The sequence below is a fragment of the Adiantum capillus-veneris genome, chromosome 21 (assembly GCF_014529385.1).
Source record: "Adiantum capillus-veneris isolate H3 chromosome 21, ASM1452938v2, whole genome shotgun sequence".
Taxonomy (NCBI): Eukaryota; Viridiplantae; Streptophyta; class Polypodiopsida; order Polypodiales; family Pteridaceae; genus Adiantum; species Adiantum capillus-veneris.
In genome coordinates this window covers 104,176,962-104,321,140 of record NC_140951.1, presented here as the reverse complement: position 1 = coordinate 104,321,140, position 144,179 = coordinate 104,176,962, and the positions used below count along the sequence as shown (strand labels likewise).

At 43.5% G+C, this 144,179-nt stretch overlaps 3 protein-coding genes across 12 annotated transcripts in view; 2 read left to right on the top strand and 1 right to left on the bottom strand.

The window, feature by feature from the left end:
• Positions 1 to 11,906, top strand: part of LOC147431464 (AmmeMemoRadiSam system protein B) — a 19,423-nt gene extending 7,517 nt beyond the window's left edge. The window contains exon 8 of the mRNA XM_086494061.1: positions 11,574 to 11,906. Coding sequence (XP_086350187.1) covers positions 11,574 to 11,699 — 126 coding nt within the window. The 3' untranslated portion in view covers positions 11,700 to 11,906. The remainder of the gene's footprint in view (positions 1 to 11,573) is intronic.
• Positions 11,907 to 40,457: 28,551 nt separating this feature from the next.
• Positions 40,458 to 45,495, bottom strand: LOC147431463 (uncharacterized). Of its 2 annotated transcripts, none has more exons than XM_086494059.1 (2): positions 41,804 to 45,495; positions 40,458 to 41,505 (listed from the first exon to the last, which is right to left on the bottom strand). In XM_086494059.1, exon 1 carries the CDS (start codon positions 44,116 to 44,118, stop codon positions 42,865 to 42,867), a length of 1,254 nt encoding a protein of 417 aa, XP_086350185.1. In that variant the 5' UTR covers positions 44,119 to 45,495; the 3' UTR covers positions 40,458 to 41,505; positions 41,804 to 42,864. The 2 variants fall into 2 exon arrangements, with proteins under 2 accessions (XP_086350185.1, XP_086350186.1); XM_086494060.1 differs by having other exon boundaries at positions 40,458 to 41,973; positions 42,186 to 45,495.
• Positions 45,496 to 62,279: 16,784 nt separating this feature from the next.
• LOC147431462 (uncharacterized) lies at positions 62,280 to 131,741 on the top strand. 9 transcript variants are annotated; one of them, XM_086494051.1, is made up of 12 exons: positions 62,280 to 62,429; positions 103,074 to 103,267; positions 103,534 to 103,567; positions 103,639 to 103,720; positions 103,841 to 103,942; positions 128,078 to 128,123; positions 128,234 to 128,312; positions 128,544 to 128,919; positions 129,383 to 129,632; positions 129,710 to 129,946; positions 130,341 to 130,460; positions 131,102 to 131,741. In XM_086494051.1, the coding sequence occupies exons 4-12, from the start codon at positions 103,649 to 103,651 to the stop codon at positions 131,479 to 131,481; spliced, it is 1,662 nt and encodes a 553-aa protein (XP_086350177.1). In that variant the 5' UTR covers positions 62,280 to 62,429; positions 103,074 to 103,267; positions 103,534 to 103,567; positions 103,639 to 103,648; the 3' UTR covers positions 131,482 to 131,741. The 9 variants fall into 9 exon arrangements, with proteins under 9 accessions (XP_086350177.1, XP_086350184.1, XP_086350183.1 ...); XM_086494058.1 differs by having other exon boundaries at positions 103,074 to 103,430; positions 129,392 to 129,632; XM_086494057.1 differs by having other exon boundaries at positions 103,074 to 103,430; positions 130,347 to 130,460.
• Positions 131,742 to 144,179: the final 12,438 nt, after the last annotated feature.

Sequence of the window (144,179 nt, the reverse complement as noted above, 5' to 3'; positions counted from 1 at the left end):
TTCATGTAAATTTATTTTCAGGCCAAGGAGGGCCCATTCTCTAGCAGTCTCCCAGGTGGAAGTGCAGAGCAATGGGGTTCCGGTAGTGTACGTAGTTGAAGCAAGTTAAAGAAATACCGAAAGAGGCACCAGGGTTTCGGGCCAATGCTCTCTTGGGGTTGAACTCCGCCACTCCACACCTTGTGTGTCGTGCATCTCTTTCAGTTCAGTCGTTATTTAAAAGCTTAAAGTTGTTCAGTCTGTTCTTTTCCGTCTTGGGGTGGAACTCTGCCACCCCCTGTCTCGTGTGTCGTGCATCTCTTTCAGTTCAATTGTTATTTGAACTTCTTAAAGTTGTTCAGTCTGTTCTTTTCCGTTGGCATGTGGTGCTCCTTCTCGTTACAGTTGTATCAGAGCTTCAGGCGTGTGTTTTCTTGAAAGCATACCGGTCCTACCAAAGAGTAGACGGTGCAAGATGGCACTTCCAAGTTTTAGAGGGTATTTTATTATAATATCTTTGTGTCGCGTCTCAACTTCGGACTTATTAGCCACTCCCACCCTTACTCCATCGCGCATCGGGCGCGCTCCCGTCTTCATCGCTCTGTCTTATAGGGTATAAGCCATAAAGATCACTTGCAAGAGAAGGATCAATTTTTTTTTCAGCTAGTGTTTTTCTCGGAGGCAATCCCATGCAGTTGTGGAAGTCTATAGCTGTAACAGACTTGGACACTCCAAGTCAAGAACTGCGACAGCACCAAATAACCACTTCAAAACAGTTCACAGTTCACAATTGATTTACACTGGCCCGACGGAGTTCTGTGCCTAGAGATATTGGCCCCAAAGACTGGCGCCCCTTTCGGTATTTCTTTTTGTATTAATCTGAGTTCAAAGTACAAGAGTGCGGGCAGTCGCTCACACTCAAACTCTGCGTCCAGATGCTCTCAGTTGTGAGAGGCCTACCCGTGTATTTAAAGGTTACAAGGGTTGCCAAAAGCAGAGCCCCAAAAGCTGAAAATAAAAAACTAAAGCAAAAGCTTTCTCTGACTCTCATAATCTCTCTCTCTTGAGAGGGAAGAAAAAGCAAACAAAAAAGTCTCTCTCTCTCTCTCTCTCTCTCTCTCTCTCTCTCTCTCTCTCTCTCTCTCTTTTCACATGCGTAGAAAAAGCAAAGAGGCTTTTTCTCTTCAATTTGCGTCGCCCAAAAGCTGCCAGCTTTTTTTCCGCAAATAACGCCACAAAACGCGGACTGCCACGTTAGCATGTATGGATTAGGGTTTTGCAGATTTTTAGGGTTAGGTTCGGGCAGCCACGTCATCACTTTGTGACATACCCCCCTCTTGAAAGCATTGTAATCGCCCTCGATTACGCCTGCAAAACAAACAGAAGCCATAAACTGCCTTAGCAGACACTGACTGTTAGCACCTACGTACTAGGAACACACATCTAGCACATGTACCAATCGACAGTCACATCACATGACATCACAGGACATCACATGACATTCAACATTCAGTCAGATCTTAGACCATGATTTATCGGCAATGTAGCTATCAATCGCATCTAGATCCAGTCGGGACCTCATCGATTCCCGATTGACTAACCCCTATTGCAATCATGTCTATTTGAGATCAATTAGACCAAAATGTTGCAGTCATTTCGTCTATCAATTCCTGCACTTACAAACAAGTCAAGAACAAATCAGTTTCATATTTAAGAATTCCATTTCATAAAGTCATACAATAGAATACTGTCAGCTCTCAGTATCCCTGAAGCTCAAAGAGACATTAGTGACTAGTTTCAAAATCGAGGCATCTGTTGACAAAGGAGCGGAGTAACTCCCCTCTTGTGCATCCCACTGCACCAGATCTCCGGCCAAGCTAAATTCTGGGTTCCATTTGGAGTAGACTATGCTAAACCAAAAGCTTCGAGGTAAAGTTTCACAATCTGAGGAGTATCTGCTAGGTCCTCCTCCTCCATCCACTTCGCATCCAATGCAGGATAGTTCTTGAACTTAACCAAGAACTGCCTTCGGACTTTACCTTTATTCTTCGTATCCTTATGTGCCAAAATCTGTTCAGGAACAAGGATCTCCTCGTTTTCTTCCACTTCGGGTTGCTCATCAAGCTCCCCATCATCAGGCACATCACCTTTAAAAGGTTTCAAGAGACTCACGTGGAATGCATTGTGAATCCTCCAAGTGTCAGGCAGTTTCAGTCGAAGGGAGACATCATTGATCTTTTCAGAGATTTGGAAAGGTCCGTAGTATCGCATACTAAGCTTTGGAAAAAGCATAGTTACCAGGAACGTGAAACCGGAACGAGAACGGGGAACAGGAACGCGGAACAAAATGCCATTCCCTGTTACGGGTACTCACGTTCGAAACACGGAACGGGCATTCGGAACGGGAACTTGGAATGGGAATGGGGAACGGAGACCTGAAAACGGCCATTCCTTGTTACTATGGGAAAAAGCCTTTCCTTTCCCTTCTTCTTTCTCAGGCGTGCCTTCTCAAAACATAAGAGCACCCAATCATCCTCCTTCAATTTCAAATCGCGAGTTTGCGATCGGATGCCTTTTTTTGTCGTTCTTGAGATTTTTGCAAAGCCTCGCGGACCTTGGCAAAAGCCACGTCTAAGTCGCGCGTATACTCATCCGCTTCAAAAATCTTATCTTTCGTGCTTAGGAAGGGTGGAACCTTCGCAGCACCCCCAACAATCTCAAATGGCGCCTTCCCCGCCGAAGAGTGTATCGTGTTATTGTAGGCAAATTGCACCAAAGGTAGATACTTTTCCCATTGAGTCTTCTGATCCGAAATATAAGACTTCAATAAATCTAAAAGCACTGAAGTGGCAATCTCAGATTGCCTGTCAGTCTGCGGGTGGAACGATGATGAGAACTGCAACCGCGTGCCAATGTTCTCCCAAATTGCCTTCTAAAACAAACTCGTAAATCTTGGGTCCCTGCCGGAGACAATCGTCTCAGGCATGCCATGTAATCTGAATATCTGGGCCATAAACAGTCTTGCTAAGTGATCCGGCTTAACTTTTTTCTTCGCTGGAATGAAAGGAGCCTGCTTGCTAAATCTGTCAATAACAATCCAGATACCATCGTGACCACTCTGTGTTCTCGGGAGATCAAAAATGAAATCCATCGCAATACTTTCCCAAGGGCGGGTGGGTATGGGCAAAGGCTGTAACAATCCTTGTGCTTTATGCCTGTCAAACTTAACCTTGTGGCATACCAAGCAGCTGAGCACAAACTCTTCCACATCTTTCTTGAGTCTCGGCCAAAAGAAGTATCTCTCTACCCCTTTCATGGTGGTAGCAATGCTGCGATGACTCGTAAAAGGTGGACAGTGGCATTCGGTCATAACCTTTTCCTTCAATGGTTGTGTAATGCACAATATGGTTTTTCTCATCAAATAGCCATCCCGAATGGAATATCCCGCTACTGTCTCCCCATCCCGTATCCATGTGAAAACGTCTGCAAAATGTGTATCTGTGGCATACTGGTCGACCATATCCTCGAAGCTCGTATGATGTATCGCGAAAATAGCCAGAACCAACAGCTTCCGAGACAAAGCATCTGCCACCACATTCTTCTGTCCCTGAACATGGAAAATCAGAGACAAAGCATCTGCGACCACATTCTTCTGTCCCTGAACATGGAAAATCTGGAAGTAAAACTGTGACAAGATGTTCGCCCACCGCATCTGCTTTTCCGATAGCTGCTTCTGTGACAAGTAGCGCAAACTCTGATGGTCTGTAAAGACAGTAAAATCCGCTCCGAGCAGGTAATGCCGCCACTGAGTAAGAGCATGGATAACCGCCAAAAGCTCTTTCTAATAAATCTGTGCTGTCATTTCCGGCCTTGAGAACAATCGGCTTTCATAAGCAATGACATGGCCTTCTTGCATTACGACCGCACCTAGACTACGACCACAAGCATCACAATATACTTCAAAAGACTTTTGCAAGTCCAACAAAGTCAAAATTGGTCCCGTAGTCAATTTCTCTTTCAATGTCTGAAAGGCAGTCACCTCTGTGGGTCCCCACGAGAAAGGGACTCCTTTCTGTGTCAAGATATGCTAAGGGGAAGCAACCTCGACAAACTTTCGAATGAACTGCCTGTAGTACGAACACAGTCCCAAGAAGCTTTTAACTTCATGGACATTCTTCAAATCGGGCCAATCACGAATAGTCTCTATCTTGGCCGGATCCATTTGCACTCTTGCTACTGACAGAATGTGTCCCAAAAAGTGTCTCTGGTAGGAAAAACTCACTTTTCTTTGCATTAATCACTAACTTGTGATCTCGTAATGCGTGAAAGACTTGAAGCAGATGATCTCTATGTTCTGCCTCATTCTTGGAGAAAACGATGATGTCATCAACGAAAGTGCCAACAAATAGCTTGTACTCTCGAAAAATCCTGTCCATCATCCGGTTCAATGTTGCAGGAGCATTGGTTAAGCCAAAAGGCATCACCAAAAACTCAAATAACCCAAAAGTCGTCCGAAAAGCTGTCTTGTAGACGTCTCCCAGTGTGATTCTGGTCTGATGATATCCACTCTTCAAATCAATCCTGCTAAAGCACGAGGATCCCTGTAATGTTGCAGGAGCATTGGTTAAGCCAAAAGGCATCACCAAAAACTCAAATAACCCAAAAGTCGTCCGAAAAGCTGTCTTGTAGACGTCTCCTGGCGCGATTCTGGTATGATGATATCCACTCTTCAAATCAATCCTGCTAAAGCACGAGGATCCCTGTAATCTGTCGAGTATATCATCGATCCTAGGAATCGGAAATCTGTCCTTATGGTGATTTTGTTGAGAGCTCTATAATCGATGGACATTCTCCAAGATCCGTCTTTCTTCAAAGCCAACAACACTGGAGAGCAATATGGTGAAGTACTAGGTTGGACAAGACCCTTTTCTAAGAGGTCTTTCACTTGGTTCATAATCTCTTCATTCTGTGCTCGGCTCACACGGTAAGGTGGCCGGTTCGGTGGTGTGCTTCCAGGTATCAGATCAATGGTATGATCTTCAGGACGAGCAGGTGGTAACTCGCTTGGTAGGCCCTCTGAGAAGCAATCGGCATGAGAGTGGAGAAAATCTTGGCGTTCTTTATCAAGTTTAGACATATCCTCGTCACTCAACTCTTTCATAAAGATCGAGTAAACAAACAGATTGGATTTCATTAATTTAGAAATGGCCGAAGCCGATACAATAGGGACAGACTCGCCCTTCAGTTTAATGTCAAGTACAATGGTTCTGCCCTTCTCTGTAGTCAATGTTGCTTTCCTCGTCCGATAGTCGACCACGGCGTTGTTCTTGTGGTACCAGGGAATTCCCAAGAGAACATCACAGCCTTCCAAAGGCATTATGTAAAAGTCCTCATGCCCCAAATACCCCTGACAATGCAACCGAAGTTTGCCAATGACAGGTGTAATGGCTACGTCCCTGCTGGGTGCCGCTAGAACAGCCTCTGCAAGTCGTCGCATCCGATCGGGAGTGATCTCGAGCTGCGCCGCCAATTCCGGTGAAATGAAGTTGGCCTTGGCTCCTCCATCAAAGAAGATCAGGGCCTCTTGGTCTTTCACTTTGCCCCAAGCTCGGCAAAGTTGTGTACTCTCGTCCATTGTGTTGGGATCGGTACCACACAATCTGGAACCAGTCCTGTTTTCATCTTGCCTTTTCTTCCACGTTCCTCAGCTGCTCTCGAACTCTCAGGCCTTTTGTCGTCCTGTTCTTTCTGTGCCTTTTTAGGGCACTTCGCGGAGGTATGTCCAGGTTCCTCGCATCCAAAGCACTTCCCCTCCCTGATGAAGCGAGCTCTCTCCTGAGGAGTAAGCTTGGGTCGTGCATCCTTCTTTTTTGGGTTGCTCTTTCTTTTTCTACTTTCATTTGCTGAAGTCTGTTCGGCTCGTTGTCTCATGACCTCATCGGTGGGGTAGGTTAGACTACTAGAGTGAATGGCAAAACCCTTTTTCGCATGACTCAACTCTTGAATAAAAGCTGACTTTTGTTCCAAGCAGTGATCTCGGATCTCTGTAGGTAGACCCAAGGTAAACCGCTCAGTCTGTTCTCTGAACGAGATCTTCTTGAATGAAGAGGCGGGTAGAAAAGAGCTCCAGAATCTCTCACAATAAGCGTCCACTGTATCTTTCTTGGTCATCCGAAGATGGTTCCAAGCAGCTCGTATATTGTGTTCATACTCTTGAGTCAGCCAAGAAGAAATAAAAAGCTTCTTAAATTTCAGCCATTTAACTGGCGTAGTCTTGTTTAAAAGAAGCATGGACCACCAAGTTCGAGCATTCCCCTTAAAATAAGAGGCAGCTCTGAGTAGCGTCCTCCCACGAAAGCGATATTAAACTGCTGTACAAAAGACAAAGCCTTCGAAGCATCTCTATATCCTGAAAACGTGTCAAATTTAATTGCTGTCCACCTTCCTTAAACTCTCGGACCTTCTTGCTTTTATCTTCCAGAAAGTCATATTGGTTGGCTTTATAAAAATTCTTCTTCTTTCCATAAAAGTTGTCGTCGTCAGAGTCTGAACTGTCTGTAGACGAGTCCTCTGTAGAACTGTCACTCATTGGGCGAGATTTAGGCTTCTTTGCCTTTTTCTTGCCCTTTCCGAAGCGTTGTTTCTTGCTTCGCTTCTTGCCTTTGCGGTCTTCCTCGTTCGAGTCAGATGAGCTAGAAGAAACTGTCAGAAGAAGAAGAAGAAGAAGAAGAAGAAGAAGAAGAAGAAGAAGAAGAATTGGGTACTTCTTCAAATCGAATACGCTTCTTTTGTTTCTTTGCCTTTTCAAAAGTCGACTGACGACCCAAATAACCCAGGAAATCAGTGCCTTTCTTTAGCTTTTTGTCGTGCTTTTTAGCTTTGTTTTCCGCGTCAAAAAGCTGAGCAATCCGTGCATCAACCACCTCTTCTAATTCCTTCTATGAATATTTCTTGTGAGCAGAAGGTTTCTTGAGAGCGGGTTTTGGGGGTGGTGTTGTGGTTTTTTGCCACTGTGCATGCACTTTCTGATAAGAAGTCTCGCTCATTTATTTTGCAAATTTTGGGTCCTTTGCAAAATTGAGCATCATCTTTGTTGCATCGCCGATCAATTGACGACGCTCCATCTCTCGACGCTCCGCCTGAGTAGGCCGAGGCGGGCCATACTCCTTGCCGGAATCTTCGTTGTGATGCCTTGCCACATCTTCGGATGCAGAGGGAGTGGACTGATCCTTGCGTGAAGCCATAGGTGCCGCGGAAAAAAAATTTGGGATCGGATTTCCCGTAGAAGAGAAATTGGCCGTGCTTTGATACCACTCCAAGTCAAGAATCTACGGCAACAGCACCAGATAACCACTTCAAAAGAGTTCACAGTTCACAATTGATTTACAATGGCCCGGTGGATAGAGATATTGGCCCCAAAGATTGGCTCCCCTTTCGGTATCTCTTTTTGTATTAATCTGAGTTCAAAGTACAAGAGTGCGGGTAGGCGCTCACACTCAGACTCTGCGTCCAAATGCTCTTAGTTGTGAGAGGCGTACCCGTGTATTTAAAGGTTACAAGGGTTGCCAAAAGCAGAGCCCCAAAAGCTGAAAATCAAAAACTAAAGCAAAGCTTTCTCTGACTTTCATAATCTCTCTTTCTCTTGAGAGGGAAGAAAAACAGTTTCTCTCTCTCTCTCTCTCTCTCTCTCTCTCTCTCTCTCTCCAAGCGGTTGAGAGGTTCAAGTACTTGGGCATCTATGTACCTTCAAACCATGCATGGGGAAGTTGCGCGCAAAACAGAATTGATGCAGGACAAGCGAAATACTATGAATTTGAGAACATGTGCAAGCAAAGTGTCACAAGGCGATGGGAAATCAAGTCTCTGGCATTTGATGTATGCGTGGTCCAAACAATACTTTACGGTGTAGAGGTATGGGGGGGGAGTATCCCCGCTAGCACTTGGAATGACATTGAAAAGATACAGAAAAAATTCCTATGTAGACACATGGGGATCAAAACTACCACCCCATACTCAGTGATGCTTTTGGAGACAGGCAAGAGACCCTTGGAAATGCAAGCCTTACAGAGAGTACACAGATACCTCATGAAAGTTAAGATGATGCCGGAGAGCCGTCTACCCCACATGGCATGGCAAGCCGGATGTAAACCGCAAAAGAATTACAAGAGTAAATTTCTCACATCCAGTCTTGTAGAAGACATACGGAAATGGTTCTCTAGATGGAATGTGGGAGACCATGTGGACATGCACATAGAGGAAGGCACTGAACATGAGCATGGGCTGAATTTTGACAGAAGCATACTTGAAGCCCTACACACTAGATGGAGTAAAGCAGTACACAGGTCCAAATTTGATTACTACGGCAAACACATCAATACACGATATTGGGAGACCTACAAGACTGGGGACACCCAGATGCATATCAGGACACCTATTTCGACTATTCAAGAGCTTAAGGGCCATGCTGCGGTCGGCTACAACATTATGAAAGAAATCTAACCTAATTTTGGTGCAGGTTCTTGGACGGAAGCCATGTTGACTTTGATGTCGAGAATGCTTTTTTAGTTTGATTTAGCAGTTTTTTGAATCTTGTTTGGGAACTTGTTTAGTGATTCTGTTTGGAAATTTGTTTGAAATGGATGGTATCTTTTTTAAACCTGTCTTGGTTCCGATTTGAATTGTTTGACTCTGGTTTTAATACTGGTTTCAAATTGTGCTGGCATGATAACGTGGCAGACTGTACGGAAGATCTAGATTTCGCGTTGACAGGCTGTACGGATTTCCGTGAAACGCGCTGACAGCTTTTGGTCTCAACGCTTTCGGACGAGGTGCTTTTGAGTTTATAGCTTTTCATGTAAATTGGTTTTGAGAGGCCAAGGGCTCATTCTCTGGCATGCTCCGTGTGGAGGTGTAGAGGATGGAGTACCGGCGATGTACTGAGCTCAAGCAATATAAAGAAACACCGAAAGGGGCGCCAGGGTTTAGGGCCAGTGCTCTCTTGGGGTGGCCGCCACTCCTGGTCTCGTGTGTCATTCATCTCTTTTAGTTCAGTTGTTATTTGAATTGCTTAAAGTTGTTAAGTCTGTTCTTTTCCGTTGGCATGTGGTGCCCATCCCCGTTACACTTTCCACTGACTTGCTAACGTGCGGCAACCTACGTTTTCCGCTGACAGTGTTGACGTGGCAGCTATACAAATTCCTTGCTTTTGCGTTGGACAGTTTTTGGACCAGATGCTTTTAGGAACCATATGCTTTTAGAGTTTGATGCTTTTCATGTAAACTCTTTTCAGGCCAAGGGCCTTCAAATATGTGCTTAGGGCCCATTCTTTGGCAGTTTCCAGGGTGAAAGCAGGGTGGTCTTGTACACGTACGAAGATGTGCGGTACTAAAATAACAAAAAAGAATTGAGATGTATGACGATGTCATGTACGTTCAAAATAAAAAAACAAATAATTCTTAGGCCTAAGGCGTAGGTTCTTGGATTTAAACTTTGCTCTTAAAGAAACTTACAGTACTACAATGTAAAGAGTCAAGAGAATGAGCATTACATAAACCAAAATGATAAGTAGAGAATTTTCGAATTGAGAGCTTGTAAGTGAAGATGGAGAGGCATTGCTGTGCCCGTCTTGTTACACTAGGCAGCCATGCTATCGTTCACGCATTTGAACTGGGTGCTTGGGAGCGCTATGTATGACTTTCAGGATTTTGGATGTATGGCATGCAACATGCAGGCTTTGTACAGCCCTCAGATAACCTCTCTTTCTCTCGGTGTGACTGCAAAATAGGGGGTGTGCATCTATCTAGGATAGATCGTTTCCGCACTAGTGACCTCATTTGTGACATAGGTGGTTCAATATGCATTTTGGCAGGGACAATTTTTCCGATCATGCGCCAGTGATTCTTACCCTCTCAGATAGACAGGTGTGGTGTCACAAACTGCTGACGTGTCAAGCCATTGAAGCCCTAGAGGGTTGGGCACCCGAGCCCTAACCCTAGCCAACCTTGAGATCCCGACCGAGGGGCCTAAACCCTAGCAGAAGTAAAAGAAGAGGCAGTTCTCACCAACTTACAAAGTCTTCTTGAGTGCCCAATTATTAAAATAGGGTTAGAATCAAAATCCTAACTTCTAACAACTTATGGGACCCTCGTCCGATGAGGCCTAAAATAAAGCAGGACACTACACACGAATAAACTTACGTAAAAAGATGATATCACGATGATGTGGTAGCTGTACGGATGCTAGCGTTTTGCGTTGACTAGTGATGTGGCAGTTGTATGGATTTCCGTGAATTGCAGTTGTGGCTTTGGGCGATGCTTTTGGATACGATGCTTTTCATGTAAACTGCTTTTGATAGGCCAAGGGCCTTTATATGTGCTAAAGGCTCACTCTCTGGCTGACTTCCGCATGGAGATGAGAGCTGTGCTGCCGGCGTTGTATTGAGTTGAAGCAATATGAAGAAATACCGAAAGGCCAAGAAAGCACTAGCCCCAAACTGTGGCACCGGTGGAACTCCGCCACTCCGTGTCTCGTGTGTAGTGTATCTCTTTTAGTTCAGTTGTTTTGAAGCGTCTAAAGTCTTGTTCAATCGTTCTTTTCCGTTGGCACGTGCTGCCCTCTCCCTCTCCCCCCCCCCCCCCCCCCCCCCCCCCCCCCCCCTCCTCCTCCTCATAGGAAGAATTATGTTGGAATTAGAGTTGCAAGGATGCACACACAACTTGGCAAAGATGAAGAAGCTCAAGGCAGACAACACAGAGACATAAACGTCCTGTGAGCTTACATCACTCTCTCTCGTACATTATAGCGAAGTGACAAGTCTAAATAGAACTTTCCACGAATACATCATCTCGTGAAACCAAGATAGATTTTGTTTGCAGATGGTATAACCTGTAACCCTTTGCTTTCAAGACTGTAACCAACAAAAATGCATTTGATAGTGCCAAAGAGTGAGCCCGTAGCACATAATTGAAAGGCCCTTGGCCTGCCAAAAGCAGTTTACATGAAAAGCTTCAAGTCCAAAAGCATCTGGTCCCCAAAAGCTAGCGCTAAAAGTTGTCAGCGCAATTCGCAGAAATCTGTTTAGCTACTACTCCAGCAACGCAAAACGCGGGCGGCGGTCATCCGTACAGCTGCCACATCATCAACATTTATGCAAGTTTTTTTTGTGTGTGTGTGTGTGTGTGTGTGTGTGTGTGTGTGTGTGTTTTATTTTTAGGCCCCATTGGACGGGTCCCGGGGGTCACTGCATGTAAAACCTATACATCATGTGCATTCAAGGAGTATATATAAAACCCCTTAGCTATGATTTTTTCACCAAATGGACCCTTTTTTTTTTGCAGAGAGACTAGGAGCTTCCCTTTGCAAGTTGGGGAACTTATATTGGCTAAAAAGAAAATATCTAATGATACTTGCCCATAAGTTGTTGGGGGTTAGGTGTATGCTATCTGTGTTATATGTGGTTAGCACCAACATGTGTAGGGGATAGCTGGACTTTGTAATGGTTAATTACTCTGATGACACACACACACACACGCGCGCGCGTGCGTGCGTATTTATAGATTTATGAGAGGATTTTTTTTCTGGTCCTTGTTTTACAGATGGCGAAGAATTGTACAACAAACATGAAAATAAAGTTTCTGCGGTATGAGCAATCCAGCCATTGTAAGAGCACACGTGATAGCAGTGTCAGCTATGCATCTGCTGTGGTCACAGTGGAAGAATGATGTGCAGCATTTAACACATTAAAGCATTAGAAAACAAGTTTATATTTTGTACAATTGAAAATTGGCTCAAGCCCTGCAGACCAAATATTGGGACTCGTTGGTTCGATTCATGATTCTGCTTGCCAAATTATTTAAATTCTCCGGTAATGCAGAATTATACAATGTGTAATGATTTTGGTCGAAAATAAAGTTCATGTTAACATGCTTCATGGCGTTTTAATTGTTTGTGTCGTAGATATTAATCATCTTTATGAGTCTGGTTGTTGGAAGGTACCAGTTTATATTTTGTATTCCAAATTTCCAAGCTGTCCAAAGTTTTCCATTAATGCTAATTATGTGTGTCAGTTGTCCTCTTTGGATTGAGACTTTTTGTTTTTTGCCATAGGCACGCTTTGAATTGATTAGAGAGAGACAAAATAGTGCATTAGCTGTTTTACAAGGGCTCAGAAAATGGGTGGGATTGGATAAGGCCGTGATACATTGAGGGTGAAGTATTAGCTGTTTTACAAGGGCTCAGAAAATGGGTGGGATTGGATAAGGCCATGATACATCGTGATACATCGAGTGACATCCATGAATGAGGCGAGGAATGTAGGGATTGGTTATGCCATTTCCCTCTTGAATAACAGGTCTCGAGTACAACTCTCCTCGTCAGATAGATTTTTTAAGGTCTCTTGGGATAGTTTCCTACGACGTTAAAATACTCCTTCCCCTCCTCCCTGTTTTTTCTATCGTTTTCCAATTGCTTCCAGAGCTTATGGGGTTTTGTTTTAAGTTTTGAGATTCCTTATTTTTTCCAGGTCTGTTGGTTAGTAAACCGATTTGTGCTTAGATTAATGCTGCCAAGAGGTTAGATACACCTGGTGGTCAAGTGTTTTATGTGTTTCCCTTTTTATTGAATAACAACCCTCTTGGAAATAGTTGCGATCAATCTTACATGTATGAGTTTTGAAGAGCCGTAAAAACTCTCCTATCAAAGCTCATGTATAGTGCAATAGATGTGCCCAAATCTTCGGACTTTACAATGGTCTGTGCACTAATAAAAGAGACCACCACCCCCCTGCCACCCCCTCCCCCAAAAAAAAAACCACCAGAAAAAACCGAGCGGGGCCACGATATCTCTTGCAATATTGAAGGGTCATGTTTCTTTGGTATTTTAGAAATCTATTACCTTCAAGGTTATAAAGACATGAGGTATGGTCCCTCCTAAGCATAAGTGTACCTATTTTAGCTAATAGTCCATGCATAAGCAACCACACCTATAGTAGGCCACCCTCCAACTTTGCTAAACCACCTCGATAAGTGCCCTCGTCCTTATGATTGATCTAGCAGCTATGTTTGGGTTGCTTCCCAATAGAATTTTCCATTTTGATGAGTTTCACATTTTGTGCCTCCTCCTGCGTGCAAGTAGATACTATGTTTGGGACAAAATATGTTATGACTCAAGCAACAAGATTAGGAAAACCTGTCTTTATGGAGGGGAGAGAAGAATTATTTCAAGAGCCTCTGTGTTCTTGCAAGGGTAGTAGTTGCTCGATTTCTCAGTTTCTTCCTTCTTGCATCTGCTCCATGACCAACACAACACAAAATTTGGTAGGCTTAGAGCAGTATTGCAATGCTTTGCAAGGGAGCAATGCATTCCAAACAAGTGAAACGTTTCCATGACATGATTGCATTACCTCTGTGTGTATTACCTATCCTTTGAATACAATACTTACAGAGCCCCAAGCTTTGAAGATGTAACTGAAGATGGTGACATATGGAAAGACACCTTTCCAATATCACATGTGCTCAAAACTACAAAGATGCATAACCCATACTCTACAAGTGTTTCCGACTATGCATTCCAAGCAACATAAAGTTTGAAAACACACAATGTCTCCAAAATATATTGAGCCTCTACTACTAAGGTAGAGGCAGCGTCCATGCTCATCGACCTCCTTTCAACTTAGGCATCAATTGTAAGGCCCTTCTGCGTTAATATTTCCTAGCCATTTTCTTTATGTCCAATACTTCCATCTAGTTTCAAACTATAATCACAAGTGCATGATTTGAAAGAGGGCCAACCACGTGTATGGAAGAAAATAGGTCCATCACTCCCTAGCCTATAATTTTCTCATCAAAGCCATTCCACTCTAAAGCAAATGGAGATAGAAGGTTGTCAAACGATAGTGTCTTGGCAAGCAAGCAATGGCATACATATAGGCTCATTAGGGCCAAAAACATTTAAAATCATGCCTTTTACTAATGTGTCGATTAAAAAATAGTTGAATGAGAGTTTTTCATGTGCACACAAATGTAACATTTTGTTTCCTCTCTTTTGGAGGTAGCAGATTGTTTTTCCTCTATTTTTTCTAAACTCGGAGCTGACCCCGTTAGGTGATTTTGAATCCCTGAAAGCAACGTGCAATCATTGCTTCTCTTTGTCAAGCATTTCTGCCACTTTTTGGGTTTAATTGGAAATAACTTTTGGGAGAATCTTTCATTTGAAATGGCTCTCATTTTCTCTCTTTTCTCTCAATAAATTCCATCACTATGTGATAAACCATATCATCTTCACGTTGAAATATATCTTAGGTACGCTTCTTGGAGAAGTGTAAATAGGATATTGTCAATTGACTTAGCAAAGGCAATAGTCTTTGTGCTTATTGAAAGAGACTTATTGAGCTCTAAGGTGATTGTAGCCATATCTTATTGATCCAATACAAGAAAGTCACCTCCTTTTAATACAATGCTTGATTTGACTCATTTGTTTGGAGATGGAATAAATGGCCTACACTTGGAATTACCATTGCGTAACCATCAAACACTAAAACAACTATTTTCTTAACATATTTAGCATCATGGAAGCTCATAATATTGGTGAGATGTCGTCCATACAGGACATTGGTGACTCTTTAGTTGAGTGCATATTTTTAGGCTTTGAAGTTCATGTTTGGATTTAGTGGTGGTTTAAACTCTAATCACCCTTGTTTATCCCCAAGCCCATACTGAACCGGTTTGCAAGTAGAGCTGCCAAGGGCCTAGAGTCCAACTGTGGATGAAATACGGTAGCAATAATGCTTCTCACTTGAAGGAGTTCAACATCATTTTTAGACAGCCACAGATTCAAAGTTTGAATTTGGATGAGGAATTGAAAGCTATATGTACTTCTCATTACATATAGCTTTCTCATGGGATACATGTGTTGTCGTTGTCTGATTTTGCACCTTTTAATGGTACCTAAAGTTTGATGAATAGTTGGTATCTTACTTTTTGAAGAGGTTAGGAAGACGTCTATGGATCAAAGCAATGAGAGTTCTAACCTAATGTTAATCAAGGTAGATTTGTTTGCACGATTCTACATCTCAATCTACCATTGACGCACCGTATGTTGCTTTGTTAGATGCTAGCGAGGAAGCTATATGGCTTACTCATTCAGTGGGAGATTTGGAAATTATTGCAAAGGTTCTAGTTTTCATTGTGTACTGAGAGTGCAATCTAGTTGGCACGAAATCGAGTGTTTCATGCAAAGACAAAGCACATTGATGAGAGGTACCACTTCATTGTTTAGGTTCTTCAAGCCAAGCATATCGAGCTTGTGAAGATTCACATAAATGATAATCCTACTAACATATTAACACTTTAAGAAGTTTGCAGTGCCATATACATTGGGTAGAGACCCACTCACTACATATGTATATATATTTATAGCTTATTCACAATGGCCTTAAAGTGGGAGGGTGTTGTGTAAAGGGCCTCTGTGCTCAAGCTAGACATGGCCGGTCGCCCATCTCACTAACCTCACTAGCAATATCCCTACAAGTATTATTTTCTCTACACAAGAGAATATAGAGGACATAGTGAAGCCTGAGCTATAGTGATTGTAGAGTGAAGGCTTGCTCCACCATCTCTATGTCTCTCTCTCTCTCTCTCTCTCTCTCTCTCTCTCTCTCTCTCTCTCTCTCTCTCTCTCTCTCTCTCTCCATCCAGCACAATCACAAATGCAATATATTTAGTATCTTGGTAGTTTATGTTACCACTTTGTCTTATAAGTTAATCTATGATCCAAATATAGTACCAATATGAGTTTGAAATGATATTGATTTGATACCATAATGATATCAAAATGATATCCAAATGCTATCAAAACGATAGAAACAATATTATATTATCATATTGATATCATTCCAAAATCATATCGATAGTGATCTGGTATCAAACTTAAACTATAAGAGTATTTTTGTACTTCCACATATCAATGTGAAGTTTTTATAGTATAATTTTACTAGAGAAAGACTACTATTCTTTGGGGAAGAATCATACAAGTATGAATCAAGTTACCATATTATAGTAGTGGTGTATGAACACACTTAGGACGATTGAGGTACTTTTTCCCCTTGCTAGGACGTACCCCCCACCAACACACAAGTTTGTGTGGATACCCATCACCCGGGCACAAGCCTTGTTTTTGTATTAGTCCACTCAATAATTCTACTTTTGTTGTTGTGTACGCTTGAGATTATCTTTCATCTTTTCCAATCTTTGCGTGGATTCATGTAGCCATATTTCCATCAATTGGTATCAAAACAAGCTTCAACATCTTGTGAAACATCCTCTTGGCTCAGGATCCTAGATTGAGGTGTTTTTTGGTGACCATTTGTAGGGCAACATATGGAGAAGAGAAGCATTAGATGAGCGTCATTTTAGCTCACACTATGTACAAGAGAAAGGATGAGCTTGCATTTGGTTCACATAAGTATTTGGGAGTGTATGTGCACAAAGATTTAAACAAATTTCAGCTCATGTTTGCATATATATATAAGAAACTCATTTCACGTCACTTCTCACAATTTTTTACCGAATTTTTGTGCTCTATAGCTTTGTAGTTGGACATTTTCTTCACTAGTTTTGAGATAAGAGCTTTTAGACTGCTTGGAGTTGACTAGTTGATAGCAATAAAAGTTTCATTTTGATTTCTTCGAATTTGATTTTGAAGATGGTTTCCATGGTACTTCACCTTTTTGTCAAGATCTACAACTTTGTAGAAGAAAGATTTTACAAATTCCTCATAGCTTGGGAAATATGATGATTGGATTGTAGGTCAGTTTAGTTCCCCTACATTTGTTCGACTTGTTCTCCATTTTTGTCATGGAAAAGTAGGTAGAGATAGGAGAAGGAGTTTATAGGTGGGCCTACACATCGAGCCTCCATGGATAGGCACATATACCCATAGGCGTATAATTAGCCGCTCACACATGAGCATGCCTTTCTCTAAGTAGCAAAGACTTGTTTATAACCACATGTTTTTGCCTCATGTGTATCATATGCTTTTGGCTCATGTGTACCATATATGGAATGAGAGACCAAGTGTTTGATTTGTACATAGCCATACATTGTCTTCATAGATTGCTTCTAAAAGTTCTACACGTATCACTTGATATAGGTTTCACAGGCGTACATGTTTTCAAGGAGACAAGCTACATGTTTTCTATACTATAATTGGCAGTTTTAGAGTTTTGCAATATATTTCATATCTTCTATGGGAGGCTTACATGTATGGTTATACATTTGCAGTCTTGACTACATTTGAGCTCTTTTGAGAGTAGTTCATCCCTGCAAGGACTTGGTTCATGCTTTTGTCTTTGATGGTGCTTGTTTATACACAAATCTTACTTTCTACAATAGTGATTAATCCATTCTATGTATGTTGAGTTTTAGATACTGTTTTGTACATCAATTGTGGAGCCATATTGGCATTTACGCTACTCCTAGTAAATTTTGGGACTTGATCAGTAGATAGTCATTGTTGAGCTTGACCATAGTTTTGACTCATTTGTTGAACCTTTGGAGGGTCGTGGTGAGGTTTGATTAAGCTAGGGCATTCTCAAATATTGAGATCCTTTCAGTGATATAGATTGCTAGAGCACGCCTTTTACGAGGCCTCATCATAGGATATGTATATAGAGGACTAAGTGTTGTTGACGTTCTGTTGGCAGTTAGTTATGGACATAGATTGATCAAGTACATACATGATACATTTCAAGTTATCTATTTCCCTTTATGCATATATTCAATGTTTTGATTGCATTTATGCTCATTTAAAATTTGAGATTTTGTTCATTTTGATGGGGAGACTCTGCCAAAAATTTCCCAAGGTTTTGCGATAAAATTGACACGACAATTATGGCTTCTAGTTCTAAGAAAGACATTTATAATATTTGGAAGCTTGATGGCACAAACTTCAATATCTAGAAGGAGCTGATTCCAAAAAATCTGATCGGTGAAGGTCAATCGGAGCCATTGTTTGAATTCCAAGAGGTAAATGGTTACAAAAGCACTCATTGAACAGTTAAAACCACTATTTGCTTACATCTTGCAGAAGCAGTGTATTTCACTATTGCTACTTCTTGCGCCTCGTGGGAGAAGTTGTGAAGTAGATATGAGAGCAATAGTGCAAGCAATAATAAGGTTTAGTTGATGAAGAAGCTGTTTGAGCATAGTATGAAGGAAGGTAGAACCGTTTTTGGACACTTGAATAAGTTCAATGTTATCTTCAGTTAGTTGACGTCACAAGAACTCAATTTTGATGACAATATTTAATCTATCTTTTTTTTATACTCTCTACCTTCCTCATGGGATACAATCTACACAACCATAAGTACCTTTGTGCCTAAAGGCAAGTTTGTCTACAATGATTTCATTAGTAGATTTCTCTCCGAAGAGTTTTATAGGAAATTTCTCGAGTCTACCAAGAGTGGTGATGCTTATGTTGCACAATCTCACAAAGAGAGAGGTCCCACTCAAGATCGTGCCAAGTCTAAGGATTGCAAGAACTCTCATAGTAAGTCTCATTGTCCCCATGCATAATGTGGAGTGCTACTATTTTCATAAGAAAGGCATGTGAAAAAATATTTGTCACACTTCACAAAAAGAGACAAGAAGTCTCAAGAGACTAAGAAGCTTGACAACGACGCAAGGCTAAGCTTGAGGGAATCAATGGTGTAGAGTCTCCAAAGACTCATGGTGCTTCTAAGATCACTCATACGTTACCATGTGTATAGTAGTGATGGGTGTGAATACACTTAGGACCGCTAAGGAACTTTTTTCCTCACTAGGAGGGTTTTTTTCCCGTGCTTTGTATATACACCCATTACTCTAGGGCCATCTTATTTTTTATTTGCACACTTAGTAATACATTCTTTGTTGTGTATGAACTTCTTCTCCATCTCCAAGCTGTATGTGCATTCTTGCAACCCTAAAGTCTCCAATAATTGGTATCAGAGCAGGTTGCATCCTCCTCGGCATATTCGCCAGCACCCCCAATTCACTTTCTTTGATTTTGATGAGATTTGATAAGTGTTAGAATGTCAATAAACACTTTGGGTGAGCTCATAGATCTTGATGTACTTAAAATTTTGCTTGGGGCTCGTTTTGGCCTCGATTTTCACTATTGCACGTACTGTTTGGGCAATTTTGTCCTTTTTTGTAGAATCTTGTGCATTGCAAGTTTTTGCATAGGAGGTCTTTGACAATCTATTGTGGTTTGTGGTATGTAGCATTGATGGTGATGGGAGGACAGGCTCAAGGTGGTATGGGGGCTCTCGTGTGTGGTATTTGTGCTGAAGCTGTGCAATCACTAAGTGGAAACTTAACTATAAAGTGGTTTTACACTGGACTATTTTAATGTTTTAGACTAATGTATCATGTTGTAGATTATGTTTAAAATATGCAAGGTAATATGATGAAGGCAAAGAAAAAAGGTAAATTCCAAATGGTGAAGGGCCAAGAGGCGAGAGGCTAGAGCGGGGTGAGAGGCAAGAGATGAGAGAGATGGGCGAGAGGCAAGAGTAAGGGGGGTGAGAGGCGAGTACATGCATGTGCATTACAATGAAAAAATCCTAGCAGCTAAGGTTTCTTCCAAGACCTTACCATGAAAGAGGGTTGGGAAGCTTGTGAAGCTTGTGAAGCATTTGAGTGTGAAAGATGAGGAGATTGTGTGGCAAAGAAATTTGTCATGACAATTTGTCTCCATGGGAAGTAGCAAGAAAATCATTTTCCCCCTACCCAATGCATATCACAACGTAACTTGATACACTTGTAGTTTATTAGTTATTAGTTCACTATAATGTGAGTCCTACATGTCCAGGGAGGAGGTGATAAAATGATCTTAGTGATAGAGGGACCAGATTGGAGTGTCCACATGTGAGGAAGTTAGGATGAGTGGTGCATATCACAAGAGAATTTCCATAACAGGGGATGGAGCCTTCATTTTATCTTCATAATCATCTACATGATAAAAAATTCTTCAAATGAATAATCATCCTCAACAATAATCATCAACCTTGAAACATAATTTTTCAACCTATAGCCATTCACACATGCTTTATGAGGATTACCATCCAAGTCAGTAAGTTTATGTGCTCCATTTGAAAACCTATTTAAAACCAAGAAAGTAACAAAAGATATTCATGAAGAACTAGGATCAACAGAGAAAACATTGGTAAGATATGTCAAACACTCATAAAAGAGAGAATTGCGTAGAGTTTGGAGAACATCATTAGATAATTTATCCTGAGAAGATTCAACACATGATATGATGAGCTACAAAAATGAGTGAAGAGTGATACCGAATAGAAAAACTCAGAAATAATCCATGACTTCACCTGCAGAAATAAGTTGCTCATTTAAATCCTTGACACCAGCAAGGAAAGTGTCCATTTCATCTTCCTCATGCATAATCTTCGACTCCAACTCTTTACGCAGCAATGCAATTTTAGCCTCATTGCGACTTGCAAGACCAGCTAGAATATCCCAAGCCTGTTTTGTAGACTTTGCTGAACGAATGTGAGGAGTAATAGTGCGCTTCACAAACAACACAATCAATGCATGAGCCTGCACATCTCTTACATCCCAACAAGCTTGCTTAGTCGTAGACAAAAGAATTTTAATAGCAGCAATCCTGCCAGCAAAACCTGCAGCATCCTCAACATCACCTGTATCCACAGAACCAGGACATACATCAATGCCTTGCACATTGTTACAAATGCCCTTTGACACAAGGACATGTTGCATCATGTAAGCCCACATAGGGTAATTGTCCCCATCCAATCTGCCCTCGGCAGCAAACATCTTGAACACATATGTGTTGTTGTCAACCATGGTGAATGCTTGCACTTGATGTGAAAATTACCCAAAAGGAGGAGAAATGAAGCGAGAACAACACGTGCTATATAGCACAAACCGTAGAAGACTGCAAGGGACCTATTATACAAAAAACAACACTGAATTTTTTTTGCACAAAATGACAAAATGTCCTGTGTAGTAATACTTGTAGTGGAAACAGAGGCTGAAATGAGCCCAAATGGAAATTATGAGCAGACCAAGCTCTATGAGCTTATCCAAAGTAATTTTTGACCTGCTAACACTCACCAAAGCTCATAGAAATCTAAGGAAGTGAGCAGGCATGTGCTGGCAACGTTGACGACTAAGCCCAAGAGGACGCAACCTGCTCTGATACCAATTGTTGGAATTAGGGTCGCAGGGAAACACACACAGGTTGGAGAAGATGAAGGAATCTCAAGGCACACAACAGACAATGTTTTCCTTAGTGTGCAGTGGAAAGATAAGATAGCCCTAGAGTGATGGGCGTATATACAATGCACGGGGAAGAAACCTCCTAGTGAGGGGAAAAAGGCCCTGGCGGTCCTAAGTGTGTTCACACACATCACTACAACATGTACATGGTAACACAAACCTAGTCTTCAACTTGTGTCTTATTTAGATGATAACACATAGCATGATGATCAATTATAATTGTGAAGTGTAAACTTAACAAGTAAGGGCCAAATTTTTGCATAGATAAAACCTTCCCTCTTTGTTGTGTTGTAGTTGCGCTTAGCCTTGGTGAGTAGGTGACTTGCATAGTGAATGAGGCAATCCAAGTTGATTTTTTTTCTAGGCTGAGTCAAAATAGTGCCAACAACATTCTGACTAGCAATAATACTGTGTACATAAAAAGTGAGACCAATATGGGGGCCTTTTGCAAATCTTTGGGCTTGCTTCCCTTTGTGCACTGATCATATCTAAAGGGCGTGACACTTCTGGTACCATGCATATGGTAGTGATGTGTGTGAACGTACTTAGGATTTTTGAAGTATTTCTTCCCCTCACAAAGAGGTTGCCCCCCCCGCTCCCCCCCCTCCTATCGTGCTTCTGTATATACATCCATCGCTCTAGGACCATTTTATCTTGTATATGCACTTAGTAATATGTTCTATGTTGTGTGCATTGATCTTCTTTGCCATCTCCGTGTCCTATGTGCATTCATGCAACCCTAACTTCAACATCATACTTAGACATTTTAGTTTTCACCTCATATTTCACTATAGATGCCCTTGTCACGGAAGATGCCAATTATGCACAAAATTGGATGATAGATTCTAGTGCAAGTTTCCATGTTATGTTGCATAGAGAGGGTTTGTCCTTTTATGTGAAGGGCTATTAGGGTGTAGTCAAATTGGGTGATTCTTATGTGCTTAAGATTGTTGAAATTGGAAACATAAATTTGGTACTTCCAAGTGGCATGGAATTTATGCTAAAGAATGGCATACGTGTGTTGCTACGAGTTTAGTATCTGTTGGACAATAAGATGACTTGGGATACACAAGTATATTCGGGAGAAAATCATGGATTCTCAAAATGGAAAATCTTATAGTTCTCAAAGATTGAAAACATGGTTTTTTTTACTCCTTGCACGTGTCTTTTGTAAAAGACAATTTATTTCTATAGTTAAGATGTGGTTTACTAAGTTGTGTTATAGGCTAGCTAGGCCATATGAGCCAAAAGGGAACAAAAACTCCAGCATGTTTTGGTTATTTGCTAGTGTTGGATTTTAGTAATTTGTCTTTGTGAAAAATGTGTATATGGCACGAAAACTAAAATTGCTTATTTTTCATTGAATAGAAGGTGTGTTTAGCCACTAGACCTAGTACATAGTGACGTATGTGGTCCTATGTTGACCAAGTCTGGTGCTACCTACTTTGTAACGTTTATAGATGACTACTTGAAAGGAGTGGGTTTACCCTTTGAAACATAAGGATGAGGTATTCTCTACATTTTTGAAGTTCCTTGCACTTGTTGAGAATCGGTCTAGAAAATGGCACAATGTCCTGAGAACTGACAATAGTCAAAACATGTCTCAAAATGTATGATAGAATTCTGTACAAAAAGAGGGATTTGATGGTAGTTTACTGCACCATACACACCTACCCATAATGGAGTTGTTGAGCGTATGAATCACTTGATTCAAGAGTGTGTTATAGCTATGCTTTTCATGGAAAATTTGACACAAGGCTTTTGGATTAAGTTGTTTTGATAGCGGTTCTCATAATTTACAGATGGAAAGCCTAGTAGTACACCATTGAATTACAAGATTCCAGATGGGTTGTGGTTAGGCAAGAAACCACTCTATGATTATTGTTGTGTTTTTGGTTGCAAGGCTGAGAGGACATATGGAATGGCCTCTAGAGTATCCTTCGACCTCCCTTATATAGCCCCGCATAGTCTATATAAGGCCCATTTCCTAGGACATAATCTCATAGCTCCCATGTCTGGACTTGCCTGTCCCTTGCCCTCACACTACTCCCCTTTAAAGAATAGTTTTTGTCCTTGTAAACAAAAGAGGAAAATTGTTTTTAAATCACAGTAATATTTTTCCAAGTGGCACCCTTGTCAAACCTATCTTTTCAATTCACCAAAATTTGATGGTGTACATGATGCCTTGCATGTAAAACATGAGAATCCAAAATATGCTATGGTTTATGAGGCAAGCTTGGTAGTTTGATAAAACTAACCAAACCATCTGTATCTATAGCATTGTCATACGTGCCTAGCCGTTTCCTCAAATGACTAACATAGAACAATGTATTCTTGAAGAGGATGGTAAATCCAACCTACATGTGACTTCGCCAATGTGTTTAGTAACTTTAAATGGAACACAATATTGAGGAGATAGATTCAGATTTGGCCCAATTTTGATGAGTTTCAGAATGTGTTGAAACACAAAAAAACTTGGTCGCCTTTTTTAAAAGTAACCAATCATTGTTTTTCATTAGCATAAATTTTGTAACTTCTTTGACATTCAAATGAAAAGTACATAGCATGGACATATGATCCTATAGGAACTCCTTGACTTACTAGATCTTTTCATTGGCCATCCCAACCGAGATAAGTAAATGAGGTTGATATCTATACATTAACATAAAGGCATAGAACCTTGTAGAAACATGTTTATCACTATTATAAGAAAACTCCAAGATTGGGAAATAGTCTTTCCAATGTGATTGTTTCTTACTTGCATAGGCACATATCATATCTTTGTTGATTTGATCTACCTATTTGGTTTGACCATCACTTTTGGGATGATCAATTGTACTTAAACTTAGTTTAGTACCCAACTTTTGGAATATTGCTTGCCGAAATGTCTACTAAACTTAGGATAAAGATTACTACTATATTGATGGGTAACCGAATAACTTGTAAATTTTCTGCACAGTTATGCTAATTTTGGAGCTTTTTATTGTAGTCTTTGTAGGAATAAACCTACACATTTTGGTAAAATGGTTAACCACAATCCAAATGGAATCATGTCCACTTATAGTGATTGGTAGTCCTACTCTAAAATCCATAGAGATACTTTCCCACTTGCCATCTGAGTTCTCTAATGAATATAATAATGCTCCTGATTTTAATATTTTTGCCTTATTAACCTGGCACTTTTGGCAATGAGTCACATAATCTTGTACATCTTTATGTAGATGAGGCTAAAAGAATTGTTGATGTACAAGTGCATAGGCTAAGTGTGTTAGTTGAGTTTGCTTTTTTTCCATTAACTTTGGTATTCATGCATTATTTTACTGCCTTGTCAGGTGACTTGCCCATTTCAGTGGTATCAAAGTACCCGTCAACTTCTCTCCTAGGAAGATTCCAGTCCATAGCTACATGGTGTAGCTTGGAGGACTTCGTGAAGCCCTCGTCTCCAAAGGCCGCATACAAAAATTCTTATTTTGAGATGACCAACATCTGGACTATCATGGCATTCATAAAGGATTTGGTTCTTGATGACATTGTCTGTTGGTACATATACTCCCCCCTTGTGTAGTAAGCAACCGTTATCAATGGGAAAATGTTTCCATCTATTAAGTTCATCCACTAGTTAACACTAGTTCTATAATTGAACACTCAACTATCTTGAGACACTAAAGTGTCATGTTTTTCAAGTAACTTGTCATAATTATTTAGTGAAGGAGGAAACAAGATTTATAGGTCATGTTAATACCCTAGGTCAATTATGAGGTGAAGAACAAAGGAAAATTTTGAAACTTGCATAATTAATGCCATATCATGATTATGGTGATAAGTTTTAAGATGAAAAAAAAAGCTTTACTGTAGTTTTATTTCATAAATTCAATATAAATTCTTATAAAAAAAGATTATGCATAAATTTCAAGGTTTCTATGTAGGAAAAAAACTTATTATAACAAGAATCAAGCTTCATAACTTAGTTCGTAGACTAGATTTTTGTTAATTACCAGCAAAAAACCCAAATCTTAAAAATGCTGACAAAGAGGAAAATTTTGGTCTTTCAAAGCCTCTTTCATTAACATGATGACGTTAGGGGAAAAATTTAAGGTCTATAATGTATCTATAGACCAAAATCCATCAACTAAGGATTTTTCAAGGCTTTAATCTCGCAGGCATCTCAAAATTTAAGCTCATTTAATAGTGCGTAATTTCTTGCGAAACAAACAATGCTATGAAAAAACATATAGACTCCCCAATTGTGACCATATGACGTATTTGTATTGAGATGAAAGAACAAATACAAAAAGTGAATTTTATTTCAAGGCTAATCTTTATCAATAAAAATTAGGAATTTCAACATGCACAGTTTCTAGAAAATGACATAAATCATCAAATGTGGCTTACATAACCATCTGTAAGGATTGAATTACGACAGATAATGATTAATTGCGTTCATTATTAGAACATTAAGTTATCACGCTAATTAAAATGATGCAAGCAAGCCAAGTATACAATAATACAAAATATGTAAGTTGATTAGGTGCATTATTTGTAGAATGCTTCTCCATTTATAAATGGAGTAGTACATGCAAATGATGGAAGTGGTAGATGCTAGTGCATCCACCGAGATGGTTGTCCATGAGGAGACAAGTGGGTGCTCCCTGAGTGGCATGCAATTGAGGTGTTAGGTATAAGCATGTTTCCCACAAGAGTGTGTGAGAGTAGCACCATAAATGGTTGTTCACATAGGCATAGGATGGAAGTAGGTTTAAACCCTAATTCCATCAAATCGTATCACCTTAAGTAAGGGAGTGATGCATCTAGTATATATGTAGCATAAGTCAATGCAAATATAGATAAAGTAAATGTTTTATGTGGTTGTTAATTGAATTCACAAATATTGCATATTTGACACGTGTCTTTCTATATTTAATTCTAGTCACAAAGAAAAAAAATATGCCCGATAGATGCAAAAATGTCAAGAACATATTTAAATAGTTACCAAGGATTACTGCATTCACCCTATTGCTCATTTTTTTCTTAGATTAGGGTATGAGTTTTAGTGAAACATCAATTGTTTTTTTGCGTAGGTGCTTTTCATGAGTGTAGTAACTATCAATCTTATGTACAAAAGTGAGGGCTTATAATTTTCATGAGTACTTTGGCTAACATTTATAAGTTTACAAAAGCATTTTTTGAGATGTTTTCTACATTTCATGTATCATTTTATTTAAATTGGTAAAAAAAGACACTAGAGTGTCTTTTTGGTTACCAAACTAATGTTAAAGTAAAATGTTGTGTAGAGTCGTCTTGAAAACTAGCTTGAGTCTTGGAAAGATCATGAATCCACGCCTTGGAGTAAGACTAATCATGATTTCACTTGCCCCTAAGAGCTTACAAAAAGTCATTGTGATTTTTGTAAACGCGAGAGCATTTATTTCAAGTATGCGACTCAAGACATCGGCTACAATGTTGTACTAACCTTTATGATACCCTAACTTGCACTCATACTCGTGAAGGATTTCAATCCAAATGGACTTATGTCCCTTCAAATCTTTCTGTTGTGCAAACCATTTGATGCTTTTATGATTAAAAACAATCTCAAATTGAGCACCATATAGGTAATGTTGCCATTGTTTGAGGGCATGAATAATGACATGAAGTTATTGCTCATAAGAAAAGTAATTATGATGAGTGGATCTAATTTCTTACTTTCAAAAGCTTCAAGTTTCCCTTCTTGTAACATCATCTATCTCAAGCACAAACAATTTGAGAGATCAACAATAGCTAGAATGGGTATCGTAGATAAAGCTACTTTAAGTGTATCAAAGCTATGTTGTTGGTCATTGCCCCAAATAAAGGCCATGCCCTGATTTTTTAATTGGATTTTCATACAAACTGCAAGCTTAACATATTCTTTTATGAATGTACAATAATAGCCTCCCTTACCTAGAAAATTATGAAGTTTCTCTAGGTTTTTTGAACGAGGCCATTGTAAATCATGTCAAATTTTGTTGGATCCATTTGAAGACCAGCATAAGAAATGACATGCTCCAAGTGGTAGTCTGAAAAAATTCACACTCGTTCAGCTTGGAGTAGAACTTATGCTCTCATAGAAAATCAAACAGCCTTGTCATTACACACCAAGTATTACTTAGTGTGCAATCACTACAAGAGGTTGTGTGCTCTTGTGATGCTGTTAGCGACGGAAATACACTGGGTTTTTATAACCCCCGGCGTCGCTAAAATCGTCGCTAATAGCGTCGCTATATGCGTCGCTATGACCGTCGCTATGAGCGTCGCATATAGAGACGCTCATAGCGACGGTTATAGCGACGTTTACACAGAAGTCTATAGCGACGCTCATAGCGACGCTACAGAGCCATAAATAGCGACGGTTATAGCGACGCCCAAGAGAATTTGTTTTTGGTGACAGGGCATTGAATGCCCTGCCACCCATCAACCATATTGTACTTGATTCACTTTTTAAAAAAAGTGCAAGGGTAGATTATAGACCCAAAATAGTCACCCACAAGATGCATTGTTTGCAAAATTGACAAGCGTAAAATTGACAATTGTACACATCATAGGCAAAATGAATTGATTGACAAATGTAATAATGAAAATTGTACAACATCATAGGCATAAAGAATTGATTGGCAAAATGATTTGCGGTGACAAATGTAATAATATACATGGTTCAAAAAGACGTATAAAATCCGTCTCATGATACATAAGCTATGAGAAACCCTAAACTAATGCTCTAAACTGACGTCGTCTAGTCAGATGTCTCATCGCGTCCAAGCGGCGTATCTATCGGATTCTGCAAAAAAAGACAATAAGACAGCTTTCAGTAAGTATAAACATATAACGACATTTATAAAACAATACAAAAAATAGAAAAGAGTAAACCCTAATACTAACCATGCCGCCGCGAGAACTGAGAATGTCCATCAGGGCGTTTAAGCCCTTCCTGCCTGCGTACTCGCGCTCGTACGGTGTGGGATCACGTCCTGTCATCGACCACTGTCAAAACATACAAAGAATTCATTATGTTAGAATTAAAAAACTCATAAACCCTAAACTATCGAACATAAAGAGCAATGCGAAAACACTTACAAAATCGGCCTCAAATGATGCCCATCCACCGCTCCCCAAGTGGTGCGAGCTCCCTGCCTCTACTCGCGCTCTGGCTGCATCCTTTTGTTGCTTCCACTTATCGGGATTCTCGCGTGCTGCTTTCTTCGCATTCTTCCAATCTTCTTTGGCCAGCCAATCTGGCCTGTTCCACCCATGCTTGATTGCTTTTTGCACTTTGGAACGCTTTTGTTTGCAATATTCGCGCATTCGAATCTTCATCAGGTCTTCATTGAAGCGCTGATCCCGTGTTGGAATGGGAAACTCATCATGAAGTATGCTGATGACTCTGTTTTTTAAATCACTTGGTACTTCACTCCATTTGTTTAGTATGTAGTGTCTAAACAGCTGAGAGCAAAGACCACGCATGCGCGAGATCACCTTCTTGCCGTCATCATCCATGATGATGCCGTCGCTGAAGTCGACGGAGTAAGGCAAGCCCTCTGGCCGGTGACGCGTGAACCTGGGTGTTCCGGCAGGGGTCTCTAGCGGCGTGTCGATGGGGGTACGGACGTCAGGTGTCTCCACCGGCGTCTGGGCCCCGAAGCGAGGAGTGTCGAGTGGGGTGGCTCCTGGCGGAGTACGTAGAGGTGTGTAGCTGCTAGGAACAGTCATCCGTGCAAAACCTGGTGTAGATGGCGATGCTATGGCTGGTGTGGGGGCGGGCAAAGAAGGGGAGGGTAAAGAGCCTCGTCGAACACGAGGCGGTGTGGAGGCATCGGTGGTGGAATCCCCACAACAACTGCCACCGCCACCACTAGAGCACCGGTGTCTAGACGAGTGTGAAGCTCGTCTCGTTGACGCCGAAGCTTTGGAGCGCGCCGAATGCTCCGAAAGAGAGGGAGATGTGGATGGAGTAGGAACGCGCGATGATGCGCCAGAGCGATGACGCTCCACATACCACTGTCTCTACTGCGGTGACAAAGAAGAAAGAAACTCCTCATCATCCATACCTGCATTAAACACACGAATATTTAAACTTAATATTGAATGAATAGAGTAGACAATGACGCAAAGACCATTAAATACAATGACGTAATGACGCATATAAATACAATGACGCAATGAATTGAGTGATAGAAGAGGCAAGTCGAAAACTCAGAATTTTCAATCAAAAGATGTGAGCGCGAGTAGAAAAGAGCGTTATACACCATGGAAGGTACTTAGAGAGCCAGAGCTTTTACAACACGGAGCAAAATTGTTCAAATACAATATTTGTGGCTTTAAGAGATCTCTCTCTCATCCTCGCATAACTCAGCATAACTTCCTATATCTATATAGAGCTCTCCGTTTAAACACATATCCTATGTTTCATTTTGTAGCTCCTCTACATGCACCCCATATAGAGTAGTAGCATCTTGATGCTCGTCTGGCACCACCGCAGCGGCTTCTGATTGAGCATCTTCTCTGATCTCCTCCATTGATGCCGTTGTGATTGGCACATGGTAGCCTTCATACGTCCTTGCACTACGAGGGGCTACCTCTATGACGTACCACCAGTTTGATGTAGACTTTGTAGGATGAAATATTACCTACCAGAGCCACATAACTTACATGAGAGCTTTCAAGCACATAACTTGTAAAAGGGGGATGTTAACTATTTACATACTTACTTGTTCACAATGCTCGGGTAGTACCAAAGTGTCTCTTAGGTCAGTCCATTTCTTAGTAGAATCCACCTCAAGAAAACCAGACTCTCCTCTACGCACAGTAGCGTTGCGACCCTCCATGATTATCTTGAACCATTGCACGTCAAACAAGTCGACAAAAAATCCTCTGTAATCAATCCTCAAAATCTCTTGCAGCGTGCCGAAGTAAGTGAGTTCCGCCACCACAGGATCTGCATCAGAGGAACGTCGTCGACTAGACTGATGAAATTTTGCCATGATTCCACAATCTTGAGTAAAACGCTTTTTGTCGATTCGTTCCACCCTAAAATGTCGACCTTTACACCATGCTGCTGTGTATGACTTATACTACAACGAACAAAGATTATGAGTGGCCGTTCAAACGTTTAGAAATAAAGTCACTAGCTAGTCGTACATTGCAAACTTACCTTGGTCGCGCAACCCCGAGAGTACTCCCACTCTTCCTCAGTCACTTCGTCACCGCATTGTTGTGCGCTTTTCAATTGGTTGTGCAACCATCTTAAGCTCATGAAGGTTGGTAGGCTCTCCAGAACCGTCGAATAGTGCATCGGTGGTCGTCTTCCCCGTCTCCACTCGATTCGTGCCCTTTGTCGCTCTTGCTTTGCATCCTCATATTGTGAAATCCACTTTTGCATCACTGGATTGTGAAGCATGCAAAATCGGTTGATTTTAGCCTCTAGATCTTCCGTCATCTTCTTCTCAACACCGAGATTGCACCTGACAATCCCAGATATGCGCTCATCATCTATGGTTCGCCATAGCATGTCCCGGGCTTTATCAAATCCGTCTAGCCACTCTCCAATGTACACTAGGGACTCTGATACCAACCAACCTTCTGCCATGCTACCCTTTGGACGTGCCTTTTGACGCACATATCCCTTAAGCGTTTTCATGAAACGTTCTAAGAAGAACATCCATCTGGAATGAACTGTGCCAGCTATTTCCACCTCATCAACTATGTGAACAAGAAGATGCACCTGAATCATTTAGCATGGTAGTAGGAAAATGTTTCTCAAACATGCACACAAGCTCCGCAGCATTTAGTTTGGCGAATGGTATGGAGTCTACGTTGATCTCCTTTTGTGAGATCCATTGCACCAATTTTGCAAGTTTGTAGATTGTGTTACGGATGTCGAAAGACAAACATCCCTCAATGGCAACCGGTAAAATAAATTGTAAAGTATGTGCAGTAATGATATTAAAGTCCACATTTTATGCAATGATATTAAAGTCCACTATGAACGTACCTGACACATTTTATGCCAATCGTGTGACTTCAAACCGGTAAGCTTTCCTTCTTTAGTAAAACACGTTCGGAGCGAGTGCATTACGCCAGTGGGGATCCGCAAAGATCGAATGGTCTCTTTTACTTTGCGTTCTTGGGCTCCTGTGAAAATCCATGGTGCTTTAGGGAGTTTTATCGATCCATCAGACGCTGTTTGCGGCCAATATTGCTCCATACGATCCACATTTCTAAGGTTAACTCTGGCTCCCAAAGTATCTTTCTTACCGGTCAGAGGGTCCCATAGTAGATTACCCACATTCTTGAATATGTGCATTGGATCGAGCAAGTGATTGATCATGAGTCGGGGCCAGTATGGTAACTCGTACCATAGAGATAGTCTCTTCATCCCTGGAGGCAATCCGTCATCGCACATCTCCTTCTGCTCTAACCATGCTTGTGCAGACATCCTTGGTGGCTCTCTTCCCAAAAAGCCGTCGCGTAACACATGATTCTCTGGAAGATACGCTTGATGACCTTCGTAGATTTGCTTCTTCAGTGAGGGCGCCCTACGTGCATTCAGTCTAGGTCCACATGTGACACATGCTCTGTATCCGCTTGTTTGAATCCCTGCATGTATACACATGATAATAGATCAACTATGGGAAAAAACAAGATTTACTGTGTCTGAGTGAGGACTGTCAATAGATCACCTGAGCATTCTGTTAGCCAGGGATAGTCATGCATGGTCCACATTAGAATGCCTCTGATCAAAGCATTCCGTCGTCCTGTGTGTCGGCTCATATCCACCACCTCTATGCCAATCCACAATTGTTGTAGCTCTTCCAATAGTGGACGAAGATACACATCCATATTCCCCACTTTATATCGCCCTGGCACAATCAAGCTTAGCCATAGGTGCCCCTTCTTCGTAGTCAACCACGAGGGAATGTTGTAGTTGACGATGACAACGGGCCATACACTGTAAGATGTTGATCTTTGACCAAATGGATTTACGCCATCCATAGCCAGGCCTAAGCGCAAATTTCGAGCTTCCCAGGCAAAATCTGACCATGTTCCATCTATATGTTTCCAGGCTTCGCAATCTGTAGGAATTCGTAGCACACCATCCGAAGATTTATTCTCCTCATGCCATGATGCTAGGGCGGCCATGGACTTACATTCGAAGAAATGCTTGATGCGAGGAAGCAGAGGAAAATGTCGCAAAACCTTTTGTGGAATTTTTGTCCCGTGGAGATCTACTCGATATCTTTCGGAATCACATTTCGGACACTTCTCCATGTCTATGTATTCCCCTCTGAAAAGAATGCAGTCATTAGGACAAGCGTGGATAGAATTGTAATCAATCCCCAAGTTTCGCAAAATCTTTCTTGCTTCATCTCGAGAATCTGGCATCACATTGTCAGCTGGTAGTATGTGCTCTTTAAGCAATCTACACAACATAAAAATACGATACAGTCGTGTAAAAATCTATCAGATCATTATACATTTAGAGTTTTATTAAAGTAAACTAATTGTAATAGATCACCTGAAAAGCGTTGTGACGCTAGTGTCACTCCATCCAAACTTTGCCTGCATGTTGAGAAGAACCAAGAGTGCTTTCAATCTAGACATACGTGCTCCATTATACAATGGCGTATCGGCTTCACTTTTCATATCATCATAGATAAGCCTTTCTGAATCCATGATCGTCTCGATCATTTCATCAATCTCGGGCTCAAACATTGCCTCGTTGGGAATGTGCTCTGCATGATCATCCCCCGAGCTGTCAGAGGCTACATCTTGTGGCCTCACATATGCTGCTTGACCAAAGCGCCTGCGAACACGTCTATTGGGTTGCAAGATTGCTGCTTGTTGGCCAGCCTCAGAGTCCGACGAGTTATAATTGGCAACAACTCGATCTATAATAGATGGATCGAACTCGCCAAATTCACGAACGTGCTGCAAAGAAACACGTCTTGTCAGTCGCACAGCATGCTTGCATTGATTACAAGGACATAAGACCCTCGTTGAGAGATAGGTGTTTCGGTTGGACGGTCCCACATCCTCGTCACTACTCATAATGAGGATAAAAATCTTATAACCTGGACAACAAATTTAATATTCTATTGGCATTCTTCGTCTTATCTCTCTCTCTCTCTCTCTCTCTCTCTCTCTCTCTCTCTCTTTACCTCACATTCTCTAGTCATGTCCAATCCCCGCACACCTCGGTCTAGAGGTGCACGGAGATCAGAACCACCGGGTTATAATCTCGTCTTTATTGGTCAATACCTATATTTGTGGGTACAAGAAATCTATAGACCCACGTCTACATGATACTGTATGTAGTGGACAAAACCCCTTTGCCTCTTCTCTAGCTGTAGCACTTCACAGCATCTTAACATCTTTTCACAGTAGATCTTTTCACTGTTCGTCTAACTCTAAACCCTAAACCGTAAGTAATTCTTGCGTGGACTCGATCTAACGTAAATAAGCGTAAATCTAAATAAACGTAAATCTAACTAAAAATAAACCTAAATTTAATTTAACGTAAGTCTACATCTAACCTAATCTTTAACGTCTTTTGGGATAGTTTCCTACGACGTTAAAACTCTCTTCTTCTTGTGTGTGTGTGTGTGTGTGTGTGTAAACCTAAACAAACCTAAGTCTAATCTAATATAACATAAATCTAAATCTAACGTAAATTATGTTATATTAAAAACAAAGAACTAAACTAACAGGGATTATAAGAACCTTAAAACTGATTTAACACATAATTTTTCACATAACTCGGCAAGAGTTGGCATTCTCATCACTAAAGATGTGAGAGTTAACTTCCGGCGGTGACGCTGCCTCATCTCCATCCACATCTGACGACAGCAATTGGCCCCATCCACATCTGACGACAGCAATTGGCCCTTTAGACCGTTCTTGCTCTTGTTACTAACTTTGAAGTTGCTGTTGAATGACTAGAGGTTGTCTAGATGGTCATTGTGTCGGGGATGTAGTGACTCTTGCCGCCCTGAAGATCCACCTTCTTCCCTATCTTCTGAAGACTTTTCACCAGTACTTTTGGATCGACGGAGCCCACCATGAGTGAAGGCAGCAATACCCTATATTCCATTGAGGGCTTTCTTCACCCGCTTCATGCAGGCATCGCAGTCTATGGAGACCTAAATCTAATCTAATATAACGTAAATCTAAATCTAGCGTAAATAAACGTAAATCTAATTAAAAATAAACCTAAATCTAATCTAATTTAACTTAAATAAACCTAAATCTAATTTAACATAAGTCTACATCTAACCTAATCTTTAACGTCTTTTAGGATAGTTTCCTACGACGTTATAACTCTCTTCTTCTTGTGTGTGTGCGCGTGTGTGGATGTGTGTGCCAATAAAAAGAGATAAATGGTATAACCTTTCTATCACCCATGCCAAGTATGATAGATTGGTTATGCCATTTCCCTCTTGAATAATAGGTCTTGAGTTCAACTCCTCGTCGGCTAGATCTTTAGGTCTTTTAATTTTAATTAGTTTCCTACGACGTTAAATTAGTTTCTCTCTCTTTCTCTCTCAATGTGTGTGCGTTTTTTTGTTTATGCATGTTTTCTCTCTCTTTTCCTCTCTCAATGTGTGCGTTTTTTGTTTATGCATGTTCTCTCTCTCTTTTCCTCTCTCAATGTGTGCGTTTTTTGTTTATGCATGCTCTCTCTCTCTTTTCTTCTCTCAATGTGTGTGTGCATTCTTTGTTTATGTATGTGTGTGTGCGTTTTTGTTTATATTTGTACTCTCTCTCTCTCTCTCTCTCTCTCTCTCTCTCTCTCTCTCTCTCTCTCTCTCAAAAACACTGTGTGTGTGTGTGTGTGTGTGAGAGAGAGAGAGAGAGAGAGAGGGAGAGAGAAAGAGGGAAAGGGAACATGAGAGTGAGGAGAGGGAAGGAGCATACCTGGCTCTCCTTCCTCTCCTCGTGTGTGTGTGTGTGTGTGTGTGTGTGGAGAAGAGAGAGAGAGAGAGAGAGAGAGAGAGAGAGAGGGAGAGCGTTACTTGCTCTTGCTTGAGGGCGTCGAAAAACTCAGATCTGAGATCTGATTTTTTGGGCGCTCTCTGTTATTTTTTTAGCCCAGCCGGCGTCGCTATGAGCGTCGCAAATTTACAAGTAAATTTGCGACGCTCATAGCGACGCTGGGAAAATTTTTTTTTTAGCGTCCCTGTGTGAGCGTCGCTAATATGAATAGCCTCTTGTAGTGAATGGAAAGAAAAGATAGCATAAGTTCTACTCCAAGCTCTCATAGAAAATCAAACTGCCTTGTACTCAACCTCACAACTGGAAGTGGCCATAATAGGTTGCTTCTTGCTCAACCATGATATGCATGAACTGTCGAACATTAAATAGAAACCACTTATGGACCCTCAGTTGTCAAAACAACCAGCCCAATCTGAGTTCAAAAAAGCATGTAAATCTAGTGGCAATGATCCCTCCTTCGGATAAAACACCCCAAGATGTAAAGTGCCACTCAAGTAGTGAAAGATCTGCTTGATAGCCTGTGAATGCTTAGACCTCGGCTATGCATAAAATTACTGACCTGCGAGACTGCAAACTAACTACCTGGCTCAGGCATCCCCAACATTACTTTTGTAAAGACTGACATTGGCAAGATCACCAGCATTATGAAGACTCAATTTCAAACTTGTTCCCATGGGAGTGGCAATAGGTTTGCAATCCTCAAGTCCAAACTAACATAATAATGTCTCTATGTAACTTGTCTGACACAAGGGAATATCACCATCACATTGCTTAAAGAAATTATGCTTGGTCGCAAAAAAAAAAAATAGAGTTAATTGCGAGCGAGAGAGAGAGAGAGAGAGAGAGAGAGAGAGGGAGGGAGGGAATGCTCGGTTCTCTACCACTTAATTTGTGAAGCACCTCTTCACAAAAAAATTGTCTTCTTTGATTGCTCAAGGAAGCCTTTGAAGTTTTTCTAGAGAAGCCTCTTGCTTTGTTGTTTGAATATAAGCTTTTGATGCTCTTTACCTTGAGACTCTGAAGTTCTAGAACGCTTGATGCTTTGAACATTTAGCCTTTGAAAGTGCTTGTTGAAACCTTGGAGTTCCTCTTGTAAGCCTTGGAGCTCAAAGTTTAACTCTCTTTGGAACACTGTTGTGTGCTCAAAGAAGTTATTAATGCTTGAAGCCCGGGACGATAGGAGCTCCTTTGAATGTTAAAAAACTGTTGCAGCTCGTGGAAATACACCCTTGAAAAGGTTGAGAGCTCTACAAGTGTGGCCTCTTGTTTGGAGTTCTTGGAGTAGCAAGTCGCGGGAAGGGGGGCAGCTGGGCAGGAGACCCAGGCAATGAGCAAAGTTGGTGTACCGTGCGGCATGGGAACAGAGTTCAGCGGACCCGAATTCAAAATAGGTTGCAATTTATCGCATGGCTCACGTCCAGGTGACCTTCAGAAGTGTGGGCATGTGAAACCCTTCTTACGTACCCGCTGGGAGGTTTTAGGATGATTTACCGTCTAGGTCTAGATCCGCCCACGAGCCCCATTTCCAAAATTAGACCTCGCGACTTGAGCTTCAAACCTCGCTCGCTAGTGCACTAACTTAAGTGCCTCACACCACTTGACTTTGAGAGTTTGCACATGAGGGCTTCCGAAAATAAGCACTATGAACTCAAAATTCTAGGGGTTCCCACACAATAAACCATACACACTCCTAACTTTAGGAATAGGTTTGGGCATGGAGATGAAGGGGCTTGCGAGCTCAGATTGTAGAGATGGAAGGCCCTATTTAGAGCTTGTGAAGGCAGCTTGGAGATTATGTGACCAATGCAAGGAGAAATTGAACTCGATGAAATAAATTGAAGATGAAAACCACACAAAAATTGACATAAAATGTAACCTAAAACACGAATGTAGGACCTTCTTAATGATGGTTAATTAGAGATCTTATTTGGAGATGAGAATGCAAAATTCCAACACTAATTAAATGCAAGTTCGACCTAGCTATGGAAGGTAGTGGCCCAATGGACTTTTACCATGAACTTGCTCAAACATAGTTTAATCATAAATTGATTAGAGAGCAAAGAGACCTAATGGAAATGCTAATCACACTAACACATAAAAGCATACAAATAGACCTAGCTAGCATACCATGGCTCTAATACCAGTTGATGGGAACGGGATCGTGCTAGCTAAGGTGGGTCACATACAAACATTGTGTGCACGTGTGAGTGTGTGTAGGCTAGATTGTTACTCAAGAAAATTAGGTTCCAAGATAGATTAACTTGGACTCATAAACAAGATCTTGAGTAGTTGGCTAACCCATCACAAGCTCACCATAGACAAGCGACATGTAATGCAAACTTGGAATGAATTTGTTTATTCATGAAAGGAGCTTTAAGTATCTCTACAACCTTGCACCATTACATGTGGGATAATTCCACATCTTCTCTCATTCACTCACACTCTAGTGACTCTAGGACAAAGCTCATACCTTACATCTAGACCCTCTACCTTTTAAAACCTCTCAAGGAAATCCTTCTTAATTGCATTATAAGTCATCACCTATGAAGATTGAGATGATTTCAGCTGCAACTCATATTCATTGTACCATGTCCTTGCATCCTCTTTCAAGAAAAAAAACAAAATATTCAACATAACCAATGGATCTTCCTTATTTGTAATCAAACAAGAAAACTCCATCTTTTCAATGAATACATGAACATCCTCACCTATATTACCATAAAACATTGAAAACTCTATCATCACGTCAATCAAAACCTATAACATGAAGGTCACTTGAAGAAGTTTTGCGGTGGGGAGCAACAAAACACTATTGGGAAAACAAGAACAAGGGGCACCTCTATATAAATGTATCCGAATAGTTCTCAATTTGCAAATTCATCACCACAAACCATATCAAAAGAACTCCCACGAAACCACAATTCAAAGATAAGTGAACCCATGGGAATTTACAAGCACACGCCCACCCAAAAGACCACCATAGGAACTAGGAAGAAGCACCTATCCTGGCATGGAATTATAGCACATTCCAACCAATGCACTTGCGAAAAAGAGCTTCTCTCTTTTCTAAAAACTATAATTTCCACAAAGCATGCATGTAACCTTTCATAACTTACTCTACATCGAATTACATGCTAGCTGCCAGATCATGTACCCTGTGGGAAACATATTATATCTTCTAAACCAAAAATCCAAAAGGGATGCTTTCAAGCCTAAAAAATTCTCTATATTTTTTACAACAAAAGTTATAAAGATGCCGATGTTTGAATCTATGCATTTCTATCCCACATACCTAGGTGCTTTTTCACAAGCAAGTTAATAATGAGGAGACAAGATTGTTAGCACCACTTTGTGATTAGTACAAGCTTACAATACATATAGATACTTGGCTTTGTTGATGGTAGATACAACTTTACAACTAATAACAAATTGACATGGCCAATGCTTGAGCCTTGGAATTGTTAATCTGAGTCTACACTGCAGGTAAGACTCTACTGTAGCAAGTCATGATCACGATCACTTTGGAGGGATGTAGATGGCCAACATTTTTCAAAACATTGATGATCATCGGGACAAAATTTGGTAATGTATTTTCCCCCCTCACTCTGGCCCACCTTCTTCATTCCAACCACTACCTCTTCTTCTACTGACCTTGACTGAATCATTCTCTACCCAACTCATAATAATGTGCTTTCAATTCTCTCTCTCTCTCTCTCTCTCTCTCTCTCTCTCTCTCTCTCTCTCTCTCGTTCCTGAAGAGTTCGGATCATAATCGATTGCATAATATTAAGAATGTCTCCCTACCTTTGTACGATGCTTGTGTCACACTAGAGAGAACTAGAGACTAGGGCAAATCATCCTCCTTTATTGTTTGGGGACAACCTGTGTGGAACCTTGGACATGCAAGGAAGAGGGCATAACTTGTGACTACTGCCATCGACAAGTACTTGAGCTTGAAAGGGAAAGAGAGGAGGAGATGGTTGTTGTCAATAGGGTAAGTGGTCGCATCCTTGTCATGGGACATCAACAAAAAGGTGGCAACCATGGGATGTCGATGGCCAACATTTTTCAAAACATTGACGATGATCAAGACAAAAATTGGTAATGTATTTCCCCCCCTTTCTCTGGCCCACCTTCTTCGTTCCAACCACTACCTCTTCTTCTACTGACCTTCACTGAATCATTCTCTACCCAACCCATAATAATATGCTTTCAATTCTCTCTCTCTCTCTCTCTCTCTCTCTCTCTCTCTCTCTCTCTCTCTCTCTCTCTCTCTCTCTCGTTCGTGAAGAGTTCGGATCATAATCGATTGCATAATATTAAGAATGCCTCCCTACCTCTGTACGATGCTTGTGTCACACTAGAGAGAACTAGAGACTAGGGCAAATCACCCTCCTTTATTGTTTAGGGACAACATGTGTGGAAGGAAGAGGGCATAACTTGTGACTAGTGCCATCGACAAGTACTTGAGCTTGAAAGGGAAAGAGAGGAGGAGATGGTTGTTGTCAATAGGGTAAGTGGTCGCATCCTTGTCATGGGACATCAACAAAAAGGTGGCAACCATGGGTATTTACCCAAATTGTTAGGAACTCATTTTTATGTGTGGCTATTGTGGAAAACCTAGATTACAACTAACCAAAAACATTATGAATGTAATCTTTTTTTTTTTTAAAGAGATCATATTATCTTAGGAATCAACTCTTTATTTCCACGTATAGATTCTTGTGAATTTTTAGATCAAATTATCCCTGATTTTCTCTCGTGGAAAATCGGGATAACCAAGTTTGCAACCTAACAATAGCTATGACAACAATTGTACACAAGAAACCTGAATTGCTTCTAAGGAGATAGTAGGCCTTGGATATTAATAGTGTTTTTTTGAATGAAATTTTAAAAGAGGATCCATGTTTTTTGACATTGATGGAATCGGGAAACCAACACCTAGACACAACACTCACACTCTTTCCCGTAGCCTAAGCACACACACTAGGCGGCTCTTATAGAAGAAAACCCTTACAACAAATGAGCTCTCACTCTTGAGCACACAAAGATGGGACACACTCTCTCTCTCTCTCTCTCTCTCTCTCTCTCTCTCCACACTCACATGCTCGAGTCATCAGCCTTGGCCTTGTTCAGTACTCAGCCAGGTTACTTCAAAAACACCTCAAAGGCCTACTTTTAAAAGGATCATCCTGAAAAGGAACTTATTTACATAGACAACGGGAAATCAGAGTGCAAGCTTGCATTGTCTCATGCACTGAGAGAGTCTTCATTCATGACAAGCTCCAAAGCTATGATGCCTGGCGGCCTATGATGAACTTCCTTTCATTCGTTGACTACGGCCTCTTGACGCCCAGCTTGAGCATGGCAGCCCCGGCCCCTCGACTTCAACAGCTCATGCTTTGGGTCCCCTTTGAATTAATTGGCTGCCCTTGCACGGCTCTCTGCTTGAATGGCGAGCTCTCTTCTGCAGTGCTCTAGGACCTCAGAGCCCCCCCCACCTTCTGCTCATGGCGCTCTCTGCAGCCGTTCCCTTCCTAGTCTGCAGCTCTCGGCCGTGCTCTCTTGATGGCTCCCCTTGACTTATAATATGCAGCCCATGCGCCACCAGACGGCGCCCCTGCAAGCCGATCACTTTCTCCAGCTCGGACCTCCAACCTGCGGCAAGGTGCGGGCATAGACCCTCCCCGGCTCCTGCGCTGCCCTCCTTTTTATCTTGCTCTGCTCCTGGCTAGCTCTCAAGCTCTCAGACACAGCTCCCTCTCAGCTTTGGCCAGAGAGCGTCTTCCCTCGGCCCCCGCTCGTTCTCTGGGTGGCGTCCCCCTCTTGAATGGCACCTCGGCCTGTGCTCCTATAGAACACCCTCTCTGTAGCTCGTCCACCCTCTATCTGGACCCAGCTCTAAACGGCATCCTCCTACTGCTCTACCTGCAGCTCTGATCTGAGCTTCAGTCCCCCCTTCCTAGCTGGTTGCTTCAGGCTTGCTTAGCATGGCGGCCTCCTTACAACTGGTCTCTCCTCTCTCTCTGGTCTCCTTGGCTCTGCAGCTCCTGCGCCCTCTTTTATAGCCTCCTGCAAGTGGTAGCCTGTAGAGCGTTCTTGGCGTGGCTTCATGCTCCGCTTGGCACCGCCCTCCCTCTCGTACACACACCCACCGCCTCCTTTTCTTGGCGACGGTAGCCCACGTGCAAACCCATCTCCCTGCACACTGTGTTAAAAATTATTTTTTAGCCTTTTTTTTATATAGAAAAACCCAACCAAAGGTGGACTCCCACCAAAACATTGCTATCATCCGATCCAATGCCTCTTTGCCGCTAAGCTTTGACGTAACCATCGCTGGCACTTAACTCTGACAAACTCATCAAGCGTAGTTTATTGGCTCCATGCCATGCAATGCCAATACCCATCGAGCACATCAATGTAGTTTCCGCTCATCATAACCTCAATGAACCCCACACTCTCAATTATCTCTGCAAGGAGCACACATATAGATAATAGACAGGTACCTTGACATCGATGCTCCCCATTGAGAGCTTTCATAAGAAATCAATCATCATGATAAGCCGTGCATATTCCAAGGCATTGACTGCATAAGACAACGAACCCACCCCGACACATCAAATGGGAGGCCCTCTCTAAGACTGGTGGAAGATTGCCCTCGAATCCGATTTAGCACCTGTATAGGCATTACGAAAATGGCCGATTATTGGGTTGACCAGCTTTCAGATGCATTAACTAAGAAAAGTTTGAAATCCATCATCTTTGCCCAACCCCTTCGTTGAGCATTCATGCTCAACCCAAGATTTTCTGGAAAACTATGTACACCTGTCGGCAAGAAACCTGTACAGCATGCTGAAATCTCCAAAAACTTGAAAATACCATATTTACATTGTTAGTAGCTCTGATATCACTCCCTCTGCTGCTTCTGCCTGCTAGACACTCGAGAATGAAACTCTCCCTCGATCAAAGGGAAAGCTTTGAGCCTTCCAACCTGAAGACCAACTCCCTCCAGGATCAATTGGAAAGCTCTCAGCTTTTTACATGAAGTCCAATGTCCGCCTGGGTCAAATGGGTAGCTCTCAGCCTCCCTACTTGAGAATTGGCTTCCACCTGGATCCTAAAGATATTGCACATCCTCTTGAGGCTTATATCTTGGGCATAAAGCCTCGGCACAAGAACATGAGCATACGGACAAGATGTGCATACAGGTCATATCATCCATCTGCAACTCAGGTCCAGTAGCTGCCACATCACTGTAAGACCATTCGAAATTTCCACCCTCCTGTGTAAGAGAGGCATCTCCTTGATTGATTTCTTTGACTTCGACCTCATGAGTGCCCCGAGTTGTGTTTTTGAGCACTAGTGGCTGTATCTCTAGCTCTTCGAACTCTTGAACACTGTGTAGGGCTCTCACAACTTTGATCCTGTATAGAGCCTTGTTGACGTACACAGCATGGGAAGAGTCTATCGGAACATCCGGGTCGTCAAAACCCCAATCATCATCTCCATCAATCTCCAAAGCATGGGAAACACTGGTCACACCATCATGATCAAAAGCAGCAACCTTCTAGAGACAGTGAAAAGCATACTTTCCTCCAAAGAGGTATACTAAGCCCTTGAAGACATTAGAGACATCAGCAGAAGGCGAAAAATCCCTCGGAACACCTGTGACCACTTCAAGAGGCACATCTTCATCAAGCAAACTATCTAGATACTCACAAGTAATGTCTTCAAACATATCGGCGTCAAAGGGAGAAGATGTAGGCTCATAATCACCCTCTTCTGATAAGAGACTATAAAAAAAAACCATATCATCATCTCCATCATCAAAACAATTCCCTACTTGCGCCATATCCCCACACATACTGCCATCCTTTGTGGACAGAATCTCGTCACCATGGAGTAGGTTCAGAGCTTCTAAATGTGCAATAGGAGCAACCAAGTCTTCATCTGCAGAATCAAGCACTGACACTTCATTGCCTTCAACAGAGATCTCTTCCACCTCGGCCTCGATCTCAATCACCACTTGTTCTTGGATATTGGACGATTGCCCAACCCCTTGCTCTGGAAGCGCCTCTATCAGCTGGCAGACCATTGTTGCCTCTTCTGAGTGCACCTGCTCAATAGTTACGTCATCAACCAAGCAAGACATGAATTCAGCCCATACCTTCTCGGACTCCAAGTATGCATCACCATTAGGCAGAGGGAAAATTTCCTGGTTCTTGACACATGATGGCCTGCGCTCCAGGGCTACATCTGCATCAGTTCCTACAGAGCGTGCTATCAAAGACAACTCTCCATCGCCGCACATCGACTGTGGAACCAGATGCACCTCCACATGCTGCTGATCATGGTCAGATTGACCACCCTCTTGCTTTGACAGACTAGTTTCTAATATCCCTTGGAAGCCTTCGGTTGAACTGGGTGTACAACCAGAATATGCACCATCCTCCTCACTGTCTTGCTCGTCTACAGTATGCACTCCACCAGGCACTGCACCCAAAATCCTGCTCGAGATTCCCACATCTTCGGCACTATTTGAGCTTCTGCCACTACCATTGTCCTCAGACTCGCCCATATACCCGCTAGGAGTAGATGTCGATGATTCTCCATCATCAGATACTACCTCTGCTACGGCTGCTGATACCATAAACCTCTTTTGATCTTCACAAAAGACCATAAGTAGCACCAGCTTTATCTGATACCAACTCTTTTGCTCTGTTGCTAAAAGGTTGCAGTAGATTCTCCATGCAGCTCCTCTGAGTCCTTGCCAAGCATAGTCGGCCATTTCTCGGTCCTCGTAGTTCTGCAACTCCTCCATTTCTAGCTCCACAAGCCATATCCATGGTCGAATTCTCTACCCTAGCGCTCCGCTAAACCACCTGTCGATCTTGGATTGCGCCATTTGCATCCACTTGGCAGCTTTAAGGCTTTAAAAAAACTGAAAGTATCTCTGCATTGCCCTCAAAGACTTATCTGGGAGATTTTCAACCCAAAAAAAACCCGATCCCCAGCGGGATCGCCAAAAGATGATGAGGCCGGTGCAAACACACCGAGACACAACACTCACACTCTTTCCTGTAGCTCAAATGCACACACTAGTCGGCTATTTGAGAAGAAACCCCTCCGGAAAAAAACTCACTCTTGAGCACACACAGATGGGAGTCAGTCTCTCTCTCTCTCTCTCTCTCTCTCTCTCTCTCTCCACACACTCACATGCTCGAGTCATCAGCCTTGGCCTTATTCAGTGCTCAGCCAGGTTACTTCAAAAACACCTCAAAGGCCTACTTTTAAAAGGATCATCCTAAAAAGGAACTTATTTACATAGACAACGGGAAATCAGAGTGCCCTTCTCATAATATGGCAAGCTTGCATTGTCTCATGCACTGACAGAGTCTTCATTGATGACAAGCTCCAAAGCTATGATGCCCTTTCCTTATTCATGGTAGCGGCTCCTCTGAATACGAGATCCCTGAGCTCTTGACATCTTCTTCACATAGTCTCGCTCCTGACCTAGCGGCCTATGATGAACTTTCTTTCATTCATTGACTTATATGGCCTCTCCATGCCCAGCTTGAGCATGGCAGCCCCCGGCCCCTCGACTTCAATAGCTCATGCTTTGGCTCCCCTTTGAATTAATTGGCTGCCCTTGCACGGCTCTCTGCTTGAATGGCGAGCTCTCTCCTGCCGCGCTCTACGACCTCAGAGCCCCCCCCACCTTCTGCTCATGGCAGGCTCAGCTCCTTCCTTTGCATGCATGGTGGCTTCTCTCGACCTCTCTTGTTGCAGGTTGCCATCAACTTCGAACTCCACTTGGTAGTGCTACCCTTCGGCTCACAGTACAGTAGCATGATCTGCACCCTCTCGATCCTGTCCTGCTCCTCTATGGCGCCCAGTATAGCCTCGAGAGCCTTCCTCCCTAATTAGGCTCAGCCCATGCAGCACGCTTTCTAATTCTGTAGCGCTCCTGGCACTTCTTAGCGTTGACGGCTCCAATCTCTGCCCACAGGTCAATGGCCGAAACCATTACTTGATTAGCCCCTCGGGCTCCTGCAACTGTGCACTCTCTCTTTTTTGATGACGAGCCCCCCCAACTCTCCATGGTGAGCTCGTGGCTTCGAGATTCTGCCCGGTCGGGCAGCCCATGGCACCATGCTCGCCCCCTTTTGACCTTCTCCTCCAATTGCAGCCCCTCGTCGACTACTGGCCAGCCCCGCCTCCTCTCCTTTGCTCAGTCCTCGTGAAGGGTTCAATCTGCCGGCTTGGCTCCTTTTCCAGCTCGGACCTCCAACCTGCAGCATCCCCTCTACAGCGTTCTGTGAGCTCTCCCTCTGGAATTGCTCTGGATGGCACTCCTCTTGCTTTTGAGCTTGCCCCTTTCTTGTTTTCTTCTCTGACCTTCTGGTGCAGGCTTCGAGAGCCCTCTTCCTTCTGGTGCCCCTTCCAACTTCTTTCACGTGCTGTGTAATTGGCGGCCCCATGAGGAGCCCCATGCTGACCGTCATTGCAGGCGACCCAAAAATCCCATTTTATCTTCTTTTTTGTTTAATGAAGGCTTGATTCCCACCGCTTCCTTGCCCACCTTCAAACTTCGGTAAGGAGACCACATTCACCAAAGGATCGCCAAGCGTGGTTACAACAAGCTCGTCCACTGGCTCCACCTCCAAATATTGTACAAGTGGAAGAAACATATTCACGAGACTTCAAATCAGCACTCACTAGCGGATTTTGGATGGACAGTCATCTTTGGAGGAGAGCAACACATGATCTAAACCTTGGAGCCCCAATCGGGATGCTATTATATTTCGAAAGGCTTATGAAAAATGAACTTTGAACACGCTCTATCATTCACCATGCACTGCAAATTAGCTTAAGGTTGGGGCTTTAGAAGAGGAGAGAGAGCTTTTGAGCTTTCATCTCACCAATGAGACCATAGCCCTCGATGGAAGCATCACCAACTTGGCAACTCGCTCGATTGTAGGCTAAAAATGATATGTCCGACTGCCATCTTTAACACTCAGAGAACCATCCCGAGCATGCTCAACATTTGAAGCTTCCAATCGGATGCACCTAGAAGCTACTCTTATACCTACATAGGCATTACATATGTAGCCGATCATAGGATTGTCCAACCCTCATTTGCACTGGCTCCGGAAACCGTGGGATCTATCAACGTCACTAATTTTAACTATATTGCCTATTACATTGTCAATATTTCTTTTATGAGTTGATAATATCATAGGATAAAAGCTTGTTTTCTTTTTGGCCTACCCCAAAGGGTTAAGGCCTTAGTGATGCCTCCCCTTTTTGCTATTGCAAAAGAGAAGGTTATTTGTTTAAAAATGCATAATTTTTTTATTTGTTGGACCACAGAGAAGATACTCATTACATAGACGAAATTGAATCATGGAAATAGATTTTTCATTTGTATAATAAATCACTCATTAGAGAGAGAAGCCAATGATGGATATTTGATCATCAATAAGATATTAAGTTTACAGCATTATTAAAATGTATTGCTACCATAGCAGTATCGAAGAATTGAAGAGAGAGAGAGAGAGAGAGAGAGAGAGAGAGAGAGAGAGAGAGAGAGAGAGAGAGAGAGAGAGAGATGCAAATGGAGCCTACAAACAAGCCACGAGATCCTATAAACAAGCCACAAATTGGAGTGTTCCTATAGACACCCCAATGGATGAGGCATTCAAGGAAATAACGGTGTGTGCATAGAGGGTGTTGGGGGAGGAAACAGGTAATTTGGATGGGCTGGAAAACCACGTATTTCTAGCCATGGAATCAGAGTTTTCATTGGTAATAATCACTCATTAGAGAGAAAAGCCAAGGATATTTATTTGATCATCAATAAGATATTAAGTTTACAAAATTATTCAAATTTATTGCTACTAGAGCACTATTGGGGGGGGGGGAGAGAGAGAGAGAGAGAGAGAGAGAGAGAGAGAGAGAGAGAGAGAGAGAGAGAGAGAGAGAGAGAGAGAGAGAGAGAGAGAGAGAGAGAGAGAGATGCAAATGGATCCTACAAACAAGCCACAAGATCCTGCAAACAAGCCACAAATTGGAGTGTTCCTGTAGACACCCCAACGGATGAGGCATTCAAGGAAACAATGGTGTGCTCACATAGAGGGTGTTGGGGGAGGAAGCAAGTTTGTATGGACTGGAAAAACATGTATTGCTAGCCATGGTTGTGGCCCAACAGGAGGAAGCAATGACACATTCTCATACCATCAAGCGGTGCATGCGGCCATCATCCCACTTAACTCAATTGATGGGGCTGCATTGAGCAACATCATTGACATTGTTGCAGTCTCATTAGCACGAAGTCATGCCTTGGCCACCATTAAACTCAATTCCTTGTTGCATTGGTGCACCAACTACCCAAGCAGGAGCACCACCACCTTGCACATGATCATCGACATAGTTAACATTTATAAAAGAGAATAGGAGGATGTCTGCATGAGAGAGAGAGAGAGAGAGAGCTGGCGGCATGGCTCAAATTTACCACACAATGATTTCTTTGGCTTTACCTAGGTCTAGGTGAAGGATGTGCACAATGGGGGGAGGGGGGGGGGGGGGGTCTAGTAGCGTAGGAAAAATCCAAAGAGACCTTAGAGAGAGAGAGAGAGAGAGAGAGAGAGAGAGAGAGAGAGAGAGAGAGAGAGAGAGAGTTTCTTATATACATAGGCTAAAAAGCACATGAGACTTCATGAAAAATCAAGAACCATACCACAACATCCATTTCAAGTAGACATATCTATTTAGTCATTCACACTCAAAGATACATTTGTCTAATGTGCATGCCAAATCTTAGTTTCTCTTGGGTCTTGTTAGAGAAAAGGGAAGAGAGAGAGAGAGAGAGAGAGAGAGAGAGAGAGAGAGAGAGAGAGGATGCTCAAAAAACCATTCTTGTGGCATTGGTTTTGAGGTGAACTTGATTATTCAACTAGGATTTAAGATATTTATTGGGAGCCTTTCATGTACATTCATCCACATGACATAATATTCCTGAGCTAACTCTCATGCTCAAAATACAAGACCAAAACCATAATAAAGAATTGTGTGTGGGAGAGTTGATGTTGTAACCAATGCCTTCACTTGTGAGGATGGTGAGGGGATGGGATATTGATGCCTTCAGAGAATCGAATACTTGATGCAAACAATGCAGTCAAACAAGGATATTAGCTCCCCCCTAATAGTCTACTTAGAGGGACACTCCAAATCAATTGTGCAAAGGGACTCTAGTATCTGCTACTTGATTTGATCCCAACGAACCTCAAAGATCAAGTTGATAAGTCTTAAACTCAACAGATGCTCGCAGACATGGGCACAGACACCCGAGAGAGAGAGAGAGAGAGAGAGAGAGAGAGAGAGAGAGAGAGAGAGAGAGAACAAGAAGAAGAAGAAGAAAGGAGGGGGGGGGGGGGATGGTCATGTTAGGATGTGTTGGAGCTTCTTACAAAAGAGGGTACCCAGCATGGATACCCAAAAGGAGGATTTGCACAAGTGGTCAACAAAAGAGAATGTGGAGAGAAACTACACCTTAAGAGTTGTTACATCTCACATTGGAAAAATTTGATAGAGTATTGATTCAAAAGATAGAATTTTTACATGGTTGACATGAATGTGAAGAGTCCCTACACCTTATGAGTTGTAATTAGACCTTGCCTTCATAACAATTTATTTTCCGTTTGGAGGGAAGGAGTTCAAAGGTCGTTTCATAGAAGGTTGCTTCAATTGCCACAACAACGTGTGGGTCACATACTAGTCTATATCTACATTGCACAGAGATAAGGGTGAAAAGCACCATGCTACGTGGAAAACCCTACGCTTCTCATGGCAAAAAACCAAGCACCTGAATGCATCATGACTACAAGGAAACAAAGAGTTAATGCTCTCCTCCCTCCATGCTTTGGGCTCTCTCTCTCTCTCTCTCTCTTCCCCTTCATATGGCATCTCTCAATCGGCATGTCCACCTCACCCTTGTCCCCCACCACAATCTCCCCAGGTGGCCACCTCTCTCGTGTGAGCAACATGAGGTGGAGGATTCAGTAAGGTACTCAAGGAGACTATCGTGTGCATTGTGCAAGGACCATCGACGATGTAGGGTGTAAACTCGCAGATGGAACCTGACAGCTAGTGGCCTAGTAAGGATGTGTAGTCAGGACAATCACCTCGCTGGATGACAATGGAATGGGTAGCATGGCATGTGGGGTTGCATTGTGCCTCCCCACTTGCGACTTGCACCTCCTATGTCAAAAAACTCTCCTCCTTCATGCAACCTAGAGCCAATGCAGCTCCACCCATACACCAATCCAACATGTGTTGTGAATTGTGCCAATTAACTGAGCCGTGCTTGCCATAGCCATTTCTCCCCTGGAGATAACCCACACTTTCCCTCGCCTTGCACAAAACCACCCAAGTTCTTCTCCTCCTACCTTGATTTGTGCCATGTGCCCAATGCCAAACAAATCCCTGCAAGTCGCTCAGTGCTTGCACCAACTTGCACCCTCCTCTATTCGAGGTTAATGCCAGCTGCCTCTAGCCCCTTGGATCTCCATCTCCAGTGACCAACAACCCCTATGTGGTTGACACGTGGAGTCTTGGGTGCCCGACCATACTATCTTTGTGCCTCCGCCCTTAGCCACACTAGTTGTTGCTAGAGGTAGTACCACTAATAAATCCCACCATTAGACCACCTCCTGTACTTGCTTCCACCTCCTACATGCGCACCTCTCATGCTGCCATGTCACATTTAGGTGCTCCATAAAATTTACAATGTAAAATTCTTGGTTGAGATATAATTTTTTTTCAGTGTATCTTTTTTGCTTAAAGATCAATGAGTCTCTTTCTAGAGATTTCTTTCCACAAGGTAGGCCTTGTGATTTTATCACTTGTTAATATTCTAACTAGGTGGTCTTGGATATGATTTTGAGTGGTAGATCTTGGGGAGAATAAAAAGTTTGTTCCACGCTTTTGAGTTGAAAGCTTCTTTTCTAAATTGTTTTATTTTTAACTAAGTTCATTTACTAGATGAGTATCTTTAGTTAGATATGTCAACATGCTTTGTATGTACTAATGCACTTATATGGTTTTTGTTTTACATTGATCAACATTGTAGTTATCATACTATCAACACAAATATTGTGAATCGCCTCTTCCTAGCACAAAATTGACATACTCTTGACTCATTAGCTAAACTTTGTTGTGAATTTGATAGATGAAACTCTCTAGTCCGTAGGAGGATTCTAATTGAGAAGTCTTGATGTCTAGGTTGAAATTCTATTAATTTTACCTCACTCCACATGCACGTGCTACATTTTTAGGCGGAGGAGATCTTCCAAGTATGTGCATCAAAAAGCCATTCCTTTTTCTAACTTTTCCCTATCAACATTATCTTATGAGTTTTAATGCAAACTGTAAGACATCAGCTCATATTTTAATTGAATGAAATTACTATTGAGCTAAGCATGTAGCTTGCACTCATGGTGAGAGAAAACCTTAAGACAAGTATGCACCATTTATGTGTATAGTCACATTTTTCCTATGGAACCTATAAGCCTCACACATGCTACACAATTATAGTCACAATGTAGCCCACATGCTATTTGACCTTTGTCCACATGTCGTGCATATCAAATTTTCAGCATTTATTTCCACCTTTCAATTTGAGTCTATATATGGCCACGATGCTTAATTTGTAATTCTCTCTCCCATTCTAATCAATCAAGCAAGTTTATTTTTGTTTACATTGAGTACATTCTCTCTAATAAATTTTGCTAATTGTTATGAATCTCCTATTATGTTGAATGCCTCGTTGGTCTATCCACAATAGGCATTACACATGGTACACAGCTAATGCATAATTAACATTTCATTAAAGAAAGTGTGATGACTTGCATTTGTAAGTGTTTAGACACTTTCCCAAACCATATAGTTTGTAGGTAAGACCTACACTATTGTTCTTGCATAGATTTGATCCTTATGAGCACTATGTAGTTACTCGGTGTAATGCATATTAGACTCCCTGATCAAAATCCATGGTCTATCGTGTAAGCTTCAGCTTATGGGCGTGTTTATTGAGGTTGGCATGTAGCTTATGCTAATAGTGAGAACGAACCCTTAAGCCAAACATGCACCATTTATGTGTATAGTTACATTTTTCATGGAACCTATAAGCCTTACACATGCTACACAAATTATAGTCATGGTGTATCCCACATGCTACTTGACCTTTTCCCACATGTGGTGCATATGACTTTCCAGCATTTATTGTCACCTTCCATTTTGAACTTATAAAAATCCATCACGTTTAACTTTTAATTCTCTCTCATGCTAATCAATATAACAAGTTTATTTCCTTTTACATTGAGTACATTCACTCTGATACTTATTGTTGCTAAAAGTTATGAATCTCTTATTATAATGATTGCCTTGTTGGTCTATCCACCATAAGCATTACAATTACTATTGAAGTGATTCCTCATTAAGCTATGAAGCAAATCACACAAGGTGATTTGGACTAATTGGCAACAATTTTGTAAGTATTTGAGTTACCCAATATACTCAAATTGTGTGTCAAACAAGTGATAAATGTATGATACATTATGCTTTGCATAGTCCATTGGTCACAAATATACAAACTCACCAGTTTAGGCAGTGTACAAACTTCAACATGGTGTCGATTCACCAATTTAAGGAACACCAACTTGTTTAGTGAAAATCCACCAATATAGGTAATACTAGTGTAGATTTGTTGGTTAAATAGTATGATCATAAATGTAGATCCACTGATTTATATAGCATTAGTGTAGATTTGTCAATTTCAATAGTTTAAGTAGCATATGTATGTATCTATTGGTTTAGGCAACACAAGTACAAATTCACCGCTTTAAGCAACACACACAATTGGTGTTGATTAGCCAATTTAAGCAACACCAATTACAAAATCATAATGTAGTGGGTAGCCATCACCACTACTAGTGTAATTTTGTCAAGCCAAGTATGTGATGGAAATGATTTGGATTATATTGATATGGAATTGGATTTAGTTTATGATAATGACGATGACACTATTATGAATTTGGACTTGGTAGTGATGGATTATGGATATTGAATAATAACTATGACCGATGATATCTTTATACATCAGGATATGATACATACTACATATTCTACTGGTACGAATGTCAAGCCTAAGGTAAGACCGGGTAGGTCAAGGGCTACGACAGACATGCGGTAAAGGGGGTCCTATAAATAGCATGGCCAAGGGCCTATATAGGGCATGGTTGGGTGGTGAGTTGAATGTGCTAGTCCCTAGTCTCGTAGATTGGTATCAGAGACAACCATGGCGGAGGGGAAGAAGCAGATGGAGAAGCAAGATGAAGCACCGTCTCTCTCAGTGGTTTCTCTCTCTTGGTCACTCTCTCCCTCTCCATGAAATGCAACCTCTCTTCATGATCTCTCTCTCGTTCTCTATTTTTCCTCTTGTCCTTGAGCTACTATGGGGGGCAAGAAGGCTGCGGGAAAGCTCCCTTGGATACACAGACTTCAAAGAGCACTGATTTCAAAAAATCGATCAGTACGTTAAATTTAAGCTTCAAATTTTGAACTTATTTACTCTTGTATTTTTTTTTAAATAAGGCCAACTTGACAAGCAAAGGTTTCTTTGGTCAAGTAGAGTTTGCCAATTAAAAGCAGATGAATAGCTAAGCTTTTGGAGCTCTCTCTTTCAATATTGCGCAATCTAAGGATTCTCAATAAAATGTATAACTTGGCAAGGCCAATTCTCTATGAGATATTGACAAGGTCAAAATTCTTTTGAGCATTGAAGATCTATTCCGTCTCATCTTTTCGATGGACTTTTGCAAAGCAAGGCTTCACTTTAGGGCATATTGCATAGAGTTTCCAATGCTTGGAATATGCTATCGACATATGAACTTGGGAAAACTTTGCAACATGTTTGCCTAATTTTCACTGGAGGTGGGTATGAATCAAGCCATGAGGGCATGCATGGTATATCCGTGACACCTTTAAATTTATCAGCATACATGCATGGCTATGAGCAAGATTCACAAGAAGACAACTAGCCTAAGAGGGGCGAACATGTTAGACCATTTCAAGTTCTTCTTGTTTTGCTTTGATTTCATGTTTGTTTTGGAAAAAATCTTCTATTTTGCAAAGCAAGGTGCTTTGGCAATCATCATGAGAAGCAAGGCTTCTTTCCTCATCCTGGGATACTCCTCATTGCCTTGGTATCAAGAGCAATGGCAGAGAGGTTTGGGTAATTAGCAATAAGAGGATATAAGCTCACAATTTACATTTTGGCAAGGACAAACTATGATGTATCCATGCCAGTACAAATCGTTCAAGGTACGTATGGCATAGACTCAACCTTTTGAGACCCTCATTGGAGCAAAAGGCTTATCACTCTATTTTTTTTTTAATGCATGCATGACATGCCAGCGTGGGATTCCTTCCACTGACTCATTGTTTACTCTTTCACTCTTTTTAGGAAGAGTTGAGGTTGTTAGATTTTCTTGTGATTGTTGTATATTTCTACAATGAGACGGACACTTTACATCATTGGCTCTATGCACAAGGTGCAACCAATAGGGATGATGCTTTTTGTGGCTAGCAAGTAGGCACGGCCTTGCTATCAAGCCACTAATTCATGCAACCACACGAATAGAGTAAGAGAGTCTCAATGGAAGGGATCTCTTGTTTGAACACCCAAGAAAATCTAGTATGAATACCTTCTTTGGGGTGTTAGACATCTTTCTCTTTTGTTCATAGAGAGATATGACTATTTCAAGATCCAATTGTGAATAAGATTCCAACTTGAGAGGATTTTCTGTTTAAATTATAGCATTGATCGTGGCCATAAAAGTGGTATTTCTAGGGGTATGACCGAGCAAATGCCTCATCACTCCATGAGTGTTGATAGTCATTGATTGGCCTCTTCACAGTTGTAATTTCAAAGTAAGAAGTCCTCAATCTACCAAGGGGTGGTGGATAGGCTCTACTTCACAAGTTGATTATAAACACTTTTGGACATGATAGACTTTGTTGGTCACCGTTAACAGCTACTTTAAGCAGTTTCCATGCAGAATTTAACCAAAGGAGTTGGACATTCTAGAATATAACCAAGAAGTTAGGATTGCCAAGGCAACACCCAGGGTTACCAGTTCAATATTTCTTGTTTTTTGCTAATCTCTAATTTAGTGTTTCATAGGTCAAAGATATCTAGGCAGGATTTTTGGTCATGTGCACTTGACTATGAGTAAGTGAACGCAATGTTTAATCTCCAGGTATGCATATGATTTGGTTTTATTTCATTTTTGAATATGCTTTGATTGAATTTTCCAAGTAGAATGCATAAGCTTGAATGCTTTCATCCGTTTTTCTCTTTAGACACATGACAAGGTCATGTAGGAGCAAAGAATTTTGGGACAATATTGCACTAGACACATTTTCACTCTGTCATTATGGATCTACATGATAGGTTTCATTTGGTAGTTTTTTAATCTTATGATGGCCACATTTTGGTGCATTGTTTTGCAGTTTTTTTTCAAACAATTTTCAAATTTGGAAGGTGGTTGTTTATGTGTCACATCATGAATAAAGAAATAATTTAATATTCCCACAATTGCTATAAATTGGTATTGCTTGTATTATTTTTGTGAAATCGTTCACTAGCTACCGTAGCACACTTCTCTTTCTTTTCACGATGACCAACGATCTTGAGAATAGAATCAAGTCTGTGTGGGATGTCATGGAAGCCATTCCCAACGGAGAGGCATTGTATGGATCCGAATGGTTTAAGGAGGCTCTTAGGCAACAATCAATGTGTGTCGCCTCTATCATTGTTGCACATGCCTCTATATACGTTCCTTGCTCAGCTTGAACGAGAAGGGACAATTCGCTTTCTCTTGTTGGAAGAAGATTGGGCTCATCATAGAGGAGGATGAGGAGCGAATGACACGACAGCTAGGGAACGTGTAGAATCTTCTTTTGCCACTTGAGGGCAGCACTATTGCGACTCTTGGGCCTTCTAAAAGATGAACACTTCTTGCCTATGTAATGCAAGTGCAATAAAATGTAACATTTCTATGATTAGTGGATGTTCTTCTTTCAAGTACCCTTGTCTCTGTTGTTTTTGAAACAATTTGAAAGGTCGCATATCTTTGTCTATGTTTCAATCTCCCTATTACCTCATTGCCTCTCTCTACCCTCTCTCTCCCTCTCTCTCTCTCTCTCTCTCCCTGTGTGTGGGTCTCAAAGAGAGTGAGATAGAGAGAAGAAAAAGAAGAAGGAGTGGAGACTAGCAAAATTACTTGAGAGAGATAGAGAAGGAGGAAGAGAGAATCTTTTTAGGAATATGCTCAAAGATTCCTGAAAAGTGCTCACCAAAAATTGCTCGCCTAGAAATACCCCCATGAGTCTACCTATTACCAACAGACATCGTGGCTTGGTTTGAGTGTTTGTAGATAAGTTGGCTACACTTTGTACAGTTTATTCAATCCACTTTTACAACTCTAAAGTTAACCAAGTTGGTTGTTCATAACATTGTTGATTATTCAACATTGTTGAAAGGAATTTTGATCCCTGTTTACTAGTCATTCCGGATGTCTCTCTATAAACGATGGGGGAACACACCTACACCTCAGTATTGCCAGTCATCTAGAGAGGATAGGTAGATTACAAGTCTTAATCTTGTGCTAAAGGATATGCTAAACACGTGTGTTAGCACCAAGCAGTCCAATTGGAAAGGTTATCTCTCTAATTGGAGTTTTCTTACCATGAGGCAAAGCATGTCGCACAAATAAGTTTGGTCCCTTCTTGTTTTGACTAGATTCTCAACCTCAATCTCCAGTTATGGTGGGGTTGTTTAGTGATGAAGAATGATAACAAGTCAAGGGCTTAATCTGTGTTGATGAGTTATGTCAACATGTTATTTTCATAGAAAGTGAGAAGAGATATTCTTTTAGACACCTCGTTTATCATACTCTAGTGAGTTATAAATAGAGTTTACACACTACATTGGATATAGGCCGATTACACAAAACGGTTGCAAAGGGACAACAATGTGGAAAATCAAGATGTTCTTCTTGATTTCATTGAACCTCCTACTGAGCCGCGTTCTGGTGATCAAATGGACAGCTAGATCCAAGAAGCATGCCACTGTAGAAAACATTAGTGTTTTTATTGAGCTATCATCACTTTTGTTGTTGAGGACAAAAACCCTTCTCCAAGGGGGGAATAATGTCACGCCTAAGGTAAGACTGGGCAGGCCAAGGGCCAGGCCAAGGGCCAAGGCAGAAATGTGGTAAAGGGGGTCCTATAAATAGCATGGCCAAGGGCCTATATAGGGAATGGTTGGGTGGTGAGTTGCATGTGCTAGTCCTAAGTCTCCTAGAATGGAACACTAGAATATTTAGTATGTGGATGATTAAAGGCAAAAGAAAATTAAATTGCTGAAGTTTGTGAGATTTCATTTTGCCATATGATGTTCTAATATGTAACTTTTACCACTATATTGGACAAATTATGACTTGTAGGACATTGATATAGCAACTAAGGACAATTACTTCCTTATTATATGAAAACACCCTCTACATAATATGTGGAAGCTTATGTGGTATAAATCATGTGATAGCATGTGGCTACTTTCCACCTAAGATGATGATGTAGCCATCATGCCACCCTTTATGATGCCTATATAAAAGGCTTGCAATTGTCTTTTCATAAGCATACTCTAGTGATTACTTTGAGTTTACATTGGGTCTGTGTGTGTGTGTGTGTGCACACACATACACACACACACACATATACAATGAATGCTACATTTACTAAGACATTCTAGCTCCATCAAGTGGTATCATAGCCATAGTGGTGATTAATACCTTCTAATCACTTATCTTGATCCTGACATATCCTCTTCTCTATCATAGATCTTGTGTGTTACTACACTTGGCTGTCATCGAATCTCCCCCCCCCTCTTCACACACACACACACACACACACACACACACACACACACACACACACACACACACACACACACACACACACCTCTGACCCCTCTTAGAATAAGCATCTAATTAGCTCTTGGCTTCTTGTTGTGAGCATGCCCATGTGCCACTCCTTACATCAAGAGGTTTACGTGTTAACTGAGAGAGATTAAATATTCTTTTATAGCTAATTAGGTTTGTGCTTACGTCTAGTTAGTGTTTGTAATGGGGCATCTAGTGTGAACTTTCTCGTGAGTTTTGCTATTGCTCTCTGTCTCATTGATTATGTGATGTTTATGCCTATTTTTCTCTAAATGTCATTAGAGATCAAAGAAATTTTCAAGTGTACTTTGTGCACAAAGATTTTCTTTGCTCCATATTTAATTTGAGTCCTTGAACTCTACATTTGAGCTTCCCACACATCGTTGATTTCTCATCAGAAAAAGAGATAAAAAAGCTCCTTTTTGTTTGATTTTGCTTAATCTATTGAGCCTCCTTTACAAATCCTAATTTGTTGATCTGGTGCACATTTTTAGACTTCTTAAGAGGTTTTGAAAGAGCCCAGTATTGTGTAAATCGGACAACATTTTCCTATTCAATGATGGCTTGGAAAAATGGTGAATATTGCATTTTTTTCAATTTGGTGCCAAAAATTGAGAGCTTTTTCATTACAACCACATACTTCACTTTGTGTGTGGTGAAAACCCTTATTGAGAGTCCAAAGATGCTCCATAGTACCTACACATTGTTGTGCATCATTAAAGCTTGTAGCAATTGGTGATTAAACACATGGCAACAAGTTCGACAACAACAAAAATGATAATAATTTGACGACTTGTGTGAAGGAAAAACCCTTAAATCTACAAGTGGCGTAGCCTTGTGTTTATGTGTTGACACTCATTGTCTACTTCTTGAACCCTCATTTGTGCTAAAGAAGCTTATGTGTCTCAACTTGTCTTGGGAGACTTGTGTGCTAATGCTTGTGTAAGGGAGGCTCGTGTTTGCCTACCACCAATGTGTTTCAAGAGAGGAAATTGTGACTATGTGTGCCTCACCCTCGTGTGTTTAGAGGGGAGAATTGTGTGAGTGAAACAAAACCCACAAGGGAAGTTTTTTTGGGTATGAGTTTTTGTTGCACCTTATGTGAGAGCACCCTATACCTATGTGGAAGCTTATGCGGCATAGGTCATGCAATAATATACCATGTCATATAAGGTAGTTACTTTTGACTTAAGAGGATGTACATGGTGAGGTTTATCCTCATGATGTCACCATTTATGACACTTATATAAGGGGCTCTCTTTTCATGAGTATAATCTAGTATGATGATGTATATGGTGGGGTTTCTCCTCATGATGTAGCCATGATGTCATGATTTATGATGCCTATAGAAGGGGCTCTCTTTTCATAAGTATAGTCTAGTGATTACTTTGATTTTAAATTGACTCTCTCTCTCTCTCTCTCTCTCTCTCTCTCTCACACACACACACACACACACACACACACACACACACACACACACACATACACACACACACCTCATGAATGCTACACTTACTAATCTGTCCATAAGGATATTGTACTTGGAGACTTGGGCATACGGGTTCATAGGCCGTTTGTCATCTCCTGCAACAACCTTAGTAGCATACAATTGGTGCAGATTCCACGTGAGGACAAAGCACATTGAGGTGCACTACCACTTCCTTAGAGGCATAATCTTGGCTAGCAACATTGACCTTAGGTACATGAAAACAAATAAGCAATTTGTAGACATTTACACAAAAGCCTTGGGAGCAGAGAAGCCAAGGTAATTTTGAGCTATGCTTGGAGTACAAGAGATGGCATTGAGATTGAGGGGAGTGTTGAGGTATCGAGATAAACACAAGGTATGACATGATGACTTTTTGCCTACATTCATCACTTGCATGAGGTAGCGGCCCCCCACGAGGATCATATCCAATGATACAATAGTTGAGCTTCACTAGCTTGGTCTATACATCGAGAAAAATGGCAAGTTATCTTGCCATCTCACTCACTAGTGGTTTCACACTGACCGTTGTACATAGTTCTTATTATGTTGTAGTTCCCACTTATGTTTGTAGACCTTATCAACATTTTGAGTGGTAAAGAAAAAGAAGTAGCTTTTTTGCTCCATCTTCGTTGTGTGCTCTGTTGGTTGTGTGTATGTCTGCTTGCAAGATCTCAAGCTCTCTCATTCTCTATATCTTTATAGAATATTCGTACCACCCCTATATTGTATGAATGCATGATGACTTGGACGTTTGATGCGCCACACAAGGTCAATTTTGTGATAGAAAACAATTGTTTAGTTCTCAAATAGGGTGCTTACCTATAGAGCAAGGTTTTGTCCATGAATTTAAACATAATATCAAGTGTGAGGAGTTTCAATCTTTTGGGCACACTATGAGCACCATGATTATGCAGGAATCGAAACATATCCCCTAATTGGAGGGATCCAACCTAGACATGGCCACAGAAGAGTTCACTACCCTACTTTATGACCTTATTTATGCTAAGGTAATTTTTCTCCCAACTTATCTTCTCCCAAGCAAAGCCATGGATATTTTTAGCACATTTTTTAGACACAACCTCCCTCCAAGGATTGGCTATAAACCACACATCGAAAAAAATTTATCCATTGAAAATATACAAGATACATTTTCTTGTAACTTGCATGGATAAAGGCTTTAATGACCGTGTACTTTTTGAGGAAAAGCACATCATAGAGGAGGCACAAAAAGGCTCCTTGGAACTTATTTTATCTATTGTGATAATGAACAAGAAATCATGACACACATTGTCAAAAAATCAAAAGACTTTCATTGCTCTTAAATACACATTGTCCCACCTTATCAAAACATATAAAGCAAACACAATTCAATCTATCATGTGGGGCATCCTGTTGTTACTTAAAACTATCCCTCGTAATGGATTGTCTGCTAAAAAATTGTCTTTCCATGCTAAAAAAAAGGCTTAACCAAATAGCATGTTGTGTTACAATATTGCACTACAAAGTTGGTGGGTCATAGAATCTATCTATGAGTGCATCGTCAATCTACCCAAGGAAGCACACCACATACATATTGCTAACACAAAATGATGCCATGAAAATATCTACCACCATAGGGAGTTTGGGTACATTTTTCATATGAACAAACTTATTAAGGAGCTATTTTCCATCTCACACTTCCCCTTTATTTCTTTTAGACACCCCCCAAATCGTGTTGTATGGGGATTTGTCAAAGCATAGATACAAATTTGGACTATCTTTCTTTAGAGATGAAGTTATAGGATTAAAATCCTAGCTCAATAATGACATGTATATACAATGTCATCAAAACATCTATAGATACGAAAATGGTATCCTAATGGGCCTTGCATGTTCACCCTTCATACGTACGTACGTACACACACACACACACACACACACACACACACACACACCTACTTGTATATTAATCCAAAACAAGGGGCTTTGGATTTGTACTAGATTAATGGAACTTGATTCGCACTAAAGTACTTGACCTTGTTTTGAGCTAAAGATAGTCAAGCTTTAACACCGCTTGGATTGACCTATAAGTCCCCTATGTTAGCCATAATTTATTGAGCCTAGTATCAAATGTGCAAATGTGGTTTAGTATTAGAGGATGAACTTAATAAAGAAAAGTACACTTTAGTATCAATATCAATAGGAGGCACTTAATAAGGAAAGGTATAGTTAAGTCGATATTTAACATGATGATATAGGTACCTGAGTTTCCCCATGTTTTAAAAATGCGAACATAAGGGGTAATGGGTATGGGACCCATCCCTTGGAACATGCTTTTAACTTCCGAATATATTTTGGGGAGGAAAGAGCCTTATTGCCTTAACTTTGCTGACACCACTGTAAGTGACCTAGTTGCAATTTAGCCGTGTGAGTTTTACATGAAGAAGTTATTGCGTGGGCGTGTTACTATCACGAGGGAGGTAACAAATGGCTCCTTCTATGTTCCGTTGGCAACACAACCTAGTACATCGAGCCAGTTCAACCATGCCTATATATATATATATATATATATATATATATATATATATATATATATATATATATATATATATGAGGTGGGAGCTCTCATTTTCAACATCTCACTTAGTCTTTTGATTTGGTGCATCGGGGTTCAATCCATGGGATTCCCTACCATGGCTGTAACTCCCCTTTTCTCCACTAATTAGGTAGGAATATAATTATTTGATGAAAAAACTATGATAATCTTTGCATAAACCAAATTTTTTTCCTTGATTGGTGAGCCCTATCATAATGAGGGGATAACGTTGGATGACCATAAACTACAACCATCTTTTGTTATAATAAATATAAATGTAGTGTGCTTTAACTATATGTAAGTCCTTTGATATGGGGAGGAATGATGGCCCATGGGGTATCTTTTAGAAGGTCACCTATAATTTCTAGGCAGCTTGAAAGGTTTGTGCCAAGTTTAAACTAAATTATGTTGATAGATTGGGGAGAGCCATCCTACTATGGAGTTATGTTGAGGGATGACAAGCTTAAGTGACAAATGTCTATAGTTGGAGATAATTTCTTTGCTAAACATTCAAGCTTGAGACTTAGTACCTTTCCCAAAAGGGAAGAATGCTAATGGGTCTACAATTTGAGTATCACACCCAATGTTGCTAAGCCTAAGTATAAGGTTAGATTGGTTACCAAAAGTTTCAAGAAAAAGCAGGGTATAGATTTTGAAGAGGTCTTTTTGCTAATCATCAAAATGACTACTCTACAGACAATTCTTGCTTTGGTTGCCAAAGAGGAAATGAAGTCCAAATGACTCTGTAGACATCGTTCTTACACGGTGATCTTCATGAGGACATTTACATGATGCAAAAACATTACCATCTATAGCTTTCTTTGTGTAGAGGCAATAAACCAAACTGCACCTCTTGTAGAAGCTATGCATAATGCAAGATTTTAAGGTGCAATTAAAATGTGAAAGATGCCGCTGAGAATCGAACCTGGGATTTACAAACCAGTGGCAGGATTTGAAATTTGGACTCTGCCAGGTCGCAATGCGCATGCGCGACGACACAGACGGTATGTAAAGAGCCTCCGGCCCCCCTCCCCCCCTTCTCTCTCTCTCTCTCTCTCTCTCTCTCTCTCTCACTCACTCACACACACACACACACACACACACACACACACACACACACAGCTTTCAGCTGATCTTTGAGCCACTTGAACATTCCCCCCCCTCAAGCACTGGTTGGCTGCTGCTACCCTTGGTGACAATCGACTGCGTCGGAGAGAGAGAGAGAGAGAGAGAGAGAGAGAGAGAGAGAGAGTGTTCATCAAGCTTATTAACCCGCCCTACTCATGACTTGCTTGGAATTTCTTAGCTGGTGAATGTAAACTGCAACAGTGGACAGAGGGAAGCTCCATCGCTCTTAGTCCGCTTTACATGGAGTGTGCACCTTTTCTTGCCAAATCACCATCTTCATAAGCATCTGCATCATTGCAATTAAGGTTCGACCAAATGTGGTGTTTGTGCAGTCTTTCCATAGTTTGCTGCTCATGAGACGAGTGACTTAAATCTCCGATTAGTGCGTGACCACATGTCGCGACATGAAACATATTATTCATGATCGGCAATGCAGTGAACCAGTCTAAATAGAACTCCGTACTAGCTATAGTCAACACTGTGTCCATGCTGTCTGCACCTCTGAGTGCCTGAAGAGTATTGCCTGGAGTTCTCTCCCTATAGAGGTGAAAGAAATCTTTTCATCCTATTTGCCTTAGCAATCCATGTAGATGTGGAGGCATGATTGAAAAACTTAGATCTCATCCCCTGTATATGTAAGACCTCTTGTCTGGCTTGTCTCTCTTTTTTTGCAAGAAAAGGAGGGCTTGACCCTTTGTATTACGTAAACAAGTCACAAAGACTGTTACATCAGCCCCGTTGGCGATAGATTCAAGAGAGAATTGGTAGTGGAAGAACCTCTGAAATACACCAAGTACAACAAATCATAGATGAAAAACCACGAGTGATACAGAGTTACATGAGATGGGTGATACAACATAAGCTGGAGAGAGAGGAGGAAGGGAAAATTGTAGCAGAGAGCTGAAGTAAAAACAGGCCAGCCAATCGTCGGAGGGCACCAGAGAACCTCCACGATCCATCTCCAGATCTCCAAGGCCCACGGCGCACCCCAGTAGAAGAAGCATCACCATTGCATGACCATACTTCACCAAACACCAACCCGGAGAGAGAGAGCCTCTCGCCATCCCTCATAGCAATCATCATGGCTATGACGCTCTTCAACCTGTAGACAACAAGCCGAGGATGAGGTTGAAACACCCTCACCCAATACACCCCAGAACCACCACCAACCCAAGCCGAGCACGAGGTCTTTACCAAACAGGGAAAACTAACAAAACCTCATGCAAAGAAATAAGCGAAACACGCAAAAGCGCGTGTGCTTTTGCGTGTGCGCACATAGACACCCCTTGCACGTGCAATCACATGGACATAGAAACACATGCAGAGCACACAAACACAAGCATCACACACAAAACTGTAGCAGGAAAATGGTGTCGTGCTCTCTACAGTGGGTGCTCCTCAAGTGCAATATGCGTGAAACCTCACTCCAACAAAAAGAAAACATCACACAACAATGGAACAACAACTCAAAGCAGAGCTCAATGGAACTTGACAAACTCATAGAACTAGACAGACTCTGGCTGGCAGGACACTCAGCTCCAAGCCTGGGACTTAGGTACAATGGGGGTGTCGAGGCTCCAATGTGCAGGGAGGGTGCAGATGTGTGGTGCTGGATTCAAGACTCAAGACACTAGATCATAGAAAGTGATGCCCCCGACTACTAGAACCAACCACACATTTATACAATCATAAACAGCCACCAACGGCTAGCAAAATATCCTAGTTCAGCTAAGTCTATCTCCAAATTGTGGTGGTGGTGATCCGGCCACGGTGTCCACTAGACCACCTCATGTATCACTGCCACGTGTCATTGCCCAAGCGAGAGTCTGTCCAGTGTGAACTCCACATCAACGGTAACTAACTGCTTGTGCCAGTGAATCTGTAGAAATCCTTGAGCAGCAGTTGAGTAGATGTGCACAGAGAGAGGGTGTACGGGGAGGAGGACATGCGGATTTTTCTACTCTTGATCATATTCTGACACTTGGAGCCATTATTGAGGGGAGATCACGTGGGAGACGGCTCGATTGTTGCTTTGTGGACTTCCGCAAAGCCTTCAATAGAGTGCCCAAAGCTAGATTGATGCGTAGACTGCAAGAGATTTGGGTTCCAAAAGAGTTGATTTGGGGGATCATGGCTCTATACAAGTCAGTAGTGGGACATGTGGGACATGTACGCACTCCAGAGGGGATTTTTGATTTGGTTCACTCCACTATTAGGGTGAAACAGGGCTGCTCGCTGTACCAAACTTGTACACCCAAAGTCTGTAGATTCTACCGAGACACAGCAGAGATTCACTTCAAAACAGTTCACAAAAGACGACACGGCCCGGCGTAGTTCCGTGCCAAGAGGTATTGGCCCCAAAGACTAGCGCCCCTTTCGGTATTTATTTTTATATTAATCTTTGAGCAAAGTAAAATAAGCCCGCGGGTGCTCACTCTGAGACTCTGCGTCCAAATGCTTCAGATGCTCTGAGTAATGAGGCCCAAAAGACCTATTTATTGTTACAAGGGTTGCCCCAAAAGCAGAGCCCCAAAAGTTTAACTCAAAAGATTATTAAACTCAAAAGCTTTGCTCCAAAATCTGCCAGCAAAAAGCAACCAGCGCAAATTACGGAATTTTGTACATTCTGCCACATCAGCAGCCCAATGCACATCAACTGTAACAGACTTGGACACTCCAAGTCGAGAATCTACTGCGACACCACAAAAGATCACTTCAAAACAATTCACAGTTCACAATTGATTCGACACAGGCCTGGCGGAGTTCCGTGCCTAGAGATATTGGCCCCAAAGACTGGCGTCCCTTTCGGTATTTCTTTTTGTATAAATCTGTGTTCAAAGTACAAGAGTATAGGCAGGCGCTCACACTCAGACTTTGCGTCCAGATGCTCTGCGTTATGAGGCCTTGCCCGCATATTTAAAGATTACAAGGGATGCTAAAAGCAGAGCCCCAAAAGCTGAAATCAAAAGCCTTGTTAATTAAAGCAAAAGCTTTTTGCTTTTCACAATCTCTCTCTCTCTCTCTCTCTAATTGCGTAGCATAAAGCAAGTCCCAAAAGCTGAAATCCGTACGGTTGCTGCTTTTCCGTGAATGGCGCCGCAATCTGCGGAAGTCCATACAGCAATGCCACGTGTTAGTGCCGTACTGCCTTGCCACGTCACCATTTTAGCGTGATTTCCGGGAGGGGCTTTGCCACTGCAAGAGAGTGTGCGTGTGTTAGGGTTATGCCACGTCACCAGTTTGTGACATACCCCCCTCTTGAAAGCATTGTAGTCGCCCTCGATTACGCCTACAAAACAGACAGAGACCATAATTTGTCTTAGGAGACACTGACTATTAGTACCGACGCACCAGTAACACACATCTAGTACATGTACCAATCGACAGTCACATCACAGGACATCACAGAACATCACATGACAAATCACATTCAACATTCATTCGAACCTTAGACCATGATTTATCAGCAATGCAATTAGCAATTGCATCTAGATCCACTCATGACCTCATAGATGCCCGATTGACTAATCCCTATTGCAACCATGTCTATTCGAGATCAGTCAGACCAAGATGCTGTAGTCATTTCGTCTATCAGTTCCTGCACTTAAACAAGTCAAGAACAAATCAGTATCATATTATCGGGAATTCCGGTTCATAAAGTCATACAACAGAATATTGTCAGCTCTTAGTATCCCTAAAGCTCAAAGAGACATAAGTGACTCTAGTATTTCAAAATCAAGGCATATGTTGACAAAGGAGCGGAGTAACTTCCCTCTTGTGCAACCCACTGCACCAAATCTCCGGCCAAGTTGACTGTGCTAAACCAAAAGCTTCAAAGTAAAGGTTCACAATCTGAGGAGTATCTTCTAGGTCCTCCTCCTCCATCCACTTCGCATCCAAAGCAGGATAGTTCTTGAATAGAACCAAGAACCGCCTTCGTACTTTACCCTTAATCTTCTTAATCTTTCTGTTCTTACGTGCCAAAATCTGTTCAGGAACAAGGATCTCCTAGTTTTCTTCCACTTCGGGTTGCTCATCAGGCTTCTCATCTTCGGGCACATTTGCTTTAAAAGGTTTCAAGAGACTCACATGAAATGCATTGTGAATCCTCCATGTGTCAGGCAGTTTCAGTTGGAAGGAGACATCATTGATCTTTTCGGAGATTTGGAAAGGTCCGTAGTATCGCATACTAAGCTTTGGAAAAAGCCTCTCCTTTTCCTTCTTCTTTCTTAGGCGTGCCTTCTCAAATCTTAAGAGCACCCATCATTCTCCTTCAATTTCAAATGGCGACGATGGCGATCCACTGCCTTTTTCTGTCTTTCTTGAGATTTCTGCAAAGCTTCGCGGACCTTCGCAAAAGCCGTGTCCAAGTCGCGCGTGTACTCATGGCTTCAAAAATCTCATCTTTTGTGCTTAGGAAGGGTGGAACCTTCGCAGCACCTTCAATAATCTCAAATGGCGCCTTCCCCATTGAAGAGTGTATCGTGTTATTGTAGGCAAATTCCACCAAGGTAGATACTATCCTTGAGTCTTTTGATCCGAAATGTAAGACTTCAATAAATCTAAAACAACTGAATTGGCAATCTCAAATTGCCCGTCAGTCTGCGGGTGGAAAGATGATGAGAACTGCAACCGCGGGTCAATGTTCTCCCAAATTGCCTTCCAAAACAAACTCGTAAATCTCGGGTCCCTGTCGGAGACAATCGTCTTGGGCATGCCATGTAATCTGAAAATCTGGGCCACAAACAGTCTCGCTAAGTGATTCGCCTTGACTGTTTTCTTCACTAGAATGAAATGAGTCTGTTTGCTAATTTTGTCAATAACAGTCCAGATACCATCGTGACCACTATGTGTTCTTGGGAGATCAAAAATGAAATCCATTGCAATACTTTCCGAGGGGCGGGTGGGTATGGGCAAAGGCTATAACAATCCTTGTGCTTTTGTACCTGTCAAACTTGACCTTCTGGCATACCAAGCAACTACGCACAAACTCGTCTACATCCTTCTTGAGTCTCGGCCAAAAGAAGTATCTCTCTACCCCTCTCAAGGTGGTAGCAATGCCGCGGTGACCCGTAAAAGGTGGACAGTGGCATTCGGTCATAACCTTTTCCCTCAACGGCTGTGTAACGTACAACATAGTTTTCCTCATGAAGTAGCCATCCCGAATGGATTATCCCGCTATTGTCTCCCCATCCTGTATCCGTGTGAAAACGTTTGCAAAATCTGTATCCGTGGCATATTGGTCGACCATATCCTCGAAGCTCCTATGGTGAATCGTGGAAATAGCCAGAACCAACGGCTTCCGAGACAAAGCATTTGCAACCAAATTCTTCTGTCCCTGAACATGGATAATCTGGAAGTGAAACGGTGACAAGATGTTCGCCCAGTGCATCTGCTTTTTCGATAGATGCTTTTGTGACAAGAAGTAGCGTAGACTTTGATGGTCTGTAAAGACAGTAAAATCCGCTCCGAGTAGGTAGTGCCGCCACTGAGTAAGCGCATGGATAACCACCAAAAGCTCTTTCTCATAAATCTGTGTTGTCAATTCCGGCCTTGAGAAATCGGCTCTCGTAAGCAATGACATGGCCTTCTTGCATTAAGACCGCACCCAAACTACGACCACAAGCATCACAATATACTTCAAATGACTTCTGCAAGTCCGACAAAGTCAAAATTGGTCCCGTAGTCAATTTCTCTCTCAATGTCTGAAAGACAGTCACCTCTGTGGGTCCCTACGAGAAAAGAACTCCTTTCTAAGTCAAGAAATGCAAAGGGGTAAGCAACCTCTGTAAACTTTCTGATGAGCTGTCGGTAGTAAGAACGTAAGTCTAAGAAGCTTCGAACTTCATGGACATTTTTCAAATCGGGCCAATCATAGATAGTCTCTATCTTGGCCGGGTCCATCTGCACTCCTGTTGCTGAGACATTGTGTGCCAAACAGTGTATCTGTGGGCTCGGCTCACACGGTAAGGAGGCCGGTTCGGTGGTGTATTTCCAGGTATCAGATCAATGGTATGATCCTCAGGATGAGCTAGTGGCAACTCTCCTGGCAGGCCCTCTCAAAAGCAATCGGCATGAGTGTGGAGAAAATCTTGGCGTTCTTTTTCGAGGTCAAAATATATTCAACCTTCAATCATCATTCAGTCCTTTCCAGAAAATAAAGAAACTGAATTTCATCAAGTACAATGTCTGTGCCCTTCATTTGTCAAAGTCGCTTTCTCGGCCCGGTAGTCAACCATGGCGTTGTTCTTGTGGTACCAAGGGATTTTGAGTAGGACGTCACAACCTCCCAAGGGAATTACGTAGAAATCCTCGTGCCTTAAAACGCCCCTAACATTGCAAACGAAGTTTGCCAATGATCGGTGTAATGACAACATCCCGTCCGGGTGCGGCTAGAACTACCTCTGCCTGTGACCTTAGCTTGTCTTGCATAATTCCAAATCGAGCCGCCAAAAGGAGTTGGCCTTGGCTCCTTCATCAAAGAAAAAGAGGGATTTTTGATCTTTCACTTTGCCCTAAAAGAGGCAAAGTTTTGTACTTTCATTCATTTGATTCAGTTCGGGCCCCACGCAATGGTAGCGGTTTTGCTTTCATCTGCCTTTTCTGCCACGTTCCTCAGTTGCTTTCAAACTCCCTAACCTTTCTTCATCCTGTTCATTCGGTGCCTTTTTATGGCACTTCACGGAGATATGCTCAGTTTCCCCGCATCCAAAGCACTTCCCCTCTTTGATGTAGAGAGCTCTCTCCTGAGGAGTGAGTTTGGGTCGTGCATCCTTCTCTTTCTTTTCCAGATTGCTCTTCCTCTTTCTTTTCTAGATTGCTCTTCCTCTTTCTACTTTCATTTGTCGAAGTCTGTTTGGCTCTTTGCGTCATGATCTCATCTGTGGGGTAGGTCAAACTGCCAGAGTGTGGCAAAACCCCGTTTCGCATGACTCATCAAGTCCTGAATGGAAGCTAACTTTTGTTCCAAGCAGTGATCTCGGATCTCTGTAGGAAGACCCAAGGTAAACCACTCAATCTGTTCCTTGAACGAGATCTTCTTAAATGAAGAGGCGGGTAGAAAAGAGCTCCAGAATCTCTTGCAATAAGCGTCCACTGTATCCTTCTTGGTCATCTGAAGATGGTTCCAAGTAGTTCGTATGTCGCGTTCATACTCTCGAGTCAGCCAAGAAGAAATAAAAAGCCTCTTGAATTTCAGCCATTTAACTGGCGCTGTCTTGTTTAATAGAAGCCTGGACCACCAAGTTCGAGCATTCCCCTTAAAGTAAGAGGCAACTCTCCGAATCTTAGAGTGCTTTGAGTAACGCCCTCCCGCGAAAGCGATGTCAAACTGCTGTACAAAAGACAAAGCCTTCGAAGCATCTCTATAACGAGAAAACGTGTCAAGTTTAATTGATTGTCCACCTTCCTTAGACTCTCGGACTTTCTTGCTTTTGTCTTCCAGAAAGTCATACTAACTGGCTTTGTAAATTCTTCTTCTTTGCATAAAAGCTGTTGTCATTAGAGTTCGAACTATCTGTAGACTAGTCCTCTGTAGAACAGTCAACCACGGGGCGAGATTTAGACTTCTTTGCCTTTTTCTTGCCCTTACCGAAGCGTTGCTTCTTGCTTCGCTTTTTGCCTTTTCCGTCTTCTTCGCTCGAGTTCGATGAGCTAGAAGAACTGTCAAAAGGAGAAGAATTGGGTACTCCTTCAAATCGAACACGCTTCTTCTGCTTTCTTGCCTTTTCAAATGTAGACTGACGACCCAGATAACCCGGGAAGTCAGTGCCTTTCTTCTGCTTTTTGTTGTGCTTTTTAGCTTTGTTCTGTGCGTCAAAAAGCTAAGCAATTCGTGCATCAACCACCTCTTCTAATTCTTGCTCTGTATACTCCTTGGGAGTAGGAGGTTTCTTGAGAGCGGGTTTGCGGGGTGGTTTTGTGGTCTTCCGCCACTGCGTGTGCACCTCATCGAAAGAAGTTTGGCTCATATATTTTGCCAATTTTGGGTCCTTCGCAAACAATTGTCGACGCTCCATGTCTTGACGCTCCGTTGGAGTAGGCCGAGGCGGGCAGTACTCCTCGCGTGTGTGTGTGTCCAGGGGCCAACCACGTCACCAATTTCTGACATACCCCCCTCTTGAAAGAATTGTAATCGCTCTTGATTACGCCTGCAAAACAGACAGAGGCCATAGACTGTCTTAGTTGACACCGACTGTTAGTACCGACGCACTGGACACAACACATCTAGCACTTGTACAAATCGACAGTCACATCACCGACATCACTTGACATCACAAGACATTACATGACAAATCATATACAAATTCATTCCAAATCTAAGACCATGATTAATCAGCAACGTATTTAATAATTGATCTAGATACAGTTGGGACCTCACGGATGCCCGATTAACTAATCCTTATTGCTAGCATGTCTATAGAGATTGATGAGACCAAAATGTTGCAGTCATTTCGTCTTTTTGTTCCTACACTCAAACAAGTCAAGTACAAATCAATCATTTTCATTTTTGGGAATTCTTGTCATAAAGTTATACAACAGAATACTGTCAGCCCATCAATATCCCTGAAACCCAAAGGGGGATATCAGTGACTTTTTAAAATCGTGGTAATCCGTTGACAAAGGAGCGAAGTGACTCCCTCTTGTGCAAACCCGCTGCACTAGATTCACCCTTGCTGAAGTCGGGGTTCTATCGGAGTAGACTATGCTAAACCGAATGCTTCAAGGTAAAGTTCCAAAATCTGAGGAGTATCTGCTAGGTTCTCCTCCTGTATCCACTTCGCATCCAACGCAGGATAGTTCTTGAACTTAACCAAGAACCGCCTAATCACTTTACCTTTTATCTTTTTGTCCTTGTGTGCCAAAATCTGTTCTGGAACGAGTATCTCCTCGCTTTCCTCCACTTCAAATTTCTCATGTGGCTCCCCATCATCGGGCACATCGCCTTTAAAAGGCTTCAATAGACTCACATGAAATGCATTGTGAATCTTCCAAGTATCGGGTAGCTTCAGTCTAAAGGAGACATCATTTATCTTTTCTTTATCTGGAAAGAGCCATAGTACCTCGTGCTAAGCCTTGGAAAAAGCTGCTCCTTTCGCTTTTTCTTTCTTAGGCGTGCCTTCTCAAAACATAACAGCATCCAATCGTCTTTCTTTAATTTCAAATCGCAACAGTGTCGATCTGTTGCCTTCTTGTGTCTTTCCTGAGATTTCGCTAAATCCTCCCGAACCTTGGCAAAAGCAGTGTCCAAGTCCCTCGTGTATTGGTCGGCTTCAAAAATCTTATCTTTCATGCTAAGGAAGGGTGGAACCTTCGGAGCACCTTCAATGATCTCAAACGGCACCTTCCTGTAAAATAGAAGGATGGAACTCTCTGGATGTGCGTGTATTATAGGGGCCTGAACAAGATCACCATCAAGAATCGCTATCCCCTTCCCTTGATCCAAGAGCTTCTTGAGCACCTTGGCAAGGCAAGAATATTCACAAAAATCTTCGTGGTGCTTACAACCTAGACAGAATCAAAGAAGGTGATGAATGGAAGACAACCTTTTGCACAAGGTATGGCCATTTGAATATACCGTCATGCCATTTGGTCTTACAAATGCCCCAGCAGTTTTTCAACATTTAATGAACGACATCTTTTGGATTATTTTGTGGTAATATACTTGGATGATATCTTGATATTTTCCAAGGATCAAGAAGAGCATGAGCACCATGTACGATTAGTGCTTGAAAAGCTTCATGCATCAAGGTTATATGCAAACTTGGAGAAGTGCTCTTTTCATCAATCTAAGGTGGAATTTCTTGGTTATGTTATCTCTGAAAAGGGAATCTCCATGGATCCAAAGAAGGTTCAAGCCATCCTTGATCGGGAGACACCCACCTCGGTAAGAGATGTTCAATGTTTCCTCGGATTTATAAATTTCTATCGTATCTTTATACAGGGATACTCCAAGGTGGTTACAACACTCACAAGGTTGACAAGCCATAATAAGTTTGTCTGGGACTTGGAGGCCACGAAAGCTTTTCAGACTCTCAAGCAAGCTTTCACGACCGCACCCATTCTAATTCACGCAGATCCTACAAAGCCTTTCATCCTAGAAACAGACGCTTCAGATTTTGCCCTTGGCGCTATTCTATCCCAAGTAGGAGAGGATGGTCGAGTACATCTAGTGGCTTTTCATTCCCGCAAGTTCTCAGCTGCTAAAATCAATTATGAAATCCATGACAAAGAGCTCTTGGCAATTATCGACTCCTTCGACACTTGGCGTCACCTACTTGAAGGAGCTCCTCATAAGATCACTGTCTATATAGATCACAAGAATTTGGAATACTTCATGGCATCCCACGTCTTGCATCGTCGCCAAGTTAGGTGGAGTGGTATCCTATCAAGGTTTGATTTTCTTATCTCTTATAGGCCTGCCGTCAACAAGGTAAGCCAGATGCCTTATCAAGAAGATCCTACCTTGCACCTAGAGAAGGGGACGCAACATTTGATCAACAAGAGTCAGTGATTTTGAAACCTGAGCAGCTTATACTAAACGCCACCATGAGCCAAGCTCCTGAAGATTCTACTTTTCTTTCTAAGGTGAAGACTCAAATTGCCAAAGACCCACTTGCTCAGAATATTAGACAACAACTACAAGGACAAGGGGTTAAAGAGGACTCTAGCTTTCCCTTCATGAGCTTGTAGCTGACTGCGGCATGGTCTATAAGTTCTTGCATGGTGGAGACTTGCTTGGATAGACAATATTCCTGCAATGGTGATGGTAGTCCAATGGTGTATCGCTCGCATTGGGCCTCCAAGGGAACAGATCTAAAGAAAGGCACCAGAAGATACACGTCGAGAAACCTTTGGTTATAGTCGTACATGGTTTCGGTGGCAAGCGTTTTCACATTGCCAAAATCCGGACTTCAAACATTGAAGTCATGTAACTACGTGCAAAAACTATCTTGAAAGCTTGCTAGGTCCTTGGAGCATGCAGTTGTGTCGCGATTGAACTCCACCATTGCATAGCATTATCTTTAAGAAATCCCGCTGCTCGAGAAATCTTGGATTCTTTTGTATAGTTCCCCAAAGCATAGATGTTGTCGAATTGTTGTAGGAACTGCAATGCTTTCTTGCGATCTTTCACCCCGAAAAAAGTGAAAAATTTGACTGTCGTGCCACCATCTTTGAAATCTTTGGGTTGGTTAGGTGCTTATCCCGGGTATGGATAATAAGGGTATCCATATGGGCTCCAACCATTGTAGCCTGGTGGAGGTGGTGGCAATGGCGGTGGCAAAGGCGGTTGCTTTGGATCAGGGTGAGATGGTTGCACCATATTCCTGAAGATTTCCCCGATCGGAACAGACGGCTGAGAAGGTTGCCGGTTGGAAGCTCTCGTACATTCTGTTGCAAGAGGGAGGTACCACCTTGGGCATCAAAGGGGGTAACATGTAGCTCAAAAATTGTTGAAAACTTTGCAGTATCGGAAGATTCTGCTGAGGATGCCGTGAAAGAATGTCGTGAAGCTCCTTGAGCAGAAACTGCAAATATTCTGCCGAATCCATGAATTCAAAGTCTTGGGTTCTTTATGGCTTTATGCCCTGTAAGACACAGCGATGAAGATGGGAGCGCCCGCGATGTGCCATGAAGTAAGGGTGGGAGTGGTTAATAACTCCAGGGTCAGAGTCCGAAGATACCTCAAATAAAATTTGAATGAAGTAAGGGCCGTAGGGGCTCCTCTGTGCACGTAGGTTGTCTCTGCTCCAAGCCATGCCGCAAGAGCTCCCAAGATCGAAGCAAACTCACAGCGAAGCGGTCCTCCAGTCTCCTGCTCAAACCAACTCTACGCATCTCTGTAAAGATCCATCTGGTCGAAGGTTGCCAAGGGCCTCCTGCCTGAGGCACCCTAGCACGAAGCCGCTGTAGCAAGAACTCCTTCCAGGGCTCCTCACCTGGAAGAAGTCCTTTGACGATGAACTTCCCAAGAAGGGATCTGCTCTGTTGTGCCAGATCAATGATCCCAAGCCCTCCTTGTGAACAAGGAAGAGTGATGACCTGCCAAGTCACTTTGGCTCGGGCTATCTGACTATCACGTCCTGACCAAAGGAAGTTCCTGATCAGCCTCTCTACCTGGCTAATACAAGAACTTGAGAAGATCCAGCAAGAAGTGATGTACCACATAGTCGCCAACAACACTTGGTTGGCAACTACTACTCTGCCAGCCAAAGAAAGTTGTGCTGAGCTCCAATATAACAACTTTCTCCTGATAGACAGGAGAAGGGGAGCAATTTGCTGCTCGGGAGACAAGTCCAAACGAACCTGACAGCCGAAGTACCGAACTGCAGTCCCTGGGGGGATCCACCTAAAACCCTCTCTTGGCATCCAATCGGGCACAGGAGCACTACGAACCGAGAAAGCCACTGTCTTTCTCCAGTTGATCAGTGCGCCCGATGCACAACAGAAGGTCTCCAGAGTCTGCTCACACCTGTGAAGGTTGGCCTCCTGGCCATCTAAGTACAAGACTGAGTCGTCGACAAACTCAGCGTCCAGTAGCTCATCTCCGCGAATAGGGAGTGCTAAGCCCCGTGGACCAACCTGCTGCGACAATAAAAACCTGCTCGTCGCCTCCGCGTAGAACAGAAAGAGGAAGGGGGCAAGCGTGTAAGCATGAAGCGATCACCTCTACCTCGTGCCAAGAGTACGAGACTATGAGCCTGTCTGTACAAAGCTGACACCCCTATGATCCAAGCATCTGAGAAGCCCATCCTGCGAAGAGTGCCCTCTAGAAAGTCCCAGTCAACTCTATCGTATGCCTTCTCAACATCGAGAAGAAGAATCACGAGGTCCTGACCACTGAGCCGTACAAGGGCAAAAGCCTCCCAAAAAGTAAAGATGTTGTCAAGGATACTGCGTTCCTTGACAAAACCTGTCTGAGTCCCATGTATAAGGCTCTCTGGAAGTGGCTAAATCCTCAAACTCCGAGCCTTGGCCAGAATTTTGTAGGCCGAGTTGAGGATGGTGATGGGGCGGTACTGTCGAATCTCATCCAAGGAGCCACCCTCCTTAGGAATGAGGTAGATCAGGCCCTCACTCATGCTGTTAGGCATCACTCCTGTGTGCAAAATGTATTGAAAAGCACTAGAGAGATCTGGGCCAAGCAGGTCCCAGTACTCCAAGAAAAAACGGTGTCAACCCATCCTCACCTGGACAGCTACCACGGGGGAGGGCCCTAAGAGACGTGTGCAGCTCCTCAAGCTGAAGTGGTAGCTCAAGCCTTTGACGCATCTCCTCAGTCACAAGACAAGGCATCTGTGCCCAAACTTGCTCCCTGCATGCATTCTGACGCTTTGACTGAGACTCTGCAGACAGCAACTGCACGCATATCCTCGGGCTCAGAAGCAACTGACCCGTTGGGCCTCCTCAACTGATTGACCTTGGCATGCGAATGCCGAGGTCCCACTGCCTCAAAGAAAGCACCAGTCACTCTGTCGCCCACCTTGGTCCACTGAGATGCCTGTTGGTGGAAAGAAAACTCATGTCGCGTCTCCTCTGTGCTAGCAAGCTCCTGTCGAGCCTGCTATAACTGCTCCTCCAACCAAGGACTGTCTGGATGCTGCTCCTGCATCCTCTGTAATGAAGCAAAGCCCCGTCTGAGACGTTGCTCCTCCTCTCTCGCTACAGCCCGGCGAGCCAGAGACTCCTGGAGAAAAAAGCGGCTAATCTGAGCTAGGCCTGAGGCCACTCTGTCAGCAGGAGAATCCTGCCTGTCCAAGCCCTCTGTCCAGAGAGCCTCTACCCGCTCTCTAAGTGCTGAGTCCAACAAGACCCTCTCTGGGATGCGAAGCATCGTGCTCCCACTCCTCTGCTTGTCTGCCACTGTGAGGATCACTGGTGCATGGTCCCAGAAGGAGGTCCCTGCTAGGATGCCCACTGTCCCTCCCAAGTCACTGAAGTGGTCACTAGTGTAGAAGCGATCTATCCGCGATAGAATCACTTCTCCCACTCTGCGGTCCGATCGAGAGAAGGCAAGGCTGTCTGGGGGCCTCTTAAATAAGAGTGTTGCCAAACATTCGAAACCCTCATAGTCATACACAACCTGTCCCAAGCTGCCAGCTCAACTCCATGCACAGTAGCGTGGCTACCACCAATCTTGTCAAAAGGGTCCTCCAACATGTTGAAGTCTCCTCCTATGCACCAGTGTTCTGCCTACGGCAGAGACTCAACTATCTGTGACCCAAACTTTGCACGAGCACTCGCCACATTGGGCGCATAGATGTTCAGGAAACCCACTAGGCCACCCTAAACCTGTATAGTAATCCATTGAGCCCTGCCTGACACAATAATCCCTCTGCCCACAATGGCCTGCTGCAAAGAGTCCACAATAGTCATACATACCCCACCCTGGATGCCTCCAGGTCCAAAAGCAGCTGACCAAAAAGTATCATATCGTCCACGCAAGAGCTGAGCACAACGTCTAATGCGGCTCTCACACAGATGGTGCTCCTGAAGCATAAGGAGATCAATCTCTCCTCCCACAAGGCAGCACTGAAGCTCCTGACGCAGTCGGCCTTGTTGACGCTGAACTGGGGCCTACCTAGTCCCTGCACGTTCCATGAGACGATCCTCATGGGGAGCGAGAGAGAACAGCTGCTGTCGCAGCAGCTAGACGGGCTATCTTCGAGGCTGGCTTGGATGGGGAGTAATCCGGATCCGAGCGTCCTCTAGATAGGCGTGACTGCACGAGTGCTTGGCCCAAGCCCAAGCAGAGTGAGCCGTATGTAAAGCAACCTCCTTTGTCCTGGAGTCCTCATGAATGTATACATAACATGGCAAACATTGTGTATCGGCAAGAAAGTAAACCACAATGTGTCTACATCCTGCTGAGTCTAGAGGTGTCACCGCAAACTTGGCCAATGGCCACAAAGTCTGGAGCATGTCTGTAACTCCTAGTTCTTCCATGTGGTGAGAGAACTCTAGGACTGTGTGTGCAACCATCCCAACACTGAGTCGAGAGTCCACTCTGTCTTGTCCTTGTCGCAAAGGAGGAAGGAGAAGCCAACTGTCGAGTCCAAGGCCTCTGTCCCCCTAGCGGCAAGGAACAGAACATGGACCCTGAAGCAGGCTGCCTCATGGTCTACTGAGGGGTTGCCGAGAAAACGAGTGAAGCCGTAGTCAAAGAAGTCCCATCGGCGCCGGATGTCAATGCTCGTCAGACCACGAGGGATAGATGCAAGGGAAGATGTTTGTACTTGCAGAGGGGGCCACAAGAAAGGCTGTCCCTCTCTCGCTAAGCAACTCATGGCAAAGGTGCTGCCAAGAGATCTCCTAGCCGCCGGAGAAGGCCCTTTCCCCTGGGTCGACTGTGAAACTGAAGTAGGAGGGGGGGGAGAAGGAGCTGGGTGGAGCGGTGGAGAAGAGGGGCGGGGGAAAAGGCGGCGGGAGCAGGAGGCGGGGGGGAGGATGAGGAAGAGGGGGGAACTCTGGGGGGGGGGGAGGGGTTGTCGAGGGTGAAGCTGGGGTGGGGGCTGGAGCAGGGACCTCATCCTGCTCAAGAGGAGAAAAACGGTTCCCCGTGGGAACCCACTGCTGCTGAGTAGGCGCCTGAGGACCACTCTGAGTGCCAGGCTGACGCTGTGGTCCCCGTCGTCGTCTACCACGGGCATGCTGCCATCCCTCCTCCGTTGGAGTCCCAGGCTCAGAGTTGGCTCTGTCTGTGTGCGCTGTCTCTGTCTGTGTCTGCTGGCCAGCCCTTACAGGCTGGGACTGAGGCTGTGGTGTAGGTCGAGGCCTCCTCCGTGGACAAGCCTTCGCTGGATGGCCCATCTGTCGACAAATGAAGCACTGGTTCGGGAGGCTCGAATACTCCACACTCTGTCTAAACCATCCCCCACTCACCCGAGGCAGAAGATAACCTTCGGGAGCGTGTGAGTGTCTGACCAAAACGCGAACTGAGGGAATGTCAGCCGCCTTGGCAGCTACTAAGGCTGCCGTGCGAGGTGTCTCCAGGACAGTCCCAATGGCTGAGCCGATCTGGATAAAAGTGGATAGCACTCCCTCCGCAAACCCAGAAAGCAGACAGAGATGGGGATGTCTGCCTCTTTTACTAGAACATCCGAAGCAGGGTCGAAACCATGTCTCCACTGTCGAAAGTGGACACGTGCTGCTCGGATGGTTAGTGGACTCATGGCGATGACCTTGGACACCATTTCGGAGGTCTCAAACTCGATCTGATAGTAACCTTGTTCGAGTATCTGTACGTCCAAGATCTTGCCCACCTCTGCGAGAAGGCGGGCCTGGAGAAGGTCACGCAGCTCTCCTTTGTTGGGTCGGGTGCCGAGAATCTTGCAGATGACATAAGTCGCCTGCAATCGCTCTACCTCTGTGGCTAGGCTCGCTTGCTCTATCGGCGAAAGAGCAAGTCGAATGGTGGGCTCAGCGGGGTCGGGCGAGGGGGCTTCGGACGAGTCCCTCTGTGGCGGAGCTGGAGCCTCCATCTGTGTCTACTGCTGTGGCGAAAGAACGGGCGGCGGAGAGAAACTGCAAATGAGTGCGCCGAGCATTGCCCAAAAAAGACAGTGCTGCAAGAACCAATTTGCAGGAGGCTTTAGGGAAAAGGGAAGGAAGGCGGGGGGGCGGAAAAGGCGGGGATGCGCAGGTGCTCAAGCGGCAGCGGGCGGGGAGATTGGGGGGGGGGATGGCGGCGTGAAATGGAGGCAGCAGGCGGGCTGAAGGGCAACGCGAAACGGGGGGTGAGCTGGGGCAGCAGGGGGGTAGGCGAGACAGCGAGGAGGCAATGGGGGGGGGGGGAGCAAGTAGCAGTAGCGAGCGGAGGATTTTCTCATCTCTTATAGGCCTGGCCGTCAACAAGGTAAGCCAGATGCCTTATCAAGAAGATCCTACCTTGCACCTAGAGAAGGCGACGCAACATTTGATCAACAAGAGTCAGTGATTTTGAAACCTGAGCAGCTTAAGCTAAACGCCACCATGAGCCAAGCTCCTGAAGATTCTACTTTTCTTTCTAAGGTGAAGACTCAAATTGCCAAAGACCCACTTGCTCAGAATATTAGACAACAACTACAAGGACAAGGGGTTAAAGAGGACTCTAGCTTTCCCTTCATGAGCTTGTAGCCGACTGTGGCATGGTCCATAAGTTCTTGCATGGTGGAGACTTGCTTGGATAGACAATATTCCTGCAATGGTGATGGTAGTCCAATGGTGTATCGCTCGCATTGGGCCTCCAAGGGAACAGATCTAAAGAAAGACACCGGAAGGTACACGTCGAGAAACCTTTGGTTATAGTCGTCCATGGTTTCGGTGGCAAGCGTTTTCAAGTTGCCCCACTCTGCCAAAATCCGGACTTCAAACATTGAAGTCATGTAACTACGTGCAAAAACTATCTTGAAAGCTTGCTAGGTCTTTGGAGCATGCAGTTGTGTCGCGATTGAACTCCACCATTGCATAGCATTATCTTTAAGAAATCCCGCTGCTCGAGAAATCTTGGATTCTTTTGTATAGTTCCCCAAAGCATAGATGTTGTCGAATTGTTGTAGGAACTGCAATGCTTTCTTGCGATCTTTCACCTCGAAAAAAGTGAAAAATTTGACTGTCGTGCCACCATCTTTGAAATCTTTGGGTTGGTTAGGCGCTTATCCTGGGTATGGAAAATAAGGGTATCCATATGGGCTCCAACCATTGTAGCCTGGTGGAGGTGGTGGCAATGGCGGTGGCAAAGGCGGTTGCTCTGGATGAGGGTGAGATGGTTGCACCATATTCCTGAAGACTCCCCCGATCGGAACAGACGGCTGAGAAGGTTGCCGGTTGGAAGCTCTCGTACTTTCTGGTGCCAGAGGAGGAGGTACCACCTTGGGCATCAGAGGGAGTAACATGTAGCTCAAAAATTGTTGAAAACTTTGCAGCATCGGAAGATTCTGCTGCGGATGCCGCGAAAGAATGTCGTGAAGCTCGTTGAGTAGAAACTGCAAATATTCTGCCGAATCCATGAATTCCAAGTCTTGGGTTCTTTATGGCTTTATGCCTTGTAAGACACAGCGATGAAGACGGGAGCGCCCGCGATGCGGGATGAAGTAAGGGTGGGAGTGGCTAATAACTCCGGGGTCGGAGACCGAAGATACCTCAAATAAAATTCCAATAGCTCTGTGTGCTCTTTTGTAGGACCGGTATGGTTTCAGAGAAGCACACGCTTGATGCTCTGATACCACTATCACAAGAGGGGCACCACATGCCAATAGAAAAGAACAGATTGAACAGACTTTCTTTATATTGCATCAACACAGTACAAGCCGGTATTCCAGACTTTGCACCTTCTCCACGAAGCATGCTGGAGAATGAGCCCTAGCCTTATATTTAAAGGCCCTAGGCCCGAAAAGCAGTTTTTCATGAAAAGTCTTTTAACTCAAAAGCTCCTGGGCCAAAAGCAATGCCAAAAAGTTGTCAGCGTAATTTATGGAAATCCGTACAGGCTGCCATGTTATTAGCCAGTGCAAAACGTGGAAATCCGTACAGCCTGCCACGTCATTAGCCATCACAATTTTCGAAAATCTGCCACGTCATCAGCAGCTAAGCAGTTTCTTGTGTGTGTGTGTGTGTGTGTGTGGGTCCTGCTTTATTTCCTTTTATGTCACCTGGGGCCCTATCGGATGGGGTGTTCATAAGTTGGTAGGACTTCTTCTTTTGTTACTTGTTCTTCTTAGGGTTTAGGCCCCTCGGCCGGCATCTATAAGTTGACTCTATTCTTCAGGGCTTTGACAAGTCAGTAGTTTGTTGCAGGGGTGCAAAGCGTGCGTGAGGGGGATGAGCGGGGGCAGCATCGAGCTCCGGTGTGTCCTCTCTCTCTCTCTCTCTCTCTCCACATCTCTATTGCTCTCTCTCATCCCTCTCTTCAGGGAAAGGTAAAAGGAACCATCATTCAAGCTAAATGCATTTACTAACTCAAGGAAAGGAAGTAAAAGATTTGTGGATGTGTAAAACCTAGATCTTCACCATTTCAATTCCGCTGCACGTGACATTGGTATCGGAGCATTGTGATCTTGCATTTATCTGCTAATCTTTGGATTTTTTTTTTCTCTTTAGTGTTTGAGCACATGCTGTAGCGTTTTGCCCAAGGACGCTTCGCTCACTCAAGGAATTGTTGGACCTGCCATTGCGCGTAGGATTGTGCGCCTTGAGCATAGGAAATGCAAACACTGTATACTGGGGGTTTAGTTGTGGTGCGCCTTGCGAGAGGGTAGTTGACTTGGTGCGCATGCTCGACCACCTTGCCAAAACATAATCCTTATAGATATTTGTATTCATAACTTCTTCGACATGACAGATTACATCATTGAAGACATGCATTGGAACCATGAAGATGTTGATTGCAAGTATCAATATTTGTTAGCGGCCTATGACGACAAAGGAAGGCGCCATTTAGATTAGCCTATCAACTTTGGAGTCTTGGCATTGTTTGAACAACCATCTCTCCCATTTACTTGGAGCATTCCATCATTCCAGAAGAGACGTTGCATGGATTGATTTGTTCACATCTTTGGTAGTACATCAAGTCCACACCATTTGCATCTTCTTAGCAATCGATACCCATCAATCCAAAGACATTAGTATCAACACTTTTGGTCCGTCGTTTTTCGATGCAAAGTAAAACATGATCACCTTGTTTGAATTGGTGTGCCTTGCGGTGCTTGTTAGCATGCTTGGTGTAAAGTTCTTGTGAGTGTTTAATGGCAGAATGCACACTTGCAAAAATATCATGAAAGTCAGTAGTGAAATCATCAGCGGAAGGCACAACATTAGAAAGACGTGAAGCAGGAGTAGGAAGTGAGTGACCATATACAATTTCAAAGGGAGATTTACCCGTGGCAGTGTGAGTGGTGTTATTGTATGCAAATTGCAAAATATGTAGGTAGTCATCCCATTTCTTAGGTTGAGAGGAAACATAAGCCTTCAACAAGTCAATAATAGTGCGGTTGGTGACTTTGCACATGGCTCTATGTGCCACGTGGTCATGTTGCATTGATTGCCAGAGCCAATTTTCCAGTTTTGGAACCCTCTTGCATAAATGGTTTGTACACGCGTTTTGACGAATGTTCTCACACTACTGTGGGCATCTGGTATGACGTTCATGTAGTCTTAGGTTAGAGAAATCCAATGAGCCATTCCCCGCGTTGATTGGATTCTCGGGTGGGTAGATGTGCGGTAGTTTCACCAAAAATTGTACTGAAGTCAAGTTTATCAATAAATCTTCTTAATGATTTATTTTGTTAACTTTATCTTCCAGTTTTGCCCTACCTAAGCCTTAAGCAATTCTTAAGCCCCATTCTTGCCTACATAGAGAGCATCCAGCCTAGCGTTTTGGCATCAGTTGCAGCTAGCGCCCATAAGCTCCAACGTTTTGCTTAGATCAGCCCTCGCGTTTTTCAGCAGATCAGATCAGCTTGGCATTTTTGCAACCAGCAGCCCAGCGTTTTGCATTGGCGCCAGATCAGCCATAGCGCTTGCAGATTTCAGCAATCCAGCCAGCGTTTTCAGACTTCAGCCCATCTCCCTCGTAGAATATGGCTTGAATCTAATTTCGTGGACTTTTGGTTGCAGCCTAGTGCTTTGGCAGCCCATTGTGCCTCTCCTCGGCCATTCCCTCGCTGGCATCGAATGTTCCCATTGCTGTCCATCATCGGCATCATCGAGATTTGTGTTTTCAGCCCTTCATGCCTTTCACAGCGGGAGCGCAAACCAGCTCCAGATCTACCCCTTCGTGGCATCCGCAATCCCACATCGAGAAGGATCTAAAGATACATCAAATCAGCTCCGGAGGGGTCCCGTCTTGAGGAATTACCTCGGCGACATTCCCCATTCGAGTTAGTAGAGTGTGCACTTGAGGTATTGCATGTGTGTACATTCCATTTACGCAATCTAAAGAAAATATCGCATTGGCAACAGTGTGGGGGGCCCTTGAGAGGGTTGGTTGGGACCCCATCGGGTGTCATTCTCCTCTTCTCTCTCTCTTTCTCTCCCTGTGCACATCTCTACCGCCCTCTCTCATTCCCTCTCTTTAAGGAAAGGGAAAAGGAACCATCATTCAAGCTAAAAGCAATCGCTTAGTCAAGGAAAGGAAGTAAAAGATTTGTGGAAGTGTAAAACCTAGATCTTCACCATTTCAATTCTGCTGCACCTGACATTGGAGAAGAGCTTTTGGGGCTTTGCTTTTGGGCATCCCTTGTACGTTTATAAGTGTCCAAAGGGCCACTCTTCTAGGAACATATGGACGTAGAATCTCGGAGAGAGTTGGTCCGTCGAGAGTTGTACCTTTGCAAAGCAATAATAAAGAAATACCAAAAGGGGTGCCAATCTTTCTTGGCTCGGAACTCCGCCGTGCCGTGTCGACTCTCCTTCTCTCTCTCTCTCTCTCTCTCTCTCTCTCTCTCTCTCTCTCTCTCTCTCTATTCAAGTTTAGTTCAGTTACTTGCGGTTTCTGTTCGTGTGTTTCTATTAATTTCTCGCTTGGAAGTGTCCAAGCTTGCAACAATGGTATGAGAGCTCAGAATTATTCTTCTTCTATGAAGGATCCGATCCTTTCTGCAACACACATGGTTTTTCGCGGAGTATCTGATGGAGAGAACACCCCTCTGACTTTTGATCTGCGGGGAGATGGAGAAAAGTTGAGTCCCAACGTGGCAACAGGAGAAACCAACAGAGATTTTGGCAAATTTCGAGTTGGGAATATCGACAGAACGGAATACAAACGTTAATTGCAGGTTCACATGTGTATGAAAAGATTCGATTAAGTACTTCAAAGACCCGAAATATGTGAATCACCTAAAGAATTACCCGCTTGCTGAGATTCATGTTAGAGTTCAGGCATCTCTCTGGGTTTATCTAGTCAGTCCTAGTTTCTCCCAGGGACAGGTGTTAGGGAGTGAGCGCTGCTTTGTGGCTGTGGCCCGCCGGCTAGTGTGAGGTTGTTTTCTCATGTCAGTTATGTTTAGCCATGTTTAGCTCGGATTTTGGCTCAATTCAATGGTCAGTTTGGCTCTTGTAGGCACAACGGATTTCCCCCCCGCTTGCCGGGTTTTCCCAGGTGCCATGTGGCCCTCCAATTTTTATCTTTTTTTTGGCCTTCTCCTAGATCGTGGTGGCTGGAGGAGTGGGTTTGTTAGCCAGGGGCAGTCCTATATATAGGCCAGGGGGGGGTCTTCTCTAGAGCATGCAGATCAGCCCCAATTGGGGGGCACTCTCCCTTGGGTGCCCCGGTGGGCAGCTAGATGAGGCCTACGGGGTGCAGGCAGGCCAGCGTTTTTCTCTCTGCTGGCAGCCCTTGCATTTTTGGCAGATCAGGGCAGCTTTTGTTTTTGGTCACCAGCAATGTCCCTTCATCAGGGCGATGGGCAGTAGTGCTTTCCTCCATTCTTCCCTCCTCAAGGGAAGCCCATTCGACGGGCACACAATGCAGAGGCAGAGCACTCTACTCTTGGTGGAGGCCTAGGAGAACAGAGACCTCATGTCCTCTTGAGGGAAGCCATATTTGCAGCTGTGAGGCATGTCCCTCTCTTTCTCCATTTCTCTGTTGTTACCAGGAGGAGGATCAGTCCAGAAGTGATAGCCCATGTGGAGACCGAGCTGGTGGTCTCATGTGCAGGAGCGGTTGGCAGTGTCAGTAGTGGTCGCGTTGTGTGTACCTCAGATCTATCCATTGGGCATGTCAGTTTTATGCTGGAACACCCTTGGTCACTTGTATGAGCATCTTATTATCAACATGGAGAGCCTTTCCTAGATCTCTCTCTCTCTCTCTCTACCATTCTTAGATGTCTTGTCTCTTTCTACTTTAGTGATTTCTCTTCTGCACAGGTGTGCCTTGTTCATGTATGTGGCATTTGTTGGGTTAAAGGCCTAAATAACCCCTTTTTGTACATTTTTATACTTTGTCTAGGTTTATATTGAACCTGGACACATTTTTTAAAGGTCACTTATAATAAAAGTGGGAAAACCCAAAACTCACTTATTGAGTTTTTCCCAAAAACGTGAGCTCTCTCTCTCTCCCTCATCGTTCTGCTAGCGCTTCCTCTCCTGTTGGCTTTCGCCACCCCTCTCTGCACACACACTGCACTTCCTCGCGTGCTCTTTCACTTGCACACACCGCCGCGCGCTCAACAACTGGTATCAGAGCAAGATTTGGGTTTCAGAAGCTTTGTGCAGGTGGTTGGACAGCAGGCGAAAGGCTTCTCTCGCGTCAAATTTTCGCTTTCATCGCGAAGTCCCTTGCTTCCAGTGTCACCTAGGGTGATTAGGGTTTCCAAAACAGCCTAAAACAGGCTGAAATTAGGTCAAAACAAGCAAAAACCAGAAAATTACAGGTCAAAACAGCAAAACGCAGGTGTTCTAAATCGATTCCCGTGAATGCCCCTTGCTTTTCCCACTCAAAACAGGTCCATTTGATGCAAATTGATGCGCCAAAACAGTAAATTTACAGAAAATTCAGAATTGAATTGTTTTTATGTACACAAATTGAGATTTGTGTACGCCTTTTGTGGGTTTATGCAAGTACGCATTGGGGATACTTGTTAATTGCTGAAATTTTCAGCACATTGTATGCAACATGCGGTACATTGTGATCATTGGAAATTTTCAGATTTTGTGTAGACACTTTCTGCTGCATTTTTATCCGTGCAAATGGCCTCTACTTCCTCGTCGTCTGATGCCAAGAGCTTGATGGAAATCAAGCGATTTGACGGTACAGGTTTCGATCTATGGCAGGACAGGATGTAGGGGATTTTGTTCCTCAAGGATTGTGAGGACGCCCTTTTGGCTGTAAAGCCTGAGGATATGCCGGATGAGGATTGGGCCAAGCTCAACAAGAGGGCAAAGGCCTACATCAAAATGGATGTGACCGATGACATTCTGGTGGACATAAAGGGCTTGGACACTACACATGCAATTTGGCATAAGTTGAAGGCCACTTATGAGAATGCCACCCCTGTGAATCAGGTGCATTTGATGCGCAAACTGGTGAACATGATGCTTGACGAAGCTAAGTCGGCTTTTGAGCACTTAAGTGCTTTCACCAGTGTTATGAGTCAGCTACAGGATACTAGGCTTCAACCTTTTGATGACAAGTTGAAAGCCATATTTTTGTTGATGACTTTGCCAGACTCTTGGGAAACGCTTGTGGTTTCTTTGAGTAATAGTCCCAACCTCACATATGATGGAGTGCGAGGCTCCATCTTAAATGAGGAAATTAGACGCAAGTCTAGTGGTGGGAAGGTGGCAGTTTTGCTTACAATGCGAGAGGCAGAAGTCAGAAGCAAAATACAGGTACCAAGACTCAAAACAGGAGCAAAAGCAAGTCTAGGGATAAGGATATGACTTGTTACCAGTGTGGCAGAAAAGGCCATAAGAAGCCAGATTGCAGGTATTTCAAGAAAGAGCAGGAAAGAAAGAAGGAATCACAGGAGAAGAAGAAGACAGAGGATAAGAAAGGGGAAAAATCAGCAGGTATCTCCTCCAAGGATTCGGAGACTGTCAATGTATTCTCTAGTGTGGTTATCACAGAGTTATCCGACAGTGAGGAGATCTTTGTTGCAGCTTCATGCCCCTCAGATTTTGTTGTAGCAAATGCAGAAGACATGCTTATCTCATGTAGAGATGTCATTGATGCATTGCTAAGTGCAAATGATGGCCTTACACAGTCTTGGATAGTAGACTCGGGTGCCTCATTTCATGTGACTCCATCTGTGGAGTGTTATGTTTCTTATCATGCAGGCAAGTATGGCAAGGTTTACCTTGGGGATAACCATGCTTGTGACATTGAAGGAATGGGCACTATGTGCTTGGCATTAAACAATGGCCAAGAGTTTATGCTTAAAGATGTAAGGTATGTACGAGGCATCAAGAAGAGTCTATTGTCTGTTGGCCAGATGGATGCACAGGGTTATACAACCATTTTTGCTGGGGGTTCATGGAAGTTGCTTAAGGGATCAATGCTCATTGTCAAGGGATGCAAGAGTGGTACATTGTACTATTTACATGGCAAAGCTTTGCCTGATAAGTTTTTTGCAGTGGCCGAAGTTGCTTCTCATTTGGAGTTGTGGCACAAAAGACTTGGCCATATGAGCCAGAAGGGACTTGATGTGCTCTCCTCTTTGAAGAGGGTCGATGTAAAGGGCACCAAGTTAGATTTTTGTAATGATTGTTTGTATGGTAAACAAAAGAAGTCTTCTTATTATTCTGGTGTCTCGCGCAAAGCTAATGCTCTTGATTTAATTCACTCGGATGTATGTTCAATGCCTGTTAAGTCTTTTGGTGGTGCATCATACTTTGTTACATTCATTGATGATTGCACTAGGAAAGGTTGGGCATATTTATTAGAGAATAAGAGTGAGACATTTAATGCATTTAAGAGGTTTCATGCTTTTGTGACCACGCAAAAGGATAGTAAGCTTAAATGATTGAGATCTGACAATGGGGAGGAGTACACGTCTGTTGAATTTCAGTGTTATTGCAAAGAATATGGGATTAAAAGGGAGTTGACAGCCCCTTATAATCCATCTTCTAATGGTGTGGCTGAGAGGTATAACCGTACTTTATGTGAGAGAGTGCGTTGCATGTTGTCCACGGCTAATCTCCCTCATGGGTTTTGGGGAGAGGCTTTGAAAACTGCAATTCATGTATGCAATCGCTCTCCTAACAGTACGCTGAAAAATGACATTCCAGAGGAGGTTTGGTCTGGCAAACTTGCCTCTTATGATCATTTGAGAGTGTTTGGCTACGAGGCTTTTGTCCATGTTCGTAATGACTTGAGGACAAAGCTAGATGCCAAGTCCATCCAAGGACTCTTCCTAGGTTATGGGGAAGAAGGTGAAATGGGCTACAGGATATGGTTGCCTCAATTTAAGAGGGTTGTACGTAGCCGAGATGAAGTGTTCAATGAGGCTAAATTTATGAAAATATGCAAAATCTTATGAAATTGACAAGAAATCGGTCAAATTTCATCCTCTCTTGCCACCTATTGATGTTGAAAAAGAGCCTCAGGATGCATTACCGCAAGTTGAAATTGATAATCAGCCAGTTAACCTTGAGCCAGAAGAGGTAGGACATGATTTAGATGCTCCAAATGAGGATGGACAGCCACCTGTCATGGCTGAAAATGATTTTTAGCAGCATGAGCATGCTGAAAATGAGTTGCCTCCTGATGTAGAACCTGTGCCTGAGAATGTAGATCATTGGGTACGCAGGTCTACTCGTGTCAGAAGGTTGATACAGCGCTTTGACCCCTCTTTGCATCATGTTATGTTGACAGATGAGGGTGAGCCTCTTACATATAAAGAGGCAAAATCATGTAAGTTAAGGAGTAAGTGGGAGCTTGCGATGCAAGAGGAAATCAAATCTTTGCATGCAAATAATACTTGGGATCTTGTGCCATTGCCTAAAGGAAGAAAGGCTCTTCCTAACAAATGGGTTTACAAGGTCAAATGTGTTGATGAAAAGCCTAAGTATAAAGCAAGGTTAGTTGCCAAAAGGTATGCACAGAAAGAGGGGATTGACTTTCAAGAGATCTTTTCTCCTGTTGTAAAGCTTACGACATTGCGTGTCCTTTTTGCTCTCGCTGCAGTGCTTGACTTAGAATTGAATCAAATGGATGTAAAAACAACTTTTCTTCATGGTGACATTGATGAAGATATCTACATGAAGCAACCTGAGGGTTTTGTAGTTCCTGATAGAAAGGAACTTGTATGCAAACTAAGAAGGGCATTGTATGGTTTGAGGCAGTCATCACGTCAATGGTACAAAAAGTTTGATACTTTTATGCTGTCTCAAGGCTTTAAACGCAACCATTCAGACCATTGTTTGTATACAAAGAAGGATAATGATGGAAGTCCTATAATCCTTGTGCTATATGTAGATGATATATGATTGCTGGGAAGCATAAGTCTACCATTGATGCTCTTAAACGTCAGCTGAATTCAGCTTTTGCAATGAAGGATTTAGGTGATGCTGAGCACATCTTGGGCATGAGAATCAAGAGGGATAGAAAGCTGAAATTGCTCTTCTTATCTCAAGAAAAGTACATTGCTAAAGTACTTGACAGGTTTAACATGGCTGAAGCTAAGTCACTTGGAGTACCTTTATCTCCACACACAAAACTTAGCAAAGCCGATTGCCCAAAGGATGACGTGGCAATGAATGCTATGAAGGGAATCCCTTATGCATCAGCTTGTGGTTCTCTTATGTATGCTATGGTTGCCACTTGTTTTGACATTGCCCATGCGGTGCGGTGGGAGTTGTTAGTAGATACATGTCCAATCCCGGCAAAGCACATTGGGAAGCTGTGAAATGCATTCTGAGATACTTGTCAGGTACACAATCTAGGTGTATATGCTATGGCAATAGTGACCTGAAGTTGCAGGGCTATTGTGATGCAGATATGGCAAGTGACTTGGATACCAGGAAGTCCACTAGTGGCTATGTGTTTGCTATTGCTGGTGGTGCTGTCTCTTGGTGTTCACGACTGCAAAAAATTGTGGCATTGAGTACTACTGAGGCTGAATATATTTCAGCCACTGAGGCTTCTAAAGAGGCCATATGGTTGGCAGACTTGTCAAAGAGCTTGGTATGCCTGCTAGTAACTCCTGTCTTGGGATGTGATAGCCAAAGTGCTGTCTATTTGGCCAAGAATGCCATGTTTCATGCACGGACAAAGCACATTGATGTGCGATACCACTTCATACGACAGGTATTGGAGAATGGTCTAGTCACCTTGACTAAGATTCACACACAGGATAACCCTACAGATGTTCTCACGAAGAGTCTTGCTAAGGCTCAACATGAGCATTGCATATAGCTGGTGGGAGTTGGTTAACTTAAAGGCGTCATTTATGCCTTTAAGTGGGAGGTTGTTGGGTTAAAGGCCTAAATAACCCCTTTTTGTACATTTTTATACTGACACATTTTTTAAAGGTCACTTAAAATAAAAGTGGGAAAACCAAAACTCACTTATTGAGTTTTCCCCAAAAACGTGAGCTCTCTCTCTCTCTCTCCCTCATCGTTCTGCTAGCGCTTCCTCTCCTGTTGGCTTTCGCCACCCCTCTCTGCACACACACTGCACTTCCTCGCGTGCTCTTTCACTTGCACACACCGCCGCGCGCTCAACAGCATTGCAGGTGTTCTAGATCGGAGTTGAGGTGTCCACCAGATCACGAGCGGGTTCTTGTCCTCATTGCATCTCTCGCTGCCACCTTTGACAATTCACTCTAGATGGCGAGAGGCCATTGATTCTCCTCTCAAGATGGTAATGAAACGGAAAGCAAAGCTGAGTGCAGGAAAGCGGAAATTGTATTCGTAGAAAGAGGTTGACAAAGCTTTTGAAAAGAGGATGAACCAATTAATAAAAGGCTTAAAGGTTTAAAGGACTCTAGTCCTAGTGAGGATGAGAAAAAGCAGAAGAAGAGAAAAAGCAAGAAAAATAGATTTTTGAAAAAGTCTAGAAGGCTTAGGGAGCCATCTAGCAGTTCAGAGGAGGAGATCTCATCCTCTCTTGACAATTCAGACAGTGAACAGAAGGACAAGAAGATTAAGAAGTTCAAGGATGGGGGTCAAGGAGTCAAGTTTGACACGTTTTCAAGCTACGAGGACACCCATTGAGTCCTTGATTTCATACAGCAGTTTGACGCCACCTCTCGAGAGGTCGTTTCTCGGAACACTCCAAGGTGGAAAGGGCGGCATCTTACTCGAAAAGAAATACACAGACATGGTGGTATACTCTGTTGTTGTGCATAGAAGCACCTAAGAGGTGGGTAAAATTCAAGAGAGTTTTCACTTCTGCCTGGGTAACGGAAGAATATGAAGAAGATGTCATCACGGCTTGGCATCGTCTGAGAATGACTAAGAAAGGTACTTTGGATGACTACTACCAAAGGTTTTGGAATACTTATCTGCTAGTGTCCTCCTTTTTAAGGGTCACTTTGAAGGACCAGATTGAGCGGTTTTTTTGTGCTTTGCCGAATAGATTCGACGTTATCGTTTGCAACAAAAGTCTGACTCTATTCAAAGACTTATGGGACATGCCCAACAAGGTTTTAGTATGCATGCCGGCTCATTGACGTATCTGATGGACAAGCTAGTGTCCACATCAACAGGGCAAGAGTCTTCCAGCGAAGAGAAAGATCCAAAGGAATTGGATGAAAGTTCATCAGATGATTTCAAAGAAGTAAGGGAATCAGATGATAGTGCATCCAAGGGTTCCAAGGAAGCAAGGGCATCAGCTGATGGTTCATCAAAGAATTTCGATTGAGGTACCACTGGATAGGGGAGGCTAACGGGGCTACCAACATGTCACAGGACACAAGAACAGAACAGAAAAGTAAGGTAGGTCCACGAGATAATTTGGTCAAGGGTACTTTTTTGGCTCTTGATGCAAAATGGATGGGCAGGAGAACGTCGCAAATCCTCTTCAGGTTGGAGGTGTGCCTTGAAGCTTTAGAATTATTAGTGTTGTCTATGCCAAAAGTTATCAATGAATCCGTAGGTTGAATCTAGTGCGGTGCAGACTGCACATGAGGGGAGCCAGTCCATTTCTTCGTCACAGATTGCCTCGATTGAATAAAGTCACCAATTTCTCCTTGAGATTTTAGGGATACTGACAGGTGTAACGAGAACGGGCACCACGTGCCAACGGAAAAGAAAAGATTGAACAACTTTAAGCACTTCAAATAACATTGAACCGAAAGAGATGCACGACACACGAGACGGGGAGTGGCGGAGTTCCACCCCAAGAGAGCATTGGCCCGAAACCTTGGCGTCCCTTTTGGTATTTCTTTATATTGCGTGAACTCAGTACAATGCAAGTACTCCATCCTCTGCACCTCTACGCGGGAGCGTGCTAGAGAATGAGCCCTTGGCCATGAAAAGCAGTTACATGAAAAGCTTAATCTAAAAGCATCTGGCCTCCAAAAAGTAGTCCAATGCAATTTGTGGAATTTCGTATTGCTTTGCCACGTCAGGCTTCAGCACATGCTAGCGCAATCCGCGAAAGTTCGTACAGCCTGCCACGTCATCAACGTAAAACGCCCATACAACTGCCACATCATCAACAATTTTGCAAGAGATTTGGACTGCGTGTGTGTGGATTTTGCTTTATTTATCTCTGTAGGTCTCTTGGGCCCCATCGGATGGGGCCCCATAAGTTGGTGGGAACTCCTTCTTAAAAATAGGCCACTCGGCAAGACTTTGCAAGTTGGTGAAACTTCTGCTTCTTTTGCTTCTTCTACTGCTTCTAGGGTTTAGGCCTCTCGGTTGGGATGTGCAGGTTGGCTCTGTTTTCAGTGGCTTGACACGTAGGTAGCTTGTGACAGGCTTATAGTATTTTATGGAATGACTTTATGAAAATATATACATTGAATTGGAAATTTCCTTGATTGAACTAGGCATGTGCTCTTTCATGTGTGTATTGTTAGATACATGTAGAGAAAGATGAAATTTTTGCATTGTTTTGTCTGATGAATGATTTGAACTTAGTGCATCTAGACATCTGTTAGAGATTAGCGAGACCTTGATGTGATGGAATGTGAAATGATTGAGATTCTAGTGCATCAAAATTTCTATTGGGATGAGATGATTGGATATTGTTGTGAGTGCATCAAAAGTTCCGAAAGAATGAGATGGCTGCATAGGGATCTAGGTGCATCAAGAGTTTTGGACGGGATGAGTTGGCTGGATTGAATGATTTAAACACTTTGTTCAGTGTGAACTAAGTGTGCGATTTTGTGGACTGCATGCTATGTGAATGTACTGTCTTGTGGTGATAGTCATATGCATGGTTAGCTCGAAATGTGAAAAGAAAGGATATGATTCTAATAGTAACAAGATTTAGTATATCAAGACATCCGTGAAAAGATCAACACGGTCTGGATGTGATTGCTAAATAGGTTATAATGATGATGATTTGTATATGAGACCCTTGACAAAAAATGTGATTAGTCAGTGACTGATGCCTTTATAAAAGTGTTGGATTTGTGGAGTCTAGTGCATGGGTACATACAGTGAGTGTCTAGTGAAGAATTTTTTTGTCCTTTGGTTGTTTTGCATGTGTAATCGAGGACGATTACATTTCTTTCAAGAGGGGGGAATGTCACAAAGGGATGATGTAGCGTGCCCAACCGGGAAGAACTAGTCGAGAGGACAAGAGGAACTGAACGCAGAAAGTGTGGCCGAGAGGACCATAGGGTTAGAGTTTTTAACTCTTAACTCCTACCAACTTGAAGATTATGAGCGAGGGGCCTAAACCCTAATAATGCAAAGCGTATGGACTAGCTGAAAATCCCATGATTTGCGTTGACATGTAGACGTGGCACTACTATACAGATTTTCGTAAATTACGTTGGTAGTTTCTGCACATGCTTTTTGAGAGGAGAAGCTTTTGAGCTCAAGCGCTTTTGGATAAGAGCTTTTGGGGCTTTGCTTTTGAGTTATCACTTGTATGTTTATAAGTGCCTAGAGGGCCACTCTTGTGGGAGCATCTGGACATAGAATCTCGGAGAGAGTTGGACCTTCGGGAGTTGTACCTTTGTGAAGCAATAATAAAGAAATTTCGAAAGGGGTGCAAGTCTTCTGGACCAGTGGGTCTTGGCTTGGAACTACGCCGTGCTGTGTCTCTCTCTCTCTCTCTCTCTCTATTCAAGTAGTTTTTGTTCGTGTGTTGCTATTGATTTGTTGCTTGGAGTGTCCAAGCCTGTCACATGCACCATTGAGGAAGAGAATCATGGATGAAGCACATGCTTCGCCAATTCTCCCTATGACCTTAACATTGAAACGGTATTTCTTTTGGCCAAGCCTAAAAGCAGACATCAATTAGTATGTCAAGGAATGCTTAGTTTGACAAAAAGTAAAGTATGATCGGCATAAGACGCCTGGGTTACTCCAACCTATCAACCTGAGGAGAGTATTGCCATGGATTTTATTTTGGATCTTCCTAAGACTCAGGACGGAAATGATGCAATATGGACCATTGTGGACTGATTTAGCAAACAAGCTCACTTTATTTGAGTCAAGAAAACAATCAAAGCAGATCATATAGCTAGGGTTTTTCTAGCTCAGATTTGCAAGCATCACGGGATGCGCAAGTCTATTGTGAGTGATCGAGATCCTCGCATGATAGGAAATTTTTGACCTGTCTTGTTTGATAACCATGGTACGAAGTTGATTTTTTATTCTGTGTATGATCCCCAAACAGATGCGCAGAGTGAAATCGCCAATCCAATGTTGGATATGTTGAAATCCTTTGTGTTGGACAAACAATCTGATTGGAAAAAGTATCTGCCTCTTGTCAAGTTTGCATTTGCGTATAACAATATTGTACGTTCGTCTACGGGGAAAGCTCCTTTTGAGATTCTTTATGGTAACCCTTTGCTTCGACCGATCCTTTTAACTAAGGATAAGATATTTGTAGCAGAGTTTGTCAGAGATATGGACACTGCCTATGGCCAAGTTAAGAGAGCAATATTACGCTCTTAGAAAAAACATAAGAAAGCTATGGACAAGCACAAAAGGAATTTAGATATGACAATCGGCCAAGTGGTCTTACTCAAGTTTGAGGTGAGATTAAAGAACTAAGCGACTCATAAGGGGAAGGTGGTAAAACTTTCCAACCGTTACTATAGGACATTTAAGATAATTGACCAATTGAACGATATGACATTCCAATTTGAGCTACTGCCTAGTCGGAGGATCCATAATGCTTTCGATGTTAGTTTACTCCGACCATATGTTGGACCGTCAACAAGGGGTTCCTCAACCTATGAGGAACCCCTTGAGGTTGAGGAAACAGAAGAGATATTCTAACCGAGCAGATCATTTATCATCAATAGAGGAAACTAAAGTTTGGAAAGATTACACGGAAGTATTTGGTAAAGTTTAAGAACTATTCTACTTTGGATGCTCAATGGATGACTCAGCAGGAATCAGCACCTTGTCCCGAGGTACTCGAAGGATATGTATAAGCACTACAATTAAGGACAATTGTTTAGAACCTAGAGGGATGTTGCTAAATTGGCTATTTTCTTATTTTGTGAGTGATTTCTATTTAATGAAATTAGGATATTTAAATGTGTGTACTTGAATTGCTAAGTTAGGAACTGTAGATCTACAAGAACTGATAAAAGCCATAAGGAGCGATATATCTCTGATGTGTCATATGGTGGGTGACATTAAGCACCGCGAAGGAGTTGTTCCGTAAGTTCGGTGGGAGAGACGGGGTAACACATATTCTTGATGCGTCAACTGATCATTGCGTTCGTTTGGCCAGTCTCTCTCTCTCTCTCTCTCTCTCTCTCTCTCTCTCTCTCTCTCTCTGTGGAAAGGTGGTCCATGCCAATCTCTTTGTCAAAGCCAGAATCTTCCACGTGGCGCATTCATTTTCTCTCTCTAAAACTGAATTTCTGATTTTCTCTCTTAGACCTATGATTCTCTCTCTCTCTCTCTCTCTCTCTCTCTCTCTCTCTCTCTCTCTCTCTCTCTCTCTCTCTCTCTCTCAGTGGACATAATCTTCTCTGTCTAAAAGCAAAGTTCTCTCTCCTAAGTTGAAATAGTAAAAATTAAAGTCGAGCTCTTAAAGAAAATGTGCAAAAATTAAAAGTTGGGCCCACCCCCCCTTCTCAGACACATAGAGATCACTTTGTAGATTGACGCATCAATGCTTGAGCACCTCTCTCAGATTTCAGCCCTCTGATCCTTGTACGAGAAGAGTTCAATAAATAAAGAAATACCTGAACGGGGGCACTGTCAGTGGTGTTTCAAGGCCTCCAACTGTGTACAAGGGCACCCTGCTCCAACATATCCTTTCTCTCTCCCTTCACTCTCTGTTTCAATACAGTCATTCAAGTTGTTTTGTAGTGGTAAAGTGTCGAAGAGTTTTGTAGATTCTAGTCCTACTATTTGCGTGGGCCTTCAATAGGCACCCCTACCCTCCCTTCTTGACACACAGAGATCCCTTTGAAAATTGATGCGTGACTGCTTGAGCACCAACTCTGGGATTTCAGCCCTCTGATGCTTGTACAAGAAGAGTTCAAGAAATAACGAAATACCTTAACGGGGGTGCTGATAGTGGCGTTTCAGGGCCTACCAACTGTGTACAAGGGGCTAGGGCACCCCGCTCCAACATCATCTCTCTCTCCCGCTTCACACTCTGTTTCAATTCAGTTATTCAAGTTTTTTTGAAGTGGTGAAGTGTTGAAGAGTTTTGCAGATTCTATTTGCTTTGTGTTTCTGTCCATGGAAGTGATTAAAGACAATCATGATATGCAACCAGTAGTGCTCAATAAGGCAAATAAAGCAGCACGCAATATGTTTGGTGGAGCATGCAAGCTTTGGCATTTTGTTTGTGCAGTCTCTCTCTCTCTCTCTCGTAACCTCCTCGTCACAGCCCCTCGCGCTGCAACTACCCCACCCCTCGTGCTGCCCCCCCCCCCCCCCCCCCCAAGCCCCGCTCCTCTGCTGCCTCTTGCGCAGCCCGTCCCCCCCTCTCTTTTCTCCCTGCAGCACCCCCCTCCCCCCTCTCCCACCCGCAGGTACAGCAGTAACAATAGTCCACCAGGTCTTCAAAATTTTGCAGAAAATCAGATTTTCAGAATTTGGCAGTTTTTCGGACAGTTGCAGAATTTTTAGGGAATTTACAGGCAATTACAGGATTCGAAAATTGCAGAAATTGCACATTTTTAAAAATTGCAGAATTGGCAAAAAACTGAAGAAATTGCATAAAGCGGATTTTTTGTCGTTTTGGTCATGTTTTACAGAAATTGCAGGAAACGCACGCCATGTATGGTTAGTGTGGAACATGTATGCATGATGTGGAAGCACTTGTGCGTGTAGGTCAATTTTTTCTCGTTTTTGACACCGATCAAACATGTGATAAGGCCGACCCCTTAGAAGATGCAGTTCAAAAGTGCAAAGAAGAAATGGCCGAAATCATTAACAAGATCAACCGCCACCTATTAGGGACAATAAAAATGCTCGAGCATCGCGTTTTGGCCCAAGAAAGCAAGATCATGGCAATGGGAGATCGGATGACGGCCCAAGACAAAGAGATTGCTTCACTCAAGAAGGAGCTCGCTGAGGCACGATCACGAAACACACTTGAAGAGGGAGAATTGCAACCCTCTGTGATAGAAGAACTAAACAAAATCAAAGAGGAAGTGCGAGCCATCAAAGAGGGGAAGAGCAGCATAAAGAAATGACGACTTCTTGGGTGGACGTTATTACAAAGACTCAACAGAAAGCAGATGAGGTTGAGAAATGGATTGAGGTTGCCAAGAAAGGGAAAAGCAAGGAAACAACATCCATACCCACCATTATCAACTTGACATTAGGAGATGAGCAAAGAAGACGTGTACGTTCTTTACATGTGAGAATTTGCGGCCTTAAAGACAAAGATAATGTAGATGAAGAGGTAAAAGAACTCATGGCTTTGATGGGGTTCATGAGCCGATGCACTCAAGAGCTTGGAGAGTGGGTAACAAGAAAAATGGGAGCAAGGGGGAAACCTCGAAAGAAAGGTTACTCATCCTTCGTTTTCCCTCCATGGAAGCGAAGGACTTTTTGAAGAAGAGACCAGCTCTTAAGAAGACGAGCATCTTTCTCGGGGATAACCTTACCCTCTCACAGGTCGCCCATATGCAGGAAGTAATGCCAGAGATTAGAGCGGCAAGGGAAAAAGGTAAGATTGCTTTTTACCGAGATGGAAGAGTGGTGATATTGGAGCCACACTCCACATGACAGTGTGAGGCCTATGGGACCACACTCAAAGTTGCTACCTGGAATTGTAATGGATTTATGCGTCTTGATGTGGGTGCTTTTGAGGAGAGTTTTACCAGGAGAGATATCATCTTCTACTCTGAGACACATCAGGCCCCTGGGTAGTCTATGCCTCACATTAGTGGATACAGATGGGAGACAGTTTGTAGACAGGAGACACGATCAGAGCACAGAGGCGGGGCTCAGGAGGAGTGACAATGTTATTCAGGGAGGAGTTGTCACAAGGCGGACACCACGTGCCAATAGAAAAGAACAGACTGAACAGACTTTTAGCACTTCAATAACAACTGAACTGAAAGAGAGAGATGACACGCGACACGGAGTGGCGGAATTCCACCCCAGAGAGTATTGGCCCCAAACCTTGGCGCCCCTTTCGGTATTTCTTTATATTGCATCATCAAAGTACAAGCCGGTACTCCAGATTCTGCACCTTCTCCAGGAAGCATGCCAGAGAATGAGCCCTAGCCTCATATTTAAAGGCCCTTGGCCTAAAAAGCAGTTTACATGAAAAGCTTTGAAACTCAAAAGCTTCTGGTCCAAAAAGTAGTTTACATGAAAAACTTTCATTCAAACTCAAAAGCTTCTGGTCCAAAAAGCAATGCCAAAAGCTGCCAGCGCAATTTACGGAAATCCGTACAGCTTGTCACGTCATCATGTCAGTGCAATTGTCGGAATTTGTCTGCTGCCTTAGGGTTAGGGTTAGGGTTTTTGGCAGAAATTAGGGTTGCAGGTTTTAGGGTTAGGGTTTTCAGGATTAGGGTTTGCAGCAATTAGGGTTTCTTGCAGAAATTAGGGTTTTCAGGTTTTAGGGTTAGGGTTTCCAGAATTAGGGTTTCAGCAGTTAGGGTTTTCAGAATTAGGGTTTCTGGCAGAAATTAGGGTTAGGGTTTTCTGCACTCGGGCAACCACGTCCTCACTCTGTGACACTTCTTCTACTGCTTGTTCTTCTTAGGGTTTAGGCCCCTCGGCCGGTAGCTCTGTTCTTCAGTAGGTCGACACGTCAGCAGTTTGTTACAGGAGTTGCAGCCATTGATACATATAGCTCGTAGGGATAAACAAGCTAGGTACACGTGGATGAGATTGAGAGCAAAGACTGGCAGATATCTTTATATTGCCATTTGCTACTTTCCCCCGAGTATGTCAATATATGCACCACCCACAGGACAGTCCCCCTTTTGTATTTTGGATGATGACATATGGGAATTCTCTAGAGATGGTGACATTATCATTCTGGGGGACTTCAATGCTAGGATTGCCCATCATCAGATGGTATTTTATGATACTTCAGAGGAGATGTTGAGAGAGTTGGTTGTTGCGGACCTATCCAGGATATCACAGGATGGGGAATATACCGAGTATGGACGACACTTGATAGACATGGGGACTGCACATGGATTGGCCATCTTGAATGGCCTATAGAGATTTTCCGTTGCGGGAGGCTTCACATGCTTTCCACACAGACATGGAGCCAGCACGGTAGATTATGTCATGGCACAACCGAGCCTCATCTCTAGTATCCAAGATCTCATAGTTGGGCCCAGACCTGTGGGGGTGGCAGTGGATCATGCTATTGTGTCGCTGACCATCTCTTTTCAGTTTAGTGTAGCACACATTCCACGAGTAGCAGCCCCTACTTGCTACACCTTCACGCGGGAGACGGATTCTGTATACATAGACGGGATTATCAGACGCCTATCCATTGAGTAGCCAGGGCGACCTTTGGAGGAGCTTACTACTGTGCTAACACAGACATTACATGATGCAGCAGTAGAGGCATACCCACACACACAGCCTGAGCATACCCACACACACAGCCTGAGCAGAGACGTCGCTTTGGGAGCATGCCTCAGAACAGCTGGTATGATGAGGAATCCGTCAGACTAGAGCTAGACTTTAGAGGGAAGCGCTTTTGGGAGACATCACACACAGACAATCACAAATTGACTTTCGACACCTAGTGCGGCGGAAGAAGAGGGCATTTTTGGCTCCATTAGAGCAGGATCTATACCAGCTATTCTTGAGTGAGGACTCGCGTGAGGCATGGCGGCTCTTTCATGAGCAGTCCCGCCCCCCCCCCCCCCCCCCCCCCCCCCCCCCCCGCCATTACCTCTACAGAGACCTGGGGTGAGTACGCATCATCTTTGTACACAGTTTACAGACAGCACCCCCTTCCCTACCCCCTCGATCCATGCCCACACACACGTGTTTTTTTCACCGTTGAGATGGTGAAGAAGGCCATTGACAGGATGAGGACTGGGAGAGCATATGATCATGATGGCTTAGTGGCTGAGCATTTCATTCATGCCAGAGAACTACCAGCAGAGATTCTAGCAGTTATGTTTAACCGTGCCATGTGTGAGGGCTTGCCTGATACTTGGAGCCTATCTACGATTGTACCTATCTTCAAGTCAGGAGACCCTATGGAGCCTGGAAATTATCGCACTATCATGATTGGACACACATTGGCAAGGTTGTACACATCCATTCTTGAGCAGCAGCTGAGTAGATGGGCAGAGAGGGAGGGAATGCGTGCTGTTGGGCAGGCAGGGTTCAGGAGAGGTTTTTCTACTCTTGACCATATCTTGACACTCAAGGCCATCATCGAGGAGGGCAGATCCCATGGGAGACGGATCTATTGTAGCTTTGTGGACTTTCGCAAAGCATATGACAGAGTACCCAATGCTAGATTGATGGGCAAATTACAGGAGATGGGAGTACCCACAGAGCTCATTTGGGGGATCATGGCAGTGTACAGATCAATAGTAGGGCATGTACGCACCTCAGAGGGTCTATCTACACCGGTTCACTCCACTATTGGGGTGAAGCAGGGCTGCCTGCTCTCTCCTACTCTATTTGGTATGTATGTGGATGAGGTTTCAGACTAAATTGAGAGAGATGGTGATAGAGGTGCACCGCTGGCAGGGACATGGATTCCACTATTGTAATATGTTGATGATATTGTGTTGATCTCCGGAGGGGATGCAATGTCACTTGGATGCTTTGCATAGGTTTGCCCATGAGAGTGGCTTGTCTGTTAACCTTGGTAAAACCAAGGTCATGGTATTTAATACGACCCCACAATGGATCAGGAGGTCAGCGCCCGCATTCACATATGGCCAGGAGACAGTGGAATATACAGATGCTTACACTTACCTTGGGATGGTTTTTAGTGGACCAACATTTTCTTTGAGGAGAGCAGCAAAGACTAGATTGACCAGAGCCCATTCGGCATTGGGGAGACTGGAGAGGATGTGTTCATAGGTTCAGTTTCAGGAACCTCGGATGAAGCTGTGACTCTTTGACACTTTGGTGGCTTCTGCATTGCTCTATGGAGCTGAGATATGGGGGCCTTCACTGGATCATCACGGGAGAACATGTCGCATTGATGGATGGGGGGACATGGAGAAGCCTTTGGTCTCCATGATCTCGCGGCTCATTAGAGCCAAGGCTTCAGTACCACGTGCCATTATCCGAGCAGAGCTAACTGTCCCCCCACTAGTAGTTGAGGCGCTCACCAGATCTGTTTCCTTCATACACCGCTTGTGGGAACTTCCTTGAGACAGATACGTCCACCTTGCACTCAAGTCCTCTCGACAATTAGCCAGGCAGGGAGACACAACATGTTGGTATGGGGAGATGACGTCATGGTTCCAGGCACGTTGGTTCAGTATAGACAGATTGCCCCCCTTCCAGTACTCACTAGATGCACCTTCTCTGACTCTCACATAGTCCGAGACCACGAGGCTCATCTGCCAGGACTTGACTCAGCTAGACACCAAAAGGACATAGGTACAGCCAGCACAGGAGCTGGGCATGAAGATGGCTTTCTACAGAGAGCATCTTCTCCAGCTTACGGCGGACGGTTTTGTGACGAGGCCCAGATACATGGACACCCACTTGTCTTATGGGATACGGTGTGCTATTGGCCAGATACGCACATCTCCACACTAGCTGCGGATCGAGATTGGGAGATATAGCGGAGTGCCAGCAGAGGCCAGGACATGCACCTTGTGTGACATGGAGCCTGAGACAGAGTTATCTCCAAAGTCATGAGGTACGAGGATCAGAGATGTCTGGGTTTGATTTTGCTCGAGCTGCGCAGCCATAGAGAGAGCCTGATGAGAGGAGAGGCTAGCCAGTCTCAGAGACACATCACAGACTTCTTTAGAGCTGACAGTGGACACCCAGAGGAGCTACTACCACAGCAGGTCTTGTTGCCTCACACCAGAGGCACACTGATCGATCGAGCGACTGAGCTGGGGAGATCGAGACGCCCACGACTGCGGAGGACTACACAGCATCGACGGAGGCTATATCAGAGGATTCGGATCACTTTGGCCCGACATGCACGACACCCGGTCAGACTACTGTCCATGGAGGAGATTGATGAGATCCGCCAGCGACCGATGCTGGATCTCTAGCTACCCCAGCTAGCTGTTTAGTTCACGCCTACCAGTTCAGGATCCCATAATACTTTTATTTTATGATTTTATCATTTTGTCATTCCATTTGTTACTCTGACTTTGTATCAGATTCACCACATTGTAATGCTCTGGTCTCATAGGTCATTTTGGCCTTTTGAAGACGTTAATATAACATTTCGTTTCATTTCATTTCTCTCTCTAACTCTCCCCACTTGTACTCTATTATTGACATGGTTGTTTTTCATCAAAACCAGTCCAACAGCTTGCTAATTCTCTGACTTTATGTTTTTGTTTTCTTTCCAGAAATTGTCTTCGGGTAAGATCATGTAGAGGTTTCTCATCTGCCTTTGCAATCACAGACTTTGTCATCACCATAAAAGAGAAGAATTTGGCCAGTCAAGAAGCATCATTGTGAAGACTTTGTTCAAACTGCTGGTGTAGCACTGTCTTGGGCGATGTGTTCACAAAGATTGTGCTCTCTTGCTTGGAAGACAATGGCAAGTATATGGAAGAGAACGTGGGTAGAGAGGAGCAAAGAGTGTGGACCATCGTCATCGATGATGACTTTTTTGCAATGCTTTTATCGCTTGGATTGATGTAGAAGTTTGGTATTGTGTTGCCTGTGGTATTGTGTAGAATTCTCCTTTGAGTAAAGAAAAGGTTTGTGGGAGGGGTCGATACAATACATAATGAACTTAATGTTACATCATTATTGATGTTTGAATGATCACCATAATTATTTTATGTTGTGTTTCCTTTTCAGGTAAATTTGGTGGATTCATAAAGGGACTTGTATGGTGGGTAAATGCAGCTCAAGATTGGATTTCGCATTATATCTAGTTAACAGTGATTCCTGTCCTTGTTGCAGGTTTTGAGCTATGAAGGAGATTATATCTATCCAAGTTGGAGGCTATGCCAACTTTGTCGGCTCACATTTTTGGAATCTTCAGGTATGCCTTCAAAGTTAGCATGGATCACCTTTGAATGAAACTATACTTCAAAGTTACATGTGGGCCACCTTCTAGCGACAGTATATTCACTTATGTTATTTGCTTGCTTGATGCTAACAGGATGAGTTGCTGGGATTGCAAAATGATGATGAAAGAAATTCATGTTTCTCAAATTGTGGTGTCAATTTTGATGTACTCTACAGAACTGGTGAAACTAGGCAGGTTGGACCATCCATTACAGCCGTTTTAATTCAGAAAGAGAGTCTGTTTTTAGCTGTTAATTTCGTTTTTCACATGCTAAATCAGCAACTATTGAGACACTTAGTACAAATCTATCTCCAAGCTGAAGAAACCAATGTGCACTGAGAGTAGGTTGTGGTGTGATATGCATGTTATTCCTACTTGATATGGATTTGTCTACATTCTTTTGCTTGTGAGATCGAGTGTGAGGTGTAGGGTTCAATCCCTTCTCAATGCTCGTGGAACCTTAGGAAGCTTTGGAAAAAAAGACTGCCAATGTTATGACGAAATGTTCAGTTCAACTCAGGGCAGGTTACCTGATGCTGGAACAGTCAGAAAAATATTTTATAGATCGATGACGTGACTTTGGGGTGTTGTATGTTATTTTGATACGTTAACAAAACATCAACTCTTTTAATATGAAAAAAAAGCAGCTCCACATAGATGCAAGTATGTTGATCCCAAATCAAGTGATAACTTTTTTATTGTCATTATTCAAGTTGACTCGTTCAAACATATACCGAGGGTCATAAAAAGAGCCACTCTTCATTATTTAATGGAAAGGGTTTCCAAAAAAGCCCAAAATAGACAGGCTCCATGTAAACAAGAACTTTCCTCAAAATCAGAACAATGTTTGGCCAGCCCAGTTTTGAAAAAACCACAGTCGCCTCGATTAAAACACAGTAATCTGATATTTTACAAATCTGCAAATAGATTCACATCAATAAAATTTCAATCCAGCCGCCTTCGACTATACTTACAGTGTCTCTGAATAATATTTCTGCAAGAGAATTCTTTCAGCTTTGCTTGAACCTGAAAAACAAAAGGGAAAAAGGGATACCAAGCCACATCAGGATCCAATTGAACTTGCTGATCTAGAGGGGGGATTTACTTGTTTGAAAGCATTCTGGGAAAGGTATTTGATGATTAACATGAAGCAATTACAATATCTTAGTATGCTCCTCACCAAAGAGGACCATGATCAAATATCTGGATTTCCTAAATTCACCCCTATTCAATATTTACACACAAAAGTTCATATCGCCTTGCCTTCAATAGATAACATTGATCCAGACGGGGAATACAAAATGGGAAAAGGTAAAATCTAAGAGTTGAGGGTGCCCGTTAGTCAAGAGTGCCAGCAGGTGCCATCCAACACTTACACATGCCAGAGTATATGGTTTGCTTGAAGGACTGCTTGAAGGTAAAACCTGGCAGGTGGGGGTGCCCGTAAGTCAAGAGTGTCAGCAGGTGCCATCCAACACTTTCACATTCCAGAGAGGTTTGCTTGAAGAATTGCCTTGACTATTAGGGGAACTCTATAGTCCAACTAAAAATGCCTAGTCTTCTATGGACCACCAGAAATCTGATTCCAGAATCCACAGTCACAGCTCTCTGACTAGATGCAGAGTGTGCATACAAACCCCAGTATTCAACAATCTAGTCATGTACCATAGATTGCACTATCATCTGTCTGCCATCTGGTTTATCAAAAGAAAGAGTCGTCATGCCCAACCGACGTAGCAAGTCTGAAGTGATGAGAGGTGGCTGCATCATCTATTCAAAATCCTGCAAAGTAGATGAGAGTTCTCAGAGTGAAGCTATTCAAAATCCTGCAAAGTAAGATGAGAGTATTGAGGAGGATGTGGCTGATGCCCACACGACCCTGGTCACTGAAGATACCTTGCTACTGAGAGCATTACTTGACGAGGACACACGATGCCTTGATTCAAAGACCCATTGATAGCAATTTACCACACAGCTTGAGACTGGTCATGGGAACAGCTTTGGATCTCATCACCTTCACGTAACATTGTGTAGCAGGCATACCTCTTTAAGGCCAGACTCGATAACGGTGTGCATTAGGCTGAGAGGAAGGCAGATTTTGTAGGCAGATATGTGCACTACAGGGACATATGAGCCAGATACCCAACACTGTTTGGAGGACCACACATCATTTTAGAGGACCATGGGAGGAGGATGCCATATCATCTCAACCACATAGAGATTCATCTTTTGAGGAGGGTGACGTGGCATTGAGAGCGCAGATTTTTGTGATATCTTGTATGTTTTGGAGTGTGGATATATTTCTTAGATAGACAGTCATTAGACTTTAACTTTAGGTCTATTCTTTATTTCTCTAAGAAGAGATAAAATTATCTTGTATGTTTTGGTCTCATAAGACCAGTGACCACATTGGCCTTTAGAGACATTAATATAGTCCTCTCTCTCTCTCTCTCTCTCTCTCTCTCTCCATCCAGAGTGCAGATGAGGATGGATCCTCACCATTTCTTCCATCTTTGTTTCACACACTGTTACATCCAGTTTACCGGGTACCTATTGTATCAGCTGCTACACCCACGTAGTTTTAGATTGTAGTAGTAGTAGTAGTATTTTGTTCCACTTCTAGTTCTTTTCTAGTTCTTTTGTACCCAGACATGGTATTAGATTCACTATTTTGTAACTGATTGGTCTCATAGGTCATTTTGGCCTTTTGAAGACGTTAATATAACATTTCATTTCTCTCTCTCTCCTACCCCGCGCGCTGTCCCCCCCCCCCCCCCCCCCCTCTCTCTCTCTCTCTCTCGCCCGTACTCTATCGCGTTTTCCCATTTTCTCTTTCTCTCTCTCTCTCTCTCTCTCTCTCTCGTCCGTACTCTATCGCTGCCCCTCCCTTGCCATACCTCTTCGCGTTCCCCCACCCACCCAGCTACCACTCCACGTGAGCTTAGTGGCTCTTTGTCAGACGGCGATCAAGCATGAGGAAGCAGAACGATAAAGCCGACCCCCTAGAGGATGCCATTCAAAAGTGCAAAGAGGAAATGACGGAGACCATTACCAAGATGAACCGTAATCTCTTGGGCACAATAAACATGCTTGAAGGACGCGTGCTGATCCAAGAGAGCAAGATAAATACGCTGGAAGACCGAGTGACGACTCAGGATGAAGAGATTGCGTCACTCAAGAAAGACCTTCCCGAAGCACGATCAAGAAACACACTGGAAGAGGGCGAACTGCAACCCTCAGTGTTCGAAGAAATCAACACGATCAAGGAGCAAGTACGGGCCATTAAAGAGGGAGAAGAGCAACACAAAGAGATGACGACTTCTTGGGTGGATGTTCTTACCAAAACTCAACAGAAGGCGGATGAAGCCGAGAAATGGATCAAGGTGGCCAAGAAAGGCAAAGGCAAGGAGATAACGACCACGTCCACACCCACTATCATTAATCAGACACTAGAGGAGGAGCAAAGAAGACGGGTGCGCGCGTTACATGTGAGAATTTACGGTCTTAAAGACAAAAGCAATGTGGACAAAGAGGTAAAAGAACTCATGGCCTCAATGGGGGTTCATGAGCTGAGGCACACAAGAGCATGGAGAGTGGGCAACATAAAGAAAAATGGAAGCAGCGGGGAAACCTCAAAAGAAAGAGCACTCATCCTCCGGTTTCCCTTCATGGAAGCGAAGAAGTCCTTCTTTGAAGAAAAGACCAACTCTTAAAGAGACGGGCATCTTTCTCGGGGATGATCTCACCCTCTCGCAGATCGCTCATATGTAGGAAGTGATGCCGGAGATTAGAGCGGCAAGGGGAAAAGGCAAGATTGCCTTTTACCGAGATGGAAGAGTAGTAATACTAGAACGACGCTCCACATGACGGTGCGAGACTTATGGGACCACACTCAAAGTGGCTGCCTGGAACTGTAATGGATCTATGCGTCTTGATGTGGGTGCTTTTGAGGATAGCTTTACTGGAAGAGACATCATCTTTTACTCTAAGACACACCAGGCCCCCGGGCAATCCATGCCTCACATCAGTGGATACAGGTGGGAGACAGCCTACAGACATGAGACACGCTCAGAGCACAGAGGACGGGGCTCGGGGGGAGTGGCAGTGTTATTTAGAGAAGATCTGCAACCATTGATACATATAACCCGTAGGGATGAGCAGGCTAGGTACATGTGGGTGAGACTGAAAGCAGAGAGAGACAGATATCTTTACATTGCTATTTGCTACTTTCCCCCGAGTACATCAGTCTATGCATCACCCAGAGGACAGTCCCCTTTTTCTATTTTGGATGATGACATATGGGAGTTCTCTAGAGATGGTGACATTATCATTCTAGGGGACTTCAATGCTAGGACTGCCCATCACCAGACAGTGTTTTATGATACTTCAGAGGAGATGTTGAGAGAGCTAGATGTTGTAGAGACGGGCCTGTCCAGACTATCACACGATGTGGAATATACTGAGTATGGGCGACACCTGATAGACATGGGCACTGCACATGGATTGGCCATCTTGAATGGTCTACAGAGATTTCCTGCTGCAGGAGGTTTTACATGCTTCCCACAGAGACATGGAGCCAGCACAGTGGACTATGTCATGGCACAGCCGAATCTCATCTCTAGTATCCAGGATCTCACAGTTGGGCCCAGACCGGTCGGAGTGGCAGTGGATCATGCTCTGGTGTCGATGACCATCTCCTTCTAGTTCAGTGTAGCACACAGGCCACGGGTAGCAGCCCCTACTCGCTATACCTTCACACGGGAGACAGATTCTATATACATGGATGGGATCTACAGACGCCTATGCACTGAGGACCCGAGGCGACCTCTGGAGGAGCTAACTACTATACTGACACAGACATTACACGATGTAGCAGCAGAGGCATACCCACACACCCAGCCTGAGCAGAGACGCCAATCAGGGAGCATGCCTCAGAACAGCTGGTACGATGAGGAGTGCCGCCAGACTAGAGCTAGACTTCAAAGGGAGGTGCTTTTGGGGGACGTCACTCCCAGACAGTCACAGATTGACTTCCGACGCTTGGTGCGACGGAAGAAGAGGGCTTTTTGGCTCGACTCGAGCAGGATCTATACCAGCTATTCTTGAGTGAGGACTCGCGTGAGGCGTGGCGGCTCTTTCATGAGCAGTCCCCTCCCCCCCCCCCCCCCCCGCTATTTCCTCCACAGAGACCTGGGGTCAATACGCATCATCTTTGTACACAGTACCTGGACAATCGCTTCTTCCCAAACCCCCCGATCCATGCCCACACACATGTGCTTTTTTCACCGCTGAGATGGTGAAGAAAGCCATTGACAAGATGAGGACTGGAAGGGCATATGATCATGATGGCTTAGTCGCTGAGCATTTCATGCATGCCAAAGACCTGCTAGCAGAGCTTCTAGCAGTTATGTTTAGCCGTGCCATGTGTGAGGGTCTATCGGACACTTGGAGCCTATCTGCGATTGTACCTATCTTCAAGTCAAGAGACCCCATGGAGCCTGGGAATTATCGCACTATCATGATTGGACACACACTAGCACGGTTATATGCATCCATTCTTGAGCAACAACTGAGTAGATGGGCAGAGAGGGAAGGAATGCGTGCAGCTGGCAGGCAGGGTTCAGGAGAGGCTTCTCTACTCTTGACCATATCCTGACACTTAGGGCCATCATCGAGGAGGGCAGATCTCATGGGAGACGGATCTATTGTAGCTTTGTGGATTTCCGCAAAGCTTTTGACACAATACCGAGAGCTAGATTGATGCGCAGATTACAAGAAATGGGAGTACCCATAGAGCTCATTTGGGGATCATGGCATTGTACAGATCATTAGCAGGGCATGTACGCACCCCTGAGGGAGTTTCTACACCGATTCGCTCCACTATTGGGGTGAAGCAGGACTGCCCGCTCTCTCCTACTCTTTTCGGTATGTATGTGGATGAGGTTTCTGACTACATTGAGAGCGATGGTGATAGAGGTGCACAGTTGGCAGGGACATGGATTCCACTTTTGTTATATGCCGATGATATAGTGTTGATCTCCGACTCCCTAGAGGGAATGCAATTTCAATTGGATGCTTTGCATAGGTTTAAACGCCCACGAAAGTGGTTTGTCTGTCAACCTTAGTAAAACCAAGGTTACAATGGATCAGGAGGTCAGCACTTACATTCACATATGGCTAGGAGACTGTAGAGTACACAGATGCTTACACTTACCTTGGAGTGGTTTTTAGCGGACTTGCATTCTCACTCAGAAGAGCAGTAGAGACCAGACTGACTAGAGCCCACGCAGCATTGGGTAGATTGGAGAAGATGTGTTCGCAGATTCAGTTTCACGAACCCTGGACGAAGCCCTGGCTCTTTGACACTTTGGTGGCTTCAGCATTGCTCTATGGAGCTGAGATATGGGGACCTTCGTTAGATCACCACCGGAGACCGGGTCGCACAGATGGATGGGGGAACATGGAGAAACCTCTTGTCTCTATGATCTTGCGGCTCATTAGAGCCAATGCATCAGTACCACGGGCCATTATCCGAGCAGAGCTAGCGGCCCCCCCACTAGTAGTTGAGGCGCTCACCAGATCAGTGTCCTTCATAAACTGCACATGGGAACTTCCTAGAGACAGATATGCTCGCATTGCACTTGAGTCCTCTCGATAGTTAGCCATGCAAGGAGATACAACATGCTAGTATGGGGAGATGACATCATGGTTTGAGGCGCATGGGTTCAACATAGACAGGCTGCCACCATTTCAATACTCATTGGATGCACCATCTCTCACTCTTACACGGTCAGAGATCACCAAGCTCATCCGCCAAGACCTGACCCAGCTAGACACCCGGAGGACATGGATACAGCCAGCACAGGAATTGGGCACGAAGATGGCTTTCTACAGAGACCACCTTCTCCATATTACGGAGGATGGTTTTGTGACGAGACCCAGATACATGGACACCCACTTGTCTCATGGGATACGATGTGCGATTGGCCAGTTACGCACATCTTCTCACCAACTGCGGATTGAGACTGGGAGATACAGCGGAGTAGTAGCAGAGGCCAGGACATGCCCCTTGTGCGACATGGAGCCTGAGACAGATTTGCATTATACATGCCGCTGCCCCGTCTACTACGAGATACGAGGCCGCTTCCATTGCTTGTTCAGAGAGGGTTTTGGACCACTCTCAAGAGTCATGGGATATGAGGATCAGAGATGCCTGGGTTTGTTCTTGCTCGAGCTGCACAGACACAAAGACAGCCTGATGAGTGGCAAGGCTAGCCAGTCTCAAAGACGGATCATAGACTTCTTCAGAACAGACACAGGACAGCCGCAAGCATAGTTACTGGGGAACGCCCCCTAGCCCCCGTTCCGGCGTTCCGGGGGGGCAGTTCCCTTCCCGAACATTCCGAAATGTCCCGAAACGTTTGACGTTCCGGGTGGCCAGTGCAAACCGGAACGGCCGTTCCGGAACGTTCCGAATGCCCCCAAAACGTTCCGGAATGCCCTGGAACGGCCAACGGCTACAAACAAATTTGGCAAAAATTGAAAAAATTGAAGTAAATGTTTGGGCTTCTTTTTGAAGTGTGCAAGGCCTCAAGGACTCATAAAATGCACCCCCCTGCCCCTTTCTCTCCACAAGCTAATCCTCAAGGCTCAAGCTCTCTCCCTCTCACACTCTCAAGATCTCTCCCTCTCAAGACTCACTCTCTCAAGGCTCAAGGCTTTAAGCCTTCAAGCTCTCTTCCTCTCCCTCCCACTCTCTCAAATCTCTCCCTCTCCCTCTCCCTCTCTCTCTCTCTCTCTCTCTCTCTCTCTCTCTCTCACATCATCTAGTCATAGCAAGATTGAATGGTCTTCAAAACGAGTTTTTGTGAGTATTAGAGTCAAAGCACTCTAATACTCCTTGTATTTAAACACAAGAAGCTAAAAAATGCACTATTTGGGTGTTTTTTATACCTCCCGTTCCGCGCTGTTCCCGTTCCGAACCCCTAGCCGTTCCCCCGTTCCGCGGGGATCCCGTCGCCGTTCCCGTTCCGCGTTCCAGGTAACTATGGCCGCAAGAGCCACCCCCACAGCAGAGCTCCCCCTCGTCTCACACCAGAGGCACACTGATCGACCGAGCGACTGAACTGGGGAAATCCAGGTGCCCACGATTGCGGAGGACTACACAGCATCGATGGAGGCTACGCCAGAAGATTCGGAGCACTCTGGCCAGGCATGCATGACGCCCGGTCAGACTACTAACCATGGAGGAGATTGATGAGATCCGCCAACGACCAATGCTAGATCTCCTGTGATACAGCTATCCCAGCTAGCTTCTTAGCTCACACCTAGCAGTTTAGGATTCCATAGTATTTTATTTTGTCATTTTGTCATCTTGTTACTCTGACTTTGTATCAGATCCACCACATTGTAACTTTCTGGTCTCATAGGTCACTTTTTGACAGGGCGATTGAGCTTGAGAGATCGAGACGACCACGACCGAGACACAGGAGCACACTACATCGACGGAGACTCCAGCAAAGGATCAGAGGCATTCTAGCACGACACCCAGATTGTCATTGAGGGCCTATTCTACATTTTCACATCTCACATTTCACACTTCATTTCAGTTTTCATTTTTACTTTCAGTACTTTTTGTACTTGTACTTCAGACATTGTATTAGATTCACCACTTTGTATCTGATGGTCTTATAGGTCATTTTGGCCTTTTGAAGACGTTAATATATCATTTCATTTCATTTCTCTCTCTCAACTCAGACACACTCTCCAGTTTGGCGTTCTAGCTGTCTCCAAACACTGAACCTGCCATGTAAAACTCTCTCTCTCTCTCTCTCTCTCTCTCTCTCTCATCACGCCATCTCTCTGATTCCCTGAAATGAGTGCTCTCTCTCTCTCTCTCTCTCTCATCACGCCATCTCTCTCTCTCTTTACCATGCTTTCGTTTAGGGTTTGCTGTTGTATTTTAGGGTTCGCGACCTTTTTTTTTTTTGGGGTTGTTGGACAGATCTGCGTTTTAGGGTTTGCTGCATTTTCTGCACTTTAGAAACATCAATCCTCTCTTCTCTCTCTCTCTCTCTCTCTCTCTCTCTCATGTCATCCCCAACCTCACCTATGGCAACAAGCAAACTCAAATATATGCTTCACTCCAAACGAATTTCCATCATTGAATTGGAAATGAAAGCATGGAGAAAAGAGATGGAAGATTGGAGAAATGCGAAGACCGTTTTCCTCCGAGAAAATGAAGAAAAGGAGAAGAGGTGGAAGGACGAGAAGGATCATCTTCTCAACAAGATCGCCACGTTGGAGAATAGCATTTTGGACCTCCACAAAGAAGTGTTGGAAACACGGTCAAAAAATGGGCTTGAAGAGGGGGAATTTCAGTCCTCTTTGAGGGAAGAAATTGACAATATCAATGAGGAGAAGAAGTCATGGGCCGCGGTCATATCCGAAACGCAAAAGAAAGTAGAGGAGGCCGAAAAATGGATTGAGGTTGCCAAGAAAGGGAAAGGTAAGGAAGCTCCTTGTACACCCACTCTTATCAACATGACCCTCGAAGAGGAACAAAGAAGGAGGATGCGGGCTCTACATGTGAGGGTAACCAGCCTCAATGACATAAACAATGTGGAAAAAGAGGTCACAAGCCTCACATCAATGATGGGGGTGGAGAAGCCTTCACACACAAAGGCATGGAGAGTGGGCAAGAAGAGTGAGGGCCCCGGAGAATCTTCAAAGAAAAGAGCTCTCATACTACGCTTCCCTTCATTGGAAGAGAAGAAGGAATTCTTGAGGAAGAGACCTACTCTCAAGAAGACAGGTATTTTCTTAGGCGATGACCTCACTCTCTCACAACTTGCGCATATGAGAGAAGTAATGCCCGAGATTCAAGCGGCAAGGGAGAAGGGGAAGATGGCCTTTTACAGAGATGGTCGGGTGGTGATTGTAGAGCGGCGCTCTACATGACGGTGCGAGACCTATGGGACCACATTGAGGATGGCGACTTGGAATTGTAATGGGTCTATGAGGTTGGATGTTGGTGCCTTTGAGGATAGTTTCAGAGACAAGGACATTGTTTTCTTTTTAGAGACTCACCAGGCCCCTGGCCAACTGTTGCCACATGTGGTGGGATACAAATGGGAGACAGCCCACAGAACAGTCACGAGATCTGAGCATGGGAGTAGAGGTTCAGGAGGAGTAGCGGTGTTGTTTAGGGAGGAGCTACAGCCACTACTACATATTGTACGGAGAGATGATCAGGCTAGATACATGTGGGTGAGGCTGAGAGCTGGCACAAGTCGATTTCTATATATTGCTATATGTTACTGCCCCCCCAGTACGTCAGTATATGCTGTATCCAGAGGGCAGTCGCCTTTCTCAATTCTAGATGATGATATATGGGAGTTTTCTAGGGATGGTGATATCATCCTCCTAGGAGACTTCAATGCTCGAACGGGCAACTGTCAGACAGTCTTCTACGACACTTCAGATGAGATGCTTAGAGAGTTGGATGTGGGTGAGCTGGGGTTTGACAGATGCTCACATGACAGAGAGCAGACTGAGTATGAGAGATACCTCACGGAGATGACGACTACACATGGGCTAGCCATACTTAATGGCTTACAGCGGTTTCCTGGAGCAGCAGGCTTCACATGCTTTCCACACAGACATGGGGCCAGTACAGTGGACTATGTTATGACACAGCCGAGCTTTATTCCTTGTATTCAGGATTTCACAGTGGGAGCCAGACCAGTGGGCGTAGCAGTGGATCATGCTCTCTTGACACTGTCCGTATCTTTTCAGTTTAGTACAGCCTAGAAATCAGGAGGCAGGTCACACACCCGTTATACATTTACACCAGAGACTGACTCGGTTTATACAGAGGCGATCTGGGATCGTCTATGCACAGTTGCTCCAGGCCTCTCAGTAGAGGAGTGCACTACTTTACTGACTGAGACACTACATGATGCAGCATCAGAGGCATACCCACACACTCAACCGGATCGGAGGCGACATTCTGGGAGCATGCCCCAGAATAGTTGGTATGATGAGGAGTGCAGAGAGATGAGAGCCCAGCTTCAGAGGGATCTTCATTTAGGAGTCATCACCTACAGACAGTCGCGGATTGCTTTCCGGCGCCTTGTGCGAAAGAAGAAACGAGCTTACCTGGCCCGGATGGAGCGAGACTTGTATCAGTTGTTCTTGAGTAGAGACTCAGGCGAGGCATGGCGACTCTTCCATGAGCACTCCCCTCCCCCAGTTATTACTTCTCCTAATGTGTGGGGCCAGTATGCGACATCATTATATACGGTTCCTGGGCAGGATCCCCTTCCAGATCCTACAGAGCCATGTCCACCTACGAGCACCTTCTTTACCACTGAGATGGTAAAGAGAGCCATTGACAAGATGAGGACCAGGAGGGCTTACGATCATGACGGTCTAGTAGCAGAGCACTTTATACATGCTAGGGATATGCTGATGGAGGTTCTTGCAGTGTTGTTCAATCGTGCCATGTGTGAGGGATTACCCGAGACTTGGAGGTTGTCTACTATTGTGCCTATATTCAAGGCAGGTGATCCTACAGAGCCTGGAAATTACCGCACTATTATGGTTGGACACACACTGGCACGATTGTATGCATCCATTATTGAGCAGCAGTTGAGTAACTGGGCAGAGGGTGAGGGTGTACGGGCAAAGGGACAGGCAGGTTTCAGGAGGGGTTTCTCCACTCTTGACCATATTCTGACACTCAGAGCTATCATTGAGGAGGGCAGGTCACATGGGAGACGGATTTATTGTAGCTTTGTGGATTTCCGCAAAGCATTTGACATGGTACCGAGAGCTCGACTGATGCGCAGATTGCAGGAGATGGGGGTGCCCACAGTGTTGATTTGGGGGATTATGGCTTTATACAGATCAGTGATGGGACATGTACGCACCCCAGAGGGGATATCTGACTTAGTTCACTCCACTATCGGGGTGAAACAGGGTTGCCCATTGTCTCCTACTCTATTTGGTATGTATGTTGATGAGGTGTCTGATTACATTGACAGAGAGGGTGATAGAGGTGCCCAGCTGGCAGGGACGTGGATCCCATTGTTGTCATATGCTGATGATACTGTCTTGATCTCTGACTCACCAGAGGGTATGCAGCGACAGTTGGATGCATTACACAGTTTTGCAGAGGATAGTGGATTGTCTGTAAACCTTGGTAAAACCAAGGTCATGGTGTTTAACACCACACCGCAGTGGATCAGGAGATCGGCACCGACCTTCACGTATGGTCAAGAGATTGTGGAGTATACAGATGCATACACTTACCTTGGGATAGTCTTCACTGGGCCGAGGTTTTCTTTGGGGAGAGCAGCAGAGACTAGACTGACCAGAGCTTATGCGGCCTTGGGAGGCTTGGAGAGGATGGAGAGGATGTGTTCGCAGGTTCAGTTCCAGGAACCTCGGACAAAGTTATGGCTCTTTGATACTTTAGTAGCCTCAGCTATGATGTATGGGGTACAGGTATGGGGACCTTCTGTAGGCCAAGATGGTTGGAGACATATGGAGAGGCCCTTGGTATCTATGATCTCCCGATTGATTAGAGCCAAGGCCTCCGTACCTCACGCGATCATTCGAGCAGAGCTAGCTGCCCCCCCCATGGAGATTGAGGCGCTTACCAGATCAGTGTCCTTTGTGCACAGCCTATGGGATACTACTAGAGATAGATATGCTAGACTGGCCCTTGAGTCTTCCAGACAGTTAGCTATACAGGGGGACACTTCATGCTGGTATGCACAGATGACTTCATGGTTTCAGACGCATGGCTTCACCATGGACAGGTTGCCCCCTTTCCAGTATTCTCTTCAGGCACCCTCGCTATCTCTTACACGGGTGGAGATCACTAGACTCATTCGTCAGGACCTGATGCAGCTCGACACCAGGAGGACATGGATAGAGCCGCCTCAGGAGTTGAGCACGAAGATGGCTTTCTATAGAGAGCATCTTCTCCACCTCACAGGAGATGGGTTTGTGATTCGACCCAGCTACATGGACACACATATGTCTCATGGTTTGTGTTGTGCCATTGGTTAGATACGCACATCCTCACATCAGCTCGAGATTGAGACTGGTAGATTCAGAGGGATACCAGCAGACAGCAGGATATGCCGATTATGCCAGAGAGAGCCAGAGACAGAGTTGCACTACATATGTCATTGCACAGTGTTCTATGAGATACGGGGGCGTTTCCACTGCTTATTCAGAGAGGGTTTTGGTCCTCTATCTAGGGTCATGAGTTATGAGGATCAGAGATGTCTTGGACTATATCTACTTGAGTTACACAGGTGTAGAGACACTTTACTGGGGAGAGCTAGAGAGAGGCAGTCCCAGAGACACATTACAGATTTCTTTTCACTAGATATGGGACAGCCAGAGGAGCAGCCACCACTGCAGAGCTCGTCCCACACTCATTCGACCACTACTGGCACTCTCATCGACCGAGCATTGGAGCTACAGAGATACAGACGACCGCGACTGAGGAGAGGAGCTACACAGCATCGACGGAGACTACAACAGAAGATTCGAGCCATACTCTCTCGACATCCAGAGTGCAGATGAGGATGGATCCTCACCATTTCTTCCATCTTTGTTTCACACACTGTTACATCCAGTTTACCGGGTACCTATTGTATCAGCTGCTACACCCACGTAGTTTTAGATTGTAGTAGTAGTAGTAGTATTTTGTTCCACTTCTAGTTCTTTTCTAGTTCTTTTGTACCCAGACATGGTATTAGATTCACTATTTTGTAACTGATTGGTCTCATAGGTCATTTTGGCCTTTTGAAGACGTTAATATAACATTTCATTTCATTTCTCTCTCTCTCTCTCTCTCTCTCTCTCTCTCTCTCGGGCTGAGCGCGAGGGTCACTCTGTAGGAGGAGGACAGCCCTCTCTCTGGCGGGCGAGCAGGTTTGGCGGGCAGGTCTCTCTGCAATGAGCAGGTCTGACGGGCTGCTGTCTGAGCGCGAGTAGGTCTGGCGGGCAGCACACACGTAGGGCTGCAACACACAATAGCTGAGAGGCACGCAAGTAACCAGCAACAGTGCTTAGGGCTGAGTAACGTGCAGTTGTTGCTGCAGATGCTGAGCAGTGCATAGGGCACAGGGAAGAAAACGACAAACAAGGCTGGGAAGTCTGCATGTACCAGTCTCGAGGCAGTGCTTTGGCTGACACAACCAGGTGCGTAACCTTCAGTAGGTGGCAAAGTAGATCGCAGAGCAGTTGAGTAGGTCTCTCTCTCTCTCTCTCTCTCTCTCTCTCTCTCTCAGAGGAAGTGAAACAAATAGGCAAGAAAGATGGCGGCGCACTACATGGTCACAAGCAAGAGGATGACAGCCATTGAAAGAGAGTTGAAAGAATGCAAAGCTCACATGGATGAGTACATGGATGAGTGGAAGAAAGAGAAGAATTCACTTCTTGAATGGAAAAAGAGGGAGGAACAGGCGAGGGAACCAGAGCGCAAGGAGTTCGGGCTGAAACTCAAGCTCTAAAAGGTAGCATCTCAGCCCTTCGGAAGGAACTCACCGAAACTAAAGAGAGAGGACGCCTTGAAGATGGAGAAATACAGCCATCAATGATAGATGAGCTGAATAGTGTACGAGCACAAGTCAAAGAAATAAAGGAGGAAGGAGAAAAGAAGACCTCATGGGTGGAGGTTCTCCAAAACGCAAAAGGTGGAAGAGGCTGAAAAGTGGATTGAAGTTGTCAAGAAGGGGAAGGGCAAGGACATTGCGACTACACCCGACATCATCAAGAAGACACTTGAAGAGGAACAACGAAGAAGGGTACGCGCTCTACACGTGAGAGTGACCGGCCTAAAAGATTCAAATAAGGTGGACCAAGAGGTGAAGAGCCTCATGCCAATGATGGGGGTGGAGAAGCCTCGCGCACACAAACTTGGAGAGTGGGCAAGAAAAATGAAGGTAATGGGGAGAGTTCAAAAGAACGGGCTCTCATTTTGCACTTTCCCTCCATTGAAGAAAAGAAAGACTTTTTAAAGAAGAGGCCAACCCTCAAGAAAATAGGTATCTTTTTAGGAGACGACCTTACCCTCTCACAGCTTGCACATATAAGAGAGGTCATGCCGGAGATTATAGCAGCAAGGGAGAAGGGAAAGTTAGCCTTCTAATGAAATGGACGAGTAGTGATTATAGAGCACCTCTCTACATGACGGTGCGAGACCTATGGAACCACTCTCAGGATGGCGGTTTGGAACTGTAATGGTTCGTATAGACTTGATGTGGGGGCCTTTGAGGACAGCTTCAGAGACAAAGACATTGTTTTCTACATCAGGCTCCAGGACAGTTGATGCCGCATATATATGGATACAGATGGGAGACAGCTTGCCGGACATGCACCAGATCTGAGCATGGGACTAGAGGATCAGGAGGTGTAGCAGTTCTTTTCAGAGAGGAGCTCGAGCCACTATTGCACATAGTTCGGAGAGATGATTAGGCCAGATACTTGTGGGTGAGGATAAGGGCAGAGACCGGACGTTTCTTGTACATCGCCATATGATATTTTCCTCCCAGCACTTCAGTATATGCTTCACCCAGAGGACAGTCTCCTTACTCTGTACTTGATGATGATATCTGGGAGTTTTCCAGGGATGGAGACATCATACTTTTGGGGGATTTCAATGCCCGTACAGGCAGTTCACAGACGGTTTTCTATGACACATCAGAGGAGATGCTCAGAGAGCTAGAGCCAGAGGAGATGGGGCTTGAGAGATGCTCACACGGAGATGCTCAGAGAGCTAGAGCCAGAGGAGATGGGGCTTGAGAGATGCTCACACGACAGAGAGCATACAGAGTATGGGAGATACCTCAAGGAGATGACGATTGACTTTCCCATCGTCTACAGGTTTTACTTGTTTTCCACATAGACATGGGTCCATCACTATAGACTATGTTCTGACACATCCGAGCTTTATCTCTCACATTCAGGATTTCATAGTGGGGCCCAGGCCTGTTGAGATGGCAATAGATCATGCACTTCTGACATTATCAGTCTCCTTTGAGTACAATACATCTCAGGCCTCACAGGGTGGTAGACATCCACACTATACTTTTACACCAGAGACTGACTCAGTCTATGCAGAGGAGATACATAGGCTTTTATGCACATCAGAGCCAGTATACACAGTGGAGGAGATCACATCTATGTTGAGTAGTTGGGCAGAGATTATGGGCATACGGGCACCTGGACAGGCTGGTTTCAGGAGGGTTTCTCCACACTGGATCATGTCTTTACACTCAGAACTATCATTGAGGAGGGTCGAGCACATGGTAGACGGATAATTGCAGCTTTGTGGACTTCCGCAAAGCTTTTGACACAGTACCGAGGGCCAGATTGATGCGCCAACTTATGGAATTGGGGGTACCCACATAGCTGATATGGGGGATTATGGCATTGTACAGTTCAATGATGGGTCATGTACGCACATCAGAGGGGATATCTGACATAGTTCACTCCACTATTGGAGTGAAACAGGGATGCCCATTGTCCTCTACTTTATTTGGTATGTATGTTGATGAGGTCTTTGATTATATTGACAGAGGAGGAGATAGAGGTGCTCAGCTTGCAGGGACATGGATCCCTCTTTTATTGTATGCTGACGATATCGTGTTGATATCAGACTCACTAGAGGGCATGCAGAGACATTTGGACGCATTGCTTAGTTTTGCAGGGATAGTGGATTGTCTGTCAACCTTGGTAAAACCAAGGTTATGGTATTTACTACCACGCCACAGTGGATTAGGAGATCAACACCTACATTCACATATGGTCAGGACAGTATGGAGTACACTGATGCATACACATATCTTGGGGTGGTCTTTAGTGGACCGAGGTTTACACTGAAAGTGGTAGCAGACACTAGATTGACTCGTGCCTATGCAGCCTTAGGCGGTTTAGAGAGGATTTGTTTGCAGGTTTAGTTCCAGGAACCTCGAACAAAGCTCTGGCTCTTTGACACTTTGGTCGCTTCAGTTATGCACTAAGGGGCTCAGGTTTGGGGACCGTCTGTTGACAGTGCTGGATGGAGTAATATGGAGAGGCCCTTGGTATCTATGATTTCTAGGCTGATTAGAGCCAAGGCCTCAGTTCCACATGACATCATACGAGTGGAGCTGGCTGCCCCACCTATGGAGGTTGAGGCACTTACCAGATTAGTATCATTTGTACACAGCTTATGGGACACCACTAGGGACAGATATGCTAGGCTTGCTCTTGAGTCATCCAGACAGTTGGCATTACAGGGAGATACATCATGTTGGTATGCACAGATGAGCTCATGGTTTCAAAGGCATGGTTTCAGCATGGACAGGCTGCCCCCTTTCCAGTATTCTCTTGATGCACCATCTCTGGCTCTTACACGTATGGAGATTATTAGACTCATTCGGTAGGATCTTATCGAGCTCGATACCAGGAGGACATGGATAGAGCCATCACGGGAGTTGGGTACGAAGAGGGCTTTCTATAGAGAGCATCTTCTCCATCTCACGACAGACGGTTTTGTGACACGGCCCAGCTACATGGACACACATTTATCTCATGGGTTACGATGTGCCATAGGCCAGATTCGCACATCTTCACACCAGCTTGGGATTGAGACAGGTAGATTCAGAGGCATACCAGCAGACAGTAGGATATGTCAATTATGCCATGCAGAACCAGAGACAGAGTTTCACTACATATGTCACTGCACAGTCTACTATGAGATACGGGGACGCTTTCATTGTTTATTCAGAGATGGTTTTGACTCATTAGATAGAGTCATGAGATATCAGGATCAGAGATGTCTCGGATTATTTCTACTTGAGATACAGAGACATAGAGACTCTCTATTGAGAGGGCATAGACAGAGATAGTCCCAGAGACGCATCTCAGATTTCTTCAGTACGAGTACTGCAGAGGTGGAGGGGACACCACCATCACAGACCGGAACCATGAGAAGCCACTGGTGGTGAACATGACAAGGAACATTTGCAATGGCAAGAGCCCCAACGTTGAACATTGCCCGCCAACTTTGATAGCAGCAGGCAATGGATAGACGAGTTGTTGGTGACGAAGATGAGGGAGAAGAGGCAACCATCATCACTAAGAAAGGGTAGGAGGATGCCACAAGATGCATAACAGAGTAGTGCACTAGAGTTGACAAGGAGCTATCAGCCATGGTAGAAACTAGTGGACTTGCTGAAGGTGGCTCTTGAAGACCAGAGTTGGGGAGGGCTTAGCAAGAAGATACTGGCAGCTTTTGGAGCGCTAGCTTTTGGACCAGATGTTTTTGAGACCTAAAGCTTTTCATGTACTGCTTTTTTTTTTTCGAGAAAAAGATCCGTCTATTAGTTAATGAAAACTGCCCGTAGGGCTACAACCACCTCTGCAAGAGAGGACTACAACAAACATGATGGGGAGACCCTCCCAATGAAAGAACAACATATATACAATGAGGCTAAATCAAGAGATGGGAGGAGGGAAGAGCCACACAGGTGGTCGATAGTGCCATCTGAGCACACCCTGGACAATGGTGAAGAAAGGCCCAAGGCTCCAGAGTCGAAGGAAAGCCTCGCGGCGCCCCCGCATGCGATCGGAGTTGCCTTGTAGTCCCTCTAGCTGTCCTCTGAGAGTATGGATCAGCTCTAGCCAAAAGTCACGAACAGTCTCCGGTGGTGGCACAGAGCGTGCCTCAAAAATGCGGAAACAGCGGGCCCGCCAGATGAACCAAAGTGTCAGGCCACTGATTCCTCTCTCTCACTGCACCACTCCTGAGGAGTAAGCTCTGTAGCAGGCTGGAGTGTAGGTCGCCCCCCCTTATCACTATCATCCTGCTGGTGGAAGATAGCTCAATTTGAAGTGCCGGGCCCATGAGAGTGGACCAAGCCGCTGCCCCCCAAGTGTACTGTCTAGCTGTGGAGAGAGTAGGCATCAGCCGAAGAACTCGTAGCCACACCTGCTGGGCCGAGGGACAGTCCCAAAGACAATGACGTTGACTCTCCACCAACTGGTCACAGGCTGCACATGCGGTTGAGAGACCAATATGCACAAGCTAGCTCCCTCCTGCTGTAGCTCTGTGTGCAACCAGCCACTGAAACGAAGTGACACGCCTCGGCTGTCTGGAGTCCCACAGCCTCTGTCAAAAGGCTGCCAAGAACTCGACTGTGAGGCCCTCCTCCTGCCAATGACGCACTGCAGCTGGGAGGGCCTCTCTCTATGCTGCCAGTATATGACGTCCAAGCCGAACAGTGTATTGAAAGAAGGGGACTCCTGGGTGGTTTGCAGAAGAGAAGGGGTCCCTCCATAGCCACTCACCAGGATCCCACTGTACTCGTGCCAGTTGGACAGCACTCCCAAGCCCAAAGCCAGCATCTGATGGAAATGCACTGAGTGACTGGATTATAGACTCAGGGGCATCACTTCATGTGTCTCCAAACAAGGAGTGGTTTACCTCTTATGTGACCACTAAAGATCATGTTCGGCTAGGCAATGGGCAGACATGTGAGATCTTAGGTGTTGGAGATGTTCAATTGAAGTTTCAGAATGGCTCTTCTCTCACGGTGAAGAATGTGAGACATGTTCCCGCAATTACAAAGAGCTTGATCAGCACAGGTTTACTTGATGATGCTGGCTACGTCACCACTTTTGGACAGAACATGTGGAAGATATCCAAGGGTTCTATGACAGTAGCACATGGAGTAAAGTCTGGAGGACTTTACATGATTTATGTATCAAATGTCTCTAAAAATGTAATCAATGTAACCGAGCAGCCGAACGTTTCTTTGTGGCATAGCCGGTTAGGACATATGTCCAAGAAGAGAATGGAAATCTTGTCTCGTTCTGGTTATTTGCCTGGCTTTTCATTTAATGATTTTGAATTCTGTGAACATTGTCTGTATGGTAAGCAAACACAGCAGCCACATAAGCATAGAAGCAATAGAAGAGATACATAGTTGGCACTTGTTCATAGTGATTTGTGTGGACCTATGCCTAACCTATCTCTAGGGGGAGCTTCTTACTTTATGACATTTATAGATGATTACTCGAGGAAAGTATGGGTTTACTTTCTCAAGCACAAGGATGAAGCGTTTAGTGTTTTCAAAACGTTTGTGACACTTGTGGAGAATCAGAGTGGCAAGAAGCTTAAATGCTTACGCACTGACAATGGTGGAGAGTATGTTTCAAAGGCCTTTCAGGACTTTTGTGAGTCAAAAGGTATAAAACGTGAACTTAATGCTCCTTACAATCCTCCTCAAAATGGTGTTGCTGAGAGGATGAATAGGACCATACAAGAGAAGGTCAGAAGTATGTTGTCTAATGCACAGCTGCCAAATGGGTTTTGGGCTGAAGCTGTATCAAGAGCTGTTCATCTTGTAAATAGATCTCCTAGCAAGGTTTTGCAGAAGGATTCAGTGCCAGAGATGGTATGGTCAGGCAAGGTGCCCTCATACAAGCATCTTAGAGTCTTTGGCTGTGAGTCATATACTCACGTTCCAAAGGAATTTAGGAACAAACTTGAGCCAAAGAGTAGAAAGTGCATCTTTCTAGGCTATGGTAATTCTAGTGGGATGGGGTACAGACTTTGGGATCCCGAATCCAGAAAGGTTGTCCGCAACAATGATGTTCACTCTAATGAATCTAAATATCATTCTAAACCAGAGAGGGTTGAGGAGATTAGAAGAGTTGTCTTCCAAGAAGATGGACCTACACGTGCAAGACAAAATGTCAGGGCTCAAGAGGAGCAAGGACAGGATAGAGTGGAACCACAGGTTGTGGCTGAGCCTGAGCCACCTATTGTGCGTAGATCTGGACGTATCACGCGACCTCCTGATAGGTTTGTTCCATCTATGAACTATGTCATGTTGACTGATTGCAATGAGCCTTCATGTTACAAGGAAGCAGTGCAAATGAAGGACTCCGGGAATTGGCAATTGGCCATGCAGTCAGAGATGACAGCTCTGCATAAAAACCAGACATGGAAGCTAGTTAAATTACCACGGGGCAAAAAGGCTCTACCCTGTAAATGGGTTTACAGGTATAAGATCACCGCTCATGATAGTCAGCCAAAGTACAAAGCAAGGCTTGTTGCCAAGGGCTTTAAGCAAGAACAAGGCATTGACTTTGATGAAGTCTTCTCTCCGGTGGTCAAGATGACTACATTGAGATGCTTTCTTGCATTGGTTGCCATATTAGATTTGGTGTTGCACCAAATGGATGTCAAGACAGCGTTCTTGCATGGTGATTTAGATGTGGAAATTTACATGCAGCAGCCAGAAGGGTTTGTTGAGAAAGGCAAGGAAGATTGGGTATGCCAGTTGTTAAAGAGTCTTAATGACTTAAAACAATCACCGAGGGCATGGTACCATAAATTCCACAAGTTTATGCTTTCTCAAGGCTACAAACGTAGTGAGTTCGATCACTGTCTATATACAAAGAAGGCTAAGGATGGCAGTTGGCTGATCCTTATTTTGTATGTGGATGACATGTTGATTGCTGGCAAGCACTTGGAAGAAATTTCAGCTTTGAAGTCAAAGATGGCAAAATCGTTTGACATGAAAGACATGGGTGAGGCAAGTCATATACTTGGTATGCGCATTGAGAGAGACAGATCAAAGAAGTTGATTTGGTTATCTCAAACAGAGTATATTGACAAGGTTTTGCAACGTTTCAATATGGAGAAGGGAAAGGCACTGAGTGTTCCATTGCCACCATATGTGAAACTTAGCAAACAAGATTGTCCTGTGTCTGAGGAAGAACAGGTTGAAATGGATAAGATTCCATATGCGTCTACAGTGGGTAGTTTGATGTATGCAATGATTGCTACTCGCCCAGACATTGCATTTGCAGTGGGAGTAGTAAGTCGATACATGTCAAACCCAGGCAAGAAACACTGGGAGGCAGTGAAAGGAATATTGAGATACCTGAAAGCTACAAAGAGTATGCGTATATGCTATGGGAGTCAGGAGCTAAGTGTAAAGGGTTTTACAGACTCAGATTATGCTGGTGACTTAGACAACCGAAGGTCTACGTCAGGGTATGTCTTTATATTGGCTGGTGGAGCAGTATCATGGCGTTCTAGATTACAAGATTGTGTTACTCAGTCTACTACAGAGGCTGAATATGTTGCAGCATCAGAGGCATGCAAAGAATCAATTTGGCTTAATCGACTAGTAACAGATTTGGGAATCAAAGAAGAGATGCATGTGTTATATTGTGATAGTCAAAGTGCTATACAATTGGCTCGCAATCCAGTTTATCACTCAAAGACAAAGCATGTGGATGTGAAGTATCATTTCATCACGGAAATGCTCGAGGATAAGCAACTTCAGCTTGTCAAAGTTCACACCACAGAAAATCGTGCTGATCTACTTACAAAAGGACTTCCCTCAGAGAGCTTTGCGCATTTTCGCAAGCAGTTAGGTGTAGGGTAGTACATCACTTCTCTACATCTCTTGTATAGTAGCTTCTCTCACACTTCAAGTACCACATTGGACTTTAAGTGAGAGGTTGTTGGGGTATAAAGCTCAATGTGGTCGCCCAGGTAAGTGGGCGGGCCGCCAGGTATGTACACATTCTTTTGTAAAAACCTAATAAGAACTCACTATGCTCTACACATTATAGTAGAGCAAGTTCACCATATCGTCGTGCTCTTCTTCTCGCACTCTCTCGCGTCGCACTTCCGCTCGTACTCCTTCAGGCGGCAAGGCTCACTCGTTCTGTAGGCGAGAGAGCAAGTCGAATGGAGGGCTCAGCGGGGTCGGGTGAGGGGGCTTGTGGCGAGTCCCTCTGTGGCGAAGCTGGAGCCTCCATCCGTGTCTATTGCCGTGGCGTAAGAAGAGGACGACGACGGGAGGATGCTGCAAAAGGGCGCGTCAACACTGCTCCAAGGAGTCGAAACAATTGCCAAAGGTGCTGAATTTGCAGGGAGCAACCGAGGCGGATGGCCCAAATTGACGGGCGAATGGGCCGAGTCGAGGGGGGGAGGGGGCGGGGGGGGGGGTTGAGATAAAACGGGCTGAGGCAAGTGGGCCAGCGGCGAGAGAGCTGGGGCTGAGGGCGTGCGGCGGCAGCAAAGGCTGATGGCGGGCGGACGGGCTGGGACAGGGCAGCGCGAGGGGGAGGCAGCGGGGGCTGAGGGTAGCGCGAGGGAGGCAGCGGGCAGCACGTGGGGGGGGGGGGCCTGGGCAGCGATGGCGATGGCGCAGCGAGGGTGGGTGCACAGCGGCCGCGAGCGCAAAAAAAGATCATGTACTGCTTTAAGAAGGCCAAGAGCCTATAAATTGTAACTAGGGCCTCTCTTTTCCCTCATATTTGCTTGGGAGCACTGAGCAGAGAGGACCCTCGGACTTTGTACTTTGCTCAAGATATAATATAAAAAGAAATACAAAAAGGGGCGCCAGACTTTGGGGCCATACCTCTGGGCTTGGAACTACGCCGGGCCATGTCGTCTCTATTAAAGTGTGATAAAGTTCGTAAAGTAATTTTTAAGTGATTTCTCGTGTGTCGTGCCAGATTCCCAACCTGGTGTGTCCAAGTCTGTTACATGGTCTTTACAACAAACAATAAGAAAAGAGGACGTAAACAGTTGAAAGATGTGTCCAAGTCTGTTACACAGTCTTTACGACAGACAATAAGAAAAGAGGACGTAAACAGTTGAAAGATGTGTCCAAGTCTGTTACACAGTCTTTACGAGAGACAATAAGAAAAGAGGACGTAAAACAATTGAAAGTACATGGTTTAGCCCTCGTTGCCTCTAGGCAGAACGATGGCTAACTCAGCACCGTTTTCTATGTCTCTTTTCATATTCAATTCTCACATGGTGCGTTGCTAGCATGGTCATCGTAGCACCGTTGGTCTATGGGTCAAGACTCAAAAGTCTGACTCAAGACTGGACGAATGGGGGAACCATAACTACACATAGCTACCATGGCACACCACATCACTCACACGGTTCGTTAGGAGTCACCTTGGATGCAACTATGACATTAGTCAAGTAATAGACCTGTGTCCATCGATTCCACGACTATCACACAACAAACAGGAGATCAGGGCCATCGTCACAACCCCTATTTTTTGAGTTCAAGTGAGGTAAGATTTGGATGTGACTAGTTCATGTCATAGTGTTGTAGAGATCACATGTACAGTTTTTCTTTTCTACAGTACTACTCTTCCTTTTGATTGTTCTTTTGCCTCAGACATTGGCATCACCTGTATAATGTTTTAGCCATCACAAGCTATTTTGGTCTTATGCAGAGGTTAATAAATCTTTTTTTGTCCTTTCTTTAGGGGCTGCCTACATATACACCGCGCTTGCTTGCTATTGATGCAAGAGGTAACACAGGCTGAGATTGTAAGCTAGATGTGCCTAAAAGACTTAATGTTTCTTTAGAGTTTTTCTCATGGTTTACCTCTACTCTTCTAAGTAGCTGGACAATGGTGCAGGAAGCCTGGGCACAGTCAAAGCAACTGGATCCTTGTATGAGCAACCTGTATCATTGGATGCAGCCTCTGTTAGATCTTGGTAAGGTTTTAGGATTTGTTTTGGTGGAATCATACATTGGCGATAACATTATTCCTTTTTAGTTTAGTTTAAGGGCCCAGAAAATTCTTTGCAAGATACCCTCTGTGATTGAATTTGGCTATTAAATGCTACAATAGATTCTGATCTTTTTGTTGAATGTCGAACTCTTCTGGAAAAAGAAACTTGCCTAATTGTTAAAGAAAACATCGAGTTTTCCATTCTGCTTTTCAGGGAAGGGAAGGTTTCAATACATGTATCAGAACCACATATTAAGAATGAGTTCCTTCAAAGCCTTGAACAAGAAGATCTGGAGTGGAATGTTCAAGAACAAGGAAACGTGTCAGGGAGTTCTACTGTCAAATCTGGAAGTCGTGAAAGCAGAGATGAGCATAAAATTCTTCAGCACCTAGTGGACACAGTACAATTCTGGACGGATTATTCAAAGGTCCAATTTCATCCTCTTAGCTTGTTCCAGCTTGAAGGGGTCTGGCATGAAGCAACTCCGTTTGATAATTATGGAAGTGGCAAAGGCATTTTTAGTGGATTCACCGAAGAGGAAGCATTGGATAGGCTCAGATTTTTTGTTGAAGAAGCAGATCACATGCAGGTAGACGGGTGAAAATCCATATGTCGACAATGTCAATCAAATTTGCATTTGGCTGTCTATGCTTGCAACTACCTATGTTCACTTCGAAATTGATGCATCAAAGGAGAATTATCGCATAAAGTGTGATTTTTTACTGAGTATGACTGTGTATGCTTGTAAACATAGTTTTTTTCAGACCCGTCCGATACTACTGGACGGGTTCGAGTCCGATTGAAGTATGATTGGGTCTTTTCAGACTTCACCAGTGGTAAAAGAAAATGACTATCTGCTATGAGACTGTCATCATGGTCATTGGTAACTGTCTGGTCTGCCTGTAGATATACCGAAGTACGCATGGCTCAGAAAAATGCATAAGTGATGCTCACAAAGATTTTCTGTCAATTCTCCTTTACCCACTTTGTATTGCCTTCTAGAGTTTATGTTCTGCTATTTGACCCTTCACATGATTTTGATCTGGCTGTAGGGACTTCAGATGCTAGTTGATGATTCCAATGGGTTTGCAACAGTTGCTAGTGAATTTCTAGAAGCAGTAAATGACGAATATGGCAAAAGTCCAGTTTTTCTTTTCATGGTGCGTCCTCCATCATCTTTAGGGAAGCCAATGAGTGTTTACGAAGCAACTGTAAGAGATTTTCACGATGCCATTTCCTTCAGTGCTCTCAACCGCTCGAGCTCCCATGTGGTTCCACTTGGGCTCTCTAGCTTTGCAGAGAGTAAGTGTCCCTGGCTTTGAGTAATGCAAGCAGAAGTTGAAAAGTTTCATCCTTCTAATGGTGATGCTTTTGTGAAGTGTCAAGGTACTTGCATGTTGTTGATGGGAAAAACTTCCATACGGGTGCAGTATATGCTGCAGCGATAAGCTGCATGAGTCTACCTTTGCGAATGAATGTTTCTGAGGGCAGAGTGATTGCTTCGCAAAAGGTGTATGGAGGCATGGACATGCGAAGCTTGGTCCAAGTCCTGTCAGGCCCGATGGGTAGACAAGTATCAACATCAGAATTAGCAATGCCAGCTCCTACGATACCAGGTTTTCTTTTCTTGGTTGCCAGTGGCAAGGCCCTAGTTTTTGGTTAGGTTGTTTTAGCTTGGAGATAAGTGAATGATGGTTTAAGTGGATACCTTTAAATCATTGTTTGTTCTTTAATGCTACATCTTGAGATTGAAAAAACCAAAACCATTCTCTCTTTGCTTTTGCACTGAATTCTTGAGCGCCCCGCCACCCAAACTCCCCCTCCCTCACCAATCGAAATACAATTCTATATTCATTAAACATGACTTTTCTTTCTTTTTGGGCAGGCCATCTTAAATTCTTTAACATTTCTTATGCTCGTTTTTGTTTGCAACATGTTCAAGCAAACAAGGACATTTAGATTGGTGTCACAAGTTATGAAGTAAGGGCTTTTTGGTGCAATAATGGTCAGGTACAGACAAGCTAGAAGCTTTGGAGTCCTCGAGGTTTCGGTCGCTTCTGCAGGGCGTGATCAAGACAGAGGATCAGGCTGCATCAGAGGCAGTCGTTGTTCAAGGTGCCTCATCTCTAGGTACACCTTATTCAACTTATGTTTTGAAACAAGAGCAAATATAAGAACATGTTGATACATTTTGCATTTGCATTGATGAGTCAAGCATAGAATTGGATCAAGGTTAAATTTCTTAGAAAGGATAGGGGTCATGTTTTGTATGCGAGAGGAAAATGTAGAGTGGTGACACTCAAATATTATAGCTTCATTAAGCCTAACATACCGCAAAGAGTCACAATAGGGAACGATGTTAAATAGCTTGAGGCAGGTTGCAATGGTCATGATACTGTTGTGTTAGCCCGCAAAATGTCATGTTAATTATAAAGTAATGTTTCCAGTTTCAATTAAATGATGGTTTTTGAAAATGGATCAAAAGAAACGATTGTGGAAATTTACTTTTGTCACTTCACACGCATCTGGATTGGTGATTTTATCATTCCAGAAGGACCTTTACACTGAAGAATTCATAACCTCAGAGCACTAAGCTCCCATATAAGCTGTTTTGCACATTGAATTACCAAGTTGAAAAGCAGGCTTAAGAACTAAAACCGTCTTATTTTGATTTATATTGCAGTTGAAAGCGCAAAAATTAGTTTCTTGGTGATTTTTTGTCTCTAGCTAGCTATGTTCTAAGGGTTTTGATTTTTCCTTAATGGTTTCAGATGCATCAGTTCCGGCTTCATTGCAGGATGTGGTGAATTTCTTTGGCAGAAAAGACAAACTTTTCTACCATTTGTCTGCCTCCGTCTGTCCGCTTGCCGTTCCTCTACCGTTTCCAAGCTTGTTAAGCTCTTCAGGGGGCAGGAGTTCAGATGTTACATCCATGTCAATTGCAACCAAGCTTTCAACAAGTGTGTCTGTCTTACCTTATATTGAGAAGCGTCTGCTTAGCCTCCGACAACCACGGGGCTCCTTGGGTAGGCAAATCCTTGAAGGGTGGGGTCTGCAGAAAGATGATGTGCAGGAATTCTGCGAGTCAATATCAAATGTTGTTGGTGCTTATAGAAATATAATGGCTGAATCAGCATCTGATTCTGAATAGTCACTAGGTGAGAAACTGATTGTAACCATAGTTATATTTTGTATGCAACCTTATGAAACGTCTTTAAGAAACTGACCGAAGGAAACAAGAAACAGGTGACTGGGAACGGAGTTTCCAGTCCGATAGACCTTGAAAACGGAGTTTGCTTGTGACTATGATTGTAACCCGGTGTTTTGGGAATTTCCACAAATTTCAGGTGCATTTTGCTAAGTTAGCATTTCTTTTTTATTAGTTTTATTTGATTTTAACATATTCGGCAACATGTGTTATTCCTCGTGATAAAGTACAAGTTAAAACCATGCATTACATAAATATTTTCATCAAATCCCATTACCAAAATATCACTAAAATTATGGAAATCAAAATACCCCACATCTCAACAAATCCCAAAATTCCCTTTACCACATATGTTTAAATTTTTTTAATGAAACAGAGATCTATGTTTAAGCGTTTGATACACAACTTTTACCAATGAGCTCATAATTAGTGGCTATGTTTGATATACAGCATTGTTTGGCATCATGACTAGGAGTTCAATCACTAGTGTGAAGACCTAGAATGATATGAGTATGGCTTGGTTTTGTTTTTTTGGCACGAGTAACACTAGCCTATAAATTGTGTAGCTTGCACTACCACAAGCAACCTGTTTGCCATATAGGAATTCTAGTTTCAAATACTTTCTTATAAGCAAATCATTGGCTTGTGTTTCTTATGCATCATAAATAAGGACAGCCAAAAAATAAACTCTCAAATTGCTGAGTTATGCCAATGAAACTTCAACAGCAAAGCATTTTTGTGCCTACAATTGTATTAGTTGATTAGTAGATAAAGCGTGTCGTATAGTATAGCATTTCAAAGCAAGAATTGCTGAATTCATGTCCATAGCCTTCTGAAGAGAAGGAGAGATTGGCGATCATAAATGACTCAGGCTTTACATATAGCCTTTTGGTAGGAAATAGCTAGAACCATGCCCATAAATTGTGATCATCATAACAAAGAAAAATACTCATAGCATAGTTAATTTTTGTAGCAAAGCCAAATGTTCACAATAGAAGCAAAGGAAGGAAAAATAAATAGATCACTAGAACACTGAAAGAGGAAAACCTTTTTTTTTTCTGAAATGAGGTCAAGAGATATTGAGTTCTCATTTTTGTATTGATTTTCACGCGTAGTGATAAACTCAGCCTGACTTTAATTTAAAAAATGGATCTACTTTGATATTAGTTGTATAAAATAGGATTTACATTCGAGAATGCAGATGGATTTCAAAAATTACACAAGAAAAATCGAATCATTATAAGCCAAAATCTAGGGATCTATAATCCTACTTGAGCCATGTAGAAAAGGTCAATTCCTTGTGTGTACTTGTTTCCCCATTTAAGTAAAAGTGATTTTTTTTTGGGCCTCTACCCTTTGAACATGTATGCATGTGTGTGCATGCGCCTTTATTCTAGAAAGATGTCCTCATGGTAGGGGGAGGGCTATGAATAAAAGGTTTTTTTTTAACGCACTAGAGGGCCCAAAGGGGGAGGTGCTCATCCCTTCCAAATATCAGCCATGAAACATGGTCGGGCAAGGGTTGTGTACCATCGAGCAAGAGCCATGCATAGGCATCACCATGGCCACCTAATTTATTCTCCACATGTTGGGAGTGACGGAAAGAACTTGTAGCAACCAGCTAGGAACCTCCTCCTCGGGTGACCCACCCCAAGAGGAGAATGTACTTCATTGTCCAAGGGTAAGAGCCCTAGCAACATGAACACCAAGTGAGCACAAGGTGTTCCTCTAGAGGTGACCCAATGGGGGATTTGAACCCACAACCTGTAGGTTGAGAGGCCAAAGCCTTACCGTTAAACCAACTCTTTGGGACAAATATAGAGGTGGGTGAAAGTGTGGTTTGGTGGTACAAAAAAAAGACCTATTTTACTTCTACCAATGAAAAAGTGGGGACTGGTAAATTTTTTGTAGTTTAGCTCAAAACTTTTCGGACTTTGTGTTTTTAGATTCTTCTTTTGAAGATCTATCCATTGATATATAGTATGTTTGGTAGTTTTTCATGTGACATGTAGAAATTGTAACTCAAAGATTTGTCAAAGGTGCTGTCAAGGACACTCCTTTTTGTACCACCAAAGCATGCTTTTAGCCAGGTACTTTCCTCATTTTTCTTAAGGAAATAAGCGTAAAGATTTGCAAAAATTTGTAGACGTGCACAAGGTTATAAGAGATTAGTTTCCACAAGGAAATCAACCTAAAGCTTTGGAAAAAGGTTTGAACTTTGCTTGTTGAAGTGACTAGATGAATGATTTTTCCCATTCTTGTGTGATGCCGCCCTCTAACATAGTGTTATTGCACCTAAATCTTCGACTAATTTTTTCATGTATCAACCCCTAATTGATGTAGCTAACTATAATACTAGGTTTCGTGGATGATAATGCAAGTTCTAGCAGCTCTGTTATGCTAGGGTGGTTTTGAGTAGCTACGATGGAATGGTAAGGATGCATAGGCTCATGCATTGATTGCGATTCATTTAAGTGTTTCATTACTCCACACATTCTTGCAAGACACTTGAGGAAGTTGTAGTGCACGTGTATATACATGATGATCCTAATGAAAAAGCATAGCATAGCACACACATGCCTATAGACACACATGCCTAACATTTCACATGAAAATGCATGAGCATCTCATCGGCATAATAAGAGAAAATTTGTAGTACATGCATCTGATGTGTCCAAAAAGCCCAAGGGGCCTAGGGGCCATCTGTCTAGTGAAGGGTTTGAGAAAGCAAAGAAAAAAAAGCTATGTTTTACCTGTTTAGGACGTGGACACGGCAAACAGGAGTGTATAAAGGGGAAATTCTGCTACCCAAGGTAAAGAGGAAGCAATGCATCTGGTACAATTGCTTCCCCTAGAGTTATTTTCTTTGCTTTTCTAATGTGGAAGTAACACACACCAAAGCCGTGCATGAGTGTTTTATTATGGCGTCTCTGTGGCAACCGACTTTTAGTCCACACGAGCTTGTCCACGTGCATCGGTTTATCCAAGGTCACAAGGTGAGAATCTTGGTAGACGATGATGCTTCGTACAATTTCATTAACTATAAGTTAGTGAAATGGCTCAATTTTCCTTAGACCCATAGTTCCCACCGCTTCAGGGTAGCTATGATTAATGGCCATGGATACACAAGTAAAGGGTGTATCGCTGGAGATTCAAGGGCACCATACATCCTTGAATTTCCAAGTCATGAATATGGATTGGGTAGATGTGATACTAAGTCGAAAGTGGTTAAATACGGGTTAGGGTCCTCATTGAAGTGTAGCTATGAGCATAATAGTTTGATGTTTGAATCCAATGATGTGTATGTGCTGCTATTGGGCAAAGAGGATGTTCTTTCCTTGCTACTTATTTGTATAGTCGAGCTTATTAAGCTCTTTGCTCAAGGTGAAATAGAAGAACGTTTGCGTGTTACTAACTGTGTCATTTTTTGTCAACTATTGATAATGGCTTAACAAATGACGATTCCTCAATGCCCTATTCTTCTTTCTCTTCTCTTCCACCCCTACCTACTTCACTATTACAAGAAAAAGCAATTGATGCTGTTAAATTTAAAAAAACTATTAATGGAATATAAAGATGTGTTTGCAAACGATTTACCACAACCGTCAACACGTTCTATGCAACACGACATAGACGTGGTTGCAGGTAGTAAGCCCATTAATAAACCACTAGAGTAACTACCAACACATTGAATGCAGCAAGGCATATGCGTGGTTGCAGATAGTAAGCGTGTTAGTAAGACACCTTATAGAATGAGCCATTCTAAGGCTATTGAGGTGGAACATCAACTTGCTGACTACCTCAATAGATGTCTCGTTCAACCCAATTCTTCACCGTCATGGACCTCTTTGGTAAAGGAAAATGATGGTAGTATGTGCATGTGTGTATATTATGATGGCATAAACGTGGTTAGTTAAGAACAAGCATTTGTTGCCTAGAGTGGATGAATTATTTGAAAAACTAGCACATGCTAATATCTTTAAAAAAAATAGACTTATGGTTAGGGTATCATCAAGTACGCATTAGGCTGGATGGTTTATCCAAAACTGCATTCCAAACAAGGGTGGACACTGTGAGTTTTTGGTTATGCCCTTCGGGTTGACCAATGTGCTAGCTACTTTCATGATGCTTATGGACAATGTCTTGAAAGCATATTTGGGCAAGTCTGTTATCATTTTCATGACACTTATGAATAGTGTCTTGAAACCATATCTCAGCAAGTTTATCATCCTTTTCCTTGATGAAATTCTATTGTATAGTTCCTCTGAGAAAGGGCACTTACAACATCTAAAGCAGGTGTTTGATTACTACAACAAAACAAGCAAGGAATTTTTTCAAAGATGAGATTCACTATTTGGGACATGTAATTTTCTTGTCAGTCTTTATGTGGTTAAATCCAAAGTAGATGTCATTCATAAATGGATTTCTTCGCAAAAAAAATGAAAGAGCTTTAGATTTCTTGGGATTTGTAGGTTTTTATCATCGTTAAAAACTATGCTCGTATTGCTCCTCCTTTGATAGACCAACTGAAGCCAAGGGAAAATTCTTTTAGTAGGGAGAATCTCAACATCAAATTTTTCATGATCTCAAGGTCGCATTAGCTACATCTCCTATTTTAGCTATTTTAGGCCCTATGAAACCGTTGGTGCTAGAAACAAATTCTAGTAATCGTGCTATTGGAGCAGTCCTTCTATAGGAGGGAAGGCCAATTGCATTTAAAAGCAAGAAACTTGATTCTGCATGGTAGAATTAATCTGCTTATGAAAGAGAACTCTATGTAATAGTGTTTGCTTTGAAAATGTGGCGACATTATCTGTATAGGGCCTAATTCGAGATTATGTTTGATCATGAGAGTATAAGATAGTTTACACAACAAACCAATTTGAAGGGTCAAAAGGCCAGGTGGGCTAAGATTTTCCAAGATTATGACACAAAGCTTCGGTATCGTAAAGGAAGATACAATGCGGTAGCTAATGCTCTTAGTCGTATGCCTGAGATCAACTCTTTTCTCTTTGAAGAACTTAGAATTGAGTTTTTGGAATCTTGAAAGGGGCAAATATGAGCATGATGGAACATACTCCAAGGTGTGAAGCCATGTGAAAATGAAAGATCCTTCTCACTCCAATCCTGATAACATGCTTTTTCCTTCCACACCTAGTTCTCCTCTTTTGAGTGATGAGCTATTGAGATGGAAGAACTTTTTCATAAATTATCGATACCTACTCCATAAGGGGAGAGTTTGTGTATTGATAGATGCAGACATTCGACGCAAAATTCTTTATGAGTGTCATAATATTCCAAATATAGGGCACCTACGCATAAAGAAAACTTATGCACTTGTATGACAACAATTTTACTAGCCAAGTGTATACGATATATTCAAGATTCCTATGGTAAATGGGAAAGTATCTCTATGGATTTCATTGTGGGGATACCAACCACTGTATGAGTTCATGACTCAGTATGGGTGGTCATAGATCCGTTGACTAAACTTTGCAAGTTTATTCCATCCAAGTCCACGATTAAGACTCCATATTTAGCAAAGTTATTTATGACAATCTGTACAAGTTGTATGGGTTGCCATATATTGTGAGTGATCGTGATTCCACCTTCAATAGTCATTTCTGGAGGGCCGTGTTTAAACAATTGGCAACATCAATACTATAGATCATCCTTAAACAAATGGTTAGATTGAAAGTGTTAACCAAGTGCTAGAGGATATGCTACGAGCATACGTTAGCCCGATTAGAAAGATTATCTCCATATTCTCGAGTTTGCTTACGATAGTGCTAAGCATGTGACGACCGGTTTTAGTCCCTTCATGCTTATGTATAGGTTTCAACCTAGATCATCAGTCACGTTGGGGTTGGCGACTTAGAGGCTTTAGAAAATTAAGGATTTTCCCCAAGACCACATGAAAATGTTGAGACTGGCTCATCAAAATATTCAACAGGCACATGATAGATACAAAAAGTACATTGATGATTGATAAATGTCTAGAATAACTTTGCAAAATTATTTGCTAGCAAATTCCATGATTAAAACTCTAGAGTTAGCAAAGTTATTTGTTGACAATATGTATAGATTATGTGGATTGCCCAACAATATTGTGAGTGATCATGATCCCAAGTTTAACAGTCATTTCTAGAGGGTTGTGTTTAAACGATTGGGCACACAACTCAACATCAGTACTGCTGATAATCTAAACATGGATGGTCAAACTTAATGTGTTAATCAGGTGCTAGAGGACATGCTAAGACAATACGTTAGCAAAAAGAAATTTGATTGGAAAGATTTCTCTCTTCTAGAATTTCTTTATAATAGTGCAAAGTATGTGACGATCGGTTTTAGTCCTTTCATACTTATGTATGGTTTTCAACCTAGATCACCACTTACAATGGGATTGGCAATTGAGAAACTTCAACAGATCAAGGATTTTCTCCAAGATCATATGGATATGTTGAAACTTTCTCGTCAAAATGTTCGACAAGTACATGATAGATGCAAAAAGTAAGTTAATGAGAAACGTCAGTAAGTAATCTCCATAGAAGGGGAAGGGATATTTTTATGTGATGGAAATGGCCTATGAACTTTGAGAATAGTGGAATTACGAGAATTAAAGAGAGCATTTTTATGAGACTACTTTGAGAACATAGAGGGTGGGCTTACTTAGCGGTAGCAACATAACCCTTATACTTAATTAACTTGGCATGAACAATACTTTTGCAAGAGAGAGAATTAGAGAACTTGACAACAATTGAGGACCGGATTTATGTGGAGCCGGTCTGGCTTTTGTATTATAGATTCTCCCATAAAGAGAGACTTGGTACAATACAATCTTTGTGTTCCTTGTGACCTTGGTGATGCTATGGAGATGGAAAGCTTCATGCATCACGAGAATAACATAAACTTTGTAAAAGCATTAACCATCCCCGGACTCAATCCCAAGGCCTCAAACACCTTCAAAGGTGGAGAGAGCTAGCGGGGAATGAGGGTAGGGAAGAGAAAAAAGAATCATTCATAGGAGAAAGAAATAGTTCCTCACTTATTATCACTCTTCTTGCTAGCATACATAAGAGCATAGTAATGAAGATGGAGAAGATGGCAAGCCAAGAGTGTTTGTGTAGGCTCTCAACTTCTCAACAAGCTTGGAGAAGGAGATGGAGTTCTTCCACTTTCACCAAGTGAGAATGTGTGAAAAACAAGTGTGTGAGAGAGTGTATACCCCCAAGCACACCCCTTGCTTGCTTTGGTAGACCCCTCCTTGTAGCTCAAGCTTGAAGCTCATTAGACCCCTCTAAGCCTAGCCAATCACATGCACAATGCATTTCAAGCAAGATGGGTAGTCTTTGGGCAAGTGTCCTCCTTACCCTTTTGAGAGAGAGAGCTTGAAAATATCTAGATATTTGCTGAATTGAACTAGAAGCTCATTGGACCCCTCTTTAGCCCAACCAATAGGATTCAAGCACCCCATGTGGCTAAGCATAGGGAGAGCCTGACATGTATCCATGTACCCCTTGAGAAAGGGGGTTCTCTTTGGGTGAGTGGGAGGTTAAGTCAAAGATTCCCCTAACTTTGGGGCTTTCCCCCTCCTTTGTAGGGTCTCTTTTTTACTCAAGCGCCTTACTCCCCATGCATGGGAAGCTTCTCAAGCACCTTCCTCATCAAGCATGACAAGCACCTCAAGCACCTTACTCATCAAGCACCTTCCTCATCAAGCATGACAAGCACCTCAAGCACCTAAGTCACCAAGCATGACAAGAACCTCAAGCTTGGGCCGGGTTCCCACATAAGCTTCTCAAGAACCTTCCTCATCAAGCATGACAAGCACCTCAAGCACCTTACTCATCAAGCACCTTCCTCATCAAGCATGACAAACACCTCAAGCTTGGGCCGGGTTCCCACCTCAAGAACAACCCTAGCTTGCCTAGGTATAAGGACTTTTAACACTAACCTTTGGAGGTATTTAATGAAGCTAACGCTAAGGTCTCTTAAGCTCCATTAGATGCACATTTCTCTTTGATAGACTACCTTCTTTTGGATCCATATTGAGATGTAACCATCTCTCCTCTTGGTCCCCTGCTGAGATAAGTATAGAAGCACTTATTGCACATTGCTCTTTGGTAGATTGTCTCCTTTTGAACCCCTATTGAGATGAACGTGTTTAACCTTTGGAAAAGTTTCTTGTAAGTCTCGGCTGTATTCATCAACAGCGAAGATCTTCCCATGTACTTTAAGTAGTAAGGGACTTTTGGATCTTCCCTCTTTAACCTCGAAAGGTGCTTTCCCCATAGAAGTATGTACAATGTCATTGTACGCATACTCTATAAGAGGTAGGTACTTCTCTCATTGAGAACGTTGATCTACTTTTATGACATAGGCTTTTAGTATATTAAGAATCATTAGATTAGTTATTTCACTCTGGTCATCTGTTTCAAAAAAGTTTAGTGCAAAAGCCTTTAAATATTGTAAATTTGCCTCTATTTTTATTTTTTTGCAATAAACATAGTATAGTTGAATGATTGAAAAGTCCTCGGTTTGGTGTAATCCCACCTACAGATTTTGAAATTTATCTCTAAATTTTAGATTTTAAGGTGAGAAAACTTACAAAGTATAAAGAAATTGAGTGTAATAGCTTTCAAATATAATAAAGTTGCCTCTAAAATTTCCCATATGTAAGTTTTCCAAGTTTTTGAGAGAAAGTATTGTGCCTCACTTCGATTTAATGCAACTCCCCTTACAAATTTTTGAGATTTGCCTCGAAAATTCTAATTTGCCTTTAAGTGCTTATAAAAAAACTAGGCTTAGTGCAATCCCACTTGTGAATTTTGAGATTAACCTTTGAATTCAAAGTCAATCCAAAGGCAAGAGCAAGAAGTCTAGCATAAAAACCTTCAAAAATAACCAAGATTTGCCAAAGTTGCCTCTCATCATCCGCCTTTGCTATCTGTTGAGGTCCGCTCTTGACTTGGGCTTGTACACCTGCCTTGGATTCGTCAGTTCAAAATTTTCCAACTACGTCAATTCTCGATTTTATAAATGTCAATGTCGATTCTTGATTCTTGATTGTGGATTCTGTTGATCGTCGCTTTGTTGATTGCTGATTGTAACACCAATGCTTATTCTCCCTCCCCTCTCTCTCTTGTGTTGGTGTGAGAGCCCTCTCACCCCTCTCTCTCTCTCTCTCTCTCTCTCTCTCTCTCAATTCTGAGTCAACCCGAACGCAAGAGCAAGAAATCTAACATAAAGACCTTCAAAAATAGCCAATATATGTCATAGTTGCCTCCAGTCATCCGCCTTTGCTATCAGTTGAGGTCCGCTCTTGCCTAGTTTGAGATTCACCTTTGATTTTTGAGTCAACCTGAAGGCAAGAGCAAGAAATTTAGCATAAAGACCTTAAAAAATAGCCAAGGTTTTCCAGAGTTGCCTCCCGCCGTCCGCCTTTGCTATCTGTTGAGGTCCGCTCTTGCCTTGGCTTGCACGCCTTCTGCCTTGGATTCGTCAGATCAAAATTTTTCAAGTACGTCAACTTTCGATTTTGTTGATTCTCAAATTTGTAGATGTCGATGTCAATTCTTGATTCTCGATTCTCGATTGTAGATTCTGTGAATCATTGCTTTGTTGATTGCTGATTGTTAGACCAATGCTTATTCTCCCTCCCTCTCTCTCTTGTGCTAGTGTGAGAGCCCTCTCACCCTCTCTCTCTCTCTCTCACACACACACACACACACACACACACACACACACACACACACACACACACAGGATGAATCACATGGACCATTCTCTATTTCTCAGCACACACAAAATCTTGCAATCAATAGCATCACATTGTCCCTCTCTCTCTCTCTCTCTCTCTCTCTCTCTCTCTGTGTGTGTATGTGTCTTACACACACACACACACACACACAATGCATGCTTGACATCCACAAAAAATCAGTGGACTGCCATCGTTGAATTGTTGAGCTTGTTGCACTTCATGCAATGTAAATGTGAAAGGCCTTCTTGTAATGCTCCAACACCTCAGCGAATGGCACGCCAACTCTCTCTCTCTCTCTCTCTCACACACACACACACACACACACACACACACACACACACACACACACACACACAGAAAAAACACCGTGCAGCTATTGAGCTTTGAGCACTAAGGTTGGAGGTCATTTACAGCATGGAAGGTCCATGCAAGTCTACAAAGGATGGTTCATAAGGGAATGGTCACGCAAAGCTTAGTTGTCTTTAAGCGTCGACAATCTTAAGTAAGCCAGGCGCAACAGTTCAAAAACGTCACAAGGAGTAGCAAGTAGTGAGGGAGAGTGAGATGCACGCACACACACACACACACACACACACACACACACACACACACACACACACACACACACACAGAGAGAGAGAGAGAGAGAGAGAGAGAGAGAGAGAGAGAGAGAGAGAGAGAAGACTGACCGGAAAGAAACCATCATAGTTTGAAAAGTATGCTCTTTTAGGCATAGTAAGTCGGTGAAAAGCTACATGCTATCAAAAATTGTTGATTGATGTAACGAGCAACTAAGCCTTGCATGACCATAGCCTTAGACGACACATGGAGGGAAGCTCTTTATGGCCTTCAAAATGCAAAGTAAACCCACCCTTCAAATGGATTTATAAAGCAAAAGTAGCCACCAGTCACTTTTGAAAGTTGAGGTTGAAGTGAAATTCCACGGCCTTCCCAAGAACTAAAAATATTATAAATATAGACAAAGTACTAAGTTTTTTACTTTACATTTCTAGGACTCGGAAGTCTTTCTCATTTTCTACCTTTCACTTTTGCATTTTTTATATTTTTTTAAATGCAACAGAATGTGACCCGTGGATGCCTTCCCCTTGCTCAAAAGTTTTAAGCTCCATTATATATGGTATAGATGTCTCGAACCCAACTTCTCAAGAGTGGCTTCAATTGTCCCTCACTTTTAATCTCGGGCCCTGGAAAATAACTAGAGACACGAAAAGGTGCATTCTCTTCCTCTCCAAAACCAAAGATTTGCTTTTGAGGGTGCAAAGCCAAATTGACAAGTTGAATGCTGCTCCAAAATTTGTAGTTTCTAATTAACTCAGACTTGTAGTCCTGCTTTGTAATACCTCACATACTAGTGGGTTCTTTATTATATTCTTTTCCTCGGTAGACTCCTTTGAATGGAGACGTTTCCTCCTAAGAAGGACCTTACCTTACTTTAAAAGGGGATGAAAGGGTTTTGATATCAATCCCTTAAGGAGCTGAACCCTTTGCATGCTGATGTAAACATATGCCTTAACGCACTACACTGACGATCAGAGGGATTCATTAATTTTTTTAATAAAAAGATATGGATCTCCTTGTCTTGATTTGTCTTTGCCTTCGTTCTTGCTTCGTCCTCGCTGCATTCACCTCCTGCTTCAAGGCTGCTTCTCTTTGATGTCGACTTTACCTCTTCCTTCATCGCAGCCTTCGCCTCCTAGCCCCCTTCCACTTCATTTTTTTCCCTTTTTAGTGTCGATGCAAGCATCGTACTTGATTCTCCCTTTGTTTTTAAAAAAAAAAATCATAGGGACATCTTGACCACACATACTTATTGGTAGACACCTACTAGTAGGTTTCTAATTGAAATCAATGGAATCTTTGCGGATGCCTTCTGTCGGACTCATCACAATCTTCATGAGTGCCTTCTGCACTCATGATGATTAAAACTTAAGAATCATGATGGGGTCGAATTGTAGACATCTTGATTAAAGAACTTGAGCAGTTCGTCGCTATCCACCACACCAGCTCCTTGTTGAGTCTCACTCGATGTGCCATGTAAAATAAAAATAATAATTTAATGTGTATTGTAGGGTATGCACATGAGCGGGATGTAGGTGGAGGTGGGCTCCTTTGGGCACCATGCCCTCGCACCCCTTCACCTTGCTAGCATTGCAGCCCTTCACCTTGCTAGCTACGAAAGATGTCCCCCCTACTTTATTTTTTGTTTTTTCCCGTTGATTACAGAATAACATGTTGATTCTGCTTCAAATTTCTTTCTCCAAAAACGTAGGCACATACTTGAATGGAGTTTTTATCTAACCCCTTTTTTGTGTAAACTTCATCCTTTCCTAAAGGTCCCGGTTATATATGATTTTGCTCTCTCTTATATTCTCATGCCCTTATGGTAAAAGGTGATGTCAATGACATAGCTAGGAGAACATGGCTTTGGCTCTCCATTCATGACGTAAAGAAGGCTCTCCCTTCATGACGTGAAGAAGATGAAAATGTCCTATTGCGAAGTAACAATGGAAAGCGTTTTGATCGAGGCTAGGAGAGGACATGGACATTAAGGATCATGGGACATTAGGTCCATTTGTGTCCATGCAAGAGCCCTTGCTAGGGTTTATGCCAAACTGCTTACTAGCCCTTGAAGTAGGCCCATATGAGGAGAGATGATTGGAATCACTTTTCTAGGAAATTTGTGGATTGCGGTATGGAGGGATTCAGGGTAGCAAAGGGTAGCTGGAGGAAGCTGGTGAACTGTGACGGGTCACATGTGAGGAATCCGCTTGCCTGAAAATCTGCGAGTCAAAGGTTGGATTTGCAAGCCAAATTTTGTTGACCATTATGCAGACATACAAGAGCATGAGCATGCACATGG

What these genes read in the sequence shown, in the direction of transcription:
- LOC147431463 (XM_086494059.1), bottom strand. Translation starts at nt 44,118, where the DNA reads ATGGAGGAGTTGCAGAACTACGAGGACCGAGAAATGGCCGACTATGCT.
- LOC147431462 (XM_086494051.1), top strand. Translation starts at nt 103,649, where the DNA reads ATGAAGGAGATTATATCTATCCAAGTTGGAGGCTATGCCAACTTTGTC. An exon ending in GCTCTCTAGCTTTGCAGAGA is followed by an intron (nt 129,633 to 129,709) that starts GTAAGTGTCCCT and finishes GCTTTTGTGAAG; the next exon opens with TGTCAAGGTACTTGCATGTT. An exon ending in TCAAGGTGCCTCATCTCTAG is followed by an intron (nt 130,461 to 131,101) that starts GTACACCTTATT and finishes TAATGGTTTCAG; the next exon opens with ATGCATCAGTTCCGGCTTCA.